Source organism: Hirundo rustica, chromosome 1 (assembly GCF_015227805.2).
Source record: "Hirundo rustica isolate bHirRus1 chromosome 1, bHirRus1.pri.v3, whole genome shotgun sequence".
In the NCBI taxonomy this organism is placed as follows: domain Eukaryota; kingdom Metazoa; phylum Chordata; class Aves; order Passeriformes; family Hirundinidae; genus Hirundo; species Hirundo rustica.
The window spans coordinates 23,836,908-23,978,035 of NC_053450.1; the positions used below are offsets into that span (position 1 = coordinate 23,836,908).

Consider the following 141,128-nt stretch of genomic DNA (forward strand, 5'->3'; position numbering starts at 1 on the left):
TTTTCATTTTTTAGTTGTGTTAATAGAAAGATCAGTGTTTTGGGGGTTTTTTCCCCTATCAGTCTGCTAATTGTGCTTGCTAATTGGAAACGTGATTCTGAGCTTCTGTTGAGACATAAAGTTATATATGTGTATTGTTTTATGAGCATATCTATGCTAAAAATGATGGATAAATGTAATAAGATTTAATGCAGTGAATTTAGTGAGAGAATCCAGCATTAATTATTTAGTAGCTACTACATGGAAAATCACTGTAAGTTTGATAACTTCCTAGTTTGCACAAACATCTTTTTGGAGGGTGTAAGAATTCTTTTGGAGGGTGTAAGAATTCTTGCTGTTTTTGTGGTAAACAGAAATCATATTTGCTAAAGGTTTTCAGGTGTTGCAAAATTGGAAGAATAAACATCGTACGGAATTTTTGTACAGATCTAGCAAAACCAACTTACAGTGTTGTTATAACTTTTAATATTATATTTGAAATATGAAATTTGCTAATGCTTAGAATTACACCACACATCCCTTCTGTCTGGAAAAAACAACCTGTTACTGTTTAGAAAATTCTTGCAAATAAAGTTAATAAATTAGGTAAATTAACTAGTAACACTTTCTAAGAAAAAATAGTGTTAAATATATGAAAAGTGTCAAGATTATACTGAAAACCTTTTTTTTTCTGTGTAGCAGTGTTTATCAGTGTTTAACATTGTACAGAATTGAATTTTGTTATTAAATTGGAACATGTTCTATTAGTAGAGAATACAAGTACATTATGTTGCTTGTGTTTTACATTTCTTAGACTTTGCATCTTCTTTGTTTTGTAGCAAAGTACCAATATTGATGTGGTTCGTTTTCCATGTGTGGTTTACATAAATGAAGTCCGAGTCATTCCTCCAGGGGTGAGAGCCCACACAAGTTTGCCTGACAACAGGGCTTATGGGTAAGTGAAAGATATCAGGTGTCAGATTCAGAAAAACCTTCCTCTTATTTTTTTGTTGGACTTTTGTATCTTAGTAGACTTTCTTATGTAAAAATGTAAAATGCATTTATGTGTTTGCTGAACTTGTAATTATTTTGGGGCATTACTTAAACAGTATAATTTTGTGTGTTTTTTTCCCTTGGTGGTCCTGCTTTCTCTGATAAGGAGCTCATCTAATTTAATTTTACTTCTTTATGTTCCTAGAGAGACATCCCCCCATTCATTTCAACTGGACTTGTTTTTCAACAATGTCAGCAAACCAAGTGCCCCTGTTTTTGATCGTCTGGGAAGGTAACTTCTTTCAAGATTAATGTGGGACTTCATTATCTACCTTTTCTTCCTGAAAATTTTTATAGTGCAGAGAATGCACAATAGAAAATCCTGTATTTCCCATGACTTTCATGTTTGGTTTGGATTTTGCTAGTTTGTGTTCTTATTCTTTTCTTCCGATCTGTGTAGAAGGACAGAGGTTTATACTTAAAGTAAGAAAAATTTCTGTTATTTTTAATTTTTCAGAGCCCTTATATATTAATGCAAAGAATTCTGTAGAAAGATGTGATTTTTCACTCTTGTATGTATTGGTTCAGTGTTTTATCATTGGCTTGTGTGATTAGTATTGCTGTATTTTATTTCTGTAAGCATGCTTTATATTGATGAAAAATGACTTTGTATCTTTCATTTAACAGCCTTGAATATGATGAAAACACTTCCATTATTTTCAGGCCCAATGCAAAGGTAATGCAGTGCGATTTAAACCTCTTCTTTCCCTGCATATCTGTCATTTAGGTGTAAATGTGGTTGTTAGTACTGTGTAAAGTATTTCAAACCTTATCCTAAAACTTGCCTGTAGTTTAGATACTCTTTAATTTAGAATCTTCTTGTAGTTTTTTGTTTTGTCTTTGGTTCATTTTTTGTTGCTTTTTTTTTTTCATTAGTAGGCTGTTGTAGATTAGGGATCTATCAGTCAATGTATATACTGCAAGGAATTTAATGCTTTTAGAGAAAGATTATTTGTTGCAATGACTGATGTGTTTAATGTTTTCTCCGTTTTCAAAATGTGGGTTAAAGAGGTATTTTAATGTTGGAGTTTTCTTTTGGCTTTTACTCAGATACTGTTAGTGATACTAGAGTAACTGTTTTGAAGTTGTCTTTAAGTGCTTTTCCTTTGCTTTTCTTTTTTAAAAACCAACAGGTCAACACGGATGGATTGGTACTTAGAGGGTGGTACAACTGTCTGACTTTGGCAATATATGGCTCAGTTGACAGGGTGATAACTCATGAGAGAGAGTCACCTCCTCCACCACCCCCTCCGCCTCCACCTCCCCAGCAACAGCCTGGACTGAAAAGGAATCCAAAGCATGGTGAGTCTTGGGAGAAGACAGAGATTTGTTTTTCTTTTACAAATCAATGTTACAGTATCTCATCAGAAAAACAAATCCCCAGTTCTTCCACATTTTCAATTATTTTTGATTGACTTTCATTTTTCTTTATTATGTCTTTATTTTTATATTTTCTTCTAGATTTGTATTGAATGGTTTTAAGTAGGGTCTCATCCAGTGCTTTTATGAGAGTGGTTTATTTGATCTGTTGCTAGTTACTTAGGGTGGTCAAAATGCAGTTAACTTGTGTGAACTCATTACAATGTAGATGATTTGAATATTAAAAAAAAGGTGGTTAGAAAAGTATTAAAATCATAACAAGAAAATTTCACAGTCATAGTTAACTTTGCTTATCTGACTTGTGTGAAATACATGACAGAAGAGTGCTTGGCACTGGTTTTAGCATGGCCATGAAAAGAATCCATGGTCAAGTTTCTGCTTCAATTTTGGTTTTAGATTTAAAATCAGAACTATTGTTCAATGTATGGCTAGAAGACTGCAAAATTTGAATGCTATGTGTAGTAAAAAACATTTGTAAACTGTAAAACCAGTTGAGTGAAGTGTAAACTTTTCTTTTTAAAGCAATTCAGATATTACTGACAGAGTTACAATTTGAGTAGTGTCAAAACCAAGATTGGGAATTACTCATGTAAGTTTTAAACAAATATTACATTAAAAAAATCAATAGTGTTAATAAGCTTGTTTCCTGATGTAGTTCTTGTTTACATCAAAAATTACTCCATCAACATGACTTTAGAAAGTCGCCTCATGTAATGGAGAATATAGATAAAATAAAAGCTGGGCAATGGTGTTCCTGAGTCAAAAGCAGCACTGAAACCCCAAAATTTTCTGCTTTTATTCCTGTGGTTTTATTAAATGGAAGATTTTATTTTTCCAATAAATACAGTTGATGGAGAGAAAGAAGACCAGTTCAATGGCAGTCCTCCAAGACCACAACCCAGGGGACCAAGGACACCTCCAGGCCCTCCTCCTCCTGATGATGATGAGGATGAACCTATGCCAGTGTCAGGTAGAACGAGAAGAGACTTTGTTTTATTTGCTGCACATCACTGCTTAGAGGAGGCAGAATTCTGTGTTCCTGTTTCTTGTCTGCTGTTACTTCTGCTGGACAGATTCAGTTTTAGGAAAGGGATTTGGAAAAAAATAAAGTTTTGGCTTTGTTAAATTGCATAATTTTAAAAGATGGTAGATTGAGAATATTGGCTGTTGACCTATACACTGTTGAATATGCTGCTCATGTTTTACATAAGTGTTCTGTTGGCTCTGGTATCCATTGTCCTTGATTATTTTGCAGCATCTGCCATGGTCTCTGTATCGGTTAAAAGCATCAAGAACTCTGCATGTTCATAGCCTTAATGAACTAAGTGATTGTGTTCAGTTAAATCACGTGAAGATTTTCAAGTTGCTTTTTTTTGTATCTCTGTTATATGCGATGCAGGAACTTAAAACATGTATACTGCCATTAAAGACAATAAAAATATTTCTATAAATACATTAGCAAAAGAAAGAGGGCTGAGGAGAATCTCCTTTATTGGATGGAGGGGGATACATGGTGACAAAGGATGTGGAAAAGGCTGAGGTAGTTAATGACTTCTTTGCCTCAGTCTTTAAAAGGAAGATCGGTTACTTTCCTGGTACCCTGGGCTGGAAGACAGACATGGGGCAGAATGAGCCCTTAATAATCAAGGAGGGAATGGTCAGCCCAAGTGTATGGGACCATATGGGATCCACTCATAGGACCAGGCCTGTGTAATATCTTTGAATTTCAGAAAAGTGCTCTTATTTCTGAAACTTTGTATTTGTTTTTAGTGGTTGGGGAAAAAGAAGATGATGTGGACCATAGGGAGGATTACTTTGAGCCGATTTCTCCAGATCGAACATCCATTCATCAAGAAAGCCAGTATTCTGATGATGGAGAAGTAGAGGAAGATCAACCAGAAGAAGGGGAAGATGATGATGATGATGTGGATGTTGAGGAGGAGGAGGATGAGGACGACGACGATGATGATGATGATGATGATGGTCATACAGTAGAGAGTATTGCTGATGAAGAAGAAGAGGAGGAGGAGGAAGATGATGAAGATGAAGAAGAGGGTGAAGAGGAGGAAGAAGGTGATGGTAAGTTGTAAAGTGTTTAGAAAAAAAGGTTTATGAAATTTTGATGGCAGCTTCTTCATGATTAATATGTGCAACGGGAACCGAATATTTTTCCCTTGGTTATTGCAACATTGTCTTATTTGTAGTCATGATATCTCTCAAGAACATTATTTTGCTGTGGGATATTTATTCCTTTTTAGTAAAACTTTCTATAAACAGAGGAAAATAGATACAGTTGTATAGGTGGGAATGAACATTCAATCTTGTTGTGTTTTGTTTATAAACGTAGGAAAGTGGTGAAAGATTATTTCTTAAGTAAAACCCAAATGAAGTTGTTTATGTAATAAAGTTAGTTGTCATCTTCTTGTATTACTTAAAGATCCCACCTATGTCTATGCAAAAATTTCAGGCTAGAAGTTTTATGATAGATGCAATCATTGGAAGAAAATCGGACAACATATTTGTAGTAATGTGTACTCTAGTTAAACTTTTTGCTTTATACATTATTTTAAATGACTCCATTATTACAAAAAAATCACCTGTCAAATGGAACTTTCCACTCGTGTCTTGAAAGAGAGAAATCTTTTTTTATGTTAATATGACATTGTTCTCTTGCTAGTAATATTTGTGTAAAATGAATCGCTACTTTGTATTTGGAAGATATTCTCCACAGTTATGAACTGGCTTATTCATAACTGATTTGGTAACTTAATCTTTCTCTTTTTAGGAGATGATGGCTATGAGCAGATTTCAAGTGATGAAGATGTAATTGCTGATCTGGAACGTGAAACATTTAAGTATCCAAGCTTTGATATTGAATATACTCCTGAGGATCTGGCATCTGTGCCTCCTGTGACATATGAACCTTTTGAAAAGGAGCTTGGACCACTTTTATACTTCAGCTGCCCTTACAAGACTGTATTTGAAAATGAAGTTGCGAAAATAAAGGACCAAGAATCAGAAAAAGAAAATTCAGGGGCAGTGGAAGGCTCAGTTAAATTAACTGAACTGTTGGAATTATATCAAGAGGAAAGGGGTGCAAAGTGGGTCACTGCATTAGAAGAAATTCCAAGTTTAATAGTAAAAGAATTGAGCTACCTGCTGGTAAAAGACACAAAGCAAGACTATATTACCCGCCTAGTAGACTGGACCCTGCAAGCTTTAAACCTTCAGGTGGCTCTCAAACAGCCCATTGCTTTGAACGTTCGACAGCTCAAAGCTGGGACAAAATTGGTGTCTTCGTTAGCAGAATGTGGGACTCAAGGAATCACGGCACTCTTGCAGGCAGGAGTTATTAATGTGTTGTTTGAACTGTTGTTTGCAGATCATGTATCATCCTCCCTTAAACTTAATGCTTTTAAGGCTTTGGATAGTGTTATTAGTATGACTGAGGGAATGGAAATGTTTCTAAGAGGTGGCACAGATGTACATGAAAAAAGTGGTTATCAGAAACTCCTGGAACTCATACTCTTAGATCAGACTGTGCGAGTTGTTACAGCTGGTTCTGCAATTCTCCAGAAATGTCACTTCTACGAGATTCTGTCAGACATTAAAAAGGTGGTTGATCAGTTAGCAGAGAGCACTCCTCCTCTTCCTAATCACACAGAGCCAGAACAGGATCAGGAGTTGGCAGGACTTGAAAGAACCAACCAAGAATATGAAAATGATGTGGAGGCTCCTATGGACATGGATCATCTTTTGGAATCGTCTAATATAAGCGAAGGAGAGATGGAAAAACTTGTTAGTCTTCTTGAAGAGATCTTCCATTTGATGGAAACTGCTCCTCATACAATGATTCAGCCACCTGTGAAATCTTTCCCGACCATGGCACGCATTACAGGCCCTCCAGAAAGGGATGATCCTTACCCTGTCCTGTTTAGGTACAGCAGTTGCAAATTCACTTTCTAGAGTGTATTTCCTCCAGCTTGATAGGGATCTATTTCAAGGGTGACTTTTTTGAATAACACTTTGTTAGATATTTCACGTATTTCTTTATGCCAGATTCTAGATTGTGCATATAAGGTCTGAGAGGGTTTGATAAGTTAATATATCTGTTATTTCGCTGGCTTTCAATCAATGTAGAATGCACCTAGCCAGAAGTTAACGTCTCCTTATTACTGGTCATGTGCTCACCTCTCAGTTGCATTCACAGGTGCTGACTGGTTATGCTAGGTGCTGTCCAGTTTGAAAATGGTTGCAAATCTAGAGTGCTTCATTTGACATCTTGGAACATGTCTATGTGTATGGATAAAATAGGTCTGGAATTTCTCAGTCTGCATGTTGGGGTGGCAAGATGCAAACTGGCCTCAGATTCATGAAGAGGTCATACAGTCGTGTCTCTGTAGCTCACTTTCACAGCACAGGCCTGCCTTCAGCCAGTTAAAACATCTTGTGGGTTCTTACTCTTTTAGCAAGTTTCTGTCTAGAAAGTGCTTCTCTAAATGCTGACAGATTTCTTTGGTAGCAGTTGTGTGGGTCATGGCTGAATATAAGCATCTACAAGCAAAGAATCTTCAGAAATTGTCTGCTAGATGTGCTATAATGATTGATTTCCTAGCACATTTAAAACATTGAATCTGCCACTGATGATGATTCAGATGCAGCAAATTTAATAAAATACAGTGTCCTGTTTTGTGTGTAGATATGGTTGAGGGTTTTTTTTGTTTGGGGTTTTTTTATGGAGATCAGAATTCTAGGACTTATTTCTTATAAATAGTATAGCAGTTACATTTTGTAAGGTTTAAGTTTTGTACTACTTCACGATTAGTTATTATTTCTTGTAGTCCACAGAGCAATAAGTACTGAAGATAGAAGATACGTAGTTTTATATAATGTTATTGTGCAGTGTTGACAAATATTTGTAGCATTGCTGATTACTTTCCTGGTTTTGGTTTGTTTTTTGGTTTTTTTTTCAGATATCTGCACAGTCACCATTTCTTGGAATGCATTACCTTGCTACTGTCTCTTCCAGTGACAGGTGCACATCCAGGTGTGCTTCAGGCTATCCGAGATATATTGCGTTTCCTGGCACAGTCACAGAAGGGTCTTCTTTTCTTTATTTCTGAGCACGAAGCAACAAACTTGTTGGTTAGAGCACTTTGTCAGTTTTCTGATCCAGATCAAGAGGAAGGTCTGCAGTCAGATGGTGCCAACGAGGATACTTTTGCCCTGTGGCTCCTGCATTCAACACAGACATTACAGTGCATTTCGGAATTGTTCTGCCACTTCCAGCGGTGCACAGCCAGTGAGGAGACTGACCACTCAGATCTGCTGGGAACACTTCACAACCTTTACCTGATCACCTTTAACCCTGTGGGAAGATCTGCTGTGGCTCATGTGTTCAGTCTGGAAAAAAATCTCCAAAGTCTTATTACATTAATGGAATACTATTCCAAAGAAGCTTTAGGGTAATGTATGCATTTATTTATTTCCTTTAGTTTTGTAATTTTAGAAGTATATTTTATAAATAATTCAGTAAATCTAAAATTTTTTTCCTTTTCTATCCTGATGTTTTTATTTAAAAAAAAAAAACACTTTTTTATTATTTTAAACTTCATTTTTAAGTAGAAGCAAGTAATACAAAATCAGGCCTGTCATTTGTAGTCAAGTACTTAATAACCCAAATCTGTGTAGGTCATCAACAAAGTTCTTGTAATGTATGTAGGACAAACTTTTGATTATGTGAAAAAATCAGTATGTAGACAGTTTTCAATCAAGCATAAAATGTTGCCTGTGAAACAGGGAAGAGGCTTGACTGGGTACAGAGAGTGCTGCACACTACTCTGGGGTGCGAATCTCTCAATTCTTCAAGTTCTTGTAGATGTTAAATACAGTCATTGTTTTCTCTGGACAGGCAGTTGTACTACTTTAGGTAGCAGTGATTTTAAAATGATATGTGAAACAGATGAAATTACATAAAAATATTTGCATGCCACTTGACTGGGTCTCATGGTTTGTTGATGCTGAAATAAATACGAATGTGTATAATGCAACAGAAAATGTTCACTTACCAAAAGCATAGGAGGAAATTGTTTGGGTTTCTTTCACTGATTGTGGGGCAATCCTTGTTGAAGGCAGAAGTTCTGCAGGTAAATTTTTAGGGGTTAAATAATGAAAATCTAACAGATATCCAGTTGTATTAGCTGAGATCTAAAGAAAATCCTTATTGTTGTTTCAGAGACTCAAAGTCTAAGAAGTCAGTTGCTTACAATTATGCCTGCATCCTTGTTTTGCTGGTGGTACAATCTTCCAGTGATGTCCAAATGCTGGAACAGCATTCAGCACCTTTGCTGAAGCTTTGTAAAGCAGATGAAAATAACACCAAGTTGCAAGGTACAGTAAGTGTAATTATCAACTGAATTGTTATGCAAGGAAGAATTGGTGCTTCACAGTTGTCTGGCTTGGGTAATGAAATTAATTTTCCAGTTGTGTCTGATTAGTTGAGTCATTGAGACAATATGCAATTTTTTTTCTGTTAACAAGAGTTAAATAGGAAATTATAGTTAAATTCTTTTTCAAGTAAAATAGCTACCATGGATTTCGGATAATTACAGGAAGTTTGAAATTATTCAAACTGTGTTGATAATAGGGGAGCAAATTTCTGTAAAAGTGGACTAACTAGTCAATGAACTGAGCCTTATTTTTGTTTACAATCGCTATTGTTGTGGTTTAACCTCCACTGGACACTAAGTACCACACCACTGTTGCTTACTTCCCCACCTACCCCCAGTGGGATGAGGAGGAGAATCAGGGAAAAACAAGTAAAACTCATGGATTAAGATAAGAAGTTACATAATTGAAAAAAAGTAACATATAATAATCCTAATAATAGCAATAATAATAATAATAATAGTAATAGAAAGGAGAGAAGAGCTAAAACCCAAGAAAACAAGTGATGCACAGTGCAGTTGCTTACCTGCTGATCAATGCCCAGCCCTTCCCCAAGCTGTGATCAGCCCCTTCCAGCAACTCTCCCAGTTTTCATACTGAACATGATATCCCATTGTACAGAATATCCCTTTGGACAGTTTGGGTCTGCTCTCCTGCCTGTGCTCCCTCCCAGCTTCTTGTGCAGCTCCTCATTCACAGAACATGAGACAATGGAAAATCCTTGATTTAGGATAAGCACTGCTTAGCAACAACCAAAACATCAGTGTGTTATCAATGTTGTTCTCATGCTGAATGCAAACCACAGCACTGAACCAAGCTGCTAGGAGGAAAACAAGCTCTATCCCAGCTGGAACCAGGACAGTGATGTAGTCTGACAGGATCTTTACAAATAAATAATCCTGGGATTGTTTTTGTTTTGAGGGACCTAGGTAGGCATAGTCCATGTTACCCTTTACTACATCTTTTGATGTCCAAGCTGTGTCTTGGTGTGCTCCAGGCTTGTGTTGACTTACAGATCAGGCCTGGGACACTCAGAAAAACCCTCCTGGGGACTATTCTGACACCTGAACATTGAAACTGATGTCCAAAGTTGTGCTCTGCACTGGTTAACTGGCTCATGTAGACATACCAATAATTTCTTCCAAAATGTAAATGCACTGAAAGAAATCAGAATTCTTCCAAGTTTTTGTTTAAATCTCTCCTCTGTCATGCTCTTATTTTTACTCCTCACCTGATCATCAGACCACTTCATGAGAAGCAGGGCTAGTTTATTAAACCAAATCATGCAATCAGTCGGAGTCATGAATTCATATCCACTAGATCTTCATGTTCTAATAAATGTTTTCAGGAACAATGGTTTTTAAATCTTTAAATATCTTGTCCCAGGAACCTGGGACTTAGAGGTTATTCTAGACTAAGAGAGAGACTGATAATCTAAGGACTTCTAGCGTGAGTGCAGTGCAGGGCAGAGATTGGCTCTGTTTGGGCGCTTGATGGAAGTTTTGTACTCAGATGGTAATAGCCTATTCTGTACATTAAGAGGAATGTGTTTTGGTGCTTTTCTTTAGCTGACAGTGCCCCTTAGTGTCTTGTAAAAAATGTTGAATTACAGATAATGCAGATAATGAGATGAAAATGAATTGTCTTCAGATTGACTTGAGCCAGATTTTGTCAGTGTGCATAATATATAAAATATATATATATATATATTTATATATAAATAAAACAACATTTTATTTTTTCGTTGCTTTTCAGCTGGCTACACCTGTACTATATGCCCCACAAATTTCACACTTGGCTTTAGTACCTATTGTGTAAATTAAGTACATTTTGATTGAAAAAAGTTTTATGATCATGAATTCACTGACTTAAGTATTTTTTTTTCCCCAGAGCTCAGCAAGTGGCTTGAACCTTTGAAAAATCTTAGATTTGAGATAAATTGTATTCCAAATCTTATTGAATATATCAAACAGGTCAGTAAAATAATAGGTAGATGCTATCTTTTATTTATGTTCTATAAGCTTAGACCTTTTGTAGTCAGATATTTTGTCTTAGTTGTCTCATATGTACTAACATATGATATTTAAAAATACAAACTGTTATCCAAAAGAGATGTTTCTATTAAAGCTTATGATCTAGGCTGGGTCTTGAATTGTTATATTTATTGAAACAAAATCTAAGGTAAATATATGATGCAAAGGTCTAATTATTTAAATATTTTAGTTTCCTGTAAATCACAATGCAAATGTTGCTCTTTTTTTTTGTTTCTGTCTTATTTACGACTGCTTACCAAAAGGTGAAATAATTAAACTTAAATTTTGTGAGTTACTTACAGTAACTAAATATAGAATTTGAATACTAAGCGGCAATACTCATAAAGTTCTTCTTTGTAATACAGGCTCATTCCTTTTTTCTTTTTCTCTTCCCCTAAAAGAATATTGACAGTTTGATGACCCCAGATGGAGTTGGTCTTCCCACTGCACTTCGTGTTCTTTGTCATATTGCATGTCCGCCGCCTCTGGTAGAAGGTATGGCTGATGTATTTGTATTTGAAGTACAAATCTTTCCTGAGTCTTGTACTTAAATTGTGACTGTGATTGCTCAGGAGAAATTAGAAATACAGAAATGTTATTTCTTTTTTGTACAGGTCAACAGAAAGACCTTAAATGGAATCTTGCAGTTATTCAGCTCTTCTCTTCCGAGGGAATGGACACCTTCATCCGGGTGTTACAGAAGCTGAACAGCATCCTTATTCAGCCTTGGCGACTCCATGTCAACATGGGCACCACGCTGCACAGAGTTACTACCATTTCTATGGCCCGCTGTACTCTTACACTCCTTAAAACCATGCTAACAGAACTCCTGAGGGGTGGATCCTTTGAATTCAAGGACATGCGTGTTCCTGCAGCACTCGTTTCTTTACACATGCTCCTCTGCTCTATTCCTCTCTCAGGCCGCTTAGATAGCGATGAACAAAAAATCCAGAATGACATTGTTGATATCTTACTGACTTTTACACAAGGTGTTAATGAAAAACTTACCATTTCTGAGGAAACTTTGGCGAACAATACGTGGTCTTTAATGCTGAAGGAAGTTCTCTCTTCAATTTTGAGAATTCCTGAAGGCTTTTTCTCTGGACTTATATTGCTTTCAGAATTGTTGCCTCTTCCACTGCCCATGCAGACTACTCAGGTATAACTTAGATGTATTTAGTTTTTAAAGAATTTTTATTTATATATTTTGACCATTTTTTGTAGCGGTGGAAAGAACAGATCCGTGAAACAATGAATTAAAGTTGTTGTAAAGTATTTGTGCTCGTACAGATTCTTTGTAGATAAGTCTTTTTCAGCAGAACCAAAATTGGTATTATTTGGAGCATTTTTCTTAAGTTAGCAGTCATGTGTTCTTCTGTCCCTTGTGAGATCATCTAGACTCCTGTTCTAGACTTAAATGACTGTCTCTGAAGCTTTTAACTTAACTCTGAATGCTGGACTTGGTATATTAAGGCTCTTCTTTTGTCATGGATCTTGAATTTGTGATCTTTAAAAAGTAAGCATAAAAGCTGTGTGACAGTTCATGCTCCTGAAGGAATATCTAATTTGCTGGCTCATGCCCTGTCATTTGATGACAATGAAAATGACATTTTGTATTTTTAATGAAGATGGTACTCGTACTACGTCTTTTTTATACATTGTGATAGAATTCAGGTCTTATCACAAAAATCGACAGGAAAAACCCTCCTGCCCTTCTGTTCCTGCAGGTAATTGAGGCCCATGATATTGCAGTGGCACTCAACACCAGGAAGCTGTGGAGTATGCACCTCCACGTGCAGGCCAAGCTGATCCAAGAGATCGTTCGATCTTTCTCGGGTTCATCTTGCCAGCCCATTCAGCACATGTTGAGGCGGATTTGTGTTCAGCTGTGCGACTTGGCTTCACCAACTGCTCTTCTCATCATGAGGACGGTATTGGATCTAATTGTAGAAGACCTCCAAAGGTATTTTTCTTTTCCCTTGCAGAGATTTTTGTTAATGGACTGGTAAAATTCACCTTGCTTCTGTGTGGTAGATTTAGCAGGAGTAAAATACTTTTGGAGATATTATTCATTATGGGCTGAATTAATACTTATTCCAGTGCTATATGCTGTGTCCTGATAATGCAGACAACCAGCTCATACATCTAAGTTTTGATGTAGACAGTTTCATGTTGCATGTTTATGGTAAGTATTTTAGGAAGTTTTTCTTGAGGCTGGCCTTGCAAAGCCTCATCTTACCTATGAAGTGCTTTTAAGGACCTTATTTATGACATAAATAAGAAGAGCAGGCCAGTAAAGTTTGCTATATTGGGATTACATATGTGTGTAGATGTTTGTAAACTGAAGGAAGTTGAATGACACAGGTTCAGAGGGTTTTGAAACTGAGTGCTCTTTCTTTAAAGCATAATTATCCACTTAGATACTGTTTATATAGTAGCATATTTATCTTATAAAATTAGATGCCCTACGGTACATTAAATGCATAATAGATTAATTAATTATGTGACCAGAAATTCTTCAGTGAAAGTTGAGCAGTTTTCAAAAAGTAAATGGAACTCTAAGGTGAAGTATGCAAACCAAGTGCATTTTTTCTAAAATGCAGAATTCTATGATTCCTGTGATGGTTGTTTTTATAGTTTCTTAGATCACTTTAAAACAGCTTTTTCACTGTGTACTGATGTACTGATACCCTTTCAGCAACACAGAAGATAAAGAGAAACAGTACACTGGACAGACCACTCGACTGCTCGCTTTATTGGATGCCCTGGCTTCACATAAAGCTTGTAAATTGGCTATTTTGCATCTTATCAGTGGAAATACTAAAGGAGATGAAAAGTATGCAGAGGTTTTCCAGGAGCTCTTGGCTTTGATGCGATCAGCTGGTGACAATGTCACTCATCAACAGTGTGCTGAATATGTAACTTCCCTTTTGCAGTCCCTCTGTGATCAGGTATTTGCTATATTTAATGCATAATGTGTATTGATTATTGTAGGAGTTTAATTAAATGAGTTTGTTTCTTAAGTACCCCTTCTTCCCCCCAAAAAATTTAAAAAGAAATCAACATTGTTAAAACACAAAAAGCAAAAGTGTGCATGGTTGGCTACTTTGGCAGATGTGCTGCCTTCTTGTTCTTGACTGTGAATACTTTCTAGTTTATGACATGTCTTCTGCATTATGTGCACTATTCTGGTAGCTCAGTTGAGACCAGAAACTGAATGGCACAAAGATTTCCTATCCCATCAGCTGAGAGAGGGATGCCATTTTTCCATGTGGGCCACTGGCACAACTTGAGTTGTCACTGTTTACTTCTTACCTAGTTAAATAAATATGTATCTCTTAGTGGTCTAACTGAAACCTCTTGAAAATATATTCCAAATATGAAGATATGTATGCTATACTGCACTGTAAAACTCCTCCATTAAAAAAAAAAAGTAGAAGTTACTAGAGCAAGGTAGGAAATGTTAGTTGAAAATTGATTCATAGACTGGCCATGTAGTTTCTCATTAGTATGTGCACAGATTTGCATGTCATTATTTGTCTCATTAGTGCATGTATTTATTTGGTCTAGTGCTTACCCATTTACATAAAAGACATTTGGCTGTTGTTGGTCAGTAGAGATAATCATCCATTTGCATATAAACAAGATCTCTCTGCCCATACAAATTCGTTGGGAAAATCAATCTTGTTTTATTTTATGTAAAATATGAAAGTGACAGAAGGTCCTACACTTCTTGTGTGGTATCTTCAGCCTCTTAATTTTCACAGAACCACAGAATCAAAGGATATCTCAAATTGGAAGGGACCCATGAGGATCACCAAGTCCAACTCCCTGCCCTTCACAGGAATATTTAAAACTAAATCATGACTAAGAGTGTCATCCAGACGCTCACTGAACTCTGACAGGCTTGTTGCCTAATCACTTCCCTGAGGACCCTGTTCCAGTGACTGTCCAACCTCTCAGTGAATAACCTTTTCCTAATGTCCAACCTGAACGTCCCTTGATGCAGCTTAATTTCATTTCCTTGTGTCCTGTTGCTGGTCACCAGGAGGAGAGCACCTGCCCCTCTGCTGCTCCCCTTAAGGCACTTCTAGATAGCTGTGAGGTCACCCCTCAGCCTTCTCTTCTCCAGGCTGAACCAGCCAAGGAGCTTCAGCCTCTTTGACCAGTGTTTTGAGGTTAAGGGACACATTGACTATCTAGGCAGGAAACTGTGTATGTTACCCAATGACTATTTGGCTTTAATTTTAGCTCTGCTACGATATTTCAGAATTTGAAGCGTTTACGTTTTAGAAATAAGTAATGGTGTGTTACCCTTAGCAGAACTGAACAAAAAGGATACTCTGGTATTTTGCTGGTCAGTAATAATTGAAATACTGGAATAAGATGATAAAGGGATAATGAAAGAACCCAGTGCTTCTGACTTTGTGTATGGTTTATATTAACTGCAGGCACACAGAATGCATTTTTACTATATGTATATAATCAATCTTTTAGGATATTGCGCTTATTTTACCAAATTCATCAGAAGGCTCTGTGTCTGAATTAGAGCAGCTTTCCAACTCCTTACCAAGCAAAGAGCTAATGCCCTTAATTTGTGACTGTCTGATGGAAACATTAACCAATTCTGAGAGCAGTTACAGTTGTCTGCTGACGTGCATCCGAACAATGATGTTCCTTACAGAGCATGACTATGGCTTCTACCACTTGAAGAGGTATGGTATTCTATGATCTCACTGACAGCTTAAAATTGTTTAAAACTGTAGTGTGAGATAATTACCTGCATGCTTAGTAGAAAATGTTGAGGATAAGGCCCCTAAGCTTTTGTTTCTCTTTGGGGCTTCAGTGTTTTACTCAGTATTTTGGTCTTCTTTCACGCTCTGAATAATTTCTGCAGTGTGCATACAGAAGCATTTAGTTACAAAAAGGAGACAAAGCACTGAAAACAGGTTTGTACACTCTGTTTCCCCACGCCAAGGCTGGAGGATTAGAATGAGGTATAGTACTCTTGTTCTTTCCCTTTTGAAACACTCAAAGAGCTCTCATCTGGAACACTGGAGAACTGTCTGTAATTCCTCTATTTTTAGGGGATTCAGTTTGCCCTTCCCTGAGTGTTCTGACCTCCAGACAATTAAGGCTTTAGAAATGAGTTGTTTTTTCCAAACTATTTCTATTAACTCCACTCACTTTGAACAGAATATATATATACGTGTATTGGGCAATATTGTTTTGACACTTGATTCTTTGTTCTGTATTTGAACCCGTTTCTGTTTGCTGAAGTTGAAGTGCAGAGGCAAAAAGGTGAGGTTTGCAGGGAGAAAAAGGAGCCATGTCAATTCAAGATTGTTCAAAACACTTTTACGTTGTGGTGTTGGACGCAAGAAGCCATACAACCACCAATGAAAAATTAGCAAATTACAGATCCTGTTCTTTCTATGATCCCATGTGTCCAGCTGTCAGCTTCAGTGCACAACCTTGCTATTTCTGTTCATGCTGCCTTTACAGTTTTTTTTCTGCAATTAGGTATCATGGGATGGAGTGAAATTGTATGTGCGTGCATGATCCTGCTTCATACATAAGGTCCTTGTGCAAGCACATATTTCTGTACTTCAGTTCCTTTTCTGCTAAAGGTGAAATTGTAATTTTTTGAATGTTTTGGAGGTAGTATATATAGCTGTGTATGTGCAGTCTGAAATATCTGCAGACAGTACTGGTGAAAACAGGAGTAGTACAGAGAAAATAATGAAGCTCCAGCTTTGTAATCAAGGCTGAACTTGGTAATTGTAAAATTTGCCAAGTTTATTTTGCATATATGTCATTTTCTTTTAACCAGTTATGGTGGAACGGTCACAATGTATGTACTAATAAAGTATTTTCCCTCTTTTTGCTTTTAAAACAGCTCTCTAAGAAAACACAGCAATGCTCTGTACACTGTATTAAAGCGAGTAATAACTAGTTTCAGCAAAGACACAGGTGAACTGGCCTCTTCATTTTTGGATTTTATGCGACAGATTCTAAACTCTGATACGCTGGTAAGTGAATATGTATTGAATGCTTAAACTCAGCTGCATTTCTCTGAAATCTGCAGTGTGAGACATGTTCAGGAACGATTATTTCAGAAAGCAGTTGATTCTGCAGATTGCTGGGTAAGGCTTTTCCATCAGTAAGTGTTAGTGCCATCTTTACTTTTTAATGAAATCTATGAAAACTGTACAGGATATATGTTTAGTAAGTAAGAGGGTTTTTCAGTAGGAAGAATGGCATATCAGTTCATACTGACTTCCTAAGTGAATAGTATGGTGTGGTATCCCAGTTTTAGATTCACAGCATCCTGTTAAAGAGCTGCTGTATTGATGTGTAGCGTAGAAAGAACTATAAAATATTTGTTAATTCTGTGATACAGACCTCATCTTGTACAGGAAAGGGTTGCTTTTGTCTTGATGCAGTATATAAACTTGCCTGTTGAAGTGTACTTTGTTAAAATTATTTACATCATATGTTTTTAAATAGAGAGATAATTTTGCTAGATTTGCTCTCATGTGTGCTTGAATTCAAAGTGGTTTGCAGTCCAGAAGTACTGAACATTTTTGAGTATTTATTCCCCAATTGTCAAATATTTCAGGGATGTTGTGGAGATGATGGAAGCCTTATGGAAACAGATGGATCCCATTCAGGCAGATCGCTGGGTCTTACCACTGCAGAGTTAAAACATCTACTGCAGAACAAAGAAGAAACCCCAGAAAGCCTGCTTCTTGATCTGGAGAAACATATTATGGTAAAAGAATTGAAATAGTGAAGTTGATGTTGCAGTATTCTATTAGCACATCCAAAGAGCCCAGGCAGTTAATGGTGCATGGAAGGCAGTACATGCCTACAAGCAGAGGGTGTAGGGTAGTGGTGAAGCAGATTATTAATGTAATAAACAGGAGCCCCAGCTTAGCAGTGGCTCAATGTTACTGGTGACTGGTAACAAGTGGAATTAATACTGAGCTGGACATTGTTGGATGTTTTCATCAGAGGCCTGAACAATGGATACATTCTCAGTGAATTTGTGGATGCCAGTAGGATGGGGGACGGGGGTGACTAATTGACATACAGCAAAGCCTCAATCCAGAGAGACCTCAATAAATACTTTAGGATAGATTTAGCTGAAAGTTTGTGTGGTTCATTAGGAATAATGCAAAGGTCTGCATTGAAAGCAGGATAATCCCATGCCTTGTTGTAGGCTGGGCTGAGAAGGGCCAGGTGGTTATGTTAGTTTGATGGGTTAAATGTGGGCCCACAGTGCACGGTCACTAGAAACAGGTGAGTGTGTGTGTACTGAGCTGTCCTGGAAGGAGCATGGCCAGCACATCCACGGCCCTTGTTGTCTCCCTCCATGGGATACTGCTGAGCTCTCATGTGGAGTGTTGTGTTCTCCTTTGACCAGCTTTGCCTTCTCACCAGTTCTGGAGAGGGTTCTACTGAGGTGGTCAGGAACCTACAGCACATGGGCTAGAGAGAGAGGAAGAAGCTGGGCTTGTTTATCCTGGTGAAGAGGGCTCAGGAGCTATTTCAGAGTTTGCCACAGCTGTTTGGGGAGATAGCAACAAAGATGATAGACTCAAACTTCTTTGGTAATGCCAGATGATAAATCAAGAGGCAGTGACCCCAAGTTGTGGCTTCAGAGGTTCAGGTTGATATTAGGAAAAAAAAAAAAATTAATCACTGAGAGAGAAGTGAAGCACTGAACAGGCCAGTGGGGCTGTGGGTTCTCAATCACTGGGACTTTTTTTGGACACGGCTGGATAAAGATATGGCTGACCTGATCTGGCTTTGATGATAGTCCTGCTTCAACCATTGATGGTGAGGACTGCACTAGAGGGTGTGCAGAGTTCAATGCATCCAACTTTCCTGTGGTTACAATTGCAAACTTAACTCTGATATTCAAATCTGATTCTGTGTAACTGATGGCAGCCATACAGTAGATGGCTAATTTAAGAGAGTCCATGAAACAGCTGCTCCACAGCCTATTGATCACAAATGCCTTTTAAGTGCTATGTTCCCTCCTGTCCCTTCCCTGGCTGCCTACATCTATTAGGTACGAGATTAAGACACAGGACACAGAAATTCTTTAACAGAGAGCTTCTTCAATAAAACATGGGGCACTGTCTTCCTTGGGACTGTTATAAAGGATATTGCATCATCTGGGAATGAAACCTAGAATGTGCATGTGGTGACATGGTTTGTTTAATATCACACCTAGGAACTCTCTGCTGTTGTTTGTATAGTCAGGTGTCTTAATTTCACTATTTGTGGCTGGGTAGACTGTTTTATAGCACCTCCCCATTTTTTTAAATAATAAGCAAAACATTATTCCTTCTCTGAGGAGGGGAAAGTATTCTGACTTGTTTTGTGTTGACATAGGATCGTTCTAAGGAAGATGATGGCCTCGAATCCTTACTGGACAACATTGTTGGAGTAAGGCACATGTTGGAATCAGCAGGTGATTCTTGTCCACTGAGTGACCAAGATGTTGAGCCTACTCTTTCTGCACCAGACTCTCTTCAGAATTTGTTTAACAACAGGTAAAGTGGTTGAGTGTGTCATCAGTCTACCTGTGATTTTATTTGAGAAAATGGAGTAATTTATGCATACATAAATTAAGTATATTAAAAACAGGATCTAAAGAGCACTGTTGTTGCTACTACTCCCTAGTCCCACTGTATTTAATATCATGTGAGTATCAAGGGTAAGGCAGCAATGTTCACCCCAGGTTCTGTTCTGTGGTGCTGTGTACACTTGCAGTTGGTTGTGGTTCATAACCAAGCAGGCCTTTGGCATTGTTTTGTTGTAGGACTACCTACGTGTTGGCAGATGTGATGGATGACCAGCTGAAGTCCATGTGGTTCTCACCCTTCCAGGCTGAAGAAATAGACACTGACCTGGATATGGTAAAAGGCTTCATTAATGTATCTGAAGTGGATTGAAAAATGAGGGTTAATCTGAAATAGTAGCATCAGAAATTCATATGGCCAAATGGTTTGTTTTCCTGAGCTCAGCTTTCTGACTTCACTCAGATAGAGAGGTTGGCATTTGTTAAAGGGTTTGTCAAATGCCTTCAGATTGACTTGGAAGCTGCTACAAAATTGGGATATTTTGCAATTTTTCCTAGGGGAACAGCTGCTGTTTGTCAGTCCCAAACTGCTTTTGCGCTGCTGTTTAGGCTTTCATCAGTTTGCATTAATCATAGAAAAGAATGTGATTTAGTTCCTTTTCCTTGCTTGTCTTCTCTCATTGCAGTAATATCCACAAGAGCCTCATAGCTTCACTTTATTTATTTAAATATTTGCTCTGATGTGACAAAAGTGGAAAACATGGCAGTCATAAATGAAACTACATGCACAAAAGCTTTTATAATCTAAAGTTTAAAGCTAATAGTGAAAAACGCAGTAGCCTTCCTGGTTTTTTAGCACTAAGGAATTGGCAGTGTCCTAATTTCTTGTGTGAGAAATAATCATTTTCTTCTGACTTCATTGCCTTAATTCTTTTTTACTTTTAATTTACATGCAAAGATAGTTATGTTTTAATTTCTTAAGCAAAACCAAAACTCTATAAAAGTGACATTAATACATTTATGGGACTGTAGCTTAAGCAAGAGAATTGTCTCACTGCAGGTGATAAGACAGATGCTCATATTTGAGAGCTATGCCCTTCATTCCTTGTGTGTTCAGATTTGTCAAGATAATTTGGTGCAGCTCTGCTGCAGTTTGTTTTGTTACTGCTGCTCTTTTTTTTTTTTTTTTTTTTTCTGGAGGTGCTAGTAATGACTGTTTTGATTAAACACTCTCTTTGAAGGTAAAAGTTGACTTAATTGAACTGTCAGAGAAGGGCTGCAGTGACTTTGACTTGCAAGCCGAATTGGAGAGGTCATTTTTGTCAGAACCATCATCTCCTGGACGCACAAAAACCACAAAAGGGTTCAAGCTTGGCAAGCACAAGCATGAGACCTTCATAACTTCAAGGTAAAAGGAGTTTAATGAGTTAACAGTGTCTTCAGCATTGTTTGTATGTTGTCAAAATGTCAAATACCTCTCAAATTGCATCTCCAATATGGAGAATGCCTGACCATCAGTTGTACAGTGTTACCTTAGCTAACTAAATCATGGTTTGTCATGACAGTGGGAAATCTGAGTACATAGAGCCTGCAAAGAGAGCTCATGTTGTGCCACCACCCAGAGGAAGAGGAAGGGGAGGATTTGGACAAGGAATTCGGCCACACGATATTTTCCGTCAGAGGAAACAGAACACAAGCAGGCCACCCTCCATGCATGTGGATGATTTTGTTGCTGCAGAAAGCAAAGAAGTGGTTGCTCCAGATGGGATACCACCAGCCAAAAGGCCACCAAAAGTGTCACAGAAGATTTCTTCGCGTGGTGGGTTTTCAGGGAATCGTGGAGGACGAGGAGCTTTTCACAGTCAGAACAGGTTCTTTACACCACCTGCTTCAAAAGGTATGTTGGTTCCTGTATTGGAACTGGAGTAAATGCATGCTAAAATTGCTTCAGTAGTACTAACCGAATTTCCTAGCAGTTCATCATCCTCAGTGTGAGATCTTCCTGTAGCATGTTGTTGCAATGAGTTGTTTAGCACTAGGAAAGATTCTCTTGAAGGTGAGAGCTTCCAAAGCTGTACTATTGAAACAAGGTTCTGAATTCCCATACTGCTTTTCTGCCTCTCTTTTACAAAAGGAGTCAGCTGTTTCAGCAACACTTGGAGTCCTTCCCTGCCTTTTCAAGTACCACAGTACATCCCTAGGTTTAAATGAGGCTTTGGAATAAAAGGATGGAAGATCCTGGCAAGAAAAAGATGCAATTCTCAGTGAACCTGGAGATTGTAGTCTACAGAGTGTTAAATTTCTTTCGTACATAGACACGATTGCATTCCTTTCTTTTCATCTCATAATTAGGCCTAGTCCTTGCAAAGTAGAAAGAGAAAATACTTCTGTTTATAAAGTTATAAATACTAGGATTTATTTTACCACAAAATCTGAAAGTATAAGAGTCTGTCTTAATACACTAGATAATGTGAATCCTTTTAAATTCGAGTTCTTGCCTGATAAATAGATCTGTTCTCTTGATTCTCTGCGGAGTAGAGTAACTTGTAGACTTGAAGTTGGAATACTGCAGGTATGTTGATACAGAGTATCTTTATCTATTTGAAGTATGTAAATATTATGTTACCACCCTGAGTATTGTGATGATTGAAAGGAACAAAAACCCCCAAACCCAGTGATGTTTGCTCAACGGTGTGTTGGTTTTTCTTTCCCTATGTAGGAAATTACAGTCGTCGTGAAGGTGCTCGAGGCTCAAGTTGGAGTGCACAGAGTACGCCCAGGGGAACCTACAATGACAGTAGAGGTGGTCAAAGCAATTTTAGCAGGGGTCCACTGCCACCACTGAGACCATTAAGTTCAGCAGGTACATGGTATTCATATGGGCATCGAACTATAGAGAATTCCTTGAATTTCATTTTTGCTTTACAAATGAAACCATGCAAGGATGCTGCAGACACCTTGAAATTCAGCAAATGTTTTAAGCATATATGAACAGTTGTCACTGAGACTGTGTCAAATACGTGCTTTCGTACGAACGGCCCTGTAACCCATAAAACTTGCTGAATTGAACACTTGATCGCAGAATCTTAATTTTGCACTCAGACTTTTGTCATTCGATTGTCTTCGTACCTCCAAGGTAATCATAGCGCAATTAAAGCAGCAATGCTTGCCTAAAAGAAAAGTGAAAATTAACAGGAGGAAACAGACGCTGTTTGTATCTCATCCTGGTTTTGTTTCTTACGCTTTGGCAGCAGCTACTCCGCCTAGGGCTTTTTTTTTTTTTTTTTTTTTTCCAACTGAGTATACTTTTCTTTGCTTTAAGGCTACCGACCGAGTCCTCGCGATCGTGCTTCCAGAGGCCGTGGAGGAATTGGACCGTCTTGGACAAGTGCTAATAGTAGTAGCAGTGGTGGCTCAAGAGGGAAATTTGTTAGTGGAGGCAGTGGAAGAGGTCGTCATGTACGTTCCTTCACACGATAGAATAAGACCTAATGGTGGAACAGCTCAACCTTGTGGACTTCTGTGAAGATGACAAAGAAAGCAGCATCACTAATGGACCAATTCAGAGATTCTGGTATCTGGAGGACACCAAGAGAATATTTTTGTCTGAAGAAAAAGCTTTTGTTTGATACAAGACTTGAAATTTCAATAAAATTCAAGACTTTTTGTGTACAATTGTAAAATTTTTGTTCCTTTTGAGAGAATGTTTTTGGTTTTTTTGTGGATTTCAGTAGACGATACTCAGTAAAGCACCTCTTTGAGTTAAGACTTGAAGGACTTCTTAAATATTCATTGTGCCAAAAGAAAGGTGCAAGTGTTTTGTGTGTGACTTATTACTGCAAGAAAATTAAAAAATATGTATGTAACGCAATTTTGGTTTTTTCTCTCAGGTTTAGAGCCATTAGCCCGTTTTTCCTTTGGTTTTTTGTTAGCCAGTCTGGGTTATTAATGAATGAGGTGTATCTGCCAGCAGATGAAGTAGCCGGTGATAGAAGAAGAAAATAATTAATCAGTTAAAGAATACAAATGTAAATGTAATTTGTGAAGGTTTTGTTCTACATCTTGGGTAATGAGATTAGAAACTTCTAAGTCCCACATCACGTAAAATTTGAATAACATCTGTCTGTAGCTTCAGGGAGAATAACTCAACATTCCATCACTTACTTTACAACTCTAGCTCATGCATTAGGGGCACAAGAGTTATTTCATTGGAAAGCAGTATATGCTTTCAGTTAAAAAGCAAGATACTCATACCCCTAGAGTACCTGGAGTTAATTTGTTCCCTGCCTCTCCTCTGCCTGACAGAGTTGAGGAGAGGGCAGAGACACAGGTATATAACCTGAGCAACCATGGAGTGCAGTAGTGATGTTAAACCTTCTCTATAAAGAGCTGGAGTTTTGTTCCTGTGATTAGACTGAGATACAGTGGAAAAAGAAAAACCTTGAGTAGGAATTCATAAAGAAATGTCATTACTCGATTAAATTCTGAATTTATCTTCATATTGAATTCAGTGAAGTAAGGTTTTATGTGTTTGCATTCCTCTGGGCTCCTTGGGTTTCATAGAATTAACAGATGTTCAGTAGCCATTGCATTTTTGGACAGGGTGGGGTGTGGTAGCCTAAAGGCCACATGCAGTCTTGGCAAATGAGCTTTGATTTTCACTTATGCTTGGTCTGTTGACATTACAGAAGTGCTATCGAGGGGTCTTACTCCACTTAAATACGGCCCAGTTCTTGTTTTAAGTGATTTTGTCTTACTTTGGACAGCTTGTCTGCCTAGACTCATGAACTTAACACTCTGTTTTAAGTGTTTCTAAAGTATGGTAATATGTTGAAATTATTTTACCTTTATACTGCCTGACTAAATTAAGTAGATTTCTCATTTGATACACAGATACAGATGCAAGGCCCCTATTAGCTGTATTTTTACTCCGTGGAGACTCTGAGACTGTCCCATTGCTCAGGAGGTGATTGAATAACCTATGAAAGTGGGAAATGTCCATGAATTGACTAGGTTCACCTACAGGGAACAGTATCGGTTCATAAAGGGTTTAACCTTATTTAAGGTAACATGGACAGATTTGGATTGGAAGCCAAACAATTTTCTGAATGGAAAAATAACAGGGAGATGTAATTTTACTAATAATTATAATGACTAAAATGGGTGGAGCTTCCACAGGCATTACTGTTGTTAATGCTATTTTTTAAGGAGCACTGCATAAATATTTTTAAAGCTGACTCACTCCTTTATACCATGTGTTTAAGGTGGCTTTATTTTTTTAGAAATTTTACTGTTTTTGAAACTAGCAGGGGCATAAATAATTTGGTTTCTGTCAGGGAATTTGAAAAGTGTCAAGCATGGAATAAATATGTAAACATTCAGTACTGGTTCTTCAGAGTTTAAAATACACAGCATGTCACATTAGTAATTTTCAGACTAGGAAGAATTAAAGGGTTGGTTACATTGGTGTATGAAAGCTCTGTAAATTTAGTTAAACTTGAAAAAATGTGTATATCATGTTGGTTTGTTTTTTTTTTTTTTTTTTTAAATTAATGAATTTAGTTCTGTGACCCTTGAATGCAAAGTGGTTCCTTTCATGGATAAATTCAGCATGAAATAATGCTGTTTAAAACTCAGGTGTTACTTGGTTTGCTCTTTAAAATGGGAACGCTACCATGAGTAAATGACACATGGAAGTGTTCAATTTTGCTTTTGATACTCTGGCTAAAAAAAGACATTTTCAAGTTTTGTTTCCTGACTGGAAAACCAGGAAGTGGCTAACTTTAGAGACTCCTATTCTTACTTGATGAGCAGAACAGCGGGAGGGTGAGTGAGGCAGAAGAGATCTCCAGTGCAGCAGGGACAGACAAAGGCACAGTTTGTGTGGCATAAGGGTGAGACAGGTTGTGTGCATTTGGTTTTGCTTCCATGATCTTTAGCTGCTCTGCAGTCTGTAATGTGGCTGAGGGTCAGGTGCACATGGAGAGGTGTAGGAGATAAAAAGGTTATCAGCCCAGATCCTGGGGGGCTGGTCTCTGGTTGTGCCTTGTTGGCTTTCAGCCTTTTTTTTTTTCTGCTGAGTTAATTCCTCCATCAGGTAAGAGAATGTGTCTAGACAGTGAAGGCAGAGGACTACATGCAGCAGATTTCTGTTTGAGTGCTCCCTGTCCAGATTGCTCATCTTTAAGCAAAGACAACAAGCTGTTGTTTTGCTCTTCTTACATGTTCCCACCTGGGTTTTTGTAGTGGCCATAAAAAAACTTGAATTAGGGGTGAGATCCCTGCAGTTGATGGATAGAGAATGAATTTTTCCTTTCTTGCCCCTTCATTGTTCTGTTGTCTGTGCAGGACTAGAGTGCTGTACTCCAGGAATTCTCAATTTTTTGCCAATGCTTTGCCTTCCAAGAAGCTGCTCATCCCATTCAGAAACTGCACTCTCCTGGAGAAGGGATAGTTTGACTGAACACCTGCTTTTATTGCTCCCTTTAGGGAAGGAAAATGCAGCCTTGCCTACTCAAGGGCATCGAGCCTGTAATTGCAGTGCATTTGTGACTCCTGTGCTCTGCAGGCCAGTGTTGCCAAATGTTGTTACTTTGATAGAGGGTACTCGAACTTATGTGCAGAATGAAGTGAACCAACATGTTTTAATTATGGTATAGACCCTTTATTAGTTCAGCTTTTATACAAAGTGTACTTCAAAGTGATACAAAGTGTTACTGTTTCTTATACACACTGGAGATTAAGATTTGTTAAGCGCTGGTTTATCCTTGTGCATATAAAGGTAGAAAATGTAAATAGACTGGCAGCGACCCATAATGCTGGAAGACAGTTCAGTGTTTACTGAGTTAATAGAAAGTTGCATAGAATTGTAGGTCTTTATAAAGGCATCTTCTGCGTGGTAAAATCTCCCTGACCTACCGTACTCCACCTGACAACAGTACGGGAGAAAGGCAAGGCTAGTACTGCTCCTTGTCAGTACGACCCAGCACTTCTAAGGAAAGTGGCTGTAGAGAAGCACCATGCCAGAAACGTCCGAGAGGACGGCACATGGAAAATTTCATTTGCAAGGCTACCAAGTTCTATAAATTGTAGGAACTGTTTGCAACCAGGGTCTATTAACACATTACTTCATACAAACACCTTAGAACATTTCAGATAAAACCACTTTTGGCCAGTAAAAATACATCACTATAGCAGGTATTTTGCTTGACTGTGCAACTCCCTTCCCTTCTATGCTGATGAGAAACTCTTGTATATGCAAGTTCCCACATACCTTACGTAACCACTTGCTCTTTCTGAGTTCTGTTTCTGAATCTCCCAGGCTTGGTACTGTGACATTGTGTACCCACCTAACTGTGGATAAAGGCTTAATCTCCTTTTAATTCTAATACCATGTTAACTCCCTGCCACATGCTGGCAGCTCGCACAGCTGGCTGGTGGCACAAGCTGGGGCGACCACAATCTCTGCTTTTGGGCTGAGGGAACAGTCACACCACACTCGTTCTCTCTCTTTGCTCTCCCTCCTCCAGCAGCAAAGAGCCAGAAGCAGCAACTCAAAATACAATATGCACAGTTACTGGTCCACTTGGAGCAGCAGTTCCACTTGTGAGGAAATGGAACTGATTAAAGTGTGATTCAGTATGAGAATAGTAATACCAGTAATTCTGTGCTGGAATCCTCCTGTAATGCACTTTTAGCAGTGTCTCATATAATGCTAAAATGTGATCATGACTAGGGAAGTAGCATTTCCAAGTGAATGTCTTTAACTTATTTGAGTCTAGTACAGTATTTGGAGTCTTGGTTTTTGAGAACAGAATTAACAGACTATTTGAAAGAAAGAAAAAAAAAATCCCTTGCTGCTGCCAACTGCTATTAAGAGCTGCATAATACATGAGGCTGGAAAAACAAGAAGTAGATGAAATACTACCATAGCAGGCTATTTAATGTCAGTCTAGTCAACTGTAAGAGAGATCAAATGATGATGACACTTCAGCAATGCCACCCTGTGAGGGGTTCATTAGCAGATGGAAATCTGGAGAACCGTTACCAACGCAGAGGAATGGCATAAAGCTTAAAGTCACGAGAGGGACCTGATGCCATTAGCTACTGTGTGCATGTTTAAAACATCTCTGAAAGTGCTTTGCTGCTGAAGAAACCCAAACTGACAGCCCTTTCCAGCAGCCAGTGGGCCCAAAGCGTTGCCACATTTGCAGGCTGGAAGTTCGGACTGTCAGAGCCTGATTGCACAGCAGACAGTCCTTCCTTACCACCTTGGACACGTCTTCTCATGCACTTCCAAGTCCAGCACTTAGGCAAAAGACAGCAGACCAAAGGCTAAGCAAACATTAAATAAACCCTATTTCCCATACTAGGAGGAATTTATTCATAAATGTGTGGGTGAAGTTTCTAAAGCAAACGAACGCAGAGATCCCATTATGGGGAATGCACAGAGTTAACAACTTGCTTTCTTCAGTGGTCAGGACAGAAAAGATTGCATTACTGCCCTCTGACTCAGGAAAGATGATCCAGCTCATTGAGTTCTAAGGGATTTTGAAGTAATTTTCTTCTTTACATTAGGCAAAGTAGACAAAGTCACATCACAACCACACAGTTACAGTTCACAGAAAAGCGCTGAATCTAACAGCATGAAATCTGGTATTGCCAAAAAGCTTGAAAATTAGCGTGAATGCTGCAATAATGTCACACAGAGCACAGTCACAGCTTGCTTGTTTAAAACACCAGAGTAACAGCATTCTTACTTTCTACCTATTGCTTTAGTACACACACTGATGTAAGTGAACTGACCACTGAACACTTAGTGTGAATGAAGGTCTTCCCAAATTATAGCTACTGGTTTACTGCTTCAGATTATTAAATATGGCTGCTTAAGAGATGTGCTACGACAGAATTGGTGAGATTGCTAGTGTCCCAAATACCCTCAATTACTTTGAATGAAGGTTTTTTCCCCCCCAAAACCCCTGTTTTTACAGAAGAGCTATTTATGTCAGTTTTTAAATATACAAGACCAGTTTTGAAATACTAAGACCTGAATATGAGCTCATCTGCCTCCGTGGTACTGAGCAGAAAGAAACAGCAAGTTAGAAGGATTTATTAATGCCCCAAATTCAGACAGCTCTGGCCACAAATCTTCAGAATGTAGACTGTGTGCTAAAGAAGACTGCTGTCTCTCTCTTTGGTTATGCTATTAGCTATAAAAGCATTGCTCTGAGTGACAGCAAGCCATGCGCACTAATGCAGTTGCTTTTCAAACTATAAACATATTTGGGCTGTTGAACCCACATACATTTTCCTGAGCCTTCAAAACTGATTTAGCACATTCAGTAAACAGATATCTCTGAACAGAAGGCCAGTTATCTCTATAGTTAGTCCACTGATGAGCTGAGAATATGGCTTAGTTATACCACTGAAGACAACATGAACAGGCTGCTGTGTAAAAATTTTGGAGAAAGTCTGAACAGATTTCTCATGCAGTGCTTACAGATAAATGCCTCCTTAATTTGTGAGTCTGTTAAAAAATCCTGTTGCAAACTTTGAATCACAGAATCATCAAGGGTGGAAGAGACTGAGTTCAACTGTCAACCCACAACTAGCCCTGTAACCCCTAAACCACTAAACCATTGCTCAACCCCAGATCCTGACAACTCAGCAACACCTCCAGGGATGGTGAGCCTATTCCAATGCCTGACCACCCTAACAGTGAAAACTTTTTTTCTAACATCTAATCTGAAAATCCCTTGTCTGAGCTTAGGGCCATATCCTCTTGTCCTCTCACTGCAGACACAGAAGTTGAGACCAGCCCCCACCTGGCTACATCCTCCTTTCAGGGAGTTGTAGAGAGTGAAGAGGTCTCCCCTGAGCCTCCTCTTCTCTAGACTAAACCATCCCAGCTCTTTCAGCTGCTCCACACAAAACAAGCTTTCTAGATATTTTCATGAGCTTTGCTGCCCTTTGCTGGACACCCTTCAGCATTTCAGTTTCCTTTTTAAAGTGAAGGGCCAAAACTGGACACAGCACTCGAGGTGTGGCCTCACCACTGCCAAATACAGACAATCACTGCCACACTATTTCTGATACAGGCCAGGATGCCATTGTCCTCCTTGGCCACCTGGGCACACACTGGCTCTTATTAAGCCAGTTGTCAACCAGCACACCAAAGTCCCTTTCTGCTGAAGGGCTCTTGAGCCACTCTGCCCTCAGCACTGAATGGGGTTGCTGCAACCCAAATGCAGGAGCCAGCACTTTGACTTAGTGAACCTCATGCAATTGTCCTTGGCACATTGACCGAGTCTGTCCAGGTCTGTCTCTCTAGAGTCTTCCTACCCTTGAGCAGATCAACACTCCCATCCAACTTGGTGCTGTCTGCAAATTTACTCAGGCACTCAATCCCCACGTCCAGATCATTAATAATGGTGTTAAACAGGACTGCCAAATACGGAGCCCTGGGGAATACCACTAGTTTCCAGCTGCCAACTGGACTTAGCTCCATTCCCCACCACTCTCTGGGCCTCACAACCAGCCAACTTTTTATCCATTGGAGAATTCACCCATCCAAGTCCCAAGTAGCCAGTTTTCCAGGAGGACATTGTGGAAGATGGTGTGAAATGCTCTACTGAAGCCTAGGTAGACAACATCCACAGCCTTTCCTTCATCTTCTCAGCAGGCCACTTAGTCATAGGAGATCAGATCAGTCAAGCAGGATCTGCCTTTCCTAAATCTGTTGTCTGGGGTTGATCCCTTGGGTGTGCTGCATGTACCACGTAATGGCACTCGGGATGATCTCTTCCAGAACCTTGCCCAGAGCTGAGGTCAGGCTGACTGGCCTGTAGCTCCCCAGATCATTCTTCCAACCATTCTTGTAGATGGGTGTTACATCTGCTGATCTCCAGTCAGCTGGAACTTCTCTAGTTAAGTATGACTGCTGATAGATGATTGACAGTGTTTTGGCAAATATTTCTGCCAGTTCCCTCATTACTTTGGGGTGGATCACATCAGGGCCCATAGACCTGTGAGTGTCTAACTGGCACAGCAGGTCACTAACCATCTTGTCTTTGACTATGGGGGCTTCACTCTGCCCATCAACAACTTCCATATCAGGGAGCTGGGTATCCTGAGGACAACTGATCCTGATACTGAAAACTGAGGCAAAGAAGGCATTAAGAACCTCTGCCTTTTCCTCAACTCTGTCACTACACCACCCTCTGGATTCAACTAATGATGGAGACACTCCTTGACCCTTCTTTTGCTGTCAACATATTTATAGAAGCTTCTTTTTTTGTCTTTAACTGCAGCAGCCAAAGCAAGTTCTAGTTGGGTTTTGTTCCTTTTAATCTTCTTCCTACATGACCTTGTGACATCCTTATAGTCCTCCCAAGTTACCTGATCCTCCCTCCAAAGGTGATATATTCTCTTTTCCCTCTATGTTCCAGCTTAAGTTCTCTGTTTTTTCCTGACGTCTTTCTACACATGGGGACAGTCTGTTCCAGCATATTTAACAATTCCTTTTTCACACAGAATTTCACACAGAATGTCTAGGTAGGAAGAGACCTTCAAGATCATCGAGTCCAACCCAGCCCTAACACCACAACTAGAAAATGGCAGCGAGTGCCACATCCAGTCTTTTTTTAAACACACCCAGGGATGGTGACTCCACCACCTCCCTGGGCAAACCAATCCAGTATTGTATCACCCTTTCTGTAAAAATCTTTTTCCTAATATCCAACCTATATTTCCCTTGATGCAGCCTGGGACTGTGTCCTCTCCTTCTGTCAGCTGCTGCCTGGAGAAAGAGACCAACCCCCAGCTGACCACAGCCACCCTTCAGGAAGTTGTAGAGAGTGATAAGGTCACCTCTGAGTCTCATTTTCTCCAGGCTAAACAACCCCAGCTCCCTCAGTCGTTCTTCACAAGGTTTGTGTTCCAAGCTCCTCACCAGCCTCGTTGCCTCCTCTGGATGCACTCAAGCATCTCCATGTCCTTCCTAAACTGAGGGCCCAGAACTGGACACAGCACACGAGGTGTGGCCTCACCAGTGCTGAGTACAGGGGAAGAATGACCTCCCTGCTCCTGTGGCCACACCATTCCTGATCCAGGCCAGGATGCCATTGGCCCTCTTGGCCACCTGGGCACACTGCTGGCTCATGTTCAGCTGCTGTCACCAGTGCCCCCAGGTCCCTTTCCTCCTGGGCACTGTCCAGCCACACCGTCCCCAGCCTATAACGCTGCAGGGGGTTATTGTGGCCAAAGTGCGGGACTTGGCACTTGGACTTACCAAACTTCATCCTACTGGACTCTGCCCATCTTTCCAGCCATTCCAGGTCTCTTTGCAGAGCCATCCTACCTTCCAACAGATCAACATACTCTTCCAGCTTAGTGATGTCCACAGATTTACTAATGAAAGATTCAATACCCTAATCCATGTTGCCAATAAAAATATTGAACAGAGCTGGCCCCAGTACAGACCCCTGAGGGACACCACTGGTGCCTGGCCTCCAGCTGGATGCAGCACCATTCACCACCACTCTCTGAGGCCGGCCATGCAGCCAATTCTTAACCCAGCCAAGAGTGCTCCTGTCCAAGCCATGGGCTGCGAGCTTTTAAAGCACATCCAGCCTTCCTGGACTCCTTTGCCCTTCAGGACTGACTTCCAAGTGACTTGGTCAATCAGTGTCCTAAACAGGCCACAGTCTACTCACCAAAGTCCAAGAAAGAAGTCCCACTGGTGTCCCTCCTTACTTCACCCAGAATAGAAAACCCTAACAATTCTTGGTCACTCTGCTCAAGATGGCCACTGACCACCACATCACCCAGTGGTCTTTCTCTGCCCACAAACAGGGCCCCTCCTCTGTTAGGCTCACTTACCAGTTGTTAGTTAGAAAGGTGTCTTCCACACATTCCAGGAATCCTCTAGGCTGCTTCCTCCCTGCTATATTTCCAGCAGACATCTGGCAAGTTGAAGGTTCCCATGAGAACAAAGGCTGGTGATTGTGATGCCTCTGCCAGCTGCTTGTAGAAGACCTCATCAGCCTGTTCCTGGCTGGGTGGTCTCTAACGGGCTCCCACCATGACGTCTGCCCGGCTGACCTTCCCCGTGATCCTTACCCAGAGGCACTCAACCTTGTCATCTTCATTATCAACACAATCAAGAAACTCCCTATTGTACAGTGCTATCCAACCACCTCTCTGCTTTGCCTATCTCTTCTAAAGAGCTTATATCCAGCCACTGCAGCACTCCCATGATGAGAGTCATCCCACCAGGTCTCCGTGATGGTGACAACATCAAAACCTTCCTGCTGAACAACGGCTTCCAGCTCCTCCTGCTCGCTGCCCGCACGGTGCATTGGTGTAGATGCACTTTAGCCGGGACAACGGTTTTGCCCACATCACAGACCTGCCACCCTAGGTCCATCTCTAGTGATCCTCCACTTTCTGAGGTGCATTTGACTGGTATATTTTCCTCAGGGGAGGTAGAGAGTGGCTCTAACAGTCAATCTCTTTCACAGATGCTCCAACCTCCCTTAACCCTCCCACCTCCCCTCTGAGTTGTACTGCTAAGCAGAGCAGATCACTGACCTACCTGCACTCACACAGGTGATCTGCTATCCTCTGATGCCAGTGCCAGGCTCTGGCACTCCCTGCAGCCTGCTTGAGCACTAGCACAGATGTCTGAAGCCCAAGTGACTGTGCAAATATTCATCTCCTGTGCACACCAAGTAGCCTTAAACCTGCCACAAGAAAATTAAGGATACTCTATGTTTTTATATATACTTTATAAAGATATCAAGTACCAAATGGACTAGTCTTATGCTTAAAAGATCCTGTAGAAATACCTGATACTTTCACATATAAAAGCTTCAAATTTTTAAATAAGAAGCAGATCCATTCCCACAAACTCAAAGCTATTCACACATAGTAGATTATTCTACTACCTCAGGCTTTAGTATTAGTCTCTTAAGTGTGTATCAGCCTGGGAAATGAGAAGAAGCCCTAATCAACAGCCAACCTCACCTGAAGCTGTTATACAGCAGAAGAATTACAATTTAAAGTGCTTGCTTTCCACCTTTGAAATGAGACCTTCTACAGACTACAAACAACAAAATCTTATTAATTTCTATTACTGACTTACTAATTCTACTATTCACTTTTCCCCAAATTAAGTACATCCCAAGTAGTCACATTTGCTTTTTTGTTTGAAACAGAGATACTTAAATTTTTTTTTGTCCTGGTCCGTAATAGTCTGATTTTTTAACTTTAAAAAGCTGTAGCTTTCAGTCTTGAAAGATTCCTGTAAGTGATGCAGTAACGAGAGAATAAATTAAGTCTCCTTCCCTTTTTTATAAAAACATTAGCTAAAAATATGCCTTCCAATTACTATTTTTAATGACCAGTATTCCCTCAGAAAAAAAAATCTTCTGTTTTTATGGCCCCAAAGGAAACACAGTTGTAATTCAGAATTTAAAAGAAAACAAGTAAATCAGAAATTATAAAAAGTTTAGCAGTCATTCAAAGAAAGTAGTTTGCTAGAAGCCAGTATTTGAAGAAAATGCTTTTTGAGCTTAGTACTATTTAGATAACTGTAACTTCCCTAGGTTTTCTTTTTACACTCTCTAGTCGTGTCAAAGGACGGAAGTTTGACTTCCTGCTTCCCTCTGAGGTAGTTAATCTACAGTCCTTCTGCAGCCCCCTCAGCAGCTCCATTAACTCCCGTTTTTCCAGCTCTGCCTGCTCCAGCTCTTGACGGTGCTGTCTCTCCGCAGCCATCAGAGACCGCACATCTGACATCATTCTTGACATCTGACTCTGAAATGCAAATACAAGTTTACTGCAAGAGACAAACCCTCTTCTAATGGTGGTGCAACGACATCGAACTGGCCATGCACACAGGGCGATGAAGTTCTTATGAATAAAAACCACTGAAATAGTTTCTTGATAGTGCAACAAATGTAAACAATTTGAGACACAATCCAGCATTCAACTTCTGGGATAGTCTTGTTCTAAAGATTCCAATATGTTTTTCAAAAATATTTTGTTTTCGTATTTTGCTTCTTACAAAGTATGGTAAGAAACAGCCAATTTACCCACTTGCTGCTTTTATTTTCTGTTTCAAGAATCCAAACAAAATGCGATTGTGGTTTTGTTCAGATACATTCTTCAAGGATTTAACATCAAATCCCAGTAAAAATAAAAACATAAACTATGAAGTTTTAAAAAAATTTATAAAGCTTTTAGAAACTACTGCTTTAAAAATCATTGTTCTGTGATATAATAAAAACAGGATGAATAAAAGACAGCCTTGCTTGTTACTTGAGGAAGTTTACTGTGAACCTTTCCAACCTTCTGACCACAGTGCAAATTCCACTGTTGGCAGTAGGGCTCTGTGTCAGCTCTGGACTAAGCCACTTTGGATAGCAATTATAAATGGGGCTGGATGTTTAATTACATCCAATTTGAGATGTATACTCTACATTTAGACACTGAAATCCTTTTCAGATTGATCTGTTGACAATGTTACGCACACACAGAATGGAGTACCCAGCTGAGCTCCAGTGAACCTGAAGCAGATAAACCACAGGAATAGAGCATCCAGCCTGCTTCTCCACAGAGCTAACCTGGTAAAGCTTTGATGGTTTTGCTTCCCATTCTTAATGCCATTTTCCTTTGTATGAGACTTTATTTACAAAATAAGAAACTGTTACTGGGAAAAGCAAAAATCTAGACTGTTAAGAGAGGAGAAAAAAAAGGATTGTATTTACCTTCAGTTCTTCAATTTCATTTTGTAGAATACTCTCTTTTTGGACCATATGCCTTCTCTGTGAATCTAACCTTGACTCCATCTCATGTTTTGCCTCCTCCACTCTGCAGATCATTTCTGACCTAAAAAGTTTATTTCTCCTTGTTAAGTCTTGCAAGCAGAGAAAAGAATGATCTTCAAAATCCAGAAAGCTGCCTTGTAGCCAAACAGGCTGAACTGATTCCTGTCAAGCTTTACAAGATGCCCCTGTAGAGGCATGATTTATTAATTAAAAAAAAAACAAACCCACAAACAGGCATAAATAAGAGCATTGTGCCCAGGGGCACTAAAGTGCCCATGAGCAGCCTATAGAGGGACAATCATATATTCCTCAAGTAATTCCATGAGCTCAAGGTGTATTTATGACTTTAAGTGATTTTCTGCTGTTTGCCTACAGTATGTGCTTGCTAAGTGTTATGAAATAGAGGCAGCCAAGATAAAAAGTCTGAATCCTATAGTACTGCTAAACATGTAAGGAAGTGAGACAGTCTGAGTGTGTGGACACAGCAGGCACTTACAGACACAGTCCAGTGCTGGGCCTGGCAGGGCTGGATTAACTGCTGGACTCAATGATCTTAAAGCTCTTTTCCAATTTCAAGGATTCCATGGTTCTGTGTTATCTTGTTCACTTTATGGTGGACACTACATGACAGCATGCAGTAAACTGTTACAGCCTAGTCACACACACAGCTCCAGATGGCACTACATTAACCTTTTGAATTCAGAAACCAGGTAGCAGAATCCCTTGTGTCTCAACACATTTAAACCATATTTGAGCCTGACTTCGCAGCAGCATTAAAAAGCACAACACTTAGGGGCTGAAACATACAAATGGGAAGGAGCACGAGGGGAGGAAAAAAAAAGTCCAACTGGAATATAATGAAAAGGGTAAACTACAGAAACATATGTAAGAGGAAAACAAGGATGCTGGGTAAGAAAAGTCATGACTGTTAATCTACCAGGACTTGAAGAAAATTAAAATTAGACTTTTAGTGGTTGAATCTATCTGTACCTGCCAAAATAATTACAGATTTTTATCTTCTTGATCTGTAAAAATATAAACTAAATACAATTATTAAATAATGTGACTAGGTGTCTACAACAGGCCAATGGAAAAATTAAATTGCCAACTTCAGTTTTCTTAGGTTTTTTATCATTTTACATAGTAAGCTTGCAGTTCTGTTCAACTGCAAGCAATGATATTTTTAAGATTTATAGTAACTTGGAAAAAAACCCCAACAACAGAAGAATTAAAACAGAAAGAATTTAAAGTCTGTGCTGACACATAATAAAATTCTGGCCCGTTAGCATCAAGTAATTAGTGGACCATTTAACACATATCAGAATCCAGTGCTAGTATTTTGTCTTGGATTACATAACCTAAAACTGTGTATTCTATTTAATCTGTTGAAAGCTGTTTTTTGGGAGATGTTTTATCCTTCTCTCACCCTTCCAGGGGGGAGGGAGGCGGATGCCTTCTGATAATGGCCCAGCCATTAAATTCAGGTGGGGCAGTGTTTCTTATCTCTTTCACCACCCCTCCATCCTCCAGGGGGACATCTTCTGATAATGGACCATTAGGGCCCACCAATGACATGACACATTCCATCATCCCACAGCGAGATGCTCCACCCAGTGGGGGAGGAGCCAGCTCTTCCTAGCTAGATAAAAACTGGGTCTGAAGGACACAAGGGACCCTGTTTTTCCACTGGATTCCTGGAGGAAGACTGGACCCATCTCGTCACCACTGGACTTCCTACAGGACCATTTCTACTCCACAGAACCACATCTGTTACTCCAGGAGGACTTATTTGGACTGCTTCCAACACCCTGACCAACAGGGTGCCAGGTCGTATCCTTGACTCTGTCAGGGTTTTTTCCAGGATTTTTGTTTGCTTCCTTGCTTGTTTTTTTTTTAATACTACTGCATTTGTATTTTCCGTTTTTTTTTAATATTCCTAGTAAAGAACTGTTACTCCTATTCCCATATCTTTGCCTGAAAGCCCCTAATTGCAAAATTATAATAATATGGAGGGAAAGGGGTTTACATTCTCCATTCCAAGGGAGGCTCTAGCTTTCCTTGGCAGACAGCTGTCTTTCAAACCCAAGACATATTTCAAAGTGCTTCATGCAGTGACTTTAAGCCCAGCCCAACACAGACAGGAGAGAAAGAGAAGATTAGTACCGAAGCAGTTCCAGCTCGGTCCTTAGCTCTGCCACACAGTTGTGCTGCGTGTCCTCTGCGCTGAGGATGGTGTAGCCACAGCCGTTGGGGCACTCCCGGCTCCGGTACTCGCACACCGCCAGGTGCCCGTCCAAGTTACGCCGCTCAATCTGCATGGTACAACCTGAGCGGGGATGGCAAGGCCAGACAGTCATTTACAACAAAAGCACTCGGAGTCATTCCAAACAAAAACACTCAAGAAAGGAAGCTGAGAAAAGTGGTTTCTTTAGGATATGAAGTATGACGGTTACACATATGCAGCTACAAATACAGTGCTGTTAAAAGGTCTTATTAGGTACTTATCCATTAACTGAAAATACTGAAAGGTTGGAAGGAGTTATTTTCTGTAAAGTCTTCTACTGCTGGTCAGGAATTAAATCAACCTCAGTAAAGAGAATCCTGATGCAAAGCTAAGACACTAGCAGCTTGTCTGCACTACCATCACAGGTTACAATGACTGGAATTGAAAAAGAATACACGTGTGTAAAAAAATATTATGCTAGCAAACTTAGGAAAAATCCAAAGATGTAGTAAAGAGAGATGTGGATGAGATGGAATGTAAATTTGTTTTCTAGACAACTTGTTGGTCTTGTTCATAATGTACTAGACCATATAAATAAGTTTGAACATTTATTTATGAACATTTAATAACTCATACTAAGATATAAATATTTCCACAGAAATTCCAGGATACATTCTTTGCAGTTCTGTAGTGATTAAAAGTAAAATGTAAAGAATCAAAAATAAGCACGATACCAATTATTGCTACATTTAACACTAAACTTGAAGTTCATAGTCTTAACTTATGAAGTCAAACTTGGGAAGTTAGTGGTTTAATCTTTGAGGTTCACTTTGTTGAAATACACACTTGCATTTAATTTGAAGAGAATATCAACTTTAAGGAAATTGAAACAATGAAGTATTGAAACTTCCCAACAAACCATGCCAGAAAATGACAAGTGAGTTCTCTAGAACGACGCTACTAAGAAATATAATGATCTGTAACTGAGGTACTCAAAACACACTCCATGCATTCTTGGGAAAGAGTTCAAGAGATGTAAGAGCTTTCATACCCCAAACAACTGACACCCAATATGGTTTAAAAACATAAATCTGTACAACACTGTAAAATACATGAATCTGTAAAACACTCCTGTTTCTGCAGGAAGTAGAACGGGTGAATCAAGCATCTGCAGAAGTCACTTACTTCTGAGAGAAACTGTAACTTCCAGCAGAGCAATTCTAGGACCGTAATCATCTCATAATTAATTACAATGGCAGACTCAAAAACGCCCTTAGCATCATTAATTAGAAATTAACTGTCTCTGGGAATATACAACATTTCAAATGAAATCAACTGGGAAATTTTAACAGTATGTTCCTTTTTTAGAGGCATGTTTCTTTCTTAGGAGGTATAACCTTGTTTTAAATAAAAATCTCAACATGAACAATTCTAACCAGAATTCAGCTTAGAATAATTCTTATTTCCAAGATACCATCTTGTTAAAACTATGTCACAGAATTGGCAGCTGCACATTCACCAGGCAACCAGGTGTTTTATAAATAAATTAGGACCCCTAAGTCTTCTGCAGGGGCTACTGTATTCATTCAAACATCAGAACACACAGTCAGAACTGGAAAACAAACGGATAACTTGACAGAAAGCAAAATTAAAGCACTACTACATTTTCATAAATTTGAAGTCCATCACATTCATTTTGCTTAGTTTTTGGATAAGAAACAGCTGCTAATCATCATGACTGCCATAAACTGCTACTATATTTTGTTCAAAAACACTGCTGTAAAGAGCAGATCATGCCAAAGCTTTGAATTTCTGTTAGAAAATAATGGCCATTATTGCAGTTCTGTTGACAGGAAGATTACAAACGTGTTTTCTAAATATAAAAAGATTCAACCTCTTTGAATGTTACTCACCAGCATTGGAGCAAGGTATCTGACTGTACTCACACTCCCTTTCGTGCCTGTCTATGGACTCCAGAGAACAAACCATTTCACAGCCATACTCTCTGTTTCTGCAATGTAGCTGAAGACGGTTTAAATCATTTTTCATATATCTACATGCAAAGAAAAGAATTTGTTCTTAAATCTGGGAAATTATTGAAAAAAAAAGTATTTTCAACTTTGGGGAAAAGAAAGCAAGATTCTAATCTCCATTGGGAAAAATTTTGAGTACCTAGCTTTATTTGTTTTTAAGAATTTAAGTGACCATATCAGTAAAAAACAGCTTGAAAGAAACAAAGTTAATGGAAAATTCAGTCTCCAAATTTAAATATGCAAATGATATCTTTATTTTTGAATAATTTTTAATTGTGACCTTTCACTGGCTCAGCAGATACTATCAATAGCACACACCAGGGCTACTCATTTGCCATTTAAGTTCTGTGTTTCTAAACATGCCAGACTAAAAGACTACAGTGAGTACAGACAAAACAATCTAAAAATTAAACTCCAGTGCTCTATGCTATAGTTAACTTCCAGATAGTAAAATCTCATGAATGAAAAACTACACTGTGAGAACTAACAAAGTTAAATTTACTGTAGCTGGAGAGTTTAAAAACATAATTGTTATTCTGAGCAAGATCAGATAATGCAGGGGTTAAACAGCAAGCAGTGTTGAAACTGTTTTGTGCTGACACTAGCAGGAGTTAATAGTTTAAAATATAATAGTTTGTTTGGAAAGGACCAACAGTGATCATATGGTCCAACTGCCTGACCAGTTACAGAAGGCACTCATGAAAATGGCCTGCTTTACATGACAAGGTGGTTCACAAAAGATGTTCCTATGTCTAAAGATCTTCTTTAAAAAGAATCTGAAGGTCAGAAATTTGGTTCATATCTCCAGGAATTGTTATTTACAAACCCCACTATAGCATCTAGCAAAGACTGAAAAGAAAAGAGATGTAGAGTGTGTAGTGACTGTCATCAAGAGCTGCTTTGCTTGCTTTCTCTAAAATAAAGTTTAGAAAAGTTTTGATGCCATAAAAGACATTCAGAATAATATCCAGACAGGTATCTAGAATCAGCATTCAAGACATAAACAGACAGAGAACAAACTAAACTGTTCTTTCAGTTTCGAAATCCTAACACCCTATAAGTTAGTTATAATAAACAGAAAATTCTAATGCCTTCATGCAAGCAGCTGGTGTCTGCCATGGGAATGCTGGATAAAGACAGCCTGAGTGACAGTATTGACAGGAGAGATGAAGCCATGCAAGCAAAACTGAGAAATCCTAAATTCATGTAATTTCAACACACAGCAAGATTATTGGATACCTGTAGAGAGGTCGTAGCAAAGACACATCAATGACTTGTCTGTCTTCAGGGCAGTTACTGTGATGAACAAGCCACCCATGGATACAGGCAGTGCAGAAAGCGTGCTCGCAAGGAGCCTGCAGTGGATCTTCTAACACATCTCGGCAGATGGAGCACAACAGCCCTTCATTAACATAGCCCACGAAGCGCTCAATATCATAACCCATGCTCTCCACACCTTCAACCTATTCAAAAACCCCAAACACACAGGAATAAATCAGTCTTTGTGCTGAATCTGTATGGGTAGATCCACAAAGAGGCCTGAAAAATTCTAAAAACATGGAGACAATGTGAATAAAGAAGAGAATGTGTGAATGCAAACAAGCACACACTTTGGAGACTTTCAGATTTAAGTGGGAATTTAAGAATTGTACTGCTGGATGTCAGAATCGCAATTTTCCATTAAGATATTCTGAACTCCGAAAGCAAAGACTGGCACAGTTGAGCTGCATTTCTTCTGAATGCTGTTATTGAATATAATTGTAGCAGCCACTGTGAAACATACAGTTTCTATTTACATGAATTCTACCTGAAGCAGAAACATCACAGAAGTTCAAATGCAAACGTTTGCTTTCCATTTTAATAACTTTCAGGTAATGCCTAACAAACTTACAAAACTGTGTTCTTACTGACAATAGCTGTGACACTTTCAGCTAGCAGATCCTGGGTTTATGAACTACACATCACTTAAGATCTTGCTTTCATACTGAAAAAAAGATTCTCTACTCACTGTAGACCTCTGTTTCAGAGGGAACAGCATGAAATCTCAACATGCCTAAAGACATACTTAGTATTCAGGAAGTACAAGAAGCCAAAACTGCAGCTAACCCTGAAATCATGAAGAGCTACTGTCTTTTCCTACATGATCTATTTTATAAAACTGAGAAGCTTTTGAATGGATTTGAAAGCTTTGTGAAGAAGAACTAATGGGCAATCTGCCTTCATCTAAATCCTACCACAAAAAACCTTGTGGAATTTGGTAAGACTCCACAGAATTCACTTAAAAGAATAAGTTTTAGGCTCCACATTGCTCCTTGACATACAAAGTTACTTTTGTAAACCCACTGAGACTCATGAAAGAGGTTTTCATTAGTTGTGAGGTTTTCTAAATAAAATAGAAAAGGAAGATATCTTACCTTTGTAGATTTTACTACATATATATGTAGTTTGCCCAAATACTTCAGAAACAGTTTTCTAATGAGTAAGGCATGAAATAGTTACTTCAGTTTCTCTTCACTGCTTTACTATGCCTACAAGAAAAATTAGAAAGAGTAAGGCTCAGTAGTGTTTCCTAAGTTACTGAGTCCTATGTCTAACAAGCCAGCTACTCATTCGCTGCTGTCCTAACAGCCCATTAAAACCAAGTTTTCCAAAGCAAGCCACTGAAAACCTACAATTCAACACAGGAGAACTGACTAATCATCAGTCTCTGCTTCAATTACTACTGATGCAGATATTTATCACAAAACTGAACACCCTGCTAATGATCAATTTTGAAGCCAGTTTTGTTTGTAAGACTGAAGACAACAGAATTCAGTATTATTGAAAAGTAGCAACTTAAATCTGGTAAAATTATATTCCTCAAAAAAATGGAAGTTCCTTATATACCTGTTCTTATCCAGTCATGACAGGCAGTTCATTTTTAGAACAAAACTATTACAGTCAGGTTTGTTGTATCAGCAAATATCATTACTGTGATACGTAGCATAACTAGGGTTGCTCACTTAAAACATCATAAAAGACGTCATTATTTAAACCCCTTTAGTTATGCTGGAGGATGTAAACAGCATATATAGATTTGATAATATGAACTGTAAGCCTAACACTCTGATTGCGTTTGGTGGATCCCAGAGGATTCTGCTTTTAGAAAACTTCCAAGGACAGATTAAAGAGAAAAACTAAGTACTTTTACTGTCCTAGAGTTTCTGTGCTACTGGAACTGTGGATGCTGTGAGCTACCTTTAGCACAAACACTGCTAATCCCTGAGGAGCAAGTTTGAGACACTCTTTGGCATATTTTAGCAAGTTTGCAGACTAACAGAATGCAGGAAAGAGTATTTTTATCAAATGGGGAACAAAAACTTTATTTGTGCTTAACAGAGAAATGAAGTGCAACAGCAAAAACAATATATATATATTTGCCTCTGCATATAAATGTACATGGATGTATAAAGCCCCAGACAAACTGGAGTTCAAATGAAGAGCAGATGGGAACTTTGAGGCAAATAATACAATCAAGGGAGATTCTTCAGCACATTTTCAAGACTCATGTTGGAGCAGCTCAACATGGTGCTGGAACCCTTGTGGCCATGGATCTGAGACCTATGACAACAGCTGCTACTGAAGTCCCAGACTTTTTCCAGTAGAAGTTTCCTGACCTGAAGAACCACAGATGCTTTATTTTCTTGTCAACTTCAAGAGATGCACCTCAGTCAAGAAATAAGCAGAGAGAGCATGCACTTAAGCATGTCATGCACTTAAGCAGTACAGATCACTTTACCCAGTATCCTCATCACAAAATGAGATAATTTTCAGCTTCTGCTTATCCCCAGAAACTTCTCTCTTCTCCATTTGGCCTCAAAACTTATTTTCCTAATTCTACTACAATTCACCAATTGCCACACTCCTTTTTTGACTGCACCTAGAAATGACACTATTTTGTTGAGAGTTGTCAGTTGCTTAAGCAAGTAACTTCTAAATAGAATAAGTCACTTAGAATTATAATACCGTGTGATTTAAAATGCTGTTTGCTTATTTCTACTTGCTTGGCCTATGTAGCTTGGGTTGCTGGAAGCCTTAGGCTGAAAGCTGTGAACTTTTGCCTAGACATGTTTTTGGCTGGAACTGAGTTAATTCCCGCAGCAATTTTCCCAGTAGCTGCTACAGAACTGTGTTTTGCCTTTAGAATGAGAAGAACGTTGCCAACACATCAGTGTTTTAGTTGTTGCTAAGTAATGTTTATTATAAGTCCAGGACTTTTAGTTTCCCATGCTCTACCCGGGAGCAGGTGCACAAGTAGCACAAACCAGAAGATAAGGAGCTCACGGTCATCAGCAGAAGCTGCAGCTCAGGCAGAAAGGGAAGAAAGACAGCAGCAGTCCGTGGTCAAGGATGCCACAGAGCTATTCCCTCAGCTCCCCAGACTGGTGCACTGGGGAGTCTGATGAACATTTGTGTAAGAGAAAAGGAACAGATGAAGGTAAGAATAAATCAACAGCAACACCACCTTACACTGATGCAAACAACTGATTTTTTAAAAAAATAGCTTCTATAAAAAAATACAAGCCAATTTAAGGCTTCTACCAGGAACTACATAACTATTATAGCTATTTTGACAAAGAATGTTTTTGTACAACACTTGCTGTCCTGCAAAACCTACTCAGAACAGTGCCATCCATGACCTGCCTTGCACAGACCAGAGTCCAGAGAAGGGCAATAGTGAAGGGTCTGGAGGACAAGTCCTATGAGGAGCAGCTGAGGGAGCTGGGGTTGTTTAGCCTGGAGAAGAAGAGGCTCAAAGGGAACCTTCTCGGTCCACCTGAAAGGAGGTTACAGCCAGGTGAGGATTCGTCTCTTCTCCCAGGCGACCAGCGACAGGATGAGAGGACATCGCCTCAGTGCCGGGGGTTGGGTTTCAGGTTGGACAGCAGCGCAGGGCCGGGTCCTGCCACCCTGATCCAAGACCAGGGTCAGAGGAGCTCTCTCCCCCTCGGAGCTGTGGGAAGGGGAATTTTGTACAGGTAACAGGGGAAAGGCCTCCGGATTCGGCCTGGAAAGGTGCTTCAAGGAGGGCTAACGATCCTGCTCACTTGGCACAGAGCTGGCCCGGAAACATCTGGAGAAGCGATCCGACACCAAGAAACGCACCTGCGCGTCCTCAGGCAGCGACAAACACCCTTACAGCTGCACACACCCTCCCCGCTCCCTTCCCCACACGCCAGCGATGCCGCCGCCAGCCCGGCACGGGGCCCTGACAAACGCTGAGCACAAACCCCGCGCAGCGCCTCCCGCCCCGGGCCCACTCGGACTCCGCTGCCCCCTCCGCCCCTCTCCCCTTGCCCTCTGCCCGCTCGGGGCCGCGGGCCCGCTCACTCACCCCGCCCGCCGCCGCTCGCTGTCGCGCAGCCGAGGCTCCCTTTACGGGCACTCTCGCTTGACGGCGGCGCGGCGGCAGCCGCTCCGCCATGCTGTGTGTGGCACAGGGGCGGCGGGCCGGCACTGCGCACGCGCGTGGCAGCGCCTCCCGTGGGCGGGAAGGGCCTTGCCGGGGTCCCTTCAGCGGTGGGGCCCCGGCGCGCGCGCCCGGCGGGAAGGGGAGGCTGCGCAGGGCGCGTGCGCGGTGCGGCCGGTGGGGCTGCCGGGAGAGCGCGGCGGGACAATTGAGCGCAGAGGCGGGACCGGCGGCGGGAGCGCAGGTACGGGAGCCGCGGGCGGGGGGGCCCGGTGGAAGCGACCCTGGGAAAGACACTAAAACCGATCTAGCTCCAGCCCCCCCTGCCGTGGGCAGGGATATCTTTCACTAGAACAGGTTGCTCAGAGCTTCCTTCAGCCTGGCCTTGAGCGATGAGGCATCCACAAGTTCTCTGGGCAACATGTTCCAGTGCCTCACCATCCTCAGAGTGAAAAATTTCTGTTTTACATCTGATCTAAACCCGCTTTCTCACTTTGAAGCCATTCCCCCTTGTCCTACCACACGCTCTTCTGATCTGAAGCGATTTTTCAGTAATATTGATATTCAAGGCGATGCACTCGCTGCCTGCAGTTTAACTGAGTAAAAGCTGATGCCGTGTCACGTCTCTGCAGTTGCCCACAGCCCCTGTTCTGCCTCTCTGTCTGCCGGCAGTGCCTCTTCAAACGCTCAGGGAGCAGCCTGGGCCGAGATGGGCATTGGAGCTGCTCTTGGTAGAGTTCCGTGCACACCCTGTTGAGTTGGACGTGTAAAATCTTGAAATATTCTTTGCATGTGTATTTCATTTTTAATGCAGCTGTTATTGTACCCTTATGGACAAAAGTACAACCGAATTCAATGCCTGACAAACCAGATGCACCCGTGAGACGGTTTGGGCTGTGGTTTCGTGGTGCACTGGGTTTGGTCAGGCCTGGTTGCTAATAAAAGCTAGGAGCAGTGCTTTTTGCATTGCTTGCAGCTGTTTTCTTGCAGCCAGACTTAACAGCAAGACGATTATGAGGTTCCCTGGTGTATTGATGCTGTCTCTGAGGAAAGGGCATATTTGCATATTCTTTCATTTAGTTGTAGTCTGGAGCTGTTCCTTGCCTTGCGACACTCACTCTGATCTTACCTGAAAGATCTGGCAACAGTGGTTTGTTGTACATCCCTGATGTTCTGTTTCTATTGAGTAGTAGTGTAAAAGGACAAAATGTAAGCATTTTGGTTATTATTTTTTTAAACATATTTTTGTTATACTTTATGAAAACTTGTATTTTAAAAGACAAAGATGTATTTCTGGATGCAATATTTAATTTTAAAACCCACAAACCCATAAGGATCTTTGTAGTTGCAAGTAGGTAATACAGGTAACAGTGAAGTTACTAAGTTATCAAGGGTAGTGTCTTCAAATATCTTAGTAATTTTCAAATCTCCTAATGAGTCTTTTTCTATGGTTTAAGACCAAATGACAGTGCAATGGCCAAATGGATTTGGGAACCAGAGCACTTGAACCATGGATATGTGCAATTTATGAATTGCACAGCTTCTCTGTTCCACAGAACATCAAGTGCAGTGGGCAGGGTTAGTGTAGCACTGCAGCCATGCATGTCCTCATGAAGAGCCCTGGGGTGTCTTGTGTTGTTTTCCCAAGCGTCACTGTGTAGCATAGGGTTGGGTAGAGAATTTGTTCAAATTCACATGGCACCTTAAGCTGGCTGTGCTGAGCACTGGCACTTGCAGTCTGCTCCCTCAGAAGGTTCTGGACACCTTTCCAGTGTTCACTGTGGCTTTTCACGCTGCAGATACTCCTGTTGTAATAACCAAGCTACTCCCTTATCGCATAGGGTTAACTAAAATTAATATGCTATCACTACTGTCAGGTAAGCCTAACTTAAGTTAGGCTGTAGACACAGAGGCTTCTTTCCTTGTATTTTTAATAACAGCCACAGTGGAAGTGACAACAGTTGAGGCCATTTTGCCCCTGAGATTTATATCTAATAAGAGCACCATATATATGCTAATTGTGCAGATATGGGGGAGAGAGCAGTACTCCTGCTACCAGTCTCTGCATGTTTGCAAAGTGTTTTGGCAGTGCTCTCTCACTACTTCAGTGCAAACCGTGGAAAGAACGGTGCTTGTGCCCCAGGAAGCCACTGGAGTGCAGAGTAGCACCAAAAAAGCTGCAGAAACACACTGTTGCAGCATGATGCAAACATGCTTTTGAGATGGTATAGAAGTTTGATTCTACAAGCTGTAGTATGGTTTTTTAACCTAGTAGTTGGGGGACTCATTTAAAATAAATGTGTATAAACAGAGAATTAAACCTGTAACTGTAGTGTAAGCTGTGCTTGCCTTCTTAATTTTAGCTGCTGTGTTATTCTGTTGGGAGTTTTCTTCTTTTGTTTGATTTCTATCTACTACTTTGAAGCATTAAGATTATAACTTGTTTTTCTATTGGTTGCAAAGTAAATTTTGTCATATTAATGTTGGCATATATTTGGTTGTATCCTAAGGCTGCTCAGAGGAATAATGGTCTTATATTTTGAGGGAAAATCTATAATACATTCCTTCCCCTGTTCAAATGGACATAACATGGAGCAACAATATCCACTGTAATTCTGAGATAACTTTCTGCTGAATGTTAATCTTATTATGGTGAACCTGAACAACCAATGTAATTGAGTATTCAATGCAAAATGCTGGCCCCAGATTTGAGACATACTTCAAGATTCATTGTTCATTGGGCACTAATAATGGGCTTTTCAAAATTTTGTTTTGAGTGTATAGAATAGTAAGTTTCACTTAAAACTGTCTTTCTTTTTATAAACCAGTGTAAGTTTGTTAAGTAGCCCTATGCTGTGCATCTCCAGAGAATTTATTGCTATTGGGAACTGCATTAGTGGATTTTTAAATGAAAATCGAGGTGTTCAGCTGCAGAATTTGCTGTAGTTGATATTTCTTAGTACTTGAACAAAGCATTGCAAGGATACTTCTTTTTCTTAAATATTACTATGCCTGTGAATTAATATTGTTATTTGAAGATTGTATGCTCTCTTATATTTTGAAATACTGCTTTTCTTGTCATCTATGGATATATTTTTATATTTAAAGCTTATCCTGACTACAGTTGTCTTTATCTGCTTCCTTCCTTCCTGTCCACCCTGCAGAGCAGTAGAGCTAAATATGAGGCGATCTGCAGCTCCGAGTCAAGTCCTAGGAAATGCAGGCAAAAAACCAAGGTTTATACCACCAGGAAAATGTATTGCTGTTTGTCTCAAGAATGAAACCAGGGAGATGGACCAAGAAATTAAGTTAAAGGAGGTAAACTGAACAGTGCACTAAGAAGTATTTTGTACAGTATTGTGATTAAAAGATAACATCTGAGCTTACCAGAAGCAATCTCTGCCTAAATGATCTATTCAGAACAAATTTTGATAGCTTTGCTGTCAGTACCTTTGATCTTGCTTCTCAGGTTAGGCTTCTCTCACTGTGGAGTGGTTGCAAAAAAAAGCTTTTTAAATAAATAAAATTAATCAGTATTGAGCCCAAATGCAATTCTCAAGTGTAGAGGAGGTGGGGATTGCATCTTGGCATGGGTTTATTGGATTTTTTTTGTAAGAGCAGTTAAGAAGCCAGGATACTTGTCATACAGTTTCAATATGTTGGGTTGCAGTTCTGCTGCAAAGGTACTTCCTCTGAAACCTTTAATATTGACACAGGAAAGGCAGCACAATTTTTATTTATTTATTTACAGAAGAATTGTATTAAACTAAATTCATAAACTGTTTACACCAGTGTTTGGTATTGCGTGCATGCACTTTTTGTTGTGATGCATGTTTTGCAGAGATTTATACAGTTATGTAACAATTTGATAACGACAATTAATATGTCTTGAAATCCCTTCTCTTTGTTCTTTTCTCTACTTCTTTTCACCTGCATGAAGAAAATACTATTGTGAACTTCTCTTTTGCAGATAGATGAGAAAGAGGGAGGTGCTTCATCGCTGTCTAAAATAAATGTCCAGAATCAAAATGAAAATTACACGCAGTCTGTGGAGTCAACTGAAAAAGTAAAGACAAAAGCATGTTTCAGCATTGGCAAGTGTAGCAAGGCAGAAATGAAAATGCTAAATGTGCCCAAAGCTGGTAAGATGCTCTTTCTTTTTTATTACCATCTATCATAAGAGAATTTTAAAGTTTATGAATGATAGACTGCATATACTAAACTTTTGTGAAGTACTGTTATTATTCTTAAGTGTTGTGCAGTGGTGGCGTTATTTGGTGTTATACTGGATAGAGTGAAAGAAACAAGTGTTAAACGAATTTTTTAATAAAAAAGGAAAGAACCAAGGTGTTTTGGAAGCCAGTTGATAGTGCTGCTATTCAGGTTTGTGTCTTCCAGAAGAGCCTTACAGTCAACTCACTCTAATCTACAGTTGGTGCAATACAAGAATTGTGATACGTTAAATGGTGGGAAAGTGGTGTAATTTGGAGACCTTGCTGACCTCATGCTGAGAAAGCTAACCATTCTGAATGGATTCAGGGTTTTTTTCAGAATTCATGAGGGTTTCTTTTCTTCAGTGTCTCCAGTGGGCACTTAAGGTTTAAGTCACCTTTAGCCACAGAGCAGAGCTGGCTTTGCTCATTTGTGGGTGAACCCTTCATCAGCTGTGCCCTGGTAATGGATGCCTCCAGAAAACCAGGGTAGTAAGCACTGCTAAGACATTGAAGTGTCTGAACTTATAGCAAGTGCATTTGGATGGACCTGAACGACATTGGGAGGTTGAGTGTCTTCATTTCCCACTCTTGGTGTGCCCTAACCACAGATGCAGCACAGTTCTATGTTGTGTGAATGCAAGTGTATGACCTCAGGGGCCAAGCACATCTTGAAAGCCTGGCACTTGAACTGAGTTACTAACATTGATGGATGAAAATCGCTCCTTTTGGAGCCAGCTCAGGCATTTTAAACACCTGTCTTCCAGTTATTTCACTGTTGTTTCTTCATAATTAATGACACTGATAATCATGGTTTAAGGTTCATTTAATTAATAATACTTTGTGCAGTGAGGGAAATTTTAAAAGAGCATTTCAGGGCCACCTACCACCTTGAATTATTGAATAGGTTTAGCAGTCATATTTAATTTTGTTTGTTATAAGACCTCTTAAATCTTGAAGCCTTATTGAAGCAAAACTGCCATAGCTCTGTGTCTCAAGGTCCAACCAATAGTGAGGCTAATTCCCAAAAGGGAATTATTCCCAATAGGCACACATATGTCCTATGTACACATACACGACTGGTCACATATCCAACACGGATATGAAACACAGCACTCAAGCAAACACTAGCAGTGCCCACGGACACGTCCCTTCCCTCCTCTGACTGCTTGGGGTGAAAGCCTGCTCGTGGAAAAACAAATGAATACACATGTATCTATATGTAAATACACAAGCACACAGAGAATTTAGATCCCTCTGGTAACTGACCTTATGCACTCAGTCCGATCAGTAGCTGGCTCCTTGATTTGTTGGACACCCCAGCTGTGGCCCACAGCTCCCAGTCCAGTTGCTGGTACGCAGACCTGCACTCCCACAGGGACAAGAACACTGTAGGTCCCGCCAGGAACTTGTCTTAGCCACTACTTACTGGTGGGCTCCTGGGTTCAGTGATCTCCCAGTTGTCTTGTGCCCAAGAGGAGCACACATACAAACATTTCTGGCTGGTCGCTGAACTTACCAGAAACCAACCCGCAAGATGTCCTGGTCTCTTGTATAACTTGCACGGACTTCTTGGTCCCTTCAGTAGGGGACAGTCAAGTCTCAGGCCCTTTGGTCTCTCCAATATCTGGCACAGACTCATGGCTGCTCCAGTATTTGGCTTCCAAGCCTCTTACCCTACTTGCCAACTAGTCCATGTTAGCAATCTCACACAATATATCCAGTCAGTGTACTTGGTCTCTGGCCTCTCTGCTTGCTGACTATCTGCTACCTGCACTCTATAAACTATGTGTGGTCCAACTCTAGCTTTCACCTGGGAAAATATTTAGAAATGTAGCTTAGTAGGAAGATGGGACTTGGTCTGGCAGTAGGATGCAGTGCATTGCTGAGGAAGCTTACTGACCTTAATCTGTTTAAAAGTGGCTGCCTTTTTCCTTTTATTGTTATGTGCTTGTTCCTGCCTGAACCATCTTTGTCTGTCCCTTTTGCATGTCTTTGTAGTTTTTGATTCTTTTTTTCTCCATCAAAGCCCTTTCTAGCATCTGGAGATTGCACAAATTCCAGGCCCTGGTAAGCAGCAACCCCCTCCATTTTGTAAGGTGCTTAAGAGAGCCTTTCCCATTGACTCTTTTTTCTAGGTTTTTCAGTCCCAGAAAATGGGAATGTGATAGCCCTGATAGGATACTGCCACTGGCATGGCATGTGACCCAGAGTGTATGCTCTCTGTTTGGCAGAGCTAATGTGGGGAAATTCAGCTTCCTTGTATGGCTTTAAGTCTTATGGCTTTTGTGTTTATCTGCTGCATGCTGTAATTTCTAGTTGAAACCTAAACATTAAGAAACTTTTCAGTGTCTACGGGACATGATGTTTGAGGGATCATGCTTCCCTACAGGTACCTCTGCAAAAATTTCTATCTGCTAGTTCTGCTTAGCAGTGCACTTGAAAGATAAATAGTGTATTTAATTCCAAAAAAATCTGGAAACTCAGCAGTCATTCCAGCAAAAAATGTTATTAAGTGGAAAAGATACTAAATGTCTTTTCCGTATCATGAGTTTTGGGTGCAGCAGGTGTTGGTCCTCTGCCATTACTTTAGAAAAATAACCAAAAAGTCATGGAGTGAAACTGGGTGAGCTGCTTCTGGTGATGTCCTGTTTCCTTTCTGAACAAGGCATTTTGTGTCAAAGCCCTTTCTATGCCTGCAGAATGAAGCTAAGCCTGCAAGCCTTTGAAAAGCTATCATGAAATGTGGTATAAAAGAAGGAAGTCTAATGTCAGTGTTAGTTATGGTTTTCAGGTTCACTGGTGATGCAAGCACTGTAGTGAGAAAACAATCCTGTATTGAGTCTTCCTTAAATCTTAACTAATTTCTTAATAACTTAGATTTTCCAAGACAGTTTCTGCCCTTTATGTCACTTTTGTCTGCTAGTCATTACAGCTAATGTAGCGATTACATTGATTTTGTAAATTATAACCTTCTTTGTAGCGGGAAGTTAAATTGTTTTGTCAAAGCTGGCTTTGGTATGAAATTCAGAAGTAATGGAAAACAGTTGTGAAAGCCAGCAGTTGGGGGTTTTTATTATTATTAATATTGCAATGGAATTATACTTGACTATCAGTCTCTGAAGCCTCATACTTCTCTATAAAAGGGGTCTTAAAATAATTTTAAGATTGAAAAAGTCTGTGCATATGCATTATTTTGGTTTACTGTGTCCATATAATTTAATGCAGATGATAAAGAGTTTGATAGTTATATATCACACTCAAAGCTGCTGTGTTTGGGTTTCCAGTGCAGCAGTGGAATGTGTAAATAAATACCCTAGGTTCCACTGAAATTCTTTTGAAACACCTGTGGACCATTGGACAACTGTTCATAGACCTAATCTTTCTGAAACCCAGCCCTGAAAATGCTGTGCATTCTTTCAAAAAACCCAAAACCAAAAACACCAACAAAACTCAGTTATCTGACACATGGTGTCCATTTCTTGGAGCAGAGAAGTAAGGATTTTATTAGATGGAATCAATCTAAAAATTGTAGCATATCTGGCTTAAAAACCCCCTTGTTTTTCTGAGCTTCTTTTTTTAAAAAAAAATTTCCCTAAAATGTCGTTAATAAAAGTGAAGTGCAAGGGACTCTGAAAGTTTGTGGGATGAGGGATTTCCAGAGATATTTAATAAATTTGTAGCAACAGTTGAATGAAATCTATGTATGTGTTGTAATTCTTGGAGTGTTTGAACTGTAAGATATTGAACATGTTTCTTGAGCAGTTTACGACTTGTTCTGAATACTGGAAAATGATGTTACGTTTCTTTGTAGGAAAATGAACTTTACTACTGCTTTAAGAATTGGTATTTGCTTGTTTTTAAGAGGAATGAATGTGGCAATCTCTTCGGTACCTTTGTTTTGTATTCAGAATATAATACTTGTTCACACAATGGATCTTTGGGAGGGAGGTGATTTATTTGACACTGTCATTAATACTTTTTCTCACATGCCTCCAAAGAATTCAGCTAAGCATGCATGCCCTTTAAAAATGAAAATTACTTAAACATTACTGAACTATTTACTAGTAACTGAAAACAAAACCATAAATGTGTTTGGAAGGGTATTATTGCACCTCTCAAGTGCTCGGTTTCTGCTTCTGCTCATGACATTCTGAGTTCTATTACCAATAACAAGAAAATACAAATAATTTGCATTTGAAGAAACAATGGACAGGCAGATCCATAAACTATACTGAGTTATTTCCTCAGTGTTGCTAGTGAGTGGGTTTGGCAAGAACTGAGGTTTTTTGTCCACACTGCCTTCAATTTAAGGATTTAATATATATTTATTTTATTTATACAAAGCATACATAATTTAATTAAAGTTTATTATCTGAGTTTACAGCTTGCTTTCTGTTGGTACTTTTAATATAGGAGAATGTTGTGGTGTTTTGCCCTTTGGGCTGTGGAAATGAACAGCTCTTTCACCTGAACACTTAAGACACAACATTCCGGTTGGACTGAGATTTCATTGTTTGAACTGGCTGTAGGTGACCAGAAAAAATGGATACAGAATTTTATTCTGTTACAGCTCACCTGTTTGGTTGGGTTTTGGTTCAAGAGTGCTTTGTCTTTCATCCATCACTAACATCTGTTAATGCATCTTCCAAGAGGAACTCTGCCAGAAGTCATGGTCAGATACTATCTTTGAGCTAACAATAAGGACAGATTGTAGCTGTATTTCATAACGGGATTAATGTGCTCACCCTAAGTCTCTAGATAGATGTTTCTGAATGTCTTTCATGCTGATGATATCAACTGTACTTATTATTTGCATATAGTTTTGAATACGTTTTCTCTATCTTCTCTGGAATGTTAATGTTTACTGACTACATTTGTCTGTAAAGTTTGGATGCTTTGCATACTTAAGCATTAATAATTTTTCATAATGTGGTTCTTTCAGCTTTCTAGAACATTGTTATAGATCTGTCTGACACCTCATCACTTAATATGACTAAAATCCTTTTAGCCAATTAATGTGAATATTAAGATAAAATCCAGTGTTCATTTATGACAGTAGCAACCTGTCATTTTAAATCTGAGGATTAAAAAATTTTATTTTCAGGATTTTCATACTGTGCAGTTTCAGTCTAACTGCTTACTTATGGTTTCTAGGAACAGAACTAAAAACATTCATGCCTAGCATCTCATAGTGAAGCAGATTATTCCTAGAATTACTTTGATATTTGCAAAAGTACAAGTATTAATTTAATGTTGTTCCACTTCACAGCTGAACTAGAAAAGATATTTGAGTCAGTCTCTTTTAGTGGTGGAGCTGCATGTGTAGCTGCAGTTCTGTGTGTCCTTTAAATGTTTTTATAAACAGCTGGTAAAGCTGTTAAATCTTTGGGTAAAAGATATGCCATAATCATCTGTAACTCTTCGTAATTACCAAGCACACCTTAGAACAGCTATGTGACTGGATGCCTGAGTAAGTTATTTAATACTGCATTGTTTGCAAGTAAGATTTTACAAGTCTACAATTTTTGTTGTAATTTCTTTTTCAAAATAGTATCAAATAACTTTGATAGATATTTATGATTTGAAATGTTCTTCTCCCTGCAGTGTTCTAGAATAGTTTATAATAGTGAATAGACAAATTTATAGACAAGTTTATTCTCAATTCAGGACAGTTTCTTTACTGTTCAGGGGTCATCTGTGCCTGTTTGATCAGTCCCTCTCAAGAGATAGGTTAATAAAACTGGACTGATGTACATACATCCTAAGATAAATTGTGTCTGTGTCTGATTGGATGCTGGTTCCAGAAGTGTTCATTTATACATCAGTCACAGTTGGTCTTGTGTTTTCTGGTCTGTAGCTTTGGGATTCTTTGACATCTCCTCAGGATAGCACCTTTTACTTGGTGCTCTTCTTTGGGGTGTGAAATGAAGTTTTCTACTCTGCTGCTATCTTAAGGCCTTCCCTAGTGTCTCCCCAGCTGACTGTGCACACTTAGTGTTCCCCTGGGCTGTTGTCACATTCTTAACTATGTTTATTCATCTTGAATTTGGGATGCCCACCAGCTGAATGCTGAGATACACAGTGCTAGTAGAATTAGCAGCCAAGAGTGGGATGGAAAGAAGGAACTCCACAGCAGTTTCACTACCAAAGGCAGTATCTTCCTATAATGTTCAGCAACTGCTTTCCTGGATGGGGCAGCCATCTGCAATGGTGATGTAAAACAAATCCAGACTTGCATAATAGTGGACTATTTCCACTGTTAGTACAACCTAATTTATAATTTGGTATGATCATATCTTGCTGTCATATGAATAACTTTATGTAATTACAGATGATATAACCAGGATATTCACACATTGGAGAAAAGAGCAGTGAATTGGAAGAGAAATGTACTTTTCATTTCCCCCAGTTAAATGTGCTTTGCATTTGAGCTAATGAAGATAATGAAGGAGAGAGGAAGGAAATCAGAAATCAGAAGGGTATTACATGATCAGAAAATAAAGAAAAATAATTCTATTAGATGTAAGATATTCAACATTTTCCAAAGATGTTGGAGGGATTAAAATGAAAGTTTCACACTAGTAACTTGGCTATTAAATGTAACTGTGGCTGCTTCTTTACAATGAAAAATATGAGTTGTCACATTCTTTACTTTTGAGCAGTGATATATCTGTTATTGAAAAAAGCTGTGCTCCATGTAAAGATGATAGCTTTTCATGCATTTTTTAAAAAGGCTATTAAGTTATTGAAAATTAAAATTTATAACAAACAAGCCAAAATACTTAAATACTCACGCAGAAAGAGAGGTCTGCTTGGAAACTGCAGATATAAGGCAAACACCCCTTTCCAAGGGCTGGTAGGGGATGTGCTGGGAAATGAACTTACTATCCCAACATATTTATGACAATTTAGCTCCCTAGAGTTGCACACAGGCACACAGCATATAGTCTGCAATATACAGAGAAAGAAATTATCTAATACTGTAACTTTAAAAATGAGGAACTTGGAAAATACCGTGCGTAGAGATTATCTTAAAGCATTCAGGTTTATCAGTAATAATTCTTTCTATTCCCTCATCCATTCTGAGGGGAGCTGTACACATAGTTTCTTCTTACTTCTATTTTGATTTTCAAAATCTGTTATCAGGCTATGTGAATATAAGATGGGCAAAAGAGAAATACATGGCTATTCACATTTTCTGACATGTTTTTATTTTCCTTTCCCTCACTCTTTGTGAAGTCCTAGTTTGGAGTCTTGGGAGTTGGTAAGTGTGTATATTCCCAGCTCTCCTGTCTCCAATAGATATGAAGGTGGACTTAGGGGAAGATGAAGGAATGCAGCTATCAGGTGGAGGGGCAAGAAATGCCTTACTGAAGTGAACTGGGAGGTTTTTTTGAGCTATCATGAGTATTATGACAGACTAGGCCTGTATGCCTTCAAAGCTAGTTGTCAAATCTTTCTGTTGTTGTGCTCATTGTTTGGATCCCCGTTGTTACCATGTCAGCCTAACTAGAGTTCAGTCCCAGCTTTTGGCTTTGGGCCTTAAGTTTTCCCTGAAACAGAAGCTTTGTCACAATATGACTTTGCTTGAGCCAACAAGATAAGATGGTTATCTCACTGTCTTCAAAATATCCACTGAGCAAGATTAGAAGAACGGAGAAAGCTGTTTCCCTGTCAAATGCAGGGAACAGTGCACAGGGTAGTATTTTCATATAGTATGTAAAAGCACAATGTCCAAAATTTTAATCTCTCTATGAACAAAACAGGAGACTTGAAGAAACTTGGCTTTTCTTACACTCTCTCTTTTCCTAGGGGCTATCTTGCTAGTGAAGATGTGAGAAATTAGGGAATATATCCAGGGAAAATCATACTTTCAAACCTTTCTGTATTTCTCAGCTGCTTCTGATTAGTCATCAAAAAGCTTGTTGGAAGAGAGGATCAGAGAAGGTATAAGCCTGTATTAGGAATGAATGCACGTCTTAGTTTATAAATAATGGGGTTCTTAGCTTTTCTGTTTTTAAGGACACAACTTAGAAAGTGAAGAGCTATTTCATGGAGCTGTACAGTCACATAGTAATTTAGGGTCCTGTAGCTTTAAGCCAAACTTAGTTTGAAGGATGGTTACTGATCTGAATGTGTGGGTGTTGGAAAGTCACACTGAGATAAAGATAAATTCTTTAAAATTTGGCATGGAGGGCATTTTAATTGGCTAATTCATATATTCCCCATTTCAGTGGGCTAAATGTTGAGAGAATGCCTTATATCAGCAGAGGGGACAGAACTGTATTTATCTTTTACGCATGGAATTTTAGCTGATAAGAGCTCTGGAGCAGGCTGGAACCCTTGTTCTTGCAGCAGTTTCAATAACTGTTAGAGGCTGGAAGTTAATGCATGCTAGATGCTGATCACAAAAATAGATGCTGGACAAAGAAAATGGGTAAAGTTTGGCCTTATTTGTCTCACCTCCCATGCAGGACAGAGGCTTAGAAATAATTGTGCAGGAGAAAGGAAAGGAGTAGTCTGAGAGGTCCAGGTACAGCAAAGTTAAGTACAATAAAGTGTAAAACTGATAGTGAAAGTGCTGATGAAGATGAGAAAAAAAAAATCAAGTGACATGAGAAAGCCATTTGAAACACAAATGACCTACAAGTATTATTTCTAAGGGGTCTGGTGTGAATGTATTTAAGTACTGTAACTTCCAGGTGAAGTTGTATTACAACTTTTGGTTCACAAAACCTCGTCATCTTCAACCCTCTCCCTAGTGAATAATGCCTGCACCCCTTAGCTTTAGCACCACCCATGAAACAACTGTCCCTGTGAGAAACCTTCCGAGTTGAAAGTTTTCTTACCCACCCTTTGCTCAGCAGGCTCTTAAAGACAGGCAGATCAAATGACTTGGCACTGTCCTGCTGTCATGTCAATAGAGAGGACTATATGATGACCTAATGGAAGTTTTGCAGCCCTTGCTACCTATAGACACTCTCATCTTATGCAGCTGCCAAATTCATTTGCAAGGGTGAGCAACTGCCTTGATACTTGCCAAATGTTTCCACTGCCATAATAGCCCAGTATATTCAGTGATGTGTAACATATCCCATCCTAGCTGCTGAATCTCTCTACTTTTTTTTGTAAGCGTGGGCTACCAGGGTTCCATTTTAGCTTGATTCAAATCTTGCAATCGTCCTCTTGTTCTCGAGGATTTTCAGGCTCCTAGGTGATTGCAAATGCTAACCCCAGGTCTCTGCAGAGCTGGTTTGCTTGCATATTACTAAATAAGAACAGAAGTCCTTCAGACTTATCCTGGGGCTACCACTTTGTCAGCAGAGCACCTTCACAGGGCTTAGTAGTTTGTTGATTTGGTATTTTTTGCACCAGAAGATCCCAGCCTGAATCATTGGTGTCACTCCTTTCAACGTTCATGTTTGCTCTGTGTTCCAAATGGCATCTTTCAAGACGCATTCTTTCTTAGGGCATCCTCAGTTTTCTCGGATGTCTTTTTCCCTTTGTCTCATGTACCTTATAGTGATTTCTTTTTTTTTTTTTTTAAGTCTGTCATGGACAGATTCTTTCTCAGTTCTGTGTGACAGAAGATCCTTCCTCTCCCTCCAAATTGTTCCCCTGATTTAAGACATTCTCCTTTTCAGGGTATTCTGTCTTATAATGTGTCTAAATTTACATGGGCCAATTGATGCAGTTAGCGGCTGTGATACAAACCTACCACTTGTAAAATTTGTGGCCATTGAACTTTTTCTGTAATTCATAGTGTTTTGGCTACTTTAATTCCTGACTGTATTATAGTTGTGATTCATTCATCTCAATAGTTCTCCAGGATGCACTGTTTGTATCATTTTCTGGTACTCTAGACTTTTTCACAGCAAAAACAGAGGTATATAATGCAGTGAAGTGATGTAAGGTATGCATGTATGTTTATTTTCTTCAGTGGTGAGCAGAACTTCTCTCCTGCTACCTGTGGTTTGCTGTCCCCTCAGCTGTGTTAATACAAGTCTTTGGGAATATGGTTTGCAATTCACCCTACAATGATCCAGACAGAGTTTGAAGAAGCTTTTTCAATATATTTCTTTCTGTGAGTTATTTGTCCTGTGGCATACTGGATTAGGGAACTGCTGGTGATTAAAACTAACCCACCTCAGAAAAAAAATATTAATATGAGTTGTCCAGATTTGTGAGTGCTCATGTCAACACAGTGAAGGGGCAGGAACATGACACAGTTAGGGGGAGGCAGAAAGGACTGTTTTGACAATGTCTCACATCTATGTTGACTTAAGCCAATTATTAAATTAGTATTAAATTCTTATGCTTGCAAAATAAATAGATTATTCTATAGCTAGATCATCTTGCTGAACTGGCTGTGCACTGTGTTGCATAAGTGCAAGTGCTGGTGGAACGTGTAGGATGAAGGGTGGATTGTGGCAACATCTTTGGTTTTTGTAATTGTCTTCGAGCTACACCTATTGTTTTAGCTTGAAGATTTCTATATGTATCATTAATACCCAGGCTTTTCACATTCTCTGATTTCTTATCCAAGTACTGATATGACCTTAGGCTGATGAGCAGAGCTATTTTAAAAAAGGGGGGAAAAAAGGGAAGGAAAAAAAAATCTTGGTTGGCCGCCAGCTTCTTTTCTTACAAGGGTTATTTTACCCTCATGCAGAACAATATGTGATTCAGGTATTTCATCAGGCATTTGCTCAAAAGAAAACTTTATAGCAGTATTTGCTATAATTACATTAGTGTGGAAACTTAGTCTCTCTGCTCATTAAGCACTAAGGTAATAGAGTAATACAAGTTTAGATAAATCTAATATTGGGAGTTGCTGCATCTGGTAGCCTATTATAGAGGAGACTGCTGCAGCTCCTTGTGGCCCAGACTACAAGGATGTATCCTCAAGAGGCACGTGTGCACACTGTGTGTGTATATACAGCCAGACATCCAAAAGTTCAGCACTCATGCAAACACAAGCAGCTTCAACAGCCTCATCCTTTCCATTCACTGGCTGACTGTGAAGAAAGCTTGTTTGTGGCAAATGCTAATGTATACAACATGGGTCCTCCAGCAAGTGGCCTTAAATTCTTACTCTGCTCAGTTACTGGTCCCTGGATCCTCTGGATCCCCTGGTCTCCGATCTGATGCACAAACATGCACTGGGTCTCTCTGGCAGCTGGTCTGACCGGTGGCTTGTCCCCTGGTGTCTTGGTGTCCCCCCAGTAGCCAAATCTCAAACCTTCTGGTCTCTGCAGTATCTGGCCCAGACTCATTGTCGCTTGGCTCCCAAGCCTTCTGTGTGACTAGTCTGGCCTGGAGTTTGCCTGAGGTCACACACCGACACAGATATCCAGGCTGTGTGCCTGGGCTCTGGCCTCTGCCTTCTGGTGCCTCAAGCACCCTGGGCCCCTGGGACTTGTGGTGGTACAACTCCAGCTGCTGGTGTCTGTGTTTCTGTACACAGTCACACCAAATCGAGACCTTTCCTCACCCAGGAAAACACTTACAAATGTAGTTCAACAAGCACATAGGACAGTCTGCCCTGCTCAGGCCCAAGGCATGGCTGAACAGCCGTACTGGGCAGCCACCTGTTTACATGCACCTGGCCCCTGTTAGCCATTTTCTCCCCTCCCAGTGTCCTCCAATGCTTGTTCTTTCCCAAACCACTTTCATGCTTCAGTATCCCTTGTCTTGCCTTCAGTTCTTCCTCTAAATATCCTGTTCTGCCTTCTGCAATCCCAAAATACTCTTTCTGGCATCTCACAATGAGCCCGAACCGGGTGGACAGTAACCCTCTCCTTGAGTCTGTGAGGTGGTCTAGAGAGAGCCTCTCCTGGGGACTCTGGATCTCTCACTCCTGGGGCATAGGAGCAGCTGGACTGAGGGCTTGATTTCTTTCCTTTGGGTTATTTGGGTTCCTCTGCCCCACACTGTTCATTTGTGCTCTTTGTGTCTGCGGGGAAGAGCCTTTAATCATGGACTTATTTTTGTCACTAAAAAGAGTCTGGGTGGGCACTGCTTCAACAGTGGAGGGTACAGCATAGGCTCGTCTGTGACTCAACGCAGATACTGCCAGTCTAAACTATGTGAAGCACATCTAATTTTTTTTTTCAGTTACTGAAGAACAACTAAGAACATAAATTAAAAAAAAGCAAAACCCTAACCACCAGCTTTATATTCTTAATATTAGTAAAGTGAGGGGAAATAGGAAAGGATTAGGTGTTTAAATAATGGTTTTCATAGAGTGCTTCTAACCACAAGAGAATTTTGTTTCTCAAATTTAAGTGTAATAGGCTTTAGACTGTAAAATGCTTTATTTAATCTTGGCTTGAAAGCAATGCCAGTGAAGTGGACTGGTCACAATTTTGTTAGGTGGTACTGACTAGCCAAGTCTTAGAAACGGTTCCAAAGTGCTTGTTATTCTAAATGCTAATTGATTTTTAGCAGTTAAGTCTCCCTTTGTTTAGGGTGAATTTCTTGTTTTGAATGTGGCTTGTGTCTGCTTTGGGTTTTTTCCCCTTAGAGCAAACAAGTTTATACCTAGATCTTTATAGCCCTAGGATATTTCAAGCTATAATTATTTCTCTTTCCTTCCCCCTGCTTCTAGGCTCCCTTGTTTTCAAGGCTGGACATGTTAAGCTTAGGAAGCTGTTGCCACTATCTCAAGTGGTGTTTGTTTCCACCCTCCGGACTCTTTCAGTGGAGTACGTCATTTTTCAAACTAGTTTTTGCTTTTTGTACTTGAGAACACCTTTCCTTCTATCTGCTGGGTTTTCTCTTTCTTCTATTTATTGCTTTAGTTTCGACCACAGAAGTTTAAAGCCTTGCATGTGTTTTTATGTGAAGGCTTCTTTAAGGTGATACGTTGTTGAGCAAGCATTACAAATGGAGGCACATCTTGTTAATAAAAATCAGATTTTTTTTTTAATCCAGAAAAAACGCCTGGATAAATATAATAAAAGTAATTTGTTTGCTGGCGGATATTATGAAAACCCCAGTATCCACGCGCCGTAACGCACTCGGTAAATCTGTCACGACTGCGGGCAGCCCCATCCCTTGCGGTGCCGCCTCGCAGCCCCGGCCGAGGGGCAATGCCGGGGTTCGCCCGGGAGCCGCCTCAGGGCCGGCGCAGCGGCGCTCGGGGCCCGCTCGCACCGAGGCGTTCGCGCCGCTCCTGCCGGCGCCGGAGCTCGGCCGGGGAGCGCAGCGGGCTCTTTAAGAAGCCCCCGTGTCGGTGGCTGTTGCCGGCTGCCAAGTGCGGGAGAAGCCGAGCTTTGCGGCGAAGCCCGAGCGTAACCAGCCGGCTGGGGGAGATGCCGCCCCGCAGTGACTGACAGCAGGACCAGCTCTATGCAAATGGCGCCGGGGGCTCTGCCGGGGCTCTCTCTCCACACGCGCCGCCGCCTCTCGCCTCCCGCTCCCCGTAACGCGCCCTGCCTCGCTCAAAGCAATTGTTGCGTTTTGGGGGGGACGGCGTTACACGTAAAATCATCTCCAGCACGGTTTCAGTTTGAGATTGTGTGAGGGAGCTGGGAGATGTGTCAGAGCTTGTTACTCCAGCTAAATTAGGTAATTTTTAGCTGGGTAATGTGCTAATCTTTAAACCTTTATGTTTTTAAATCCTGCATATGTCTGGTCTCTTCATACAAAAGTGTATTTTGCTTGTTTCTTCTCGCCTTCTTCAGTCTGAAGCCTTATGTAGGTCAGGCTTGGCTTAAGCAGATTTCCTGAACCTGCGTCAGCTTAAGCTGAAGGAATTTTAATAAACCCTCCCTTGTAGGCGTGGGCCTAAATGAGACTAGCCTAGTTAAGCCTGATCTTTTTCTGTTTGTGAAAAAGAGCTGAGCAGAGCTAGGGACTGCATGGTGGCTCCAGGAACGGCTTCCTTAATTCAAAGATAACAATGGTTGGGAAGGCCAGATCTTCTAATTTTACCTTATCAGAAAAGCTTGATTTGCTAAAACTCGTGAAGCCGTATGTTAAAATTCTCGAGGAACATACCAATAAGCATTCTGTAATAGTGGAAAAAAACAAATGCTGGGATATTATAGCTGATAACTACAATGCCATCGGAGTAGATCGCCCTCCTCGTACTGCACAGGGCCTGCGCACGCTGTACAAGAGGCTCAAAGAATATGCCAAACAGGAGCTATTGCAGCAAAAGGAGACTCACTCAGATTGTAAAAGCAGCATTTCCGAGCCAACCAAGAAAGTTGTGGAGATGATTCCACAGATTTCCAATGTGTGTTTAAGAGACAGGAGCGGTGTTCAAAGGTGAGACAATTCTTTTTATTTTGTTACTGAATGAAAATTATGGCGCCTCCTATCTACTTTGTAACGCTTTTGCTTGTGCTCAGGCACCTAAAGGAAGTGTTTATCAGAGAAAATTCCCAAATGGGAAACAATGACAAAAATAATACTGCTTTTGTTTTATGAGAAGCTTTATGTTGACTTAGCATTGCATTAATTTTTTCAGCTCTTTCAAAGCTTGTTTCAGAGTCTTTGTCATACTCTGGAAAGTGAGGGTTAAGAGAGAATCAAGGAGAAATAGTAGCTCCAACCTCTACCCCTCCCCTACCTTTTAATAGGCAGATTATTCAAACACTGGCAAAGTGATGGCTATTCTCCTCCATTTAAGGTAATACTGCAGTCATTTTGCAACATATGGAACTGTTACCAGTTTATATAGGATTTTTAGTTAAGTTAGTTCACAGAGCTAAGAAACATTATTCACCTTTTTTCTCTCATTTACTTTGGTGTTCGCTTGTTATGTTTTAACTAATCCCAGCCCTTTAAAGAAAAAAAAAAAAATTGATTCTCCACACTGCAGTGCCTTTGTGAGTGCAAATGTTTTTTTAAATTATACTTTTCTTGCATTGACGGTGCTTCCCTGAAGCTGGAGCAAAGCTAATTGCAGTCTAAACTCCAAGCAGTTCTGTGTCGTATGTGAGGTAGTTTAAATACAGACAGAAACTGAGAGGTACAGCACTAGAAGTTTTCTTTTTTTTTTTTTTTTTTTTTTTTTTTTTTTTTTTTTTTTTTTTTTTTACTGCTCAGTAAAGTGAGACACACTGTCTAGATTTGAGCCAGACATAATACAGGCAGGCACTGTGCAGGCTTTCTCCCACAGCTGGCTAATGCCCCTCATATCTGACTTGCAACACTCTGCTGGTTCTGTATTGGTCCTTGAGGGATCAAAAAATGCCTGGGTCGAATTTTGGTTCCTCCAGATACAAGAACTAAGCTAGGGAGTGGGGGAGGGAAGTCAAATAACTCCCCAGCAACCTTGAGGAAGCTCTGATTTTTCTTATTTTCCCAAGCAGATTAATGGGAAGCGAACTTTCCGTATTTTAATCAGATACACTGATAGTGAGTGCAGCAGCGTAACACTCTAAGAAAAGCTGGCATGCGCACACTCGCTGAATTGGATTCATGGTGCCACTGGTTGAACTGAATGGTAACAATTGTCTAAATCCCAACATGCCAGATGCTCTAAAAATATTCTGTTGTGGGTTCTTTGCATAAAGAAGTCTAAAGCAACTGGACTGGGCTGCTGCTCCCGGTGAATGCCCCTGGAGGAACCATTCCAAAGAATTCTCTGGAACAAAATGAGGCTTTTAATTGCGCTAATAAAGGTTGCAGTGTCTTGACTACCAACTTTTGTAAGGAGGGGGAAAAAAAAATAGTGTGAGAACTTTAGTTTGTAGATCGGCTTATAAAAAGCACTGACGCTTTTAGTGAATGATTAAGAGCTAATGATCTCCATAGTTTGTCTCCTGTAATTTAAACATTTTTTGCAGTTTTTTATGGGTCTGGGAACACTGACTTGATTACTGCTTACCCAAAATGGTTGTTCCTAGGAACAGCCACTACACTGTGGGCTGAAGGAAAAGAACATAATTTAAAAGATTATTTTTTTCCCTGCCCAAATACGTAATTATTTGATAGTTCTTTGAGTTGCATTTTACCCTAATTTTATAAACCCAGTGTTGGGTTTTAACTCACCAGGATATGACTTAGGTTTTGGAGGAGGGAAATATGACTTATAACGAGCCCAAATTCTTAATCGCACCTTTAAGCAATTTCTACCTCTCTGTGATTAAACAAAACCTGGTGAATCATGGGTGCCTGCAGGGTTATAAACACCATGCCCCAATTGTGGTAACTGTTGTTTGTCTTTCTTTCAGTCAAGTTGTCAGAAACAACATTAGTAACCACCATACAGGCAGCTCTTTTGTTTCTCAATTCCTTCTTTCTCTCTTTGCTGTCTAATTGTTTTCCTCTTAAGAGGCTGACTAAGGAAAAAGAAAACAACAAGCCTCATCAGAGTTACCTGAAGATCTGGTAATTTTTTAGTTTTGTGTGGGTTACACACTTAAGTGCGGGATTTTTTTTTTTTAACTGTTTGGAGGCTCTAGTCTATGCTACACAAAATCTTACCTTTCTTTCTTCTATTTAATCTCTCTTACTTTCTCTTTCTGCTCTCTCTCCATTTCCTTTTGTCAGAATGACCTGCTTCTCCTGCTGGTTGTTTCCACTTTTCTCAGGCTAGAAGCTGGCCAGGAGCCAGCAAATAAGAAGGAGAGAAGCTTTATTAGAAGCTGTGGTTGTGAAGAGGGGGAAACTCAGAATTACACTCAGCACTAAGGAAAACAAGTGAAAATTTGTGTGCAGGATAATGCTTCTGATGCTGAGAGGACTAAAACAATATAAGAAAGAAGCATGTAGGAAAAAGTGAAGCTTTGTAGCATGAGGTAGAAGCGAGTAAGGTGATATAATTGATACTCTATAGGCATCTCAGGTAACAGTCAATAGAATTAAGATTATATTGGTTTTTTCTTCAGGGAATTAATGAAAGGTCAGTTTTCAATATCTGCTTCAGATGGATGGTGGTTTTTAAAAAATCTTTAGTTTAAATAGTTTGTGTGGTTGACGGTTTATTTTTGGAAAATATATTGCTCTGACCCTGATGAGCCTTTTTGCAACTGAGTACTGAGAAGCTTTCATGCTTTTATTATAGAAAATGCATTTTCATGTTAATGGATGGCAGGCTAAATCAGGGTCCTTCAGAAACTGGAACTATGATTGCTTACTTCTTTTAAATCAAGAGTTTTGAAGACCATGGGATCTTCATGAAGTTATGATCATGTCACCTTTTCATTAAGGAGTTAGTACATTTTTGTGAGAACAGGATGTATAAATTACATTTCTTCTTTGCTTCTGGGAATTTGAACCCACATCTCTTACTAACCAGGATCGTGTTTTCATAATCAGATAGTTTCTCAGTGTGGCTTGCACGGCTCTGATGGCATTTGAAGGTGTAGAAAAACTCCACTGCTCACCCCCAAATTTAAGATGGTGACTCAAGTCCTCCAGGATTGGGAAGCATCTGTTAATGTTACATTAATCATGGATCCACTTGCTGCCTTTAACTGCTAGCAGCAGCTTTTGAAAGGTTCAGAAATGTCTTGAGTCTGCTGCCACCAGTTATAGCCTCTGTTTTAGACAGTCCTGTCCATGAGGGTGCACTGACTTGGCTGTCAATCCCAAGTTAATATATTCGTGTTCCCATGTAACTCTATACTGCCTTCCCAGTCATGCTGCAAGTATTCTTTGTAGATCTGTACAGTAATAGATCAAGAAGCTGATCTGGCTTAAAAAAGCATTACCTGAATAAAGAGGTGATGTGCAGAAGATAGGGTTTCAAACACAACTGGTGGTAGACAAGTGTCAGGAACAGCTTGAGCCATTATTATCATCAAAGCCAGTGTAATGTCAAATCATGATTTGAGATGCTGCTGACTCAGGGATTTACACAAAGATGGATGAGTCAAGTGGGTGTTGTTCTTTGAAAAAGAAATGCACAGAACTATAGACTGTTCTTAATGGAAACATTTCTGTGTCTTCAAGCTTCAGAAGAAGTATTAAGATCAACGATTCAAAGAGAAGGAGCAAGGATTAGCTTGGTTCCCAAATCTGCTGGCAAGGGTCGTCTTTTAGGCTCTGGTTTCTTTTCCCAAAGTTCTTTGTGTAATTTTATTTAGTGATTATTTTACATTGAAAAAAACCTCAAATACTTGGGTGCATGAATCAGAAACAGGGAGCCACATTAAGGCAGGGGGAGACAAGTCTGGGAGATGGAAATGTTGCTGCCATAGTCCACTCCATCTAAAATAATGACCTTTTAAAATCACCTTTTATATTATATAAACTTTTTCCTGTTATTTGCATGACTTGGTGCTGCTTTTTTTTATATATTTTCATTTGTCACTAATAGCCCTTGCTTCTTCAGTGTCAGAGAGGCCTACCAGATGAGCTCTCTGTTGGCTGTACTGCCTTTAGAGCAATAAAATCTAAGGCAGGGCTGTGTGTAGGAAGAACTAGGGGCACAAGTGATGTTCAGGTAATGAAACAGAGTTCTGGGCCTAGATAGCAGAGTAGTATTCAAATGAAGCTTTGGTTACTTACAGCTATGCATTTTAAACTAGTTTTTAATGGATTATTTAAATATGATTTTGTGTGTTCTAGTGCTAGTATCGATAAAGAAACAATTGCTGGTACCAGTTCACCACAGGCAATGCTGGATCACCATCCTGCGACAGTCATGATGGACTTGCAGTCGGAAGAGGATGTCAAACCTCCTCCTTCTCTGATTATAGACTCACAGCAAAATGAGAAATTAGATCAAGAGGAAGAACACCAGCTGGTGCATATTATGGAAAGGTCTCCTTCAACATCAGTGTCTTCAGTTGATATGAGAGTGATGATGTCTCCTTCCCCTGTACCAAGAAGAGATGAGTTTTTTAGGCTTGAGGTTGGAGAACGCTTTAGACCAATGTGTGGTTATGACCCACAGATGTTACAAATGCTGAAAGAGGAGCATCAAATAATATTAGAAAACCAAAGAAAAATTGGTCTTTATGTCCAAGAAAAAAGGGATGGTTTGAAAAGAAAGCAGCAACTGGAAGAAGAACTGTTGCGAACAAAAATCAAAGTAGAGAAGCTGAAGGCAATACGACTACGCCGTGATCTGCCAGAATACAGCAATATCTAAATGTTTTATTACTTCTGTCATATTCTTTGAAATACTTAATAATAAATGCAAAATTGTTTCTTATGTTTATATGGATGGATCAAAATCTGGGCTTGAGACATGAAAGCATGTGTTGTTTAAGTACCTTAGAAGAATACCTCGTGTGGGTTTGAATGCACCAACTCTTTTCATCTAAAGTATAATCAAATCCACGTGTAAGTGTTTAGATTGATAAAAATCCAAACTTTAAAAATATTTCCACTTATCTCTAGGGTTGTGGTGAGCTAATGGAAATTTAACTCAGCTCTTATTAAAAATATTGGTCATATGCATTATTTTTTCAAATAATCACCTTTAATATCTTAATGAAGTTGCAGGTAAATAAATGCATATAAGAAGGACAAATAAGAGGCTATGTTTAAATGTTTTATTCTTTTCAAGTTGGTAAATCTTATTATTGTAGTGACGTTTTGCTGATATATCAGCTTGGAAAACAAAATTTCTGGATTGTTATATTTTTTTAATGTTCAGTAGACAGTTGAATAAATGTACATCTTTTTAAAAGCTAATACTTTTTAATTGTTTCCAGTGGAGAAGTGTTTTCATAGGATGTTATCAAAGTAGAGACAATGAATGCAACACTTGGTTTTTAAAACTGCATGCATATGTAATTTGTGTGTACAGTTAACCATGATTGTGTATTCAGTTATAGTGATTATACTGGTGATCAACCACATAAATATCTACTTTGCTCATTTGCATGCATAATTACTACAGTGCATGTGCAACCAAGACAGTTGCAGGTGCCTTTGATCAATATCACTATGACTATAAGCTACTGAAATAAAATAGTTTCTGTATGTAAGTAACATGTGACTTGAAATCAACCGAAGATTGTGTTATTCTGGGTCTCTTTTATAGATGCTGTTGTTCGGATCTTTCGATTAGTTTCAAATAAAAAGCCCCAAGTGAAAACAAAATTGTCTGTCCTGGTAGCAGCCATTTCATCTCTAGTTATGATCGACGTTCGTAACTGGAAGAAAAATACATGGAAAATACCAGTTCTAGATAATTAATTTCTTCATATTTCTTACTCTCCCGCCTGTTGTGAATGGACCGACTACTGCCTTAGACCTCTGGCTCCTTATTCCCCGTAACAATGCTTTCCCCTTCCTCTAACCTTTACAGCAAAAAAAAGGAAATGAAGGACAGCATCAAGGAAAAAGAGAGAACAAAGGAAATGTAATTCCTCTGGTGCCTCCCATCTCAGAGGGCCCCAACAACAGAATGAACAAAAGCAATAGGAAGGAGACTATTTCTTCCTCACTCCTGTCACCACAGTTTTCTCAAATTTGCTTCTTTCTCCACTCCCACAAACCTCTGCATGCAAGCATAGGGCACTGGTCTGCATCAGCAGACTTGCAGTGAGGTAAGCCTCACACCTCCTTGTTGGCCTTCTGAGTGAATCAGGTACCACAGGGGGAGGTACTTAGTGAAAACTGAAGAATGGAAGCATGTAAGTAGGTGTAATTGAGCAGCTAATGGAGCTTAAAGAATTGTAGTTAAATTTTGTGATACAATAATCATGACTGTCACTGCTCCGGATAACTTTAACGGGTTTCAGGTAGGAAAAGTAAAGGAAGCAAGTATTTTTTTACAAACTGAGAAATAATATAGAACAGTGAAAACACGTGTCGGCAGTATGGAGTTCCTCAATACGTTTTCAGTTGTTTTCTTGAGAAGAGACTACTGTGTTTTGGGAATTTTTGTGTGTACTGAAAATGATGGTTCTTGGATAAGTGGCCTTTGTTCCCGTGCAGTCCTTGGCTTTCTGCTGTGTTTCTTAGTTCAAGGACATTGATCTGTTTTTGTGTAGCTGGAAACGCTTCAAGGAGATACTCACTTCTCTGAGTTTACAAGGATCAAAATGCTGGCTTTAATAAATAAATATAGATTTTATTTGTTCTGCTTCTCAGAAATGGGAAACAGCACAAAATTATCTGCCCTTGTCTTGTAATTTGGAAAAGTATGGTTTTATTATTTCAGTTGAAGGTCAGAATTCTGGTTTCCAGAGGTAAGGAGTTAATTTCTAGTTTCTGTTCTTACATATTACGCAAATTAACAAGTTTCCAATAGTTCAGAAAGTAATTCCCATATGGCTCATTGTCTTGCAGTGGTTTTGAATTATAGGTACTTTTAATACTGGCCACCAAAATGCTCTTGAGACTTAAGAATGTTTTCTTTTGGTGCTAGATGAAGAGGTGATTCCCATGGTTTCTACTGGCATGGTGTTTTTATTTTGAGGACTAGAACTAGAGGAATTTTCAGTCGTGGAAAGCTTATAGTCTTTTATGAACTGGCAGGTAAAGTAGTTGCTAAAATAGGACTCTCTGTAAAGCAAAGTCTCTGTTGTGTTCTTGATGTTGGAAGGGGAAGGATGCAAATGAGTAAATACAATACACAGTCCCCTTGTAGTTGGTGTTCTTCTGTGTTTCGTTGTTCAGACTTCGTGTCAGTTGTTAATGGAAAACTTTTGCCTGCAAGCAGCACCTTTAGTTTGGAGATCTCATGCTTCTCATTTGCTGTGTTCTCAGTTTTGTTTCTTTTGACTTTTGGGTAGCTTGGGAAAGGGGAAGACATCTGTTGAGTGAGTGCCTGTGGAGTTTGCTCCTTTCTTTACTAGTGAGATGATTATTTCCTTTCACTAGAGAAGTGTTTCCTCCAGTGCCGTTATGTTGCTCTCTCAGTGCTGACTGTATATTATACCTCTCTTATGTTGGTGGATTTGTGTTTCTTTCTCACTCTACATCTGCTTTACAGTATCGGGTTATCTTTCTGAGTCAGACTTCTCCATGCTTGTTCCTGCTTTTTTTCCATGTATTCCTAATGTTGGGTACATGCACCACAGCTGTGGCTGCTCCTTCTGGACCATGAAGTGCTATGAATTTTTACTGTTCCAGCAAATGATACTGTGCTAGAATGTGTGAAAGGGATGGTAGGAAGCCCTTCCCTCCTTCACCCTCATTCTTATCCTCTTACTCCCTTTGCTACATCTGGCAGTGCCATTCCCTTTCTGCATGTTTATAATGTACAGAGTACAAGCAGAGTAATTTTAGGCAAGGACAAATTTCTACCATATGTTCATGTCCTTCTACTAAGATAACTGCAATAAACAGGCTGTAGTAGTAACTTAATTCCAAACATCTAATGGATTTATGTTTAGGATTATAATAAAAAACTGCACCTATGATAGCTTTGTGATAATTGTGATAGCATCTTGTGTAATTTCATCTATCCTAGTAGCTGGCTAACAATCAGTCTGTAATTTCATTGCTGTTACCTAATTATTTTGCTTTTTTTTGTTCCTGCTTCCCCCTGTAAGCTTTTGATTCCTGTGGAATGGTTGCCCTAGATGAGAATTCTTATCAGGTATAAATGGTAAGAGAGAATACTCCAAGACTGGGAGAGATTGCTTGTAGCTAATTGTACTTGTCATACCCCTGTTTTCTAACATTTTCCACTTAACTAGCTTAAATTTATTTCTTTCATTTATATTTCTACACATTTTCTGACTTGGGATTTTCCCCCCCCATACAATGAAAATACGTAAACTTAAGCTTGCATACTGTCTTCTTTGGGCAAACTTATGCTCATTGGATTTCCAATAGTCAAAGCCATTAAGTTCCTTATAATTAAATGATAGTTGTTTCTGAGTGGGAGGAAGAAACAAGAAATTGTGCTACCCAGTCTGCCTAGCTAAGCTGTCTTTTAAAATTTCCCATCTTTTTTTAAAGTGCTTTAGGGTGCTTCCGTGTCAGTTTTAACTTCAGTAAAATAATGAAACAGTTACTCAAGAAGATGATAAAATGTTGTTTTCCTAAGATGTTGATTACTTTTCCCTTTTGCTTGTGAAAATAAAAAGAAGCCTCTAAAAAGAACACTTTTTGCATTAAAATGCACTACATATAGCTTTCAGTGTGTATTTCTAGCAAGTATGGCCATTATTCTATCTTCAATATCCAGGTCTTAAATAATTTGAGAAGTCTTACTGCCTGTGTCTTAGAGAGGAAAAAAAGAAAAAAAAGAAAAAAAAAAAAAAAAAAAAAAAGAAAAAAAAAAGAAGAAAAAAAAAAAGAAAAAAAAAGTGTGCTGTTTACAGTAGTTAAAATAATGTTTGCTAGCTGTCTGTATAACACAGGACTAAATTTCAGTCATTCTGTGACCTCTGTTTCTGTGTTTTATCTGTGCTAAAACCAAAAGTATTTGCCTTGGTGTCAACCTGTGTGTAGTGATGCTTGCTCTTAAATGGCATCCAGTTTGTCTGGGTAGTTTTTCTCCATACTGAAGATGCAGTTTCCTGAAGTTCCACTGAATGCTAACTAACAAAATGTGAATTCTCCCTGGTAAAACCTACAGTTGTCCAGTGGTAAAACAGCTGAAAACCTTGCATTTGATGAGTGTGTGTGGGGAGATGGATGAGGGTCAGAGAACCTGAGGAAAGCTCAGCCATTCCCCACTGCCCCTGCCTTTCTTCTGTGCTATGGGATTTTCTGTTTTATCCTACTGATTACACATGATGATTTGTTGATGCATCCAAATATCTCTTCAGTAAAACACCTTGTTTGACTCTATTACTCACACAAGAAGAATGTAACATAATTTTAATTGCATACTTAATCAGCAGTTACTCCACATAATTTATTATTTCTATTTATTCTTTAACAAAACTGCAGACTTGGAAAATGCTACTGATTTTTTTGTATTTTACATATGCAATTATAATTATTTTTTATTTAAAGAAGTCATTGTTTCTGGGCAATTCCCTTTTGGCTTTTGAATTTCATTTATAGTTAGGCACAATAGTTAGCATAATTTGACATAAATATCATGAAAAAATAATTCCACTGGCTTACATTGCCCCTCCAGATTTGGTTGACTTCAGGACCCAGTTTGGTTAAGGCTCAGTCATTTTGTTTACAATATTCTGTGTGTCACAATTTGCTTGCTTTGTATGTTGTTGTAAGAGCCTTGTCTGTATTGCTAATACTTTCTCAAAAAATACTCATTTTCGAAGTTTGGAACTTTTTGCATGCTTGAAATAAGTAAACCAGTCTATAAATTACTGATTTTTAATTGGGTTTTTTTAGCTTTCATTTAACAGAAGCAATTGGACGAAGTGTTTGGGGATGGGGAGAAGGGATGTTGGACTGTCTGTGGTTAGTTGCTACAATATTGTGTCCTGCATTGCATCAGATAAAAACTTGAAGTAGTGTCGAGTTGTATTTGTAATTATTCACTGAGTCATGTGAAAGAAGTAGTTCATCATAACTCAGCAGCAGTTTGCAGATAAATTTTACATAGGCCACTTGTCAATAGTATAATTTTGTGAAGTCAAAATGTTTATGTGTGGTAGGTAACAGATACAGGATTAAACCCAGTATGTTACTATTGCTATTGCCCTGTTCTCTATTGGAATATGACATTTGTTTGGGGCTGTGCTGTAAGCCACCCCCAAACAAAATTGACATGTAAGCTCTGCAGGTTTCACCCAAGTAATGTTTGCATTGCTTTGCATTGTAAGGAGGCTTTGGCAGCAGATTGTACATGACACAATGACCTTGGTAGCATTAACTGTCAGTTTGGCCAAGCTACTTTATGCTGTTTCCTCCTCTCAGGCTATAACATTTGTGTTCTATGTATGTGTTTATTGATTACTCATCTTTTTCCTCTGAAATAAATTGCAGAGAGAATACTCTGTTCAGCTTATATTGAATTTTTATCATCTTTCCTTTGTAGTGTTCCAATTTCTCTGTGCTTTTGAAAAAGTACTTGAAACTTGGCATCAGGCTAGTCTTTGGCCATTCCTATAAAACCTCACTCAAGTTTGTTTTAATTTGTAAGTCATTAACAAACACAGAAGATGGTCATTTTCAAAACAAATTTGTTACACTTTAGATGTAGTCCATAACAACTGATTCTTAGGAAGGCCTGTCCAGCCTGAGCACTTTGCACTCGTGAGAGTGGATCAGGGAGTTAGTTGTGAGCACCTTGAATGAAAGCAAGAAAATGTGTCTGTAGTTTTGCCAGTAATGGGACAGCCAGCCTCAGTGAGGAAGCCACTTTGTTTAGATCCAGAGGATGGCACATGACAACAAGGATCTCAAGCATACATGGACTTCTTTTGGGGCAGTAAGGATTTCAGAAAGATGTTGGACTGTCCAGCTGGATAGGTAATGGCCAAGCTCTTTTGCAAAAAGAACCGCAATAGCCTGGAAAATATGGCTTGTGGCTCTGTGATTCAGAGTCCTGCATAGTGTGTGTGCAGGAAAGGACTGGACTAAGTTAATTGGGGAATTTAGCCGTTGCTGTTTGCTATAATTATTTCTGCTAGATAAAATGTATTCCTTTCAGAATAGCTTTTGTTATGTAACTGTATGTGCTGATGTACTGTACTTGACTTTTGAAAATACACAATTCCTAAGTGAACTTCTGAGATGGCACTAAAGGTGTTTTTCAGCAGTGCAGAACTTAAATATACATGGAAAGTTTTGGATACTTAAGCTCTGAAGATCTAGTGGGCATCTCTAAAGCTCATTTTCAGAGGACATAGAGATAAATTTAATCTTTTTCTAAATCTCATCCTTCTCTCATGAGTGTGCCCATGCACGTATGTTCGTAGGCACACACGTACCCGATGAGATAGACACAGGAGCTGCACGTGCTGCAGAGGCTTTCCAGCAGCACCAAGGGTCAAAGCAGTCCTTTGGGAATAATGAGTAGAGCCGGTCTGCTGATGGAAAGCTGCCACATCTCCATGTCTTCTAGCGTTTCCTTATATAAGTGGTCAGCTCAGGACCAAAAATAGGCAGGGTTGACATAAAGTGGGCTCTGTTAAAGGCATCATGAGTTTAAGGCTTTCTGCATGGAATCATCTTATTAATTTGCATTGGACTTCCTATGCAATTTAAGTTGTATTGGGTTTTCTTACATCCAGAGCCAGCAAAGGCAGCAAACACCTCCTACCTCCACAATGATGAATTTCTTCTCTTCCCTCCTTCATTTTCCCTGTTGTGTTTTGCTTTCCTAGTAAGAATTACAACCAAAGCTCTAGGTTTTTATGTTTGGGCCATAAATATTACTTTTCTGCTTGGACTACTGAATGGATTACATTTATGTAAATCAAAGTTATGTAACTTGATTTGGAAAGATTACTTTTTCCTTTTCCAAATATTTCGTCAGCCACTCTGCAAGTAATCATTGCTGCATAACACATGAAAATTCTAAAAAATATGACTCATCCTTTGTGTGCCTCTTCCCAGGGTAATGTCATAAATTTTAAACAGTCCTGTTTAAATAATTTAGGACAGGAATATGCTGTGTTTCATGCTTGTGACAGTGGGCATAAATTTTATTGATTACTTGTATTTTAGGGACTCTTTACTATAATCCAGGGGAATCAAAGATGGCCATTAACAAACACAAACAGGACATTAAAAGTTTTTTTACTTCCAGTATGTGCTAAACAGATGTTAATATGAAGGATATGTAATCTTAATAAATCCCTTTCTGCCTGCTTGCTTTTAGTTACAGATCTGTTTGCATTTTAGAAATAGAGATTTTGTACAGTACAGAAATAGTTTTATTTTTCTAAAAAAAATGACAGAAGTAATAAGAAATGCTTAAGAGAATGCCAAACCACGCATTTTCAAAGTACTGCATATTGGTTTAGCTGAGTACCTTGCATTTACATTTAAACACAAAAGGATGAACATTTATATCTCTGCTTCCAAAAATGACTGCTTTTTGAGAAGGCTACAATTAGCCTGTGATTATGTAATAGTCTATTAACTATTTTTTAATAATGGAGGTTTTTTGTTATTTTTAAATATTTGGAATATTTTCATATCACATTTACTGCATACTATCATTTACTGCAATAACATTCAATATTTACAGAACCCAAGAATAAATTTTGCTTTCAGGTATCACTTCTGCATTTATTTTTTGAAGTAAAGACCCCTTTACTTGACAAATTAATCAAAACACCTTTCAGTGTGGATGGCAACATTAAGAAGTATAGTAAACAGTCGATTTGGATGGCATTTGATTGATTCCAATGTTTTACTGAGCTGATCTGGCTCACTGCACCGAATGATGCCTGCAGGCTTTCAGAATTCTCAATGATGCTGCTTTTTCCTTTGATAATAGGACTTGCACATCTATTTCTGTGGACCTGGCAGAAGCTTTCAGCTTAGTTCATTAAATTTTTACTGTGAAAGCTGGAGTCAGTTGGATTTTTAGACAGCTGAGGGTTTAGGAAGAATAGTTTTCTGCCATGGAGCTGTAATTTTGAAAGTATGTGCTCTCCATCCTCCTTCCTCTACAGCTGATACCCTTAAGAGGTAAATGTTTCATTAAATGGTGATGAGAGGATTGTTCCTACATGTTTGAATTAAATACATCTGCCAGCTCTGTTATTGTATATAGAAGGTTCCTATTTGAAAATAAAGGTTACATACTCAAGTGTTCAAAAACTCACAAATAGCACATGAACCCAGTTTTCACATTCTGTGGGGTGTAGTCATTAAGTACATGATTAAGGATTGTATTTCTGTAGGCTTCCTTGCCCGTTCACAGAATGGACTATGTCAATTCAGTGAGTCACTATTCAGTATTTTCTTTCCACCTCTTTGTTCAGTTACAGAGCTACACCTTGTTCTCAGCACATTTTTCAAACTATTTTGAATTAATTAGCTAATTTTTTTTCCTCTGGTGCTCATTGTGATAGTATCTGAGTGCCTGTGAGATGTAATTATGTTTCACAACATCTTTGTGAGACAAAAAATTAAAAAATTAATCTCCACTTTCTTGGAGATAAAGTGCGAGTTGAGGCAGAGAGAATAACACCAAAAATTCCTACTTTTATGGAAGATGTAGACTGAATCATGGAGGACTGCATTGTCTCAGTGCTTTAGGATACTGTGCAGTTAATCTTTCCCAACCACAACTTCCAGATACACCCATGAGTGTTCACTATTAATATAAACGAGACTGAATCACAAGTCAGATGATCAGACAAATATTTATTGCTGAAAGTTGGAGTTAAATTACTTTCTTTACATCACAGAGAAACTCCAGAAGACATGCAAGTAAAGTCCGGTTCTTAAAGGCATTATTCAGTTTATCTAAGCACAAGATTGGACTATCTGTCCTTGCAGCCTTGTCCATCCCACACCTTTTGCAATTTACAATAAAGCAGTGCAAGGATGGCAGAGGTAGCAGCAACCTTTTTTCCTGCCACTTTCCCTTCCTTTCCAGCAGTTCAGCTCTCTGCACTGAATGAGCAAGAAGTCCCATGGCAGTGTAGTGCAGCATGTTTTCTCTAAAGACTTTATCATGAATGTATATGCACAGTGGGGCAGATCAGGTCACTGCAACACCGTAGTTTTGATATCTTCAAACGTTGCTTGACTTCACAACCTTAGAACCGTTCATTTGATGGAAGATGGGTCATAGGCATGGTGGGCAGGTGGGTAGTGTAGTTTTATACCACAAGGTTGTTAATATTTTGGGGTTTGGACCAAATTAACATTTCTGAACAGATTATTCCATATAATTTGATATTTTCATCTGTGTAAGACAGGGTTGAAAACCTTATCTTTCCCTTTTAAAGTAATAAAGGAAATTACTGCATTAAGATGTCACTGAATTCACTGTACACCGTTAGAGTCAAGGCATGCAGTGTTTTGCCCAGTGAGTTTTGCACAAGTTTGCTGACTGCAAAGAAATTGAAAGACCAGAACTTTTTTGGGTTGAAGAGCAGAAGGTACTGAGGAGACTTCAGGGAAAGTGGTATGATGATTCAAGCTTTAGCTCCTGCTCTGTCTATGTGTACTTGTCCACTAGAAGATATTTGTCTGATTATGAGTCTTCTGCTGGTCCTAAACTCAGATTTGATTTGGGTTTGTCTTGCAGGGAATTATCTGTGAGATGGATCCGGTTCAGGAGCTTAATTACCTCCATCTCTTGTGTTGCACCTAGATCTTCCATTGCAGCTCCCTTCACCTGTAGAGCAGCTACCAAGCCTGAGTCTGTGAAATTTTATAGAACAGTGTAATAGTTACAGTATTTTTAAGCTGACCCTTTAAGACCACTGTGGTAGTCTTAAAAATATAATTAGGGAAAAAGTTGAAGGATGGGGGAAATGGGCCCTGTTTACCACGGCATTGTGTTTATGTGAGTGCCCTTCATCTCTTTGTGCAGTCAGTGCCCTTCTGTGCTCAACTACCTGCCATTTTTAAGTGGCAATACCATGTTTTCTTTAATTGTTCTCTTGTCATTTTCCACTTCTGTTTTTCCTGTCATTGCCTAATCAGCTCCTGTTCTCATTTTTTCCTCCCAAGTTGTCAGTGTTTTCCAGCTGTATATTTTCATAGTGAATCTTGCATTTTGAGGGTCAGAGAGGAGAGGCAGTAAGGGGTTTTTTGCACCACCTCCTACTCAGAAAATTCCATCTCTGTCTGGTATTGACTCTTATACTGGACCCCAATCCCAGTCTGCCTCAGTGGTTCTCAACCATCCTCCTAACTATCCTGTTGTCTTCTTGCTCTTTTACTCCCTGTCTCATTTCTAGTCTTTTCCTGCATGCTCTGCTTCCAGCTCAGATTTCCAGTCTTTTACCCAGTTGTCAATTTTCCACTGGTTCAACATCAACATCTTCCTTTCCAGCAATAGTCTTTCTTATAAGGCTTCATCTCCAAAATTGCTTTTCCTTGTAGCTGGTCCTTGTCCCTTCTGCCATTCTTACCTGTTTGGTGCCAGGAGTGGGGAAGATGGTCTGAAGGAGTGAGCCCTGGAAAAATTCCGTGCTGGAATTGTGGAAGAAAACTCAGCTTTGGTCTGAGCAGTGAAAGCTGTGACTACAGAGAAACGTTTTCTTGGCCTCAGTTAGAGCATGTCCAGTGTGTAATCCTCAAGAAATTAAGCTGTAGAGACTGTGCAAACTGCACTTATTTCTAAGAGCTTTTAGCTTTCAGGAATGGTAAAAGTTTTACCTTAGCAAAAAAAAAAAAAAAAAAAAAAAAAAAAGTCTTACCTCCTCCGCAGATTTTTAGATTCTTTTCCAGAGTACTGAGTTAGTAGAGCTTCTACAAGGAGTAAGAGTTAATTATGGCTAAGACTGGATTAGTCTGTGATTTTTTTTCCTTATAAACAGTGATTTTTGTTTCACTGCCAGTTTCTATGGGCATTGTGCGTCTGTGTGAATATGTGTGCCTAAACTGCGACAGCTAGCATGAAGATGTACTATGGACTCATGAAGGCCTGGCAAAGTTATAGCTTTTGTAAAATAAAATCTACTGAAGGAAATCCCGATAGTATTGTATGGTCAGGAATCTAGCGGCTAGTTTGATTGGCATTTCAGATTATTAAGAGACCTTGGAACAGAAGTTTAAAAAATTTTTGTATCATTTGCATTTTTGTTCAAAAATAATGTTGGATTTAGAACAATGGTGTGTTTCCCAAAGGAAATAGTCCTGCTTTAGGCGAGTTTGTTGTCTATGCTTGTACATGCAAAATGAATTACAAATACGTTTTGTCTTGGAAAGAGAGGTACAAAGCACTGGGTTGTAATCAAATGACTCTGAAATGTAATTCCAACTGTCATCGATTCCTGTAGGTTTAGGGCATGCCATCTTGACTCTTACTGTTTGCACTCCTCCTGAAGTCTCACAGAAATGCCATGGGAAGAGTTATTATGTATTTTTCCATCTTGGAGGCACACTGATATACATTTACATGTTAGCATAGTATTAAGTCTATGATTAGACTGAAATGTCATTGCAAGTGAAAGATAATGCTATCTGACTCATATTTCTTTAAATATTCCTGGGATGTCTTAGAAGTGTGTGACATATAGATCTTTCATAGGCACCTAGATATTTAACTGCTGTGTCTGCTCTCAAAATGTTATGAATTAATTTAATTAAGGAACTTTTTGATTGCTTCCTCTGCTCAGATGAAGGAGATGGTGCCAGCTCCATGGAGCAGACTGATGGCACCTGAGCAGAGTCACTGCAGAGGCTGCAGCAGAGCCCTGGCATTGAGTTTGGGCTGTGGTTCATTCAAAGCCCCAGTCTCCTTTTACTGCAGTTCAGATTTTTTATTTGCCTCCCTCTATTTCTTAATTGTTCCTTAGTGCTATAGAGTGCAACTCAAATCAAAAGTTGCCCTTTCTAAGCTGTGATTTTTGCATTGTGACAGTACTTTTTATTGAGAAGATTCAGAGCAGTTGAAGGAAAACTCGCCTGTCGTTTCGTAGATGCTTATGTTGTGGAAGTTCAGGTGCGGAGATGATGGGTAACACAGGACCCATGGTTTAAAAATCACCTCAGCCTAACAGTAGTTGCTACAGAAAATGGGCAGCTCCCCAGTCTCCTTGGTCCGAACTGCACACACCCCTTCCTTATATGACGGTAGTTGGCGATGGGATTCAATAGAGCTGGCTTTCCTGGAGCTGGTGGATGAGAAGCAGAGGAGAGGGAGGGAAAGGTGAGCTCACGGGCTTTGGCAGCAGCCTGCAGTTGGATGGGGCTAAGCCATCCATTAAAGCACACCCAGGCCAAGATGCCAGTGCCCGGGTCACTGGAGCGTGCCCCTCACTCCTCAAGGCAACGCGCTCGTACTTACGGTGCTGCAGCCCACAGCGCCCTGAAAATGAACGCGTGAGTTACCGTGGGGAGTCTTTCATAATGCAGCTACTTTCTTGCTGCATTGGGAGTAACCTAACACGCTTAATCGATGCATTTTCTCTAAATCCTGCTCATCAGAAACTGGTTAAACTAGTTTGCCATTGGAATGCTCCCCGTCCCCTCTCCTGGATCCCGTCCCGATTTCTGTAAATCATCACCTTCCTGAGGCTGCTGAAACTTTTCCTCATATCAGCGAGGCTATGGTTTATATCTTGAAACATAAGCCCTTGTTTTCTCAACCACAGAGAGAAAGCTTTATTTGTGGAAGCTTTTCAAAGCCTTGTTAGCCACGTCTTTGAAGTTCCCAAGCCCTTCCTTTGGGAGGAGAGCCATGCCTCTTGCTACTGTTTCTTCACGGAAAATCAAACCTCCCTGCCGGGCTGGGCTTTTGACTGCTTGGGAGAGAAATGAGTGGGCATGATTTCCTGATGTTTCTCATACCACGGTGTATGCATGGTTGCTGTTGCTTATTATTTTCACTCCGAACTGATTAACAGCGGAGCTCAGAAGGTACAATTACAGTCTGTCTTTCAGGGTCTCAGCAAATCCTGCTCTATTTCAGATACTGTCTATGGTCTCTGAGCAGCAAGGGGTTTCTGTTGAATCCACTGCTCGCTGTACCCCTATATCAAACACTGAACTTAGTTCCTGTGCATAGCATACCATTCTCATTTCAATTCCTGAAAAGCTCATGACACTGTATTTATTGAATTTGAATATTCTGCTATTGCACTGGAATGATCTTTAAAGTCAAATAGGTGTGAAGCTGAATACAAACAAAACTGATAAGATAAAAAGAAGGTTGAATGCAAGTACCTAATCAGCATCATTGGTGAACCGGTTTAGGTTTTCTATGCCAGGAAATTATATGGAAGATAATTTTGAGAGGACGTAATTATTTTTACATAAAAATGTTAAATTAAAACACCTTACACTTTTATCTGAAACTATACTGCAGTTATTGGAAAAAGGAAGATAATTTATGTAGCATAGAAGCAATTTGTTATTGCATATTTCTGTAAACAGAAGTTATGGTAGTTCAGAAGACAAATTGAGGGAAGAAATGTGAAATATAGCCTATTGCAGAGGCTATTATTTTTTATTTTCCCCATAGGAACATGGTGGTATTGCATGGAATACTGGTGCCCAGTTTGCTTTTTACTAGCAAGAGGTTGCTTTGGAAATCTTTTTCAGCAAAAGTCACTATTACAAACGGCTATAAATTTCCAGCTTTGCTTCTAAATTATTTGTTTTCTAATTATTTTAAATGAAGCAGGGATAAGACAAGTTTGAACATGTGTTATTGACTTGAAAGTTAGGTTACCGGTGATTCAGATAATACCATCCAGGACGCCCCGAGTAAAAGAGCAATGACCATAAAACAGATCTCAGGGGTCACCAAACTCATGTGGGAGGTCAGTGAAGGAAACAAAGAGGTGGTCATTTGTTTATGGATGCCCATCCTTCAAGAGAGGAGAAGAAAATTCAGCAGTGAAATCTCCAGTTCTTGCAGTAATAGTTTAAAGTCTTAATATTAGGAAAGTAGTTGTTGATTAAACTAAAAGAATCAGTTTGAAAAACAAAAAGAAAATCATCTTGTATTTATCTTTTGAATCAATTTACAATTAGAAGCTCAATATAGAATGAAACTAATCATTTGCAAGATACAGGTTTCCTCTCTTCCCCCCTCTCTCTTTCCCTTCTCTAAATCTTATCACTTGTTGATTACTGAAGATCCAGTAGAGCCTTTTAAATCTCTTACAGAGCTGCAAGGATTTTTTGTTACTGCCTAGTTCATTTACCAAGATTCACCTACAAAGAATTCCCTACATTTCAAAAAGGGTTTCTCTATTCCATATTCTTATCCTTCTGTGAAATGCCAGTGCTCAGTAGCTGTTCTGTTAATTCCTTGGAGATGGGGACACATCTGCTGCATGAAACTACAGATGTTGGCTAGTGCACTGAAGAAACAATTACGTATGGAAAATTCTGTCTGCTTTAGGAACTGTGTTAGCATAGACTTCTGTACAGACAATGCAACTCTTGGAGTGTTTTGGAAAGAAAATCCAGCTCAATAAAGACAGTATTTTTCATTTAGATAATACCTTTTTAGTAAACTCTAGTCTGAAAAATTGCACTCATTTTGGGCGTGTAACTTATGAGTATTTTGCAGTTTTAAGAATATGTAAACTTGCTGTAGAAGTGGTAAAGCTGCTCCTTTGTTGGATTATTTCTGTGAGCAAGAATTTCCTTTTGCTGCTTCTTCTTTAAATACCAGCACTCTTGCAAATTTTAAGGTTAGTCTGTGGCATAAGCGCTTTTCTGTAACAGATTTGTATAGTGTTGAATCCCAGATGGAATCAATGGAGCAAACCGATTTAAGCTTTTAACCAGCATGCCAGGGTATTTTAATGAAAATTAGTCTGATTCTCCTTTTGAAGCTGTGCATGTGTTGAAAAGGAATGCTACAGATATTCCTTTAGGTAATGCTGGTGACTTCTCTACCATTTCTCGTCTCAGATTGCGAACTCTTGAAAGTATGTGTTTGTTCTTAATGTTATAATCAACTCCTGTCTGTTCTATTATCATTTCCTAACCTTATTAACCTAAATATTGCCTATTAATATTTACATCCATGACGCTTATAACCGGGTAACACTTATAACTGCTGACAAATCTAAACCAATCTAAGCATAGTAACAGTGTTTGAGTTGGTGCATACTCAGGAGATGGTCTGTTTCAAGATTTGCACAATTACTTATTTTTGAAGGGTGCGAGGAAAGGAGTTGAAATTATATTTTGTATTATTACAGTTTTGGTTATTCTGCCACTTAGTACAGATGACTTCAGCTACAGGTTTGGTTCCTGGGCTCCTTTGTTCCCTTTTCTGGGTTCTGTGTTCCTTTCATTGCTTTCAGAACATTGCCCAGCACCATCTCATGAGGACCCTGTTTTCATTTTCTCCTGTGGTCATTTCCCTTTTGCTTTTTTTTCAGCCTTTCCTTTTATTCTTTTTCCATTCTTACTGTCTTTTATATATGTCACATTAGGAGATCACTTACTAATGCAACAGGTAATCTGATTTTTCTGGAAGTGCATACTTTCTGAAACAATGTAATGTTGTTTTATTTTGTTTTCTTTTCTGTATGAATCCTTATGTGGTGTTCTGTCTCATTACAAAGTTACCATAAGAACAGGAAATATACCACTCTGTTTATATGAGATGAAATGTATAGATTATCCTTGATTTTTTTGAAATGAGATAGGCTGTACACTTTATCAGGAGAACCTGATATTGTTATTTTATTTCCCTTTCAGATGCACTGCGTCTGCCAACATCAGGGACTGCAAAGGAAGAAGCAGCTCAGGAAGCACCTGACTGCCTTGTGAAATATTTCAGTGTCGTGTGGTGTAAGGCATCAAAGAAAAAGCACAAGAAGTGGGAAGGCGATGCTATTCTTATTACAAAAGGAAAGTCAGTAATATTGAAAGATATGGAAGGCAAAGACATTGGCAGAGGTATCGTAGATTTGCACAGTTGCTCAAGGGAACACCTGGCAGAAAATCACTGTGCTTTCAATTAACAGAGACTTAGCACTTTAGATATTTTAGTTCTTTGTACCAGTGTTGACAACAGGATGAAGAAACAGTAGGGATTTGGGGTGTGCTTTTGGTTTGTCTTTTTTCTCGGGGTGGGGGGAAGACTGCAAGAAAGTTTTATATTTATTGCATATAAGGCAGATGCATGGGGGAGGCTGGAGCAGGCTGAACAACATAATTCACAGAAACGCCAAATGCTAGTCCAAAGAGAGGATCTGGAAATCAACGGCTGTACTAATTCAGCAGAAATGCCAAATGAGAGATGAGTGGTTGATTTTGGTTGCTCACATAATGCAGAAGTGAAGGAGTTAAAATTTGGGGAAGAGATAGTTAGGTTTATTGTGAATATTTCAGTCAGCAGTAGGGCAATTGGGAATTTCAGAGGTTGGATCTCTACTTTTCAGCCAGTCAAACAGCTAAAAATATTATCTTTGTTGGAAAGACAGGCAAACAGCAACATTTTCCAGCCCAGCCAAAGTCAACTGTGTAGCAATTTTTAGTCTTGTAGTTTTAGCAGCAGCTGCTGCTGTAAGACATAGTTTGGGTTGATATCAGAGTTAAAAATAAGACTTGCAAACCATAGGCTGCCGTCAGCTTGAAGCAGAAATTTTTTACCGAAAGCAAAGCAAGAATTAACTTTGCTAATGGAGCCAAAGATATTCTGCTAGGGATTAGGATTGGACAATGTTTCTGCGAAGCATAATTTGATTTATTTTAGGTCAGAGATGGTTGCTCTGCTCTTTTGTTACAATCATGACATTGTGAGCCTTGTTAGGACCAGGCAGTTTTGATTTGCAAATCAGTCTGTGACTTAGAAGTTAATTTGAATTTATTTATAGCAAAGCAATATATGTACAGACTTGCTTGTTTTTGGAAAAGGCAGAGTGAAAAGGAGTAATGCCTGGAATGCATCAGCCACCACCCTGTTGTTCTTGTGTTTTTTCAAGTCCTGTCTTCTTGAATTAGCAGCAAACACAATAGAAAAATGAACATTGTGATTTTCTCTGGTAAAAGTTTTTTTACCGTGTTGGATGGTGTCAGAGAGCACAATACCAATGTCATTAGTGCTAACTTGCACATTCAGAGCTCCTTTCAAGTCTTACTGATTCTAAGAAAATAATAAATTGACCAATTTAAGCAGTGTGAGTTTTAAATTTCTGCAATTATTTAGCTTACTGAGTGGGAAGGAAAGGTTGTGGTGCTTACCTCAGTTGTGGTGCTTACCTCCAAAATTGTATATAATACTGGGAAGTTTATAGTGAAAGTGTATGAGCCCTCGGGATTATTAGTTTTATATGGGAAGAAAAAGGCAAAGGAAGAATTTTTCTTTTTTTCCTTAGGCTTACCAGTGCTGGATGAAGGATGGCAAAAGGGAACCTAAAATCAGCACAGATTATAGCTCAATTTTTAGGCTGCAGAAGATCTTTCTGTTCTCCCCTGCAATGTCCTAATTCCTTAATAATGCATTGCAAAGAATTTAGGACGTGCTCTCCTGTAAATTGCTGTGTGTTACAGAAACGGTTATTTCTGGCAGCTGCATAAACAGTTGAGCTTTGTAGTTTTGCTTTTTGCCTTCCCAGTTTCCATTTACCTTTAAAGCCCATCCTGTCTTAGAATTAGACTCTGCTGACTGGAATCTGCACAGGGATACACCTGTACTCAGTTCAGGTAGAGGTATGTAGAGGTAATAACAGAAAACAAAAATGCAGAGCAAAGGAGATCATAAATGCCCTCCCTAAGCATCCTATTTAGGAAGACACATGCATTCTTTTGTGTTCAGGCATCTTCAGCTCTTTCCTGAAAGCAAGTGTTCCTTCAAGAGCCAAACAAGGTTTGCTGTGTGATTTCTGAATACTTTCTATGGAGAGGAAGAAAAGTATCTCCCTTTCCTTTTGGCCAGACTATTTCTCAGCACTTGCTTAGACTGTGAAACACCTCAGTACTTTTTCCTCTTAAAGGAATTCAAATGCAGACCTTCACTTTCCAATCTTTCACATTCCTAGAAGCAGCAGACCTGAGTTTTGCAAACAGCTTCCAGGAGTCCTTATATATGGTGTTTGTTGGATAAAATGGGCCTTGGGAGGTCGTGCTTCTTTCTTCACAGCTGAGTGATTTTACTGCTGGTCTACACAATCATGCCCTTTTTCTTGGGGTTTTTGTGTTGTTTGTTTTTGTTTGTTTGTTTGTTTGTTTGTTTGTTTTGGTGTTGTTTTTTTTTTTTTTTTGTTTGGCCTGACTAGGGATCCAAGCCTGTTTATCCAAATTTACACAAATTCAGCAACTGAGGTAAAGAATTCTGGGACAGAGATATGGCTTTGACCTCTCTGAGTTAAGAAAATAAATTGTATATGTCCTCTGTTTCTTATGTGAGAGCTTCAACCAGTAGAATGCTATTTAAAAGAAGGAGCCCCCACTCTTTCCTACACTTTTGTCTTAAAAGGAAGTGGCAGCTGTAGCTGTATTTTGTAATGAGAGCAGTAGTATTTGTAGCTGCGCTGAGAATGCTCACCTGACCAAGCCCAGCTATTGAACTTACTCATAAATCTTGGCAATAATCAGAGCATGTTCCAGAGCATATGCAGAAGTGAAGATTTCAGATGCATCTGAATCTTTCAGTGTAAAAAAACTAATGTAGAATGATTTTAAAAGTAGAATACACTGTTTAGATCAATAGCAGGAGGAGTTAGTAGCCTTCTTTTGAGGCATGAAAGAAAGGGAAAAGGATGTAGAATAGTTATTAAGGCAAACTGCTGGATTTTACCATATGGGGCTAACTTTTAAAAATTCTCTTGAACAGTTGTTTGACGTTCAGTAGACTTGGTTGGTTATGAGGATGACTGAGTCTTTGCTCATATACTTTGCTATCTAATTCTGATTATTAGCACTCACATGTCACTGTTAAGGAGGGAAAGGCTTTGTGTAACAATTAAATATTTGAGAATCAGTTACTTTTTCATAGTTTTTCTTTCCTGCAGATGAGTACTAATGTTATGGAAGTTGTACTTGCTGTGTTGTCCTAATTATTTAACTTTTTTTTTTTTTTTTTAGGTACTGGATATAAAGCTAAAGAGCTAGACAGTCTTGATGAAGGTCAAACATTGATGGTTGGCGGAAAAGAAATTGAAGTGATGGGTGTAATTTCAGCAGATGATTTCAGCAGTGGCAGGTGTTTTCAGGCTGGAATAGGGACCCATGACACAGATGCAACTGCATTATCTCAAACTAATACAAAACCATTCTGTAAACCATTCAAAAATGTCTGTCAACCCAGTAGTAAAGAGAATATGCTCAAAGAGTCTCAAAGCTGCAGACCTCGCCATGATCCAAATGCTTCAAGTAAGATGGAAATTTTTAAGTTTCTTTAAACATCCTCTGACTCTCAAAAGATATTGAATGTGTAACCAAAGTTTTCATGTTCCTTCATTTATTACTGAAGTATTTCTGACAAGCAGTACTAGTATCTAACCATGTTAGGATTTTGTCATGTGTTTCTAACAAGTAAAATACTCTGCATGGCATAAAGTTTTTCAGAGTTATTACAGATGGCTGTGAAAACACATTAGAGTAGTTTCTGAGAGATTTGCCAAGGAAAATGAGTTTATTGCTAATAGAAACAATCTGACACATGCTAGAAGTTCTAGATGAGTTCCAGCTTCCCACTGGGGTCAGTGAAATACAGCCATAACATGGCAGGGCAGTGGTTGCAGTGGAGGATCAGTAATAAACAAGATGTGCCACTTTGAGAGAATTGCTTCTGTCAATGCCTGATCCTTCACAGCCAGTGAGTGTAACTACTGTACTCAAACTCAAAAACTATAAAACTAAACATTTACTCCAAAACGTATCCAGTTTAAGTTTTTTCTTCCAAAAAGCTAGAAATACTCTGTGCTAAAGAGCCATGAGAATTCACATATTCTATTGGAACAGGCTGGTTAAGCATTTGTGTAAGAGGAGCCCTATAAACATTTGATAGCTGCAGGAAGTGGTGTTGATTATCTAAGCAGAACTATTCTTTTGTCTGCAAACCATTTAGGAGCTATATTCTGCTGGTAGTTCTATCTTTCAGATGAAAAATAAAAATAAAAATGAGTGTAAAAAAGGGTTGCTAAACAGAGCAATGCTTGTTTAAAAAAACACAACTTTTTTCTACATTCTTACTATAATACCTCCATCCAAGTTCGTACTTCATAGCCTGATACTATGAGACTCCTTGAAGCTGTTACCTGGCTGCTATGTAAATAAACAATGAAATCCTAATCAAGGGGTAATTAGTGCTATCACTGGCCATTTTGAAGTGCATCCTTATTAACACCAGCTGCTGGTCTTAATTTAACTTGATTACATTTTATCTAGGAATGTTCCTTCATGAGATTGAAAGGTGATACTGCATTAGCATTCTAACTGAAAATGTGACCAAAAATGCCAATATATTCAGCACGTAAATTAACTTCTTTGCTGTTTCTGCACTAGTTTACTAAAAAGTTGCATTTCATTTTAGTTGTCTTCTGTGACTTCTGGTGAATTTGAACACCTCCTATCAGGTTTTGGGAGCCCTCAACACATCAATAGGTTGGACTCTCTCAGTCTTTAGGTTTGCTTACATAGGAGAATCATGTTATTTAAGGCCTGGTTGTATAACCTCTTGCAGAAGGTACTGAGATACTTACAAGATGAGGACCTTGATACTGGAACAGTCAGAGGTTTTCATGTTCAAATCTATGATTATAGTTGATTAAAATGCAGCTTCTACAGAGTGGAAAGCCAGCAGAGGAGAGCACAGTGACAAAGATGTAAAGCTACGTCTTCCACATAGAATTTCTAAGCTTTTAGTCCAGTGTCCATCCAAGCCTTGTTTCTTCCTCATTTTCATCCAAGTTTTTGTCAGAAAAGTTATCTTTTTGTCACCACTGGCTCTTAAATACATACACATGCAATTTGATTTAATCCATCAGAACTCAACTCTTTGTCAGTAGGAAACAAAATCTCCCTGACTGATATAAGCCTTCAACCAATCTATTTCCATGAATAAATTATCAGTATAGATCTAGTGACATAAGAATACCAGAAGCTATAGATTGCTTTCTCATTCTGTCCTCTGACAATACAGTTTTTTAGTGAAGGTGTGTAGTGGCAGCAGAAGCAACCCAGTGTGGACATTGTCTAGCAAAATTATAATGTTTGTAAACAGATTAGGGCAAGCAAAACTGTTATTGCTCAGTACTTCTTTCTCTCTTTGCCTCTGTATGACTTCATACCTGTCAACTTATTTTATTCATGCACTGTGTCAGTCTTTGTCAGCTCACACTCAGTCCTTCCTTATTTTTCTGTAGCAAATCAGTGGCTTTTATCTCTGTTTCTTGGGCAGAGAAGTCTTTCTAGACTACTCCAAGGGTATTGCCTTGAAATGTAGTATTTAGATTTTATGTAGCTTGTTGTTTGTTTTTTTTTCTTAGACTTTCAATTCAGAAGTATTTTGGAACTTCTTTTAATTTAACTCTATGAATTCAAAGTTATCAAGCAACTTTTATTAGGTAGGCAATTTCACCTCACCAGAAAATAAAAAAGCCCTCATATTTCTCAGTTTTATCACCTTTATCTTTCAGAAAAATCCAAACTAATTGGAAAACCTCTTTAAAAGAATGTTTTTATGTAGAAGGCAATCTAAGTACTTATAAATGCATTTTCAGTCTGAGAATGGTCAATATATTAAATAATATTTTTAACAGTAATTGACTTTAACAGGTTTTGCTAACAGACTAAAAGTAATGCTTTCGTGTAATACTTGATTTTGCTTTGAACTTCAAGATTCTCTAGTTATGCCACGACCAAATGCAAGTCATCAGTGGATGTTCAATAAGGCTGGTTTACCTGTGGTGGATGTAGTTGTAGATCCTTACATTGCAAATAATCTCCGCCCACACCAGAAAGAAGGAATTATATTTCTATATGAATGTGTAATGGGAATGAGGTAAGCTCATAATTGTCCTTTTGGCTTTTAATACCTATAATATTTCATGCCCATGTTTGAAAGGTGACATCTTGGGAAGTTTTGAGCAATTGTTCAATAAATTAATACTAGTAATTTTCTCCCAAAAGAGGCTGCACAAGTTTTTTCTGACCTAAATGTAGCATCACACTTGCCATGAGTTTGCCAGATGTCATGAGAAGCTAGTGCACCCAAGGGCCTGACATTTCAATATACCAAATTTTGTGAACACAGATGTAATCAAAGCCATCCTGAGGAACACTGCTTTCTGGGATTTATATTTAATATAATTCAAAATTTATAATTCAGGCATTTAGAGTAAAAAAGATGCTATTTCAACCTGTTAAAAAAACCCCCAACATTGTTCTCAAATGTGTTTTCTCATAGATTCCTTAAGGTATTAGATAATCATTCTAGTTCTAAAAGCAGATTTAAACTTTAGTTTTAGAGGACTAATAAGTTACTACAGAAAATGAGAATTTTTGTTCTAAGTTCTTCTAGTACAACCGAAGAAAAACCTGCAGTAGACATAAATAGGTTCTTTATACTTCAGAAAACAAGCACAGAAGCAAATCCCTAAATCCCTAAACTTGTGAGTAGTTATAGATATGTCTTTGAAAATGTTACCAGCGCCTCATTACGTCTTACAGAGTTAGTGGCAGATTTGGAGCTATTCTTGCTGATGAGATGGGTTTAGGAAAAACCCTGCAGTGCATTGCACTCATCTGGACTCTTCTGCGTCAAGGGCCCTATGGATGCAAACCTCTACTAAAGCGAGCACTAGTAGTCACCCCTGGGAGTCTGGTGAAAAACTGGAAAAAAGAATTTCAGAAGTGGTTGGGAAGTGAAAGGATCAAAGTCTTTACAGTTGATCAGGTAAGATTTATTTCCAAAAGGGGATTAGGTCATTATTGGCTCAGATTATAGGAATTATGGGGGTTTTTAAAGAAAAAAAAACCAACACCAAGGTTAGTAATTCTCTGTTAATATTTATTTGCAGTACTTTATTTCTTCTTCAGATAATTGTCTGTATGGGTATTTTGCTGTCAGTCACCACGTCGTAACCCCAGCTCACATGTAGCGTAGTAGTCTGCCTTACCTTTCCTCTGGTTTCACCTGTGGAGTTCTAAAAGGTGACATGCTCCTCCCTGTGCCTCTTCCGTTTAAGGAGTTTTCTGTTATGAATCAAAGTGCACACCTTCCCTGCTTTACCTACCAAAGCATCTACCTTGTACTCTGTTTCTGTGGTGGCTGGTTTTGTTCTGTAATGAAAACTTCTGGTTACTTTTGGCTGCCTGTTTTGGGGTACTTCAGAAGGTGATTCCCTTTCCTGTCACTGTCAAGAGTTAGATCTCTGTCGGGATGATTTAAAGTCTCGTGAGTTACCAAGCCTAGAGTCTCAGTGTTGGGTAATGAGGCTGTCTCTCGTCTCCAGAAGAATGCAGACAAGTACAAATCTTATTAAGAAGCAGGATGATGCTGATCCCTGTCCTCTCCTATAGTGAAGCTGTTCCTGCTGGTATTAACATTCACAAGTTCCAGGGAAGCGGAGAGCTTGTCGTACCTCCATTGCTGCTTGCAACAAAGATAAAGACTTACATTCCAAAATTATTTTTAAATCTAATGATTCCATACAGGTAGACTAATGAAACAAATACTACTTCATTCTAAAGGTTATCCAATTCTTACGTCAACCAGATTTGCCTTTCGTTTTTTGCGTTATTCGTATTGGAAGAATGAATGTTTCAGATGAAACAGAAGTTTTCAATGGAAGTTTACTTCTTGGTAGACTATTCAAAATTTTGTAACAATAATTATTTCTTTAAATTTGACTCATTATTGCCAAACCCTTGAAACTGCTGATCTTCCACTGAAGACAATGCATGTGTATTAGGTGCATTTTGCATCATTTGCTTTTCTTAGTAACTTGTTTCAGGTTATGGAAATGAAGCAAACTGACTTGTCAGGAACTGTAATATAATATGTGTTAGGATGGGAGATATGAAATTTTCTAAAAGAAATGGATACAAGTTATATCCATAATATAATATAGCAACATTTTAACCTAAAAGGCCAGTTAAGAGATAATTAAATGTTTTCTTGCAGTTTTTATGAATAGTGTTGGGAGGAGAAAGCTTGAATTTGATGAAAGTCACTGTGCCCCAAAATGACAGTGGCTTTCATTTTCTTTAAATTTAAATAACTTTTAAACTCTTGCTCATCTCATTGGACCTATTTGACTGGGGACACTGAGCATCTTTAGCAACTGTGTTCCCAAATACCGCAGAATACACTGTCATGCAAAAGGAACACACAATATGACTTGCCTGGGATATAATGAGGTATTTCAAAATAATTTGCTGTCTATCTTCTCTGGAAAAACAGCAATTACCATACTGTTATTTCTCCAGTATAATTTAAAAGGAAGAGCTTGTCTCAAGCATTTTTTTTTTTCTGTTCTTGTCTATAAGGAATGCATTCAAAGAACTGGTAGACTTTTTAAAAATGTTTTCCTCACTTTCATGCTGAAACACCATAAACTGATCTTAACCCTTCTGCCTTCAGTAATAGACTTTTTAAAACACCAGGATTTTATTTGCTTTTAAAATGTGATTACAGTTTAATTATGTTGAAATGCAAATGCTATGTAGAGAACATTGCTTTTAAAATGAAGGCATCTCCACAAAGGATGTTTTTAGGTCTTGTTAATTCCTATTATAAGCATTTGTGGTGTGTTTGAGAGAACAGTTCCTTTATCTGTCTGCAGAGTATTGCTTCTTATTGGAGTTGTTTTGATTTGGTTTTTAAGTCAAAATATTTGGAAAAACAGTTAATTACAGGTCTACATTGCTTTATGATTCAGCATTTTTGAATTTACACTTTACCAGCTACATTGGATTTGAACTAGTGCAAAGAAAGGTCTGTTCAAAGAAATCTGGGACATTATGGACCTCAGATACTGATTGACAACTGCTCCATATGTGGCTCCAGGCAATTCACTTAAACCTGTCAAGTCACTTTGGGTAATTGTTAAAATGGAGGCTATAATATAGACGTATCTTGCAGCCAGTTAACAGTACGAATTAATTACTTGAAATTAGCTTGTAAATTTATTTTAATTTTTCATCCATCATCCACTGCTGTTGTTACAGTAGGAAATACATTATATTTGACTGCAGGAGGCTTGTATGCGACTCTCCTGGTTTGGTGGTTGTTTTTTTTTTTTTTAAGGAGTTCAAGCTGTCCTGTGCACTTGATATTTTTCCAGGGGAGGGATATTGGTGGCTGTTCCCCAGTGCCTCAGAACTTTTCCCATCTCAGCTCACAGCCAGAAAGTGTAGGAAAATAAAATGGTTTCTGAATCCTGGGCATCTTCTGATGCTTGGCCATGCCAGGAGAAGTTCAGAGAGGCATTGCCTCTGTCTGTAATGTGGAGCCTGTATATTGGCTTGGGACAACACTGGGACTTCCCTGCAGGCTCCTCTGTGTCTCTGTTCCTGTGTTGGGAATTTTTCTGCTCCAGTTTTGAAAATGGCAGTAAAAATACAGCTAGAAAACAGTTAGTTAACTACGGTCCTGGAAATAACAGGAAAGCTCAAGTTCAGTCCCAAACACCTGGAGAAATGGGTGCATGTCCTTGTTACATGATCCTTACTACTCCTTGGTTCCTCCGATGTGCTGGGCCTCATCGTAAGCAGCATGTGGGGGACTGATCCGCTGCATGGTACTTTGTGAGATTAATGTGCTGGATTCATCCCACAGATTCATCTGAATCACCTGCTAGGAGGCTCTAAAGGTTGTGATAATTAAGTGGTGCTGCTTTTACAATGTATTACACCATCTGGCTCCAGACTTAGTTGTCTGTGTTGGGTAACTGATCTTGTTTGGAAATAAAAATACCTTCTAAGGCTCTAGACTGATTTGCTTTCACAATTAAAGAGGTTCTTCAGCTTGTCAGCTGCACCCATAGTCTGCTTAGTTAGTGAACACTGTTAGGACATAGGAAGAAACATGCAGGAAATTAGCATCTGGGGCTAAGTGGAAAGGTAAGGGACATGCCCAGTAGATTTTTCCAGTTTTATGCATAATTGCAAGACAGGTCAACAATCTTAGTACATTTACAAGTCTGTGCAGAAATGTAACTGTTTTTAAAACTGTTTTTGGAGGAAGTTCCCTGTCCCATTACAGTGAATCTTTAGTGTGTGCATTTCCTTCAATAGACATGAAAATTCTTTAATAATCATGGTGTCTTTTGAAGGAAAAGGGCTTGAGGGGTTACATAAGAGAGGAGATGGTTGTAGTTGTTTTCTGACTGGTAATACAGGGATTAGAAATCTACCAGTAGCCAGACATGTTTTCTGGGCCTGGTTATGGACTCTTTATTTTCTGATTCCCAGGGTGACCTTACTTGTTGGCCAACCCATTAGTGTTAAGGGCTAGTAACAAAGTTAATTACAGAATAATCATGAAATACCCTGTTGAAAGGGACCTCGAGGATCATATGGTCCAGCCCTTCTTGGCAAAAGCACCTAGACAAGATGGCCTAGTGGTTCTCATTGTGAAACATTTCTCATACAGCTGGTGGTTCTCATTGTGAAACATTTTCCTCGTGTGCAGTTGGAACTTCCTCAGGAGTAATGTTGTACCTGTTATCCCTTAGTGTTTTCCATGTGACTTCTTGTAAAAAGGGAGTCTCCATCTTCACTTTAAATACTGGAACATAGTGAGGAGGTCTTCTCTAAGCCTTCTTTTCTCAAGGCTGAACAAACCCAGTTCTCTCAGTTCTTTTCCCCTGTCACAAGTTTCCCAGTCATTTGATCATCTTTGTGGCTCTTCTCTGGACCTTCTCCAGCCTGTCCACATCTTTTCTGCACAGCAGGGACCAAAACTGAGCACTGTATTCCAGTGTGGCCTGATGAGTGCTGAGCAGAGTGGGATAATGACTTCTGGATCTCTCTGGTGATGCCCTTGTGGATGCAGCCCAGCATTCCATTGGCTTTGCCAGCATGGCACTGTTCGCTCACATTGACCTGATTGTCCACCTGGATCCCCAGATCCCTTTCCACAGAGATGCTCCCCAGCTGGGTAGGTGCCAGCCGTGCTGGACACCTGGGTTATGTTTTCCCAGGTGCAAGACCTTACACTTGCCCTCGCTGGACTTCATCAGATTCTTGTTAGCTGCTCTCTAGCTATCCAATCTTCCTGCAGGGTGGCTCTCTCTTCCAAAGTGTTCACTTTCCCACTGTGTGGTATCATTAGGAAACTCCATCGTGGTACACTTGATCCATCTTCCTGATCACTTTATGAGGATATTAAACAGCGCTGGGCCCAACATTGATCCCTGGGGACCCACTCGTGCCACGCTGCCCATTTGGAAAGGAGCCATTTACCAGCACCCTCTGGGTGCTCCCTCTCAGCCAGTTCCCACCACCACACAGAGCACTCATCCACACCACAGCCCATCTGTTTCTCCAGAGGGAGGCTGTGGGAAGCCATACTGAAAGCCTTGGAGAAATCCAGGAGGCAACATCCACCACCCACCCCACATCAACCAAGCAGCTTACTTTGTGACAGAGGGTGACCAAGTTTGTTAAGTTCAATTTGTCCTTGGTGAGTTTGTGTTGGCTTTTCCCAATTCCATGCTTCATTTGATGTGTGATAACTCCCATGAAGATTTGTTCCATAACTTAAAAGTTCCTCCTTTAAACCCTACCTGTAGATGGGGATGATATTATCCTTCCAGTCTTTTGGGATATCCCCTGCTCTCCTTTGACTTCTCCAAAAGTTATGCAGAGTGGCCTTGCAAGGATGTCAGTCAGCTCTCTCAATACCCCTGGGCAATGCCAGGGCCCATTAATCCATAGGGGTCAAGCTCCTGTAATAGCTCACCTCCACTCTTGCTTCACTGACACTCGTGGGTCTGTATTTGCCTCAGCCTGGATTTTTGTTCCTGGGGCTGGGGACCCAGCAGTGCTGGTGAAGACAGAGGTGAAGAAGATGCTGTGACTATTTCACCTCTCCTGTTTATTTTCCTTCTGTTTCTGCTTGTTTTTTACATACCTGAAGAACTGTATCTTGCAGTTTTCAACATCCCTGGATAAATTAATTTCTAGCTGACCTTTTGCTTTTCTGCCTGCATCTCTGCAGGCCCTGGCAATGCCCTTGTAGATATCAACAGGTATTTATCCACATTTCCATTGCTGGTACACTTTTCTTTAGATTTTGAATCAGACTCTTTCAGTTAAGCTAAGGGGTCTCATGCTCCACCTGTTTCCCTTATCTTTAAAGGTGTTGAACTATTTTCATGCTTCCAGAAGAACATTCTTGAAAAGCCCAGCACTTGGGAGTTCCTTTGGCCTCCATAAAAGCTCCTTGCAGAATCCCTCCCACCTGAGCTCTGAGCAAGCTGAACTTTGCTCTCCTACAATCTGATACCTTGAACCAATTCAACAGGTTAAATAATGTCAATATAATATCACATTCAATAATACAAAATTCAGTTAAAAACTACAAAGGGAATTCTGGTAGAATGTGGTAACTTCCTACTGGACATTACCAGGCTGAGATCCAAAGCGAGTGCACGAGGAGCTACCTGTGGCCCTTCATTATCTTGGCTTTAATTATTCATTTGAAGCTTACCCGAATGCAAGCAGTGGGAAGCTATTACAGAAACTCTGTGCTTTTCACCTTCATGGTAATGTGTCTCAGAGGATTTGAAGGCTTAAAAGAATAATAAATTTTCTTTTAATGAGATGGTAAAATTCTAAAATGCTGTATCAGATTTCTTTTGCAAATTAGGAAAGAATCAGTAATCTGAAGTCGTGCAGGAGATAAATATCTTGTGTCATGTGAGAAGAAATTTCTGTAGTTACTGCATTTTTAAGGAATGTGATGATTTTAAGGATGTGTTTTTCTTTACACCTGCAGGACCACAAAGTAGAAGAATTCATCCGTTCTCCACTATATTCAGTTATGATAATCAGTTACGAGATGCTATTGCGATCTTTGGATCAAATTCAGGCTGTAGAATTTAACCTCCTAATCTGTGATGAAGGACATCGTCTGAAAAATAGCACTATTAAGACAACTACAGCCCTTACTAGTCTGTCTTGTGAGAGGAGAATTATCCTTACTGGTTAGTATCTACAGTTACTTTTAATATTTTTTATGTTGATAGTGATAGGTTGGGGTAAAAGAAAAAGATCTCAATACAGCATGAAATCAGTTGGAATTTTGGCAATGGGTATTAAATGAAGAAATCTCAGGTCTTGTAAAAACAGGTTATTTCCAATTTTTTTTTACATAAAGGCAACATTTGTCAGTCTTCAGGGGCAAGCAAGGAGCCTTGGATCTCCTGTAAGGGAATCAGGACTCTGCATACACTAAAAGTTTTCCTTTTTAGTTATTTAATAAAAATAATTTAGAACTTGACTTTTTAAATTCTTTTGTCAGAACAATTATATCTGCGGTCCGTTTAGTTAGCAATACAGTATCTTGTTATTCATGGTAAAGTTTTAGATCAATTCAGGACTCTGAGTAATTCACATTGAAATAAGACATCTGTTTTCAAGATACATTCCCAATATTAAATCCTGCATTCAGTGTACTTCCATCAGTTTAAAGAAAAAAATAACCAATTGCAGAATGTTTTTTTCTCCTTCAAGGTACTCCGATCCAAAATGACTTGCAAGAATTTTATGCATTAATAGAGTTTGTGAATCCAGGAATACTTGGGTCTTTATCCACGTATAGAAAGATATATGAGGAACCAATTGTCAGATCTAGAGAACCTTCAGCAACAGAGGTATTGGATTAAAAAATTCAGTTATAAAAGAAAGTTTCTAGTAACGTGAAATTTGTGTTCTATGGACTAAAGTGAAGCTTGGGACTATTAATAGGAGCTGAAGCTTTTCATCTTCCTATTTGACATAAAGTCACTTGTTTTCCAAAGGAAGCAGAAGGAGAATACACATGTTAATATCACCTCATTTCAGCTGCCTGTTAATTATCAGACAACAACTGTGCTTCCAATACCTGCATTCCCCAAAAGGCCATGTGCATTGCCATGTGACAATACTTTATTTATTCTTAGCTTCTCCTCAGTACTGCAAGGTCTGCATACTTTCACTGCATCTCAGGAAATTCTGGAATATAATTCAAGCCTTGGATGTCATCTGGAACGCTATTTTCCTTTGTTTAAGACTTTAGAAACCAGACATAGAACTAATGCAGTGGTACTAATTGGAGAAGAATAGGTCATTACAGTCCCATATCAGAAAGTGGTATCATACTTTTTAAAGGTTATTTAAATACCTAATTAAAATCATACAGAACATTGTTCTGGTGAAATGCAAGATTATAATTAATTTTGTGCTTTGTTCTTTTAGGAGGAAAAGGAATTAGGAGAAAAAAGAGCAGCAGAACTCACACGCCTCACTGGACTCTTTATTCTAAGAAGAACACAGGAGGTTATAAACAAATTTCTGCCCCCAAAAAAGGAGAGCATAATCTTCTGCCGACCAACAGCGCTGCAACTTGAATTGTATCGAAAACTGCTTAGTTCTCATGTTATTACATCCTGTCTACAAGGCAGGCTGGAAAATAGTCCTCATCTAATATGTATAGGAGCTTTGAAAAAACTTTGCAATCATCCATGTCTTCTGTTTAAAGCTATAAAGGTATCTCTTTGCATGGGGTGTGTGTGTTTGCAGTTAGTCATTTCAGCAGACACAGGTCACTAAAACTGTGTTATCGATGTGCATGTCGCTTAAGGTCATTTCCATACTCTCACATACAACTTGCTCTTTCTGCTTTCAAGAAGTCTGCTTTCAAAAGCACAAGTGTTAGGAAATCTGAATGTACTCAGGAAAGGTATCTCACCAGTTTCCTATTACCTTATGCCATTTTCTCTTTCTTAATGTATTTTCCATCTTAACCGTGTCTCTGAATATTTGTAAAAGTACATATAAATGTGAATTTTGCAAAGAACCCTGTTAGCTAGGATTACTAGTCTAGAATACTAGTATGTACTTTGTCTGCTGGTTTCTCTGAAACCTCTCTGTCCACATGTGGTAATTTTACTTTTTTAAGCTTTATGACCCTGGTAGCTGCAGGCTCAAGATGTCAGTGGTACTAGATGTCTCCATTACCACTTCTCCTGGGATTGTACATAAAGAAGTGTTCTTATTCCTATGGGCAAATAGTATGATAGTTAGAATTTGGTAATAGTAACTTCTATGGCCACTAGCTGAAGTCCAGGTAAGGTGGGTGGAAATGCAAATCTTTCTTAAAAGACATGTTTCATGACTTTGGTGAAATGTCCACAGTGCAGTGTCCCTGTAACTTTCAATGCCTTTTGGGGAAAGTTCATTGCCTTTATTTCATAGTATAAGCATTAGAAATTTTCATATGCAAAACCACAAGCCTTTATTAAATATAGGGATGGAAAGGACTGTATGTGCGAGTCATTTATTGCCATTGTGGTTTTGATATTTGAGTGGTCTGGCTTTTTCCCCCCTGTCAAACATTGATTTTCTAAGTACAACAAAATATTACCGGTATTTCTGCTATTTTATTGGTTCTGCTTGCTAGTTTGTCTTCAATTCCAGTAGTATAACTCAATCTTAATGACAGTATTTTCCTAAACAGAGTGAATGATTGGGAAGTTTCATAATAAAATATTATCAGATTTAGAAAGAATAAACAGTGTATTGATTTCCTCCTCACTCCCAAGGTTTAGATATTTCTTTACTATGGAAATACATTTGTGTGGTTGTTTAAGTAGAGAAGTTGTACACAGTTTTCACTTTTGAGTATTTCAACTTTCTATTTAGCTGCAAACAATGTCTTAGATTAGAGAGTGCAAACTGAAATAAACACTAAAAGTATTTTAAAACTTTGCTTTCCATCCCATGTTGGGAGGTTGTCATGCTCATGCTCACATAATACATTGCTTTGTGGCTGCTTTTTATGTCTCCTTTTGTCTTTGTGATAAAAATATAGCAATCTTAAAAATATATATTTTAGAGGTGATATGGAATTTTAATCCGTTTATTTTCAATAGGAAAAAAGCTGTGATCCTGTGTCTGAGGAGTATGATGAGTCCAGCCTCTATGAAGGTGTAATAGATGTCTTCCCACAAGATTATACTTCAGACACTTTCTCTGAAACTGATTCAGGAAAATTGCAGGTGCTGGTGAAGCTGTTAGCAGCAATCCATGAGCTCAACTCTTCAGAAAGGCAAGTGTGAAAGAAGGGTAGAAGGGAGGTAATGGGAGTGACCTTCTGGATATTGATTTGCTTTTCAAACGCATGGGAGTGTAACATTCAAAATAAAGGTATTGCAGCTGTTTGCAGGGGTGCCAAATTAATTTAAGCATTGTAGTCCTGGCTTTCTTGTTAAATTGTGAAACTAGAATTTGCAGCTGACATAATTTTTAAAGATGCTCCTCATATATGTTTCCGGATAGCGGTACTTGTATTTTTTACACCATAAAGCAAGTAAGGTGTTTTGCTACAGCCCTTGTGCTGCACCCTGCACCTGCAGAGGCTTTCCAATGCTTTGTATGTTCATGAGAAGATGTGTTAATCTATTAAATTGCACTGAAATATTTTCATTACTAGATTATAAATTATTTCCTCTTTAATCACACTTAACTGCTTGCTGCCTTTTCTGAAGTTCAGGGCAACCGTTCCCAACAGACAAACTTCCCAGCAACTGCTTATTTCCCCTGTGGTAAATGCCACTGACATGTAAGAAAACTTCTGTTTGTCATGGGGTAATAGGATGCACATGATTCATTTCTGTGCAATTGCTGATTTGTGGGAATCTCACATGACCTGGTGTCCCAGGATAATTTTTATGGACTCATGCCTTAAAGCTCAACTATTCCAAAAGTATTTAACTTTTAACTTTTATTTCAACTGATGTTTAAATAGGACATACTGTAATTCAGTAGTGGGAAGTAACAGCAGATCTCTTGACACTGATGTAATGGAATATGAAGATACTTTCTTTTTACAAATCAGAAAGTTGAGCCTGTTGCTGGAGTTTATATACTTAGCATCCATTGAAACCAATGACAGCTGAATATCTAAATGTACTGGCCTTATTTCATGTAGGTCAGCGAAAACCGGGGTGTCAGTGAAACCCATATCTCTCTGTAGCAGTACTTTAGGAGCTGCTGAGTTGAGGCATTACTTTATGCCTTTAAGTTTTGTTGCATTTATTCAGTGCAGCTCATGTTTATTTTTCTTTGGTTTCTCTGTTTTCATTGGTACTGAATAGTTTTTGCAATGTACAGACTCAATTCCAGTCCTAATCTGGTTTACATTCTATTTCTGAGTGCAGACAAAGCTCTGAATGTTGTGTTGATTGACAAAAAAAATAAATCTTGCAAAGTCATTACAAACAAGTCATGGATGTAGTTCTGTTGTAAAGTGTGATAATAAAAATATTCTAAACCACTTGTAAAATGTTAATATTTTCATTTCCCCCTGAAATTAATTGTCTAGTTCTTCAGAACTTGTTTCTAATCAAAATTATTTAAAAAAAAATAATGAAAAGTATCATTATTTTCAAAAAATAATGAAATAGATTACATTTAGTTTAGATTACAAAAGACCTCCAAACGAGATCTGACAGAAAATGCCCTGTTCTTTTAATTATGGTTAAAATTCAGAATATATTTGTCTACTTAGTAGAATCATCTTCAATATTTGGGAGGATAGGAATCCTAGATTTTCAGACCTTTGAAACCTAATTAGTCACAATTTCAGAGAAAATAGACCAACGTAGCTTGGACCGTTACTGTAAGGGATCAGACTGATTTTGCTTTCTAAAAACCCCCAGTGTCTATCTTTCACTAGTTTTCATCCCTGTTCTTTTCAGCCATAAAATGTAGGAAAGAATCTCTGCTTCCTTACTTAACTTCCATTACGGTTTTAGTTAGTAGAATTTTCTGAGGTTTTCTGTAGAAATTCATAGGAACTTTTTCAGTAAGTAGAGTTATATATATATTATTTATTAGCTCCTACAACATCCTCTGCAAATGCTGTCTTAACAACAGTTATTTTGTATAAACAGAGATTTAAAAAAAAAAAATCTATTTTTGTGATTGGTTCTGAATGCCTGCAATCTGTGCATTATGCCAAATTGTGTTGCAAAAGGAGCCATTAATTATTTAACATTTGAATGCTTGACCCTAGGTATAAGGCATCTAGATCTGGTATGTGCTTCTAATTAATTGGAAATGGTTTATTTCATAGAAAGTAAAAGTAGCCCTGGGTTGATGTGTAATTTTTCACTCTTAATTTTATTTTCTTAGAAGTCTTCAGTAGTTTGTTATTGGACTTTAATTTTACCAAGGTCTAGGATGATGACTTTGTTTTACTTTTTGACAGAGTTGTGTTGGTATCCAATTACACTCAGACATTAAACGTGTTACAAGACGTATGCAAACATTACGGATACTCCTATACTAGACTTGATGGACATACTCCTGTCTCCCAGAGACAACATATTGTTGATACTTTCAATAGTAAATTCAGCTCAGCTTTTATATTTTTGCTGAGTTCGAAGGCTGGTGGAGTGGGACTGAACCTGGTTGGAGCATCTCATTTAATCCTGTATGATATTGACTGGAATCCGGCTACAGATATTCAGGTCTGGTAACAACTGTGGGTTGGGATGGGCATCAAATGAATTCTTGACTGATTTTGAATTGCCTGGCTTTGCATGTCTTACTGCTACCAATAACCACATTGTATCTGCACAAGTACAACCATGAGGGAAAACTCTTTCTGAGAAGAAAAGAAGATTTTCTCTGTCATATTATATATATTGGGATCAGTAGAAACCCTCTTGCAGTAAAAAATTAAATGATTAAATTCTAGTTTCTTTGGAGGAGTGAGTCACATATCTTCTTTGTCTCTTGATGTCTTTTTATCTGGTAAGTTGCTGTGTTTCTGAAAAGAAAAGGAAAATGGGGTTAGATTGCATAGTGAATGTTGCTGTTGATTTGCAATCCCAGAGAAAAAGGGAGAGACTGATCAGAATTGCAAGAATGGGAAAATCACATGGCAGTGATGCCAAAAGAAAAAAAGAAAGCAAATGCTGTGCTATTCTTATAAGGGCACAGCTGGCCTCAAGGGATTATTTAGTTGGCGTAAGAGCCCTCAGTTAAAATAGTCCTTAAAAATAACAATTAAAAAAACCCAACTTTTTATGAAGTCAGTAAGAAACTTTTTATTGTAGAGTAATGCTGTGTCCTTAATACCTGAAATAAGCCCTGATTCTTGGCCTTGCTCCTCTTCCCAGGGTGAATTAGTACCCTCATGTGGTCACTTGTCATGTTGCTTGAAAAAGTCTGCTAAGTCAGACAAAATTGCTACCGGTTGCCAGAGACAGTGCAGCCTGTTGTGTGTTTGTACCGAGGATGTTGGTGTAACCCATGCATTTTTGAAAAAGAGATCATATAGCAGTACTCAGTTTTACATTTTGTTTGTTTAAGAAATAAAGGAGGTGCTAACGATCATTTTTAGAATTTCAATAGAAATGTAAAAGTCACTTTTAAAGATTTATTGTGGCAAAAATAAAAAAAAAAAAACCAAACAATTTTGGAGATGGGGGAGAATGGTCAGTATTCCTGAAATATTAAATAGTTGTTAATGCTTGGAAAACAAATATGAAGAGGGGAATGCTTTCAGGAAATAATTGAAACACCTACTTTTCCTACTTTAGTTTACAGAAAGGAAGATAAGCATTAATGGCAGAAAGTAAATTATATTTTCAAAACTGTTTACAATTAATACTCGAAAATTTACACAAACAATCACAGAGAGCGATTGGGAAATGCATTATCCAGACAACATCTGTTTGAGCAAGTGAGCAGAACTGGTAATTTGATCACTGAAGGGTACAGGCTTTAATAAAGTATCCTTGCATAGCAGGCTGTTAATGCTCTTCATCTTCTTGCTTTCCTTAGGCAATGGCTAGAGTGTGGAGAGATGGTCAGAAACATACTGTCCATATCTACAGGCTGCTAACCACAGGTCAGAGATGGTGCTCAACTTACTCAGAGTGAGACAGATATTGACTTTTTGTCCATAAAAGAAAGAGAGGGGATGTTTTTGAAAATAATTTGTTCTTTAAAATATATATATATTTGGTCTGAGTTCAGTTAGGATGGAGACATCACATTGATTCATTTGCTTTTGCTTTGGTTTTTCTTAAATAACTGAAAATAGTGATTTAGCATTTCCTATGTATATTGTTATCAACAAATGGATTTGATTTCTTTGTAAATACTGGTCAAAAATTATCCCAATTTATCTGTTTTACTTTTCAATACAGGCTCAATAGAGGAAAAGATTTATCAAAGACAAATCAGCAAACAAGACCTTTCTGGAGCAGTTGTAGATCTTTCCAAGACATCTGAACACACACATTTTTCTATTGAGGAGCTTAAAAATCTCTTTACTCTGCATGAAGATTCCAGCTGTGTTACTCATGACTTGCTTGAGTGTGACTGTATGGGAAAGATTGACCATCAAAGTGAGTTTGTTTTTCATTATCTCTGGCCACTGCTGAGGAATCCGTTCTTAATATATAGTCTGTCTCTGGAGAAAACTTTGATGCTCAGTAAAAGAGGATTGAAATAATGAGGTTCATTATGGAATCTTGCACATAGTGGCTGATTTATCTAATACATAAGAGTCTTTCATGGAGAGAGGAGGAGGAAGATTAATTCCTTGCAGTAACAACCAGTTCATTTATCATGCAGGTAGCAAATATTCATATCTATCCTTTCTGTAGGAACCTGTCTCCTGTTCTTTTGGCATATCAAAGTTGTTTTCATATCTTGCTGTGTACAGGTATATAGGTTTAAGTTGGGAACGTGATTTAAAAAAAAATTGTCATAAGTTATGTTTGCATCTTATCCATTTTAGTTTTTATAGCTCATCTAGTTTCTTAAAGGAAAGAATGTCTATTGCCTTGGTGTATTTCTCTTTTGGGGAATGCAATATCCATGTATACTATTTGCAGGAGTGATAGTGTGGTACCAATACTGAAGTCTTCTAAATGCACACAGAAACATCAATAAAAAGAGCCCAATAAATGGGTACAAGAGCATGTGTTCTCAATAGACAGGAGCAGGAAAAGAAGTAATGCAAACCCAATACTTTTTTGCTTGATGGTTTGCAGGGTCCCAGGTAATAGCTTAGACTTGTACTTCTTTCTCATCTCATTCTACCCAAAATGGGGAGGATGTTGCTAGTGATAGCACAGGGCTTCTGTAGCCATGAGAATTTGAATAAACCAGAAGAATTATCTCCTTTATTTTTGCTCCATATGCTGATTAAATCATCTTTGTGTCTTTCTTTAATGATTGAAAAATTAGACCTTCTGTTTCTGCATAAGTGATTTTCTAAATTTACCATACTCCACTTAGGTACTATTACAGTATCTGTGTGGGATATAGGCACCTTTTGTGTTAAATGTTAGCCACATTTTCCCAGTGGAATGCAGTGAGGCAGGTGTGGCTCCCAGATTGCAGAAATCCAGATAAATTTTGTGTTGCTACTATGTCGAACACTGGTGCTTATAATTTTATTTAGCAGCTTGCAATTGTCTTAACATCTTGACTTCTTATCTTATGCTTTGAGCACACTTTGGTTTCATCAATTCAATCACAGCATTGTTGGGCCTCTTGGTTTCTTTTTCAAGCATAGTTCCCAGTCCCAGTGAACAAAACCTTTTGGCAGTAAATCAAGGAAAACCCTGAAGGTGATTATTAGACTTAAGTGGTGGTAATGATAGAGTAAGGGGAAGGTTTGACTTCTTAAAGAGCAGAGGACAAGCTGGCTCATTGTCTCCCTAGTCAGAATGTTCTGAGTCATGGGCTTCTGTTTGATAACCCCAGAATGCATCTACCACTAGCTGGTCCCTTTGCCTTTCTGAGAACAGAAAACTCAAATTTTCATCAAGGGACCAGATTCCAGGTTACTGGGGATAGATTCTGCTGCCTAGAAAAGCCAAGAACTTTCAATGATTTGTCTCCTCCATTTCTAGCAAGTATGATTCAAAAGATAAACTGAAGAGGGACCAAACAATATAATACAGGTCTCACAACTATCATCTCCTGTTGTCCATTCACACTAGGGTCATCTTTAGAAAACAGGGGTCTTGAAAGGAGGAAATTTCCTGTGCATGGATCATACAGATGGGTTGCTTGCTATTCTGCTGGCCTTCACATCAGCTACAAAGCTATAAGCCTGTTGTTTTACCTGATCATAGTGTAGTTTAGGAGTTAGGAAGGCAGAATCTGTAAATGCATCTATTCTAAATTTTCTTCTGGCTAGAAAAAAAGTATATTTCAAATCTACTTCAAATGCCATACGTCAGTCAAAAGGAAAGTTTTGTGTTTATGAGTCTTTATGGGCTCTCAGAAATTTAAAAAGACCAGGAATAGTCTGAGTCATGCTGCTCAGATCACTGGTCTTTCCTAACAAGCACGTAATACTGCTACGAAAATATTTGATGACAAATTTTAAACCAGTAACAGTAATGATGCAATTTTTTTCCATACCAAATTATTTCTTCATTTATCCCAGGCATCAGATGAATCATAAAGCCATCAATGTGTGATGTGCACTGCAATGACCTGATACTGTTTGGGGCTTTAGGATCCTCTCTTAAAAGTGAATTAATCTCACAGCAGTAGTCTTTTCCCTACTGTGATATACAGTACTGTGTATATTGAACAACTTGCCATCATCTGGATGTACAAACTGTACAAATCTAGTGTGCTGAGTCAATGAAACAGCTACTCAAATTATTCTTAGCTGGCTGAAGTGATTCCTCTGGGAAGAAATTGAAGCTAGCATGATTTTTGCTGCAACATATATCTAGATTCAGATTTACTTAAAGAATGAGAGCAGGACAAATGCCACAGAATTAGGAAGACAGAGGAAGGAAATTGGTAGATATTTCCTTTCCCATCCATGTGTAAAATGATTTGTCTTGCATATGGTAATTTTGATAACCTCAGTCACTGAGCAAGAAACAACCTTCCCTTTCTTACTGTGGATATATGTTTGGATTTTTTTGGTACAGAATGATTATATGTACTGTTTTATTTTCCCTTGTTTGTTATCACCAGCTGTCTTATTGATTCAGACTGACATTTTCTGTCTTAGTTTTCTCTGATTAGTCTACTGCATCATTTTTTCCAGATACTTCCCCAGAAAAGCCTCCCATATCTAGAAGCTGTCAGCTTGAACAAAACCATGGGAAGCCAAGCTCAAAGAAACCACTTTCCATGTCACAGTTGATGCAATGGAAGCATTTCTCTGGGACACGTCAGACTCTTGCTGATCCTTTCCTTGAAAGGATAAAAGAGAATGTTTCTTTCGTTTTCCAGAATGTAACCAATCCTACTTTCCCACCCAATAAAACTTGAGTGTCTTTTTCTGCATCCTCCTTGTCATAGGCCTTGCAAACAACTGATGTGCAGCTACCTATTGTTCTTTTTACCCAGTTCTGTTATGTGTTTCTCATGCGGTTTCTGGGTAAATGCGATTCCTGGTGTTTACACAAAGTTACAGTTATTACTAAGTTAATCATACCTGCTGTAATTATAATACAGATCTTTAAAACTAACTTTGCTTTCCAGTATTCTGTTCCTTTGATATAATAATTAGATTGTTTTTATGCACATTTCTACTGTAAATCTACTTTGGTTTATAGTTTACATTTGTTCATAATGATTTATTGCTTGTAAAGCTGGCAAGTCTTCAGCCAACTTTTATAAATGAGCAATGCTATATATATGTATATGCTGTTAACAAGACTCTGATTGGATTTTTGTTATAACAATGTTGTGTGTCCATATAAATGCAGCTTTATTACAAGGTAGATGATTTTTTTCTGTTGAATTTACAATTTAATGAAATTCAGAGCAATAGTCACTAATGTCCTAAAATCTGAGGGCATGGCTTGATACTGTGTCAAAATATTCTAGAATTCGCCTATTGCTTTTACTTGGGAAAATAAACTTTATTTCTCAGACATACGTAGTACAGGATTGTCTGTATTTTGTTAACTCCTTTTAAGGATGTGTGTTGCTAGACTGAAGTACTGAACATTTTTATGGTATATTTTTAATGACTGTATTTCCCTTCTTTGAAGACACAAACATTGAAAATCAGTTTGTAGCTTTTAAGTGAAGTACTTAGAAATGCCCACAAGAACAGAAGAATGGGTAATTTTCAGAACTATTGCAAACTTACAGAATTTGAAAGACCTTGAGCAAGAAGAGGACTCCATTGTCGTAATCTTTCATTGTGTCACATGATGATATTTGGTATATGTGGCAACAGACCCTTATTGCCCAACCAAATTTCAGAAACATTTTAAATTATTCTCTGTTATTGTTATTACTGCCTTTTTTCCCAGGCTGGCATTGAATTCACAGCCCATCCTAACCCATCATCAGCCACTCTCCTTGCATTTTGATGCACTTTTGGAACTTGAAAGTCATGTGCACTGACCCTATTTGCCATCCATATTTATTTCAGAGGGTTTTTTGAGTTTGCTTTGACTCTAATGCTGGATGACACCAGGAAGTAATGAAGACTGAAGTGAGAGAATGATTGAGAAAGTCATCAGTTCGGAACATCTTCTTGGCATGCATATTGTGTTCTTGATAATAATTAGAATTATTACCAAGAATTATTGTTAAATAAATAATTGACATTTTAGGCTGACTGCTAAAGGAGCTCGTTCTCCATCCCGTGCATGGTGGTGTGGTGGCCACGCTTATCTAACCACTGCTGTGGTGCCTGTTTGCTGTCAGGCAAAGTTCACACAGCTTATTTCTCTTGGCAAGGACAAGGTTTGCAGCTCTGTAACTCAAGGTGGAGATTCTAGGCACTCTGTATAATGATGGTTATTGTAATAATAGTTATCTGAGAGTGACGATACTTGGATCTGTGCTGCCCATAAATCTCTGGAAGTTCGCTCCTGTCCCTGTCTGTAGGAGCACGTGCTGGCCTTCTCTGCTGATGCTGTCACACTAGGTAATGTTGCTTCAAGGTCAAGAAGGCCAAACCAGCCCACACAAACACACTCAATGCCAGTCACAGCTTCAGTATGATTCCCTGTCTGTGCCCAGCTATGCCAGGCTGCCCCAGATCTCTGACGGTGGCAGCTGCAAGGTGATGCTCGGGGGGACAGCTCCTCTAGCATCCACCCTGCCAGCCAAGTGCATCTCCTTCACCTGTCACAACTTCAGGGCATGATGAAAGTACGTATGTGCTTCTTGGTTGTGTGGGTAAGACAATACTATCCAAGTAACAGGCTGCACATGGCATTACACATGATGCAGATTGAAAATCTGATTCAGAAATTTTATTTTTCCTGAAAAATTTTGTTTCTCATTGAAAGAATACATTGTGGAAAACATAGGAAGCATGAATACAGACTCTAATTTACTGCTGTGCCATCTGTGATTCTCTCACAGTAGTCTGCAACAGCCTTCACACAGTAAGACCAGCCCATTCTGCTCATGTTTTATCCTAGTATAATAATCAGAGTTTCCATACAGACTGCAGCAAGTGGACATGTGAATTTCTTCACCCTTATGAGAGAAATGTCTCCTAGGAAAGTCCCTGTGGTGAATTTACCTTAATCTAACTTGTCTGGTAAGGTGTATTGGGGATTTCAAGTCTCCAGCTACACCACGTTGCCCCTTCTCTTAACAAGTGTGAAACTGTAGAGAATGGGGAAGTGGTGGAGCTGAGAGACAGACATCAGGAGGACCTGATAGTGGTCTAGCAGATGGTCTCAGATGCAGCTTCTGAATTCCTTGCCAGTGATGCCAGCTCTAGAACCCTATGTAGTTTATGGTGTCACAAATCAGTCTTAGCGTCTTAGATCAAAGACTTGCTCTCCAGAAAGGGGGAGGCAAGGGATGTTGAAGCAATGGCTGTGTTCCAGTGCAATGCTTGAAATACCACCTGTCAATTAATGTACTTTGTTGCCTTTTCCAGTTTTTGAAGGACGTAAGCATTCGTCCACCAAAAGGCAGTTCTTATGGACACGTGCCAAAGAGGAAGGCAAGTCTGTCTAACAACAGGTCTCAAATGCTGCCTCTCCACTGCAGCATGAAGAGCAGCAGATACTATAGGTGTAAGCACGGTGGCAAGCAGCATATTCTTTCAACAACTACTGAGCAAAGATTGCCAATATTTGATATTTATTAGTGCTATGGGAACAGTATAGAGGTATGCCTGGGGCAGCAGGTGGTGAATGCAGTGCCAGCGAAACATCCCAGTGCCTTTATAGGTGTGAGATGTTGAGGGTTATCGAGTCAGGGTGTGCTCCGGCTGAGCTGAGATTGTTTTAGGGCACTCCCTGGAATAACACTGATTTGAGCTGGTTTTCACCAGTGGCCCAGAGAGGAGTGCTCACCCTGTCAGAAGAGAGATCAAGAAGACACATTCTTTAGGGAATGGTCTGCTAATCTTAGGATGGCAGCTCCAGGTCTCTGAATCACACTGGGCAGGGAGGCCTGTCAGCCAGTCCTTAGATACAGCAGTCAATACTGTGCTTGTTCCTCGGCAGGTCTTAGATGGGAGGAGGGGATTTTGGAGAATTTCAATTACTTCTGGTACAGGGCATGCTGCCAGAGAGACAAGTGTACTGCATGTTCCTGCCTGAGACCAACCCTGATTTTAGAAAGCAGGAGTGGTGTTTTATTTATTTCTGCATACTGCAGCAAAGGTTTTTTTTTAATGGGTTTCATATGACTGTTTTTGTTGATTCAGCTTTTAACCATCTTGGCATGAGTTTTCTTGTTGCTGAGATGGTGACCCTTAATCGTAAGTGAATCTTAAAGAATAGCAAGCTGAACTATAACTCCATTCACTTGGATGTCATACAAGTTTGTATGGCAACTGCCACAGATATCTTGCACTCTGACAAGAGGTTGACATCAAGTACGGTTAAGGGTCTGCCTTTTTCAGGGGTCATAAAGTTCTTTCACTTGTCATCTGGTACAGAGAGGTGCCAAATGGTACTGTAATGGAAAAAACCTCATGGGAAGTTCTTAAAATGCCAAATATGGAACAAGCTTTGACAACTGCTTGGGTTTACCACCAGGAATTTGGAAAGACATGCTCCAGCCCTTGCAGGCAAGTAACTCACAGAAGGAAAGTAGTTCTTTCATGTGCTTTCCATTGAATGAAAAGTTGACGTAAATGATGGTTGTTTATGTGTGGCTTAAATAAATTATGTGTTTGTGGCTAGAAGATCTGGGAAGGCCATAAAGAACAATGACAGAAACTACTTTGGGCTTTATGGAGTAACTGAAGAATAAGCTGAATTGGAAATGGTTTTTAACGAGGCCTTGTGTGCTTTTCCTTGGTACAAAAGCAAGACTGCTTCTGTAGGCATAGGAACTCATAGGACTTAAAATGTATGATGCAGTGTTCCAGTGCTGCGAGGTGGTACTTGTTTGCACAAGCAGCACCTGTCAGGACCAAATAAATAATCCTGAATACTGCAACCAACTTGTGAGTATTGTGCTGGAAATTTCCCTTCTCGGGTACATTGGTTGCTGCTACCTTTCTCCTGGCTTTTCATCAACATGTGGAAACATAAGCAGATTTGAAGGAAATATGTCTGTCTAAAAGCCTCTGTGGCTGTTGCTGCTTCCAGCCTTTTCTTCTCTCTCAGCCTTAATGTCAGCCTGAGTTCTCCCTGTACTCCTTTGTTTGCTTAGTTTGATTTACACACGCTTGACAACATATGCTCTTCATTCTCCTCTAATTAATTTCCTTCCAAGTAGGCAAAATGTCAGTCACTGTGACAAAAGCCTGGGCCCCTGTGAGCTAGCGTTTTGGGTGTTTTCTGTCAGTTAGTCATAGATCTTTTCCTGCTGTTCAGGTATCACTACCTTGGCCCAGGCTTTAGTTTCCTAGAGTGTGAGTTATGACATGTAATAGTGAGTTCCCTCTTGACCCTTGACTTTTCAAGGTTCCTTTTGAGGGATAGATTTACTCAACAATAGAAGTGCAATTTCCTTTCTCCACCTGGAACAAGTTGCCTTTGATGGGGTTTTCATCCTGTGGGTGGTTTGGGCAGACAGCTCTCCACAGCCTCATTGAGTCAACAGAGAGCTCTGTGCAGGAATCAAGGCTTATCCAAAACCTTGCAGACCAAGATCTAAATTCAATTACCAAAACAATGAGTTAAGATGAACCTCTGTGTGTTATTCATGCTAATTTCACATTTGATGTATGTACTAAAAATGTGGAAGGCGTTAACAGTACTTTCTAATGCTAAAGCTGTCCATAACCTCCTGCTATACAGCACATTCCTCTTTCCTTTGCTACTATGAAACTTTTCCTCTTTTTTCCTCATCAGTTTTGTGCTCTCAGGCTGATTTATGTTTGTGTTGCATCAAAACCTTTAGCAAAAATATCTGATCCGTTCCTAAGAATGGGTAGGAGAAAACACTTTGTTTTGTCCTTATTCCAGAACTGGAAACCCTTCTGCTGAAATGCCTTCTTGCCTTCATATTTTGCATAAGTACTTAAAATAGAGGTGGGAAAAAATGGGAGGAAAAGGTATGGCTTCTGCACTAGCATGTTTTTCACTGTTCCCCTTCATTACTGCACCAATTTATAAACATTTGCAAAAAAAGGCAGTAGGGATATCCTTTCTTTTGATCAGCTAAAATGTCCCCTGATTTTTTCTACACTAGGCTTTTATGGGACTCAGAACTGCAGTGTTATCAGTTTGAGCAAGCTGCATTCCCTCAGAGCTTTCACCCGTGATCAGGCCCTGAATGCCCCACATCTCACAGAGTGACTAAATGCAGTCTAACCAGAGGTGTTTCAAGAGATTCTTTCTGCAATTCTTGATTCCAGTTGCTCTCTGCTAGGCAGAGCACAGTGCCACAGTTGACAGCAAGGAACTGTCTCATCTGTGTCCTAAATCAACCATTCCATCCACCTCCAGGAGGAAAAAGAAACCACTCACGGCAGTAACTCTATAGCCAAGGTGGTGTGGGATAGGGAAATGGGTGAGATCAGGATTGTCATGGAGAGAGAAAAGGAAGTGGAGGGGACTTAGGAATCCAAAGAGATGACAGGAGAGAGGGCCAAGACTGGGCAAACAAAGGCTTAAATGGTGACCTGCTGACTGAACAGGACGTGTGGGAAAGAAAGGTGTGAAAAAAAAAATCAAGATTGGAACCAGATAACAATACTAAACAGAAAGAAGGATTGAGTTTGGTGAAAGGAGTGAGGGCTTGATTCCTGGTCTCACATTCTGCTTTCACTAAGTACTCATTGTGGTTGGTTGACCTTGATTGGAGACCAGGTGCCCACCAAAGCTGCTCTATCGCTCCTCTCCTCAGGTGGACAGGGGTGTAAAGACATGACAAAAGGCTCACAGGCTGAGATAAGGACAGGGAGAAATCGCTCACTAATTGCTGTCGTGAGCACAACAGACTTGGGGAAATCAATTGTATTTATTGCTAATCAAATTTCAAATAAGTCTTAAAACAACTTCCTACATCCTCACTTCTGGACTCAACTTCACAACCAGTTTTCTCTCCCTCCTCCTGGGAATGGGGGTTGCAGTCAGTTCATCACAGGTTGTAATGCCACTCCTTCCTCTTTAGAGACAGAACTGCTCACACTCTGCTCTTATTTCAGCATGGGTTCTCTCCCACAGGAGACAGTCCTCCACAAACAGCTCCAATGTGAGTCCTCCCTATAGGCTGCAGTTCTTCACAAACTGCTTCAGAGTGGGTCCCTTCCACTCGGTACAGTCCTTCAGGAACAGGCTGCTCCAGTGTTGGTCCCCTGTAGGGTCAGAAGTCCTGCCAGCAAATGTGCTCCACAAGGACTGCTCTCACCATGGGGCCACAGGTCCTGCCAGGGGCCTGCTCCAACATGGGCTTTCCATGTGGCCACAACCTCCTTCAGGTATCCACCTCCTCTGGCACAGGGTCCTCCAGAGACTGCAGACGGATCTCTGCTCTACTGTGGACCTCCATGCTCTGCACCATGGGTTCCAGGGGAACATCAGCTTCAGCACCTGGAACACACCCCTCATCCTCTCTGCTGGTGTTTCTCTCATGTACTCTCTCTCCTCTCCTCTCCTCTCCTCTCCTCTCCTCTCCTCTCCTCTCCTCTCCTCTCCTCTCCTCTCCTCTCCTCTCCTCTCCTCTCCTCTCCTCTCCTCTCCTCTCCTCTCCTCTCCTCTCCTCTCCTCTCCTCTCCTCTCCTCTCCTCCAGCTGCTGTTCCACATTTCCAGACCCTTCCTTTCTGTCCCCCCTTTAAACACATTACCCTAGAGGTGTCACCACCATTCCTGGGTGATTCAGCCTTGGCCAGCTGTGGGTCTGTCTCCGAGCCAGCTGGCATTGGCTCTATCAGACATGGAGGAAGCTTTAAGCTGTTTCGCACAGAAGCCACGCCTGAAGACCTCTGCTGCCAAAATCTTTCTACTCAAACCAAATACACCAGTGGAGTCATTGGAAAAGCAATTGTTTCCTCTCAGCTCACGTCTGTAAGCTGTGAGAGTCATTGACTTCTTTGCTATTGATTTGTGAATCACTGGAAATTTGAAAGTATAATCCAGATGGAAAAGTTTGCAACCTTCATTGCAGCATGACCTCTTAAAGGACACAGATACTGTTTTGCAAGCTGTGAACGTTCAGGATTAGTGTTGCCTTGTGGACATTTAATGATCTTGTACATAAGCATCAGAGTGAAGTCTCGTGTGAACGTGTATTCTATTTCTTTGCTTCATCCAGCAAAGAGGATGGACAGCAACCTGGGAATAAATTGTGTTGCAGCTGATGTGAATGGAATTGTTTCAACATATGAAATGGAATGGAATATTTTCTACATATACAGAAATCTGGTATCATTTCATAGCAGTCATTCCAAATTAGCCAATGTCTTGGTCACCACAATATATGAAAGGTATTAAAGTATTAGAGAACATCCAATGGAGGGTAACAAAGATGGTGAAGAGCTGTGAGAGGAAGCTGAATGAGGAGCAGCTGAGGTCACTTGGTCTGTCTGTTCAACCTGGAGGAGACTGAGGGGAGACCTCATTGCAGTCTGCAAGTCCCTCATGAGGGGAAGAAGAGAGGCAGGCACTGATCTCTTCTCTCCGGTGACCAGTGACAGGACCCAAGGGAATGGCCTGTAGTTGTCTCAGGGGAGGTTTAGGTTGGATGTCAGGAAGAGGTTCTTTACCCAGAGGGTGGTTGGGCGCTGGAACAGACTCCCCAGGGAAGTGGTCACAGCACCAAGCCTGACAGAGTTCAAAACGTGTTTGGAAAACACGCTCAGGCACATGGTGTGACTCTTGGGGATGGTCCTGTGCAGGGCTGGGAGTTGGACTCACTGATCTTGATACTTCCAACTCAGCTTATTCTGTGGTTCTGTGACTTCTAATTGCTGTCTTTAGTATCTATGCTCCACCTCATAAGTGCAGTCAGGAACTCTTCATCAGATAGCAGTGATTAGTCAAATTCCCTGCAACACTTGGCTGTATATGGGAGAAATCAGTAATCCCACCTGAGGTTTAGTGAGAAGGGAAATCTGAACTCTTATCAGAGGTGCACAACAAAAGAGTAGGAGGAGAGACTTATTGATGGTAGAATGAGAAAATCTGAAATCTGTCTGGAAATAATCTTCATCATCATAATAAATAATTATAATAAAAACAACCACCCCCCCCCACAGCAAAAGAGATTTGAAAGAGGCCTCTCAGAGGTCTGTCAGAGGAAGCTCTATCTTTAGGAGTTTTTAAAAGCAGACTGAAACAAAATCCCAAGTAACCTGATCTAATATTGAAGTTGGTCCTTTTCTCAGTAGAAGGTTAAACTAGAGGATCTCCTAAGGCTCTTTCCAATGTAAGTGATCTCCTGGACTGTATTAGGAATACGGAGAAAATACAGATCTGCAAGGCATGTGCCTATTGTCAAGGGCTCCTTAGGGTCTAAAACCTGTGATAGATGTAGAACAAAAGAATCTGCTCAGGAGCAGTGAGGTCTTAAAACCTGATATGATGAAAGAGTTCAGGAATCCTGCTTTGTGGAGGAAAACTCAATATGACCACAATGAAATCAGCAGCCTGAAAAGTGTTGTGGGGTCTTTTACTAACTGTGTGTTGGCAGCTTCCAGAAGCCAGAGTTAACCAAGGAGCCTGTGGCATGCAGATGAACAGTGGAGGATTGCCTAAATCCAAGAGCTGCTTGAAGTGCCAGCTTTCATCAAGATGCTTTTAGCAATGTCTCTACTCTTTGTCTAGCCATTGACAAACTATGTTGTTTTGCATAGTTGTACAATAAAGAAAAGCTTAATTCAAAAGCAATAGTAATCTCTGTATCTCCTCCCAAAGGCGTTGCAAGGTTTAATGGTCTGAGAAGCTGTTGAAGAATCTGCTGAAGTATTGCAAAAAATCTCACCTTTGATTTGAAAGCTAAACACAACCCAGAAATTACCTTGATGGTCTCAGACACCAACAGACACTGTATTAGAAGGGAAGAACAAGCTGGAGATAAAAATGTTGCTGAACTTGACACTCCTACGAACAAAACTTGCTTGGAAAATAATTTCTGCTTTCCCCCAACTTTGGCATGCAAGCAAACCTCTGGAAAGAAGCTTCCAAGAAAAATCTTACTCACCAGCATTCAGCTGGAGCATATATCGTCAAGAGGGCATGAAATTTCCCCCAGGACACTGCTTATTTAGTTGTGCACTGAGATGTGCCTGTAAAAGTTATCCTCAGACATTTTCTTTTCCTCTCCCTAGGAGAATTGCGGTGGTATCACAGTGCTGAAGAGACCACAGGTATCACAGGAGAGCAATAAGAGCATGGATTTGGCCCATCTTCAAGTTGTTTTTTGTTTAATTGGCTAGGCAGTAAAAGCCAAGTCCCTGGTTGCAAAGGACTGCCATAAGCCAAGTTTTCTCCACCAAACTCATCCCTCCCCCTGCAGTGCAGCAGCTCTGGAAGCGAGAAGGTGCATTTCTTGACTTTGGAGTGATACCCTGCCTCACAGCACTGGAAGTTCTCTCCCCTCTTGCTCTCTCATCTCACATTTGTCAAGGCCTATGCCCCTCAGCTGGTGCAAGCTGATGTAGGTGGTGCCTGATGGCACAAATGTGAGCAAAACACTTGTTAAAAAGTAATTAGGATTGCTTAATGCTGTGCTTTTGTCCACCTTTGGTCACAGCAGTGGTTCTAGCTGCAAATGCAAAAACTATTGCTGGGTAAGAGAAGTGTAAGGGTGTGAGTGTCTGGTTTCAGATGGGGATTTACCTGGAGCGTTGGTAGTGTGGTATTAAGGTGACTTGAGGCCACCTCCTTCTTGAGGTTCGGTTTCAGTTTCCCTCCTGTAGTTCCAGTCCTTGCAGATGTCACGCTCCTGGGGCAGGCACAGCTGCCTTTGAACGATGTGTTCCTGCAGGCTGGATGCAGTTGCCTGGCTGGCTGCCCAGGTGTGCTGGGCTGGTTTTGGGAGAGCCAAGGCACCATGCAGCAGAGAGGGACTGTGTGCTGCTCCCTGCCTGCAGGTCTGCACTGCAGCCCCATTCCTGGACTGAAACTCAGCCGTGAGGGTACTCAAGCACTGGGACAATCTGCCTGGGAAAGGGACGGAGTGGCACTTGGGAACATGATTATTGCTGTACTCGGCAGTGCCAGATTAATAGTTCGAATTTATGATCTTGGAGGTCTTTCCAACCTAAACAATTCTATGATTCTATGACTGTGGCCCTGCTGTTCCTCCAGGTCCGCCCTTTCATGTCAGAGATGCCTCTGCTCCCGTTCTTCCACGCACATGCTAGATTAAACCTGCTGGCGCACCCACAGGAGGCAATGCCAACACGCCAGTAAGGTGTGGGAGTCCTATCAGCAGCAGCTCCGCTGCGCTCGCCTTTCATTTCATTTCCTTTCATTGCAGAGGCTCCAGCGAAGGCAGAGAGCGAGGTTTCCTGAGAGGGTGACCTGAGGGTGGCAGCAGCTGCTCACGGTCCCTCGGTCCCAGGGCTGCGAGCGAGGAGGCCGCCGAGCCCGTCCGGGAGCGCCGCCTTAGGGAGGCCTGGCCCGGGGCCTCGCAAAGGTGACCAAAGGCCAGTCAGGCCTCGGGAGGCCTGGTCCCGGGAAGGTGCCTTCGCTACAGAACAGATTTTGCCTGAATCTGACCGCTCCTTCCAGGCAGCAGTAAAGCGCAGCCTCTCTGTTGCTGCATTGAAATCAGTGATATCTCAATCCAGGCACTGGCTTGGTCCTGCGTTATGATGGGATCGCACCTCCCAGCGAGGAACAGTGCGGCCTTGCAGGCTGATAACTGAAGGGAATGACCAGAGCTTGTAAATCAAAGCTGCTGCTGACACCTGATCGCGGGCACCTGGCAGCTCCAGGAAACAAGTGCAGGCACTGGGTTACAGAAGCAAAGGAATTTAGGTACCTGAGTACTGCCCTAGTCCTGCTACAGACACTGAAAAACTCAGAGTCCTAAAACCACTTCGCAGCTGCAGGCCGAGCTGTGAGACATCTGAACGCACTAAACACCTACCCCAACCAATAAATTCCCGGAGGATGATCTCAGGTCAGTGTTTAGTTGTCAAAGACTTGGCACCATGATTAAAATGCCCTTGTGTCTTTCCTTTCTCCTCATGCTGTAGGCATTTGTGGACCCCAGCTGAGGTCCTCAGCTCTCCCCAGGCATTGCAGAGTATGCCTGTGCACTCAGCTTGGGGCTGTGATTTCTGAACACGGGGAGAACACTGAAAAGCTTGATGCTATAATACTGAGTTTCAGAGCATCTGTGTCTCTGCACATCGGGCTGATGCCAGCATCCTTCTCCAAGGTTTGGTTACAAGCCAAGAGGAAAAAGTAAAAATGACTGCACAGAACTGCTCTATTCCTTCTATTTCCAGGACCAGCAGAAATCAGTAGGATCTTGCAAGTGATTTAAGCCTGAGCAATTCTATAAATTACAATGTCTTGTAATAGTTTGAAGAGGTTGTTCCATCACAACATTATAACCTTCAAACCTTCTCTCAGTAGTGGTTAAGACCATGGAAGGTCCCAACTCAATCCATTACCAAATTTGGCCACTTTGCATCATTCTATCAGGATCCAGGATCTTGGAGTTTCATTTGGGAGGGTCAGAGTCCCATGGGACATAATTAATTCTTACTGCATTACAGTTAGGCAATAAAATCTTGAGACCACACACGAAATTTCTTTCAGGCCATGCTTTTCCTGAAATCTTTGGGTAAGAACGGAGCAGAAGATGGTCAATGCTTCAAGTTTGGACTTTTGGTGTTTTGCTGAATCATGAATGTGCCCAGAGTCAGTTCAAGCAAGCCTGGCATTCTCCAGCTGTTTTTTTTCCTGTTACCTGTGAGCCATTTGCACCTTAGGAGTGCTCAGCTGCAAATAGATTTCAGAATATGGGCAGCTGACCTGCTGTGGAAGGTATCTGAAGCTACTGTGTCTTGCTTGTTTAGTCTCTTCAGATATGACCACTTTATTCACCTCCAGGTGCTCACCATGTGGTCAGTACATGTCCCACTTAGACACATCTTCCACAGCATCCAAACCAAGACTGACTGGGATCATTCCAGTGTGATGACATCTGAAGTGCATTTGTAAGAACTGAGAAAGTATCACCTGAGAAAGGTCACAAGGAAAAGTCTGGTAAGATGTGAGAAAATATTCTCTTGCATCACTGATAACTGCTTATTAAAGTGGGTGCTGTTCCTTTTCATTTGGAAGTATGCTGGGCAGATAACTTCTTCTGACCAGAAATCTCTTGCAGAAGTTGTTCATTATTAGCCAAAACTGTGTGCTCCTCCTCTTGCCCAAACCCCTGAGAACCTGCTGAACTGCCTGGAGCTGAGACTGATGAGAGCTGGTGTTTGAATGAGTCTGACTTTTAGACAGTTTCTGCCAATGAGGCTGATGCACAGACTGGTTTAATGAAAAGTTAGAAATTAATTACCCAATGTCCAGCCTCTGGCTGCAACCAGCAGCGGTCAACAGCAGGTCCTGGTGTGGCTGAGGGTGGATGTGCTGCCAGAGAGGCGGGAGCTGTGTCTGGACCCACTACAGGCTTCTGCTGAGCCCTGCAGAATGTCTGTAATAGGAACCATTTCTCTCTCTCTCTCCTTTTTCCTTTCCTACAAGGAAATAGGTTAGGAAGCAAAAAACCAGGAACTGGGAAGGAGGAGAAGTTTCAGAGAGAAAATGTTCCTCTTAGACTGGAAATTATGCACTCTCAGTGCTGAGCTGCTTTGACACTCTCCAGTTCCCTCTCTGGCTGTGGGAACAACCCTTGTGCTTGTGGCTATGGCCAGCAAGGAGCTGCACCCAGGTCAGGGCCTGGAGACCCACACCAGCCCTGGGCATGGCAGAGTAAGGCAGGGTAGGAAGGGTGATGGGCTTCCTTTCAATCAGACAACATTCAAAGTAATTTCTCCCCCCTCCTCCAGCTTCCCACATGATTTATCAGGTTGGAAAACATATGGACCTTTGTCCTTAGGGAATCTGATTGAAAGAATTCAGTACGTGATTTGCACTGAGCAACAGTTCAGTGCTGGTGTGCTGTGCTGATAAGGAGCTCTGATCTTGCACTGCCTTGGAGCAAGGGCAGCAGTCCCTTGTCCCCCAGGCCAGCTCCTGAGGACTCTCCCAGTGCACCTGTGGCCGTGGCAGTGGACTGGAGGGCTGTGTGGGGATGCTGCTGGTGCAACCCCAGCCCAGGTGCAGTGGCTGCTGCTTTCTGACACCCCACTGTGAAAACCTACCCCAGTATCTTCCCACTCCCACCTCGAGTTCTCCAGCTAATGCTGCTGTGGGTGGTTGGACTTGGGAAAGAACAACTTTATTCAATCTTTTGGCTGGCTATCCTCAATAAAGGGTCTCTCTGCCTTTTTTAGGAGGGAAGAGATGCATTTGTGGTGCTGGAAATGTGTGTGAGAGGACACCTGCAGAGAAGATGATGTTATAGCTACTGATGTGATGCGCTGCTCAGAGAAGACAAGTCTGATGAGGAACCATGCCAGTCTCCTAAGTGGATAGTGCAGTGCTGCCTGGAGGGAGGAGTGCCGGCATTTCCCAGATCACTTTGACGTGCCTCTCATTACCAGAGAAAAGTTCAGTGACAATGAAATGCATTTTATTATGTTTAAATGAAAAACTTTAAAAACCCACAGATTTCTAGAATTTAAAAATTATTTGCAAGTGTTAGAACAGAAACATCAATTTATAACCAGTGATAATATGGGTGAGGACTCCTGATATACCCCTTTATGCACTCTGGGCTCACAGAATTAATCTGCAGTTGTTAAAGCTGTCCCAGTCTATCTGGTGCAGTTTCATGCTCCAGTATGTGATGCCAGGTAGGAGCCTTAATCCTGAATATTCTCTGTCTATATTCTTATTTCCTGGAGATCCATTGGTTATAAACATTCCGTGGGCTTTCTGGAAATGTAACATGTTGAAAACTAACTAGTCACTATTTAAATTTCTGCTCCTTGTGTTAATTAATTTCAGCAAAGAACATGTAAACTGAGCTCCCGTAGCTGGGGCAGCTGGATGTGCACTCCAATAGAAAGCAGTTACTGGAGGTAAATCAACAGCATTGGTGGCAGAGTCTCTTGGTTTGCCTCAAGTATAAACACTGGAGACAGATGCTTTCTCCTCAGACTTCAGGATGGCTGAGATGCTTCTCTCTGCTAACTTTGCTTAACTAATATTTTCTAGTAAAAGTTACATTTTAAGAACACAAGGTTACAGACATTTGAAGTAGCACCTTAAGAACCTGTCGATGCCAAGTCAGGCAGAAGGATTTAAGCTAACTTTGCAGGAAGTTGTGGGATGTGACATTGCCCTCGCTAGTGCATGTGAGAAGCTTCAGTGGCAGAAGCTCCAGCGGTGTTGGAATGTGGACCCTGAAGACTTCTCTCACAAAGACGGCATCTGTCAGAGTGACAAAAATCCATGGAAGGTGTGAATTGCCTGCATCCTGAATGAGCAGTCCTCCAGGTATTTATCAGCACTTCATGCTGTACAAACTCGCTGACACAAACTCAGTGGTTTAGGTGCCTTCCAAAGAGGCCGCTCATCTCTGGACTTCCTTGTCATTTGCTGTAGTGGACACAGAGCTAAGGTCTGAGTGTGTGGCTTCATCAGCCTTTTGGAAGAATGGAAGAGTTGCTAATTAACTACATATTTTATTATCAGGCCTTCTCTTGCTGCCTGCTGTGACTGTGTGTTGGTCACGCTGCGTGTCCAGACACTGATGGTGTCTCAGAGAAAGCGTTGAGGTAGGTAAGGTTTCCTTTAAAGCCTTCTGAGCTCATGAGAGTGAGTGAGAAAGTGCATTCCCATGTGGTTAAGTTATACGCTTACAAGCTCCGGCTAGAAGTGTTAGCATAACAGCCTTGGGTTGCTAGGAGGTGCTGTGTGGGGATTAATTAATCAGGATGGTTGTGCCTTCTGTTTGCCATCATTGCTGATACAGAAGAGAGGTTTTCAAAGCCAAAAGCTGTGATGGACTCTTGTCAGGCTGACAGATTTGCATATAGAAACACACATTAAGGCAGTTGTGGCAAAAGTTAGTCATTGCAAAATACCGCACAGGGAAAAATCTAAACTGTGAGGCCCGCAAGAGGCTCTGTCTGCTCTAAGCTGCTCCACTGTCCACATTTTTATGGGCAGCAGCAACACTGAAACAGCTGAGACTGCTGCACCAAAAGACTTTCCTGTTGCACTAAATGGGTTAAAAAGGCTCGTATTTAGCTCATAGATTTTTGATCCAGTTTTGAAGCAATATCCTAAACTTTTAGTGCACAAGTAAGAGATTTGGGTTGCCCCTTGCAAGAGCAGGGGATGCTACCTCAGGTTGCATCTCCTTTACTGCAGCCAGTTAAGCTGCCAGATGGTCACTTTCTGATGTAGTGCCACGCATATCGTTTAAGGCAATAGATGGGAAGGAGATGGGATAACAGTAAGACAGCAGACAAAAGAGAAAATCCATGAAGAGAGTGATAAAACCTAATGGAGCTTGGAACAGTCTCTTCAACTGGACTGTGATGAGTGCCCAAAGCTCCAAACTGCAGTAGACACACGACAGTCTTGACTGCATGCACACAGAGGATTGAGTCCGCACAGCTTTTAAATGATTTTAGACACTAAATTCATTGGACAAGCAAGCTTGCTGCTAGTTGTCTCCAAGCATCCATTCCCTGGGAGGTACTATGCAAACAAAAATATTTATTTTCCCCTCAGCTGAAGTCAGGTATTTGCTCAGCTCTTTGAGAAGAGTGTAAAAGGAAGGGAGGCACAGGGTCCAGATTCCAAAAGCCCTTTGCTGGTGACCCTGCATGAAGAACTTAAGGACAACTGGCCCCAAGGGTCCCATATTGGATGTGTCCCTAACCAGGGATGAGTGCTCCAATTCTCTAGTGCTTGTCAGAACTGATGCCTGGAAAGTGCTGTGTGAGACTGGGCTTCAGAGTCCCCCACCAGTATTGTCTGGTGACTGAAGAGCTGAGTGAGTGCAAACACAGCAACAGGTTCAGCACTTGTTGGGAGTGTCAGAAAGAGAGAAGACTGGATCCAAAAATGAGCAGAACTCTTCTGCTGCAGTGTAGGGGAAGCATGGGGGCCTAGCCTTAATAGAACAACCCATAAAATCACACCTAATGTCTGTGTGCCCCCTGCTCTGTTATCTTTGTCTCTCTCTCAGCCATGAAAAGAGGGACCTGCATGGAAGGTAAGGCACCCTTTTGGATAATAGTCAGCTCCTTTCACCATTCTTGCGTTGGGGGGTTCCATATTCTGAAGGAATTCAGCTCTGCAGCTTCCTCTTCTCAGGAGCATGCTTGACACCCTGGTTCATAGAAGAATTGCAGGTGACCAAGACCCGGTGTGTGTCAAAAGATTGGGTTTGGAAGGGGGGCCTTGGGCTTCCTCTTTGGGACCTGTGTCATTTCCTTGGGGATACAGTGCAGCAGCAGCCCAGAGTGTACATGGCTCTGAGTCCCTTCCAGGGAAACAGAGGAATACTTACTGCTTTCCCTTTCCTGCATGAGTTCTGAGTCCACAAGGTTGCTATGAAAACCCTGTTGGAATTCATTTCAGGACAGAAATGGCTACTGTTTCGGAAGGTGGTGGGGTTTTTTGTTTGGTTTTTGTTTGTTTGTTTGGGGGTTTTTTTGTTTGTTTGTTTTGTTTTTTTCTTAAATGGATATTGCTGAACACTTTAGGTGTATGCTAGGACTCCCTAAGGGACCAGGCTGTCAAAACAGTGACCAGTCTGTGATTCTCAGCAGAGGGGTTATGATCATCTTGACCACAGCAGTGGCACCCAAGGGCACTTATAGTGAAGCACCTGAGAACACAGGCAAAATCCTATGGGCCTATAACACCCACAGGTGTACTGTCACTTTAGTGGGGTTTGGTAGCTTGTTTTGCTAGTGTTGGTCACCCAAATTCCCACTTGTATTGCCTTTAAGAACTCATGCACACATTTTTCTCCCCTGCACCATGGCTAGAAATGAAGACCGGTGCAGTCATTGCCTTTTCTGTGCTCACAGTAATGTACAGGTTACAAGTGCTGGACGTGACCCTAGTAACTTCCCTTCCTGTATGCTGCACACTTCCTCAACAGCCTTAGCACAGAGCAGTCCCTGCCTAAAGCCGAGAGAGGGTGAGGCCGAGCAGGCTTTATTTTGTTCCCTCCAAGGGAGGCAGAGCCCAGGCACGGCAGGATAATGTCCCAGCTGCAGAGTGTTGCTGCTGTGATTAGCTGTTTCTCAGCCTGCAGCGACACTCTGCTATTTATAATGAACAGGGTTACTGGAATACTTTGAGATGGCAGTCACAGACCTGCAGAGCAGGCACTGGAGCTACAGTAAATTAGGCTGTTTAGTCACATGCGCACTTCCAGGAAAAGAAGGCTATGCTGATGCCAGAATAACACATTTCCCTGCTGCTGCTGGCACATCTCTCTCTGGGCACTGTGGCTTCTAGCAAAAGGTTTACATGAGAGAGTTGTTACTGTACAAGCTTCTATTTCCTACCTGTGGTAATCTACACCCACTGGGCTTGTTTCTGTATGCCCACCTGTGTTAACAGACATCAGCTGCCATGCCAGGGTTATGGCAAAGCTGAGGCTTATGGAACTTTCATCAGTGCTGCTGCTGAGATCTATTAGCTACTGCTAATTGTAGCTTTTACTGCAGATGGTTACAAACTGTTGTTGTTTTATTTTTACTTTCTACCTCTTCGGTGAGTGATGGTAGCCCCAATTCTGCAAGTTATTTAGGTTCCTGCTACTGAAATCTGCGGGGACATAATGACTAAATTTAATTTTTCAGAAGGTGGAACTGTTCTGCTTGCTGCAATTCAAATACATAGAGGAATCCCTATAAATATTTCATGGCCTTAGGGACAAACTGTAAGGTGGCTGCAAAACTAGGCACACATACATCTCCACAAGAAAAATCACATTGCAGCAGCAATGGAGAAACTGTGCTCCTAACCTGTCAGTAGTTACAGCTGACAGATGCAGAAAACAAAATATAGTTAATGTTTTAGAAACAGGCTTTGCACCAATAGAGGTTTTCAGTTTCCAATATGTTTTTAAATGAAGCAGAAATTACATGCCTATCTGCCCTCAGATTTTCCTCGTTAGCATTAATCAAGCACACTTGACTCACAGATGAATTTGATTAGGATCATGTATACTCTTAGGAACTAAAAATAATGAATCATGGCTAGAGTGTACGTGCTGTTACAGCCAACATTGTTGCTTGGTGCCTGCTGCAGCAGTGAACTACTAGAAAGCTCCTAGAACTGGGCTCTAAACCTTTGGCAACAGGAGGTGGTAAATGCACACATGAAATAAAGCAAGACCACAGAAAATGGAAAGCTATAAAGCACACAGCTATTTAAATGTCTATGTAATTGGTTGAAATTCTTTATTTTTTCACATAGGAAAAGTTAGAATGGAAACTTGATTATGCCTACATGAATACACAAATATTTTTGCATATATTCCAGCCTCTGGGCCACAGCTGTAGCTTTTAGATCTGTGAGCTCACATGTCTCAGTTTATAATGCCAGATTTTTCTGCTCATCTTTTAGCACTATGGAAAAAAGATGCCTTCCAAACAAAAAACCCAACCCCCCCCAAAAACCTACATATAGTGGTATAGCTCTGTGTGTAAATTTCGTTTTATACATTCACTGCTGCATGTGCAAATTCATGCAAAGCCCATGTGCTCAAGCAGTGGTTCAGAAGCAGCAGGGGATGCAACATTCCTCTGCCTGTAAAAATGTTTGTTGATAAAAAGACAAACACAGAAAAGTGTTTCTGTTGTGACATTTTATTGATGCTCTACATAATTTAATTTGACCTTCTGTCATCCTCCTTTTTTTCCCTTCTTTTACAGTTAGTTTTATCGTGCAGTAATTCTTTTTACACTCATCTCACCATGAGGACCATCTCAGTGGTAAAAGAATATGTAATGTCTGTTATCTCTAGTATCATGACAACTGCCTGGGCCTTTGACAGTTCTGCAATCTACTTAATCATTTCCCTAAGTGTCAGAAAATGCCTGTAAGAGGAAAAGTAGACATATGAAAAGGGAATAATACATAAAGAAACATCTGCATTTAGATCATCTGTCATTTTTGGAAAGGCTTTGGAGAATGATGCATACATTTAGAATAGTGTCATGCTCATGACACTGTGGATCTTTTATTCTACTTGCAGGCCTTATCTGGCATGTACTAAGCTTTTATCACGTCTATGAGTTCTCTGCTGTGTGCTCTGGCTGCAGGCCCTCCCTGACTCTGCCCAGTTCTTGCACTGGGTGAGGAGGGACTGCCCTTCGTACTGTTCCATGCTTAGCAATGCTTAGTCTGCAGCAGGTGCCTTTTTCACTAGCTGTCTGCTTCTTTTCTTCTGCCATGTCCTGTTTGCCAAGCAAGCCCCTTTGGCTCCCTGTGCTGTCACTGCTTTCCAGTCTCTGTCACATTGCTGCAGACCTGGCTGCAGGGCAACTTCTCCCGAAGCCCCCTCTGTCACAAGGGCATCCTGTGCCTTCAGGCCCTCCAAAGCATGTTTTAAGAACTGGCTTTTCAGGAGCAAGAAAAGTCTATGCCAGTATATGCCATGACCACAGAAGGTGACTGTACTCCTTAGGAGCAGAGGATGCCTGGGCAATGAACATTGGTAAACTAATTCCACATTAATTCAGATCCCTGCCAGGGAGTTGCAGTTACCTTGAATTCTCTTTGTGACAGCAGCAACAGAAAAACTCTCTCACTCCGACTGCTTGCTGGTTTATGGAACACTGGAATGGACTTGGAATTAGGTCACTGGCAATTATCAAGATGTTAGGAGAATATACAAAGCAAGGAAAAATTGAAAAGCATAAACATATTTCATGCAAGGTTTTTATGGACATTTTCAAGGGTAGGTGTGCCAAAATGTTTCCACTGGAAACTTTATGTAAAATTATTGATATAAAGGGGTTCTGCGATCCTGGCGTCTCTCTCTCCTCTCCTGAGAGCTGTTGTAGCTCATGACAACTCTGTTCTGTGTACTGGGAGCATCAACAGCTGGAATTTATTATCAGTTAGTCCTAGTCTTTATGTAGCTCATTTTAGAGACTCCACTGGTAATGACAGCTTTTTTTACCTTCAGGACAGCTTGGAATTCATCTCTTAGGGCCAGAAATCACTCTAGCGTCAAGTTTATAACAAGAAGAAAAATAGCCATTTAGTACAGTATCAGACCAATTTTTGGCATTACTTTAATTCCTTCAATTCCTTCAAAGGACGGTCAGAGGGATGGATGTGTCATTGCAGCTCTGGGCTCTCTTTCACTCCTGCTGTCTAATTGCGTGATACTCTTCTTAAAACCTTCCCTTTACTTTTTCACTCTTCCTTGCCCATCTAAAGATTTTAACCAAGAGTTTTCTGATGCCTTGTGGACTAATAGCTACCTTTTAACTTCAGGGCTTCCTAATAAAATCTTCTTTTTTTTTTTTTTTTTTTTTTTTTTTTTTTTTTTTTTTTTTTTTTTTTTAAAGTGGTGAGCTGCCTTGGAGATGTGACTACCCTTGGCTGCCCACTGCAGTTCCTGAGCTGATTTCCTGTTTTGGTGGCCATGCAGTGGAAGGTAGCTTTCTCTGGGAGGGGGAGTTTGGGGATCTGTAAGTTCAGGAAACATATCTCCAGGGCTTGTGATAAGGTGGATTGTGGGACATTTATTTTTATTACATCTTTACCATAATGTCAAGCTCTACTGGACAGAGGGTTTTCCTAGGCTATTTGCCTTCCCAAGAAGGTGGGAAGAGTATATTTTCTCTTTTCTTGCTTGGTTCACAAGAACTATTTCCATGAAAAGGTTGACACAAATTGAATCCATACGTAGTAACCAGAGGGACTGCAGTGATGGTGTCAGTCCTATTCCGCCAGCACGTGCTGTATGTCAGAGTTCTTAGAATATGCAGGGTTTATTCAAAGGAGATTAAAGCTGTCAGCTGCAGCCAGTGACAGCCAACAAGGTGGCCTTTCCTTCCTCACATTCCACTGAGTGTGTCCTCTTGAGGGGCACAGCGCCCTGAGGTTCTCATACCCCAGGTGTTTTAGACCCAGGAAGCCTCACGGCTCATGAATATCTCTGTGTGGAATCTCCTTCCAGATGGGAGGGGAGGCACATCCGTGCCTTGTCCCCAGGAAGTTTCCAGCCTACACTGCCTGTGGGAGAGCAGTGAGGTGGCACTGCCAGCAGGGACCCAGCTGCCATGGGGATCCCCCCTTGCCAAGAAGTTCTTTCCAGCTCCTTTTTCTACTGATGCCAATGATGTCTGTTTAAGGAGCCAATGAATCTGCCACAGGAATCTGTTGCATTGGGATTACATGTGATATTAATAAAAATTGCCTTCAACTTCTAAATCGAGGCACTTAAAACCCACAATGAATGCATTCTGCAGTAATGAAAAAAAAAAAGAAACAAAAAACCCCAACTTTTTTGTTGAAATTTAAATAGAGCCATGAACTTTTGTATCATGCATGCTATTTTAGAACTGTAAATCTATTCAATTTTTTCCATTGTGGTTGTTTTTATGTTTCATTGTGCTCTTACATAGGAAAGTCTTTGGTCTTTTAATAGAAAAGATCTTGTGTTTGCAGGCACAGGTTTTTGTGCCTAGCTCAATAAGCTTGGTAAGAAACTAGTTTTTTGACACTGCTTTTTCTATGGCACAAGATTTAAAAAGACAATTAAAGAAAACATTAAAGTACAAGGGCATCAAGGAGTTAATGTTAACTTCTGGAAACTTAGATTAAGGTGTTATAAACATTAAAAAAAAAAAAAAAAAGGTCAAAATCTAAATAGTGGCAAAGTGTTATTTTCTGTGATTTCTGTTTCTGAGAAATACAAGCGTGACTCAGACTAACAGACTATCTGAGGCCAAATGTTGTATTATTACAAACATGGCCTGGAAATGGATGATAAATTCTATAGGTAATGTAAAGGTGTCCTAAAAGCCCCAAAGCTATTTAGAATTCTGCTAGAAAATGTACTCAACTCTGCTCTCCCACCAAAAAATCTCTTATCTGTAGCAATGAAGGAGAATTTATCTACAGTTTTCATTCTTCTATATATTTTTGTCTGCTGTCCTTTGTGCCTAAAAGATCCCTACAAGATCACAAAGCTATTTAATTTTCTGTTAGTTTGCATAAAAGTAATTGACTATTCTGCATATATTTGATGCCTGTTGTGATGTTGATTTGCTCTGGCCATTTCCTTTCCTGTTGACCCGTCCTCTTTCTTTGTTTCCTTCTGTTTCCCATGCCTCTAGGTTAGTAATGAGGTTGACAGATGCCTGGGACAATGGTTATATTTTTGATATATGCTTGTATAGTGCTTGGCACAATGCAGCTTGGTTTCTGTGTACGTCAACCAAAAATAATGTTGTTTCCAATTGTTTCAATCTCCATCTTTGTAACTATTTCAGAAGTCCTCTTTTAAACAGTTAGAAGCAAATTATTATTTAAACAGTATTTTCTGCATCAGTTATGATTTCTTTAAATAATTTAAGTGCTTTTTCCAATACTCCTCACAGGCACTGTGTTATGCCCGTGTCATTTTACTGATTTAGAGCCGAAGACCTAATGATACAGAGATCTGCTCCAGATGTCTGAATAAAACTGTGCAGTGCAACCACTGAAAATGGAGTGCTGCTGCTCTGGAGGGAGTGCCTTGCTGATGAGAGGCAGCATGAGAAGTACAACAGGTGCCTTCTAATACCTGGTGTATGCCCTCAGTGTCAGCAATAATGAATCTTCAGCGCTATTCCCTTGGAGCATTTACCTGTCTTGCAATACTTTAGGGATGCCCTTTTTAAGCACAGGAAATGACACAAAGAGCAGAGATGTCAGGCTCCTGTCAATGACAAACATCCCTGAGTAGGGAAATCCATGATGCACTGGTTCTTGAGCTCTGTTATTATTGTCAAGTTAATCTCTTTCTATTTCCAAAGTGGAAATCAGGATCTACTTCTGTATAAAGCCTCTAATCCTTGTTCCCAGCTAAACATAACAACAATCTATTTATATATTGGGCTATCCCCAATTAAACCAAAAAAAAAAAAAAAAAAAAAAAAAAAATAGTATAACCTAGTTCAGCTGTTGGGTAACACCAAGTATTAGCAGTGGTTATTTATATCGTTAAGATGTTTTAGACTTGCTGCATTAAATAAAATTTATATTGTGCTTTTTTATGTTTGCTGTCACTTACAACCACATTGGCTTGAATATGTAACAATGTGATGATGACCCCCAAATTTTGGGCTGGCCTGGTTCGGCTGCAATCTCCTGCATCTTCCCAGCCAGGCAGTACCTGGCTTGCCTGAGCCCTGCAGGAGACAGTGCCTGTGGCAGCCGCGAGTGTTTTCATGAAGCTTTGAATTTGGCAGCTCCTTCCCTCCACTGCAGCTGGCGAGGTGACAGCAGGCAAGAGGGTCTGTTCAACCTGCTCAGGAATTTCTCCATGTATGTTGGTGTTTGATAAATCACTTTTCCCTCAAATGCAATATGGGAGAGTTTGTGTATTTAAGCAGGTGGGTTTTGGGAACTTGCTGCTCCGTTTGCAGGAAAGTATACACTCCACAAGTGCATCATGGAAAGACAATAACTATGGTGGTGACGCAGACTTTAAATAAATAAAACTGTTACTACCAGGTGATTTGTACAGCTCTAACATAATTAGTAATTAATATTAGAGACATTGCGTTGCATTTGACTCTGCAAGGCACTATATCTTACTTTCTCGTGTCTTAGTTTGGGTTTATTCTGCCTTTTGCATTGCTACAGAATGTACAGAGCTGGTGTGGCTGTAAGTCTTCACACATCACTATGACTGTCACTGGATTTAGTTTTTAAAAAATTCATTGCTACTTCCATTACTTCTAGACCAAGCCAGGACCAGGATAAAGATAAGTATTGGATGCTGAACTGGTGAAAGTGGAGAGGCATCTTTGGCAGGGGCAGGTGATACATGCAGCTGCCACTGAGAAAACACTGGTATGGTCTGGAGGTGAAATTAGAGTGGTAAGGCCAACAGCAGAGTGTTGCCAAGTACACTCAAGTTATGGAGCAACCCATTAAATAACTCACTACTCACATATTGTCTGTTACGTATCTGCCCTTTTACTTCCATGATTTTTTTATTGCACTTTTCTAAAATTCAGGAACTTTTTTCCTCACTGAGGAAAATGTTTTTCAGTGTTCTTCAGATGTGGGGGGGGGGAAAAAAAATAAATCCAAAAACCAGTGGAATGTCCTTCACAGAAAGTTGTACTTTGTGGCTGATGCCTGCAAAACCTGACTGCTCCCTGGATGAGAGAGAAGTAACCTCATCTTGTCTCAACTCTCACGACTGATAAAATGCTGTTGATGAAGGTTGTCCTCATCTCCACATCCTCATCCCCACTTTATCCCAGTTCCACTGACTTTCAGCCTCAAGTTGATTGAATGAGCAGGTTCCCTTTTCTCTTGAATTTGAACAAGCACACTCATGACTTTGTACATTTGCTCCACAGCCCTTGATGTGAACAGAGCAGCTGATGATCACTTCATGTGAGTCTGTAATGGTTTTGGAGTCAGCCAGTGCATGGGCACCCATGAGGAAACTTCTGTTTTATCAGGAAGCTGAAGAAACTTCTCCCCTGCCTGTGTGCTAGGTGAAAAGGGACTGTTATGCTGTTGTATTAGTGATGGTTGAGGAACACTTTGGAAGGCTGAAGTGGTGCAGCACTTGAGTCTCTCCTAGTTCCTTTGGGCTCAGAAGGTTTGGTTCCTTAGTATAATCACATCGTCCCATGACTGAACAATAAGAGACTGGGAACTGGGAGCCTAAGGGCCTCCAAAGAGAGCACTTTCCTGGGATCCTGGCAATGTAAAAAGTGTGAACAACACTGCAGATAATATACTATCTGCAAATTAGGGACACTTCTTGAACCTACATGGTCTCGAGAAGTCTATTCTACGAGTAGGACATGTCTCTCTGACACTCTGTCTCCTTACCTCTTTCTCTCATCAGTTAATCTTTTTTTTATTCAGATAGAAGGTTAACAAGGGCAAATTTTGGAGGAAATCACTGAAGGGGTCCCTCTAAAAAGCAAATTCAAATGGCCCTTCCCCCCACCTGTTTGGGTGATAAACCTCCTTTGAGAAAAGTGGAAAAAACTATTTATTTAACGAGCAAAGTATTCACAAACATGAGAAAATGAATAATATTAAACAATGGAACATCTCATTGTTCTGAAGAGATGGCAAATTCAGAGAGAGCCCTTTTGTGGTTCAGAGTTCTTTTTGTGGGTGTGCCCCCGGTTTTCTCTCAGTCTCTCCAGGGCTCGGTCTGGTGTTCCAGCCTCAGTGCAGCTTGGGAGGCCCCTGGACAAGAGTCATGGTGTTCCTGGACAGAACAGTGGCTGAACAGTTCCAAAAAAACCTTCTAGCCTCAGCTAATGAGAGAAAATCCAGAGAAAACAGCAAGGGAAAACTCCCTGTCTGTCTGCAGAGTGGAGAACTCTGAGAGCACTGCTTATCTCTGTGTTTCAAAAATATATACAACCGCGAAAAAAGTTTCACTACTTTTTCTTCTCCTCCCCTTCACACTCAGGTCTAGTTTTACAGGTGCAGAACTTACTTCTGGGCTGAACAGACAAATGGGGATACAATTCAGCATCATAAAGTCACCCTGGGACATCGAGTTAAAAAGCTACATGCAATGTAATCAGAAAATAACCCAGTGGTGATGTTGAAGGCCTCCAATGGGGCAAGCAAAGACAGCAGAGAGAGTCCCGGGTAGTGAAGGCAGTAGATACATTCTGTTCTCTGTGAGAAGTGTGAGCATCCAGCACAGGTGCTATGCAGTATTGTTGAACCAGAAATGTGCAGGTATATGGGGCACACAATTTTCATCCCCTGTGGAACATGTGGACTTTTACTGCTGTTTTGCCTTTCCATCATTGGGACACATTTTTAAATCTCAGATGTGCTTGACTGACTAAATTTAAGGGTGGCTTCTGATGTATGTCAGTGTGAGAGAAGAAAGAGGTATTTTGTAGGAGCAGATATTTGAAGATATTCAGGTATGTGTCAAAGAGAGTTTTTCCATGTGACCCTCTAACGAAAGAACATTTTGTACCCTAAGGGTGTTTCTCATTTAACTTCATCTTTTCCTTAAGCTGTGAGTGAGGGAGAGCACGGGAGGCAACCCAGTGCCAAATCCTACCTTAGCTGCTCTGCTCTCCTTGCTGAAGGAGCCCACTTCCCTCCACTGAGATGAAGTTGCTCTTCTGCATACCCTGCTAACAAGGCAAAGAGCTACTGGAGGCAGCGTTATACTGGCCAGGAATGGTGATGTAATTGTCAGCAGCAGAGTCTTGGGTCAGAAGTCAACCGGGAGTGGGCTTGTAACTAGGAGATCAAAATATTTTCTCTGCCTTTTGCAATGGGATGTGTCTGTATTGTTCCCCGTTGCTTCTCTCTTTGTTCACTCTGATATGTTTTATCATCTCTGTTCATGTCTGTGGGTCTTACTTTACAGCATGACAGAATGTTTAAAATCTGTCAGACCGGGGCTGCAGAGAGGGCACAGTGCGGTGGGAGGGACAGCGGGGCCGTGTAGCTGCCTCGCTTGCTCAGCTCCAAATGTGAGCTCATGGAACTGAGATTTGTAGAACATCAACATTCAGGTCTAGTTTATAAGTCATGCTAGAAATACATTCCTTGAGCTTGTGACTTTGAATTAGCTATTTTGCTTTTAGCTTCTAAAACTGCCAGGCTGACCGTTGGTTAAACTTCCAGTAACACAGAGGATCTGTGACAAACAGGGCTTAATCTACTTCCACAGGCTCAAAATATCAGAACTTTTTCCTACTAGTTTCTCAAATTTTGTACTTCAAGGGAACAATGCATGTCAGGTACCCGGTTCAGAGCAGCTTACCTGAGAAATGGGCTTGACACACAAGTGACACATTTTCTTTTTTAGTCACTTACATCTTTTAATCCGTAGCATGCTCAGTGAGATGTTGAGAAAAAGTCCTCCCTTATCCATGGGAAATTTTAGAAAGTATTAAATGATGTGTTAATTGCTATGAAGGAGGAAAAACATGACAGAAACCTTGCAGAGTCCTCTGCTGAGAAGGATGGTGGTGTCCCACACATTATCACAGAGAGGCACATTTTGCAGAGATGTGATTTGCACTGGACCACAGTGCAGTGAAATTATTGGAAGTTCTGCTAGTCATCAAGATGGTTGATTAGAATTATTAATGATGTCTTTTTTTTTATTATGCCCAGCTCCTCTGTTTACTGCCTGCTTTCAAAATGAATAAATGTGATTAAAACAATAGAGAGAAAGCAAAAGGCAAACTAGTGGTTGTTGTAGGAGGTCACTCAGCAGCTTGGACATCCTCATACATGTGTTCATGTGTGTGTCCTAGCTAGAGGGCTCAAGAAGATCCTGCTGCAGCTGTGCCACCCCTTCCTGGCTCCTACAGAATGCAAGAGCCTTCAGTGGCAAGGAACTGGCTTCACAGCGTAAGATTGAAGCTGACAGCATTGTAACTGCTGCTGTTTTATTGAGTATGCTCCCTGAAGAACAAGCTGGCTATGATCTCCCTTTTTCAGGAGGCTGGCTGGATTGAGGAGGACACGTCTGTAGTGAAACACTGACAGCATGTATTGGCTTGAAGAAGCAGGGCAGAAAACTCCACAAGCCATATTTCCATATGTCTGAGGCTGTGGAGAAACAGCATTGGTGCTTGGTCACTGTGGAGGGCAGCAGAAGTAATTCCTCCCCAGAAGTGTCTCAGCAGCTACTGGGAAAACACCCCTGTTGCCATCCATGGTGGACATGGCACAGGTATGGGTTTCTCCTATTTTATAACCAAGTTGCTTGTGTATTTATGCACTTTCTATACCAGAGGAGGAAAGTTCTAACCATGTACAATGATTAAATCTTAAACCTTGTCTTACTTACTGCTCACATCAGTAAAAATCATCATAAAAATTAGCCTTTGGGCCATTAGGGATTTCATCATTTTGCTTGACTGCCAGTACAGCTTTCAGCCAGTGCAGTTTAAAACCAGCATTAGTGCAAAGAGACTCATCTCCCCATCCCTCTGTTGTCAGTGGGGAGAGAGGCATCTCCATGATTCACGAAACCTGTGTTAGATGAATCACCCTGGAGCTACTTGTTTAACCCTGTCTGCTTCACTCTGGGAAACAAGACAAGCAGTTTAAATGAGGTGAAATGAATCCTACATGCAGGGTCCAGTGATCAGTTGACCTGCCATGAACACAGTACAACAGAGATGAAGAATTAAATCTTCAAAAAGAAAATAAACAACATATCTTCAGTTATATGTTCATTATCACATCTTGCATTTTGGAAAGTGGAAAGTACATGATGAATGACATAAGGGTAAAGCCATGTAAATAAAAGAGGTGCTGTTGTTCAATTAAGTAGACATTACGCCTGACTGCGTAGAGCATCTTGCTCAAAGGCATTTTGTATGGCTCCAATCCGCTTAAAGCCTGACACTGGAGAGTGTGTGTTTTGCTGATAAACATAAGCCCAGGAGCCAGAAAATCCAAACAAGGCAGTGAATCACTGAACAATCACATGAAGCATCACTTTACTAGGTGCTAGTGTGGCAAGCAGGCAGCCGAAAGCTGAACCAGGGACGTTGGGTGGACGATACTGTAAACGGGGAGAGATGAGAGCTCCCTCCAAGAAGACCATATTTAGCTGTGATTTTGTTCCTTCTGGTTGACTGCACAATAAAGAGAGCTGGGGAAGGATATGACACCCAGACACCACACCCCAGCTGTGACCTGATATTTTGGAGGAAGACCTGGTTTAGCCACCGCCATGTGTTTTGTGTGACATGTGTTTTAGCATGTCACTTTTCTCCTGGTGCAAATGTGCAAATGTGAGTAGCAGGGCTGGTGTGACCTGGACAGAACCAGCCCAAGCAAACTCAGCTCTGCCTCAACCACGTGCCACCACCTTTCCTCAAGGAGTGCACGAAGTGGGGGATGGGGTCCTGAAGACACCCACAACCCTGCCCACCCTGCCAGGGCTCCTCCAGCCTCCCTGGGACCCCACATCAGCCCCAACCAGCAATGGGACTTCACTCAGACAACGAGTCCAAAACATTTTTGATGATGCAAAGCAAAAGGTGTTTTGCAAGCCAAGGTGTGTCAGAGAGCTCAGTGGTGCTCTCTTCCCAGGCTGGCTTGTTGTGTAGATAAATGCTATCAGGACCTGAAAGTAAAGATCTGGTCACAGCGTGTGGTATTTTTAAAGTAGATTTGCTTCTATTGGCAGGGTTTTGAGGGCTTCCTTTGTAGTATGCCTGATAATTATTGTTGGCTGCACTCAGTGTAAGGGTCTTGGACACCACAGTGAAGAAGAAATTGAGTTTGAGCAAAAGACCTTTTTCTGGATCTCCCCTCAACAGGTCTGAAGGTCAGAACAAAAGCATAATTCTGCTGAAGTTTCTAACCCGTGCTTTGCTGATGCAGCAGTTGCCTATTGTTAAATTACCATCTTCACTTAGGGGTATAAAATCAAGATATAAAATCCTGTGAATCCTGTAGCTGCAAAGGACACAGTGTCTCCTGAACCTGATTGCACTGAGGTCTGTGACATACATATAAAAACCCCAGCTGCCAAAAAATCTTCTATGCTGATGCCATCCATCTAAAGAATTTTTTTAGCTCAATATTTGAAGAACATTTATGGCTAGCTCACATCCTACTATTATTAGTATATTATGATTTTTTAACATTTGCATTGAAAAACACATTTATTTATGTCATATATGACTTGATCCCGTTCCCTGAGCAATTATCGGCATTATCATTAACGTCCTTGAGTGCAAGAGTGGGAAATAGACAATCCTTTTGCTGAGTAACTCTTACTGAAATAATCCAGTTTTGCCATTTACTCTTTATTGTTGCTCTTTTTTCTCCCCTCAAAGCTGACAGTTGTTTTAATATATTTTCAGTTAACTAGGCTAAAAGGTAACTTGTATTTTATTGTGAACTGAACTGCATCGCTTCCTCTGACTGCTCATTTCTCATTTTCTGCTGAATCTTCCACTGTGCTGGCTTAATGCATTAATGGGGAAAATATTTTTGGACACTGGTTATAGTCAACAAAGCTCTGCAGTGCACAGATATAGAGCACACATCCCTTTTGGTACATCAGAATGAGATTATCTGCAAGTAATAGACTAATACGGGGTTCACCAATGAGTCAGCTGATTAAAGGAAATCCTATTCCCTAAGAGGTCTAATGTTGGCTTTTGCAGTTAACTTGTGCACAAGCAGTGCAGATTAGTACTTCTTTCCTATCCTTGCACTCATCACCAAAGGGTCATCTTCTGTTTTTAGTGTCCAGTTAAAGAATTGTAAAAATGCTGCTGTGAGGTGGAAGGAAGCTGGTGGAACAAATTCAGTACTCCCTGGAAGCCACTCTAGGAACAGGGTCTACCAAATCTTCTCCACTGAAAAGAGCAATGGCTATTTTTTAGATTGGATGCTGGCACTTTTAGATGGTTCTAACTGTTTTCCTTAAAGTGATTCAACATTTTATTATTCCTTAATTTCTCAGTGTCTTTCTCTGCCCTGTCCCCCTCTTAAGACCCTCAGTAATTTACCTCAGGCACATTTCCTTTAATTTCCCTTCCTCATACATCTTAGTCTGAGTGTTTGATCCCTTGTACCTTTTCAGTTAGTATGAAACTTCATACTGAGTCATTGTGTGTGAATTGGGATAGGCAAAGGCAAAGCTGTGGACATAAATTGGTGTAAATAATCCAATGGTCCCATTGCTGTGGGCCCAATGGTGCTTCCTCCCACATCTATTTTTGCCTTTTGTTCTACATTTGCTCACCAAGCTGCCTGTGGCCGCCTGTGCAGTAGGAATGAATGGGGACAATGAAGCAACTCCCCCAGGGCATGCAGTGACTGTGGGCACTCCCAGTGTGTCCAGCACCATCCAGCCCAGCACCCAAATTAATTTCTGTCCATAGCTGCTGTTGTTGGTAGGGCTGAGAATAGCCAGGGGCCTGCCAGCACTGCCAGATGTGAGAAGCAGAGCAAAATGTGAATGCCACAATGGTCTGGAGGAGAATAGGGTGGGCAGACCTCATTCACTGACTGTGCAGGCAACTCACTATTGGGAACAGTGTCTACTAAGGTCTTCTGAGGGAAAAGATGAAGGTGAACTCCTCTGCTGGATGTATAGGGAGAAAGTGCACTTTCAAACATGCTGCATCCAGTTTTCATTGAAAGAAATCTGAATTTTGATTTTCCTCCTTTTTTAAAATATTTTTCCTCCCTTGAATTTCCCTCCCACTCCAAGATGATTCATGTCCTCTTCATTGTGGGCAATCCTTACACCAGAAGGTTTGAGGAACTACTTTTGCCATCATATACATAAATTCAAACTGGCTAATTAACTGTCAGCTAAAAAGCACTGCTTTTATATCCCAAGGAAAATTTCTGCTTAATTGCTCTGGGCATCACCTGGTCTAATTGTAATTGGGTGGGGAAGGATTGCAGAGCTGCTACTCTGCAGCCGCAGTGTTTACTTCATCCTGGCTGCAGGGAGAATTCCTTTAAGATATGATTAACAAAACACAGAGTGGATAAGATGGAAGAAAAACAACGCCTCTGAATTTTAATGTTGCACCAGGCAGTTACGTTCAAGCACTCGTGTGCTTTGCGACAGCACTGGCCTTATGGTTTGTCTCTTCTTGTGCCTGTGTCTGAGGCACGCACAAGACTTGGCAGAAGTGTTGACCAGCAAAGAGTGCAAAAGGGCTGAACAGACCAGGACTGCATCAGTTTCCATCAATATATGGGGTTGTTTTTGTCTCTGAGAAGAACTCAGTCCGTATATTCAGTAATCAACCTGCTGTTATCCCTTGTAAGCACCCGGAGGCTAAAAAAGCTGCATCTCTCAAGTAAGAAAGTGTTTCTCCCACAGGAATGAGTGACATTCATGAGTGATGATGGCGTTCCCTGAGGAGCAACAACGCTTCATCCTGTGGATGTGTAGCACAGAATGGGACCTGGAGAGTTAATTGTCCAGTTGGAAAAGCAGAGTAGGCTCAGAAGAGACAGTAGGAAGGAAAACACATGTGCAAGTTCCCCAAGTACGAGCGCTTCATGCCATGTTGGGACAGCCCTTCTGGATGGCTTTATGGAAGAGACATATTGTACAGTTCTGGAGAGATGTATTTTCTTTGTCTGCCTTGAATTTTTATGAAGAGGATACGAAAGATGATGTCTAGCCATTCCTAATCTAACAGTGACTACAACTAAACACAAAGGGTTTTCTGACTTTGGTTTATTTCTCCTGTCTGCACTTTCTGCTGTGATATGTTAAACATTTGGGTGAGACATTAGAGCCTGCAGTTCTGTTGCAATCACTAGCCATAAATCTCTCCAGTCCTGCAGTGGACAGGTTTTGCTTTTTTACTCAGCAGTGACAAATTACAGATGAGTTATAGAGAGCTATGCAAATCCTAGGTGCAGAGCATAGTACTCCAACCACCCACTCACCTTAATGGTTTCCAGCATGTTTCAAAAAAAACAAGCAACTTCAGTTGAGTATGCCAACAGGAAAAGTATTTTTGCAAAGTACTGTCCATGCCACACATCTTTCTGGAGAGAGATGTAGTTACATCTTTTGTGCAGTAAACTATTACAAGTGCCTCTTGTCCTCTTTGGGATTATTACTCAGCAACAGAGGCCCAGAGCCTGATGTGTACGAGACAGGTGAGGTGAAGATTCAGGACCTGGGGCCAGTTTGGCTGCTGCCAAGCACTGAAATACAGGTGAAGGAAAATCAGGGCA

General features: G+C 40.1%; 4 protein-coding genes and 2 long non-coding RNA genes across 8 annotated transcripts in view; 4 read left to right on the forward strand and 2 right to left on the reverse strand.

Moving 5' to 3' along the window:
• Positions 1-23,256, forward strand: part of VIRMA (vir like m6A methyltransferase associated) — a 25,069-nt gene extending 1,813 nt beyond the window's left edge. Inside the window, exons 2-24 of the mRNA XM_040057430.2 lie at positions 819-934; positions 1,178-1,264; positions 1,660-1,708; positions 2,166-2,334; positions 3,260-3,382; positions 4,183-4,491; positions 5,198-6,350; positions 7,386-7,877; positions 8,648-8,802; positions 10,750-10,832; positions 11,294-11,387; positions 11,507-12,051; positions 12,620-12,855; positions 13,591-13,843; positions 15,390-15,607; positions 16,792-16,924; positions 17,515-17,667; positions 19,299-19,459; positions 19,729-19,825; positions 20,730-20,896; positions 21,054-21,385; positions 22,208-22,351; positions 22,811-23,256. Of these exons, the coding sequence (XP_039913364.1) occupies positions 819-934; positions 1,178-1,264; positions 1,660-1,708; positions 2,166-2,334; positions 3,260-3,382; positions 4,183-4,491; positions 5,198-6,350; positions 7,386-7,877; positions 8,648-8,802; positions 10,750-10,832; positions 11,294-11,387; positions 11,507-12,051; positions 12,620-12,855; positions 13,591-13,843; positions 15,390-15,607; positions 16,792-16,924; positions 17,515-17,667; positions 19,299-19,459; positions 19,729-19,825; positions 20,730-20,896; positions 21,054-21,385; positions 22,208-22,351; positions 22,811-22,968 (5,427 nt within the window). The 3' untranslated portion in view covers positions 22,969-23,256. The remainder of the gene's footprint in view (positions 1-818; positions 935-1,177; positions 1,265-1,659; positions 1,709-2,165; positions 2,335-3,259; positions 3,383-4,182; positions 4,492-5,197; positions 6,351-7,385; positions 7,878-8,647; positions 8,803-10,749; positions 10,833-11,293; positions 11,388-11,506; positions 12,052-12,619; positions 12,856-13,590; positions 13,844-15,389; positions 15,608-16,791; positions 16,925-17,514; positions 17,668-19,298; positions 19,460-19,728; positions 19,826-20,729; positions 20,897-21,053; positions 21,386-22,207; positions 22,352-22,810) is intronic.
• On the reverse strand, positions 3,198-9,540 carry LOC120749771 (uncharacterized). Its single transcript, XR_005699779.2, has 3 exons — positions 9,386-9,540; positions 8,481-8,552; positions 3,198-7,647 (listed from the first exon to the last, which is right to left on the reverse strand). It is a non-coding gene; the product is annotated as an uncharacterized LOC120749771 (long non-coding RNA).
• A 2,874-nt stretch (positions 23,257-26,130) lies between the features above and the next one.
• On the reverse strand, positions 26,131-45,072 carry LOC120749385 (RING finger protein 151-like). The gene is made up of 7 exons (XM_040056777.2): positions 44,950-45,072; positions 41,990-42,103; positions 40,815-41,038; positions 39,456-39,595; positions 37,482-37,644; positions 35,259-35,379; positions 26,131-34,305 (listed from the first exon to the last, which is right to left on the reverse strand). Exons 3-7 carry the CDS (start codon positions 41,018-41,020, stop codon positions 34,072-34,074), a joined length of 864 nt encoding a protein of 287 aa, XP_039912711.1. The 5' UTR covers positions 41,021-41,038; positions 41,990-42,103; positions 44,950-45,072; the 3' UTR covers positions 26,131-34,071.
• Positions 44,006-108,679, forward strand: RAD54B (RAD54 homolog B). Of its 3 annotated transcripts, none has more exons than XM_040056461.2 (15): positions 44,006-44,052; positions 48,189-48,342; positions 48,995-49,166; positions 84,342-84,542; positions 87,672-87,959; positions 90,429-90,591; positions 91,260-91,485; positions 97,537-97,744; positions 98,274-98,413; positions 98,997-99,287; positions 100,673-100,848; positions 103,012-103,273; positions 104,595-104,661; positions 104,963-105,163; positions 107,845-108,679. In XM_040056461.2, exons 2-15 carry the CDS (start codon positions 48,205-48,207, stop codon positions 108,069-108,071), a joined length of 2,760 nt encoding a protein of 919 aa, XP_039912395.1. In that variant the 5' UTR covers positions 44,006-44,052; positions 48,189-48,204; the 3' UTR covers positions 108,072-108,679. The 3 variants fall into 3 exon arrangements, with proteins under 3 accessions (XP_039912395.1, XP_058278187.1, XP_039912471.1); XM_058422204.1 differs by lacking the exon at positions 44,006-44,052 and adding an exon at positions 44,463-44,593; XM_040056537.1 differs by lacking the exon at positions 44,006-44,052 and adding an exon at positions 45,192-45,268.
• FSBP (fibrinogen silencer binding protein) lies at positions 62,518-69,813 on the forward strand. The gene is made up of 2 exons (XM_040056656.2): positions 62,518-63,515; positions 67,770-69,813. Exons 1-2 carry the CDS (start codon positions 63,145-63,147, stop codon positions 68,293-68,295), a joined length of 897 nt encoding a protein of 298 aa, XP_039912590.1. The 5' UTR covers positions 62,518-63,144; the 3' UTR covers positions 68,296-69,813.
• A 10,056-nt stretch (positions 108,680-118,735) lies between the features above and the next one.
• On the forward strand, positions 118,736-122,185 carry LOC120758194 (uncharacterized). The gene is made up of 3 exons (XR_005702803.2): positions 118,736-119,259; positions 120,201-120,356; positions 121,598-122,185. It is a non-coding gene; the product is annotated as an uncharacterized LOC120758194 (long non-coding RNA).
• The last annotated feature ends 18,943 nt before the right edge of the window (positions 122,186-141,128 follow it).

What these genes read in the sequence shown, in the direction of transcription:
- RAD54B (XM_040056461.2), top strand. Translation starts at nt 48,205, where the DNA reads ATGAGGCGATCTGCAGCTCCGAGTCAAGTCCTAGGAAATGCAGGCAAA. An exon ending in TTCTGTTTAAAGCTATAAAG is followed by an intron (nt 99,288 to 100,672) that starts GTATCTCTTTGC and finishes TATTTTCAATAG; the next exon opens with GAAAAAAGCTGTGATCCTGT. An exon ending in GGGAAAGATTGACCATCAAA is followed by an intron (nt 105,164 to 107,844) that starts GTGAGTTTGTTT and finishes CATTTTTTCCAG; the next exon opens with ATACTTCCCCAGAAAAGCCT.
- FSBP (XM_040056656.2), top strand. Translation starts at nt 63,145, where the DNA reads ATGGTTGGGAAGGCCAGATCTTCTAATTTTACCTTATCAGAAAAGCTT. An exon ending in GACAGGAGCGGTGTTCAAAG is followed by an intron (nt 63,516 to 67,769) that starts GTGAGACAATTC and finishes TGTGTGTTCTAG; the next exon opens with TGCTAGTATCGATAAAGAAA.
- LOC120749385 (XM_040056777.2), bottom strand. Translation starts at nt 41,020, where the DNA reads ATGGGTTATGATATTGAGCGCTTCGTGGGCTATGTTAATGAAGGGCTG. An exon ending in ACCGAGCTGGAACTGCTTCG is followed by an intron (nt 35,380 to 37,481) that starts GTACTAATCTTC and finishes TAAACTTTTTAG; the next exon opens with GTCAGAAATGATCTGCAGAG. An exon ending in ATGAAATTGAAGAACTGAAG is followed by an intron (nt 34,306 to 35,258) that starts GTAAATACAATC and finishes TTTGCATTTCAG; the next exon opens with AGTCAGATGTCAAGAATGAT.